The following is a 144,179-nucleotide window of genomic DNA, read 5'->3' as shown; positions in this document are numbered from 1 at the left end:
ATTGATTTCTGCATGACCATGACAGGTTTTAGATGGCATGGCTTTACTTTTGTATTTTTCAGTGTTTTGATGCATAATAAACGGTGAAAAAATCCTGTTTTTTCCCAGAATAATTCCTATTTTTCGCACAAAATTATGAATCCTGAAAAATAAAACTACGATCTATAGTAAATTGGCCCCCTAGTGTAGTTATACAGGTAATCCACGCGTTATCCAGAAAGCTCCGAATTACGGAAAGCCCGTCTCCCATAGACTCCATTTTATTCAAATAATTCCCAATTCTAAAACTGATCTCCTTTTTCTCTGTAGTAACAAAACAGTATCTTGTAATTGATCCCAACTAAGATATACATAATCCTTATTTGATGCAAAACAATCCTATTGGGTTTAATTAATGTTTTATTGATTTTTTTAGTAGACTTAAGGTATGGGGATCCAAATTATGGATAGACCCCTTATCCAGAATACCCTTGGTCTGGATAACGGGTCCTATACCTGTAACATATGTTAAACTCTTCTACCACCAGTGGCCACCTCATAAGTGCTTTACTGAGTGCATCTCTAAAGGTGGCCATACATGGGCCAATATTTTATCCTATGAAAGATTGGCCCACAGGCTGAATGGATGAAGAGGGTACGAGGTATAGTATGGCCACCTTTTTATTGTGCCGATCGTTCATGTCCCAATGATCAGAACAACAGGAAGTAAAGAGAAGCTGTGGGTCCTTATCACTTCCTCTGCATCTCCAGATGCATTATGCACTGGCCAACATGGCACATCAGCAGATGAAGTTTTCAAGCCTGCCGAATCCCAGAACTAACCAGTAGCCATAGTACATGGATTTGTGCCAGTGTTGATGAGCAAATTGCCCTGTTTCACTGCTCCAATAAATGTGCAAAATGGCAAAATGTTGATGAGTCAATGGGTTTTTTTCCTCAGGCCAAATGCATTGAGCTCAAATGGTATTTTCTCTCGCCTTCTTTTCGCCTGGCAAAACAAAAAACACGTTGCAAATTTATTTTGATTGTTACCATTGTGAATTCATACCATGCAAAAAAATGTGCTCATCCCTAGTCTGTATCAGCAGGCTGCCATATATCCAAAGACACAAACACATATCTGTGGCCACGGTAAGTCTCAAGTCAAACCATTCTGACTGGAAAGTGTACAGTGGGCCCATTTAAGGGATGGGTCACCTTTTAGTTAACTTTTAATATGGTATAGAATGCCCTATTCTTAGCAACTTTGGTATTGGTCTTTATTATTTATTTTTTTCATAATTTTTGAATCATTTGCTTTCCTTTTGTACGTCTATCCAGCTTTCAAATGAGGGTCACTGACCCCAGCAGCTAAAAAAAACGATTGCTCTGTAAGCTTACAATTTTATTACTGTTACTTTTTATGACTAATCTTTCTATTCAGACCCCCTCCTATTCATAATCCAGTCTCTCATCCAAACCACTGCCTGGTTGCCAAGGTAAACAAGACCCTAGCAATCAGATAGCATTGCTGAACAAAAAGCTAAATAACTTGAAAACGCAAATAATAAAAAATGAAAAACAACTGCAAATTATCTACATCATACTAAAAGTTAATTTCAAAGTGAACCAACCCCTTTAACGTTGACTTGTCTGTGTCTCCACTGCCGCAATACTTTATGCTTCTGTTGCTTTAGGAATAAATGTTAATAGCAAGGTTGATAAAAATAAATTTAAAACCCTTACATTTCCCGATGCTGCAAGAGCTCATTCGGCAGTACAAATACAGAACACCGTTAAGATGTTTTATATATGTGAGTGCTTCCTGCATACTTAGCAGTACCTATAAAACAAGCCTCCCAGACACCCGGATCCCATGTGTTCTTCTTATCTAGAAGAGAAAAACATTTCACTTTGAAAAGGAATCGTCAGGGTTCCGCTCCCATTTCCGTAAGGAGTGTGGAGAATAGTAGCTCACGCCTATAAACACTTACATTCTGCTAAAAAAAATGAATTAGTTACGTCTGGCTTCCTTGCCGTACTGGCAATCACATGAAGTGGTTTAAAGCAGGCAGCCGGGCTCATCCTGCTGAACCGAGAAGCCTCAACTGACATTGTATATGACCTAGCACTGTAATAGCTTTTGTTATTAGAGCGAGGGGACACTGAAGGAAATGTAAGAAGACAATACAAATAATACATTGCCACAATAAAGGGAGCATAAATACAAGCATACCTGCAAGCAAATGGGCATAGATCCTATCCCAAAAGATCCTGATTGCTAATTCTAACTGCTCTGTGTCATTCTTATGGTCCTATCTCCAAGTACTGTAGTCTTTTTTGATACTAAGAATTAATATAAACAACCCTTCTCCGAGACTCACAATCCAACAGTCAGTTACCAGAAACAGAACAGAACTCTGTGGCAGATTCTCCAGGCAATGACAGCCAGTCTCCCCACATGATGAATTCTTTCAGTACATACTTTTTAACACCTATTCTGGTATGTCGCACTACAGGGCATTTTGATGCAAAAAAGGACTACAAAATGTATAATAGGAACCAATTTAAGAATGTTTTCATTGCCAAACCATGTGCAATAAATTATTCGACATGGTTGAGCTATTTTTTTTTGCTTTTTTGGGCTGATAGTGCCTGCACTCCATTTGGCCAACCACAGTCCTCCAGTTTGCTCATTGTGTGTGATCTATCATTGGGGAGGAGTCAAGCAATCCTACCTTACATGCATATGCATAAGGGGCAAGCTGGGAAACTTGCTTATTATGCACATGCATGTGCCCCAACATGGCTGCCCCCACTGGGAGTTCCCTCCTGGTGTGGGCAGAATAGCAGTTGCTAGAGAGATTTTCTACCAAAAACACTATTGTTTCCCCCAATAGGAGTGCTGGCTCTGTCAGCCCACACCTCTGGCGGGAGAAAACAATTTTGTTATGACAGATGTCCTTTATAATATTTGTTTATAATTTATAATATTTGAAAGTTAAATGGAAAGTATGCCCCCTTTTTCCACATGAGCTTAACGGGGACCTGTCACCCAGACATCTATACCCATTATAAAGACATTTATGCCTTAGGCATAGAGGCAGGGCAGACAATTACTTTCACTTTCTATTCAGCACTTCCTAGATGTCACTGCGCTCCTCACTGCACCCTCCCTCTTCACTATCTAATTGTGCAGCCAGTGAATGGGGATGGGCATCAGGTCCCCCTTTCTGGCAACTAAATGATTTAGGGCGATACAAAGCTTGTCTTAATAATAGTGCCAGAAAAATGGCAGCTGCCTTCTTGTTGTGATTGTGTAAATCCAAAACTAAAGGAAACAAAATTTTTAGCACTTATATAGTGTAAATGAAGTTTATTTTGCTTGATAAACACAATACAAATAAATGGGGTTGAAGATACCTTTTGTCTTATTTTATGAAATATCTATGGTTTTAATATTTCTATTTTGTGGTTCATACAAGCACAATAAATAATAAATAAAAAAACACAAGCCCAATGAGTATCCCTCTGTATAATAAGATGCTCCTTTATCGAAAAGCCCAACAAAGGCTGAAGCTAGGGGAAGAGAGGGATTTCTTTAGAATAATAGGCAAAAAGCACAAGTACTATTCACTGAAATAATGTTAAAAGGGGGGTTTACTGCCCCATTACCAGGAGACCCACAAGTAGATTCTATTAAAATGAAAGCAGCTGTCAGTAGAGGGATGGTGTAGTGAGTTTAAACAGCAAGAACATTCTAAGTAACCTAAGCATTTCAGAAGTTTTACAATTTTATCACATTAAAATACCCCTTTTTAAGTTTGGTTCCTGAGCTTAATTGATCCCGTATTTGTTTCTGCTGTCTGAAGGTCTGTTGGAGATATAACGTACCTTGGAGATATAACGTACCTTGGAGTTATAACATCACTGAAATAATAACATAGACTGGAGAAATAACTTGTGATGTTAGCTTAAAATGTTTGTATTTTCTTGGGCTTTGCATTATCAGAAATATATCAGTGATAAGCTTCTTAAGAGACAAAATAAAAATGTCTTCCATGTCAAAAGCTTATTCAAAAGATCACTGTCAAAAAAAGATTTGGCAATAGAACGCATGGGGCCAATACAAAGCCCAAATGGTATTACTGAGTAATCATTATCCTCCTGTTAAGTCCAACTTGATCTAAAAAGAAGGCTTTGCCCACTTGCCAGAAGAGATCTGCAGTCCCTGGGATTGTGGATACTGATTCTTTTAAGTATGATTTCATAAAAGACTGCATAACCAATGTAACTCCCTAGGGTGCCATTCTTCCTTTTAATAAAGAAAGAAAAGGTCCCTGTGGGAGACAATGAAAGGCAGATAAACATTTCTTTGTAGTTTAGATATTGCATAATTCTCAAGGTTGGATAAAGGGGTAGACTTGACTTGTGGGAGGGGAGGTCCTTGCAAAAGGACTATATTGTATTTATTTATGTATGTATTTATTTATTTACAGTGAATACAAATTAAACTATGAGAATCCATATAAGTGCTAGGAGTTCCAAAACACAGAATAAGGTTCCTGTCTTGAAGCAAAATAGAGATAGGAGAGATAAAACGTGGCATGGTTACATGGTGAGCTTGAAACACAACCAGTTGGATGCACGGCCGCCATTAGAAATCTTGGAGCCCAATGCAAGTTATTTGTCTGGACAACCCCCACCCATGACATCTCATTAGCTGGTAGTTCACAGGCCTAGCCAGTTAAATGATGCTTCATGCCAACGTTTTTAACCCGAGTCATTTGGCCACACCTCACACCAACAACACAAAAGATCAGCTAGCAGGGAGGCAAGTTTGCTAGGAGAAAACATTACACTTCATGGATTATGTTTTTTTTACTATAATTAGTGATGAGTGAATCTGTCCCGTTTTGCTTCGCCGAAAAACGCGAAACGGCGAAAATGTTGCACGTCAAAATAAAATTGTCATCCGCGGCTATTCTTTTGTCGCCCGCAGCTATTCTTTTGTCGCCCGTGACAATTTTTGGACGCACGGCAAATTTTTCCGCATCAAATTTTTTCATCCGTTTCGCAAAACAATCCGCCAATGGCAAAATGTGGAAATTCGCAGCGAATCCATGCCTGGGGAAACATTTCGCCCATCACTGACTATAATCATTATACTGAAAAGCAGGGGTAGAAGTATATTACACATGCATGCGCATAATAAGCGAGTGCCTCGGCTCGTCCAGTATAGGCATCCGTGTTGTACAGCCCTGCATTATGTGCATAATAAAGACAACATTTTAAACATGAAAACCTTTTAACAATGAAACCCAAAATATTATATACAAATTCACTTTCTACACGTATCCTGCAAATATAAACATTGATTTATTAGTTTTCAACATTCAGTTTTACCATGATTTGGGGCAAAAAAACATGATTTGCTTTTTCCTGTGATCACTTTATTAATATTTTTTACCAACAATACTCAAAAGTGTCAAAAGTTAATAAATCAGCCCCTTAGGGCTGGTGAGCGCCATCTTGTACCTTTTCAGGTCCTCTTCTCCAGGTCTGAATTGGCTGTAACTGTGCATGCTCCTGAGGTGAGTACAGCACCTGAAATGATACAATAGGGGACTCCGTTACAACCAGGTGTAGCAAACAGGGCAGTTTAGGAAGTCCTCAATGGTGCGGAGGGAGACCTTTGAAGATGACCATCTATTAATCAGTGTTTTGTTCTCCTTTAAATGTATGAATTGGCCATATGAATTGGTCACCAAGGCAAGAGTGATCTGCCTGACCATGAGTGAATCAGAGAACCTTTAATGAGAGGGCAGTAATTAAAGAAGCCTTTAGAGATGGGAAAAAAAATGAAGTTATTTTTCTTAGTTTTTTTAGCACTAAGATGTTACTAGAGAAGAAATGCCTGGGTTGTTGGTTTTCAATTTTTCCTGATTTTTTTTTGTAACATTTTCAGTGAGCTTCTTCCTGATGGGAAAAATAAATTTACCATTATTACTACATATTTATAATATACACAAATATCAGCAGTGTACAATATATGAGTATATTGTATACATTGAAAAAACAAAATTACATTTACAAAACAACTAATAACCTATACAAGAGATAAAGAGGGCCCTGCCCAAAACATATTGCAATCTAAAACAATCTATTTGATGTTGGACTTTAGTAACCGGAACATTATATTTTCCATACTAAGAGAGCGAGCAGCTTCCAAAGAGAAACATCTCAGTAAGCATTTGTGGGATGGAAGGTATCTTTTCCTCTACTTCTAATTAGGAGCGTGCCAAGATTGCCTAGTCCCTCTTGCCAGTAAATCACTTTAAAAATAACATGGAAGCATGACCATTCCAAGAAGAACAATTATATTGATTTTATAAATAAAAAGAACTGGTCGTAAAAATAAATAGAATCCAAGTATTTGCAAAAGAAAAATAAAAAGTAGCCATTATAACAAATATAATTTCTCTTCTCTTTCCACATGGTTAAGCAAATGCCAGACGGGCTGCTTAATGAAGAAGCCCTATTGATAAGGCAGATGGGCTTAACAGAGTAGCACAATGCATTTAAGGACTCAAGGGCAGTGAAAGGGTTTCCTTTTCTGCAAGTGTCAAAAAAAGCAAAATTCCATGGTATTCACTGAGCCAGCACAATTTGGGAGCTTTATCCTTAGTAATCATTCTGTTTTATGACGTCTCCTCTAGCATTTCTATAGCTCGCTCTCTGAGCAGCTGTCATTAACCTCCATATTTATGGCTCCCACAAAGGCTGTGCTTCTAGCTTTCCTAGCTCATATTGGTGCAGAGAGGGTACTTTATGATAAAGATGGACTTCGTATGAGAGGGAATGGATGCAGGAGGGGTACAGCAATGGAATTTGGAGGTTGGGCAGTTGATAGTAAGGGGGGGGAGATGAGAATAATAAGAATGGAAAGACAGATGGAAGAGCAACTGGCATGGTGAGTAGAGAAAATACTGCAGCAGGTGGAGAGAAAGAAACAGGTTGCAGAGAGATGATAAAAGTGGATTGGATAGGAACAGAGGGCAGTCTACAATGGACACTAGGGAACAGACTGAAGGTTAAAGGATAATTGAAGCCGCTCAATGCATAGGTAGCTACGACATGGAACAAACCTATTAGAATGATGGCATGGTCTTTTGTTTTTGTGTATTCCCTAGGGTGGGGCACCTTAATCTTGGTTCTCCTAAGAAGAATGCAGCATTTTTTAGCATCCATAGCTTGCTTAAGGGAAATGATTTGTGTGCCCGCCAGCAAAATGGTTAGGGCTGGCACCAAAAGCATGTCACGTAACATTACATATGGTCTTTAAATACACTGCGCTTTATGCCAGAGAACTTTCCAGGCTCCATTTATTCTCGCTGAGCACTCACATATATTGCTAGAATCCCACAGGCTATTATTAAATGACATGAAAGTGATTACAGCTCTTCAAGCAGCCGACCAGAATATTGCCTTTCATCACCACCTCCTCGCAATTTGTTTAAATAAACCCTTTTCAGATTGGCGGGCACTGAAAGGGCACTTGTGGGTACAGAGCATAGCCACTTTTCGCTCGGCAGCTTTAAAGAACCTATTTTTTTGTAAATTAAAAAAAAAAATCTAATATGAAACGAGCTGTGCAGGATCGATGTCCTACTTACATTTTTCATGTTTGGAATACAAAAAAAAAAACAGTTTAGTTAGGTTCTTAGGAGTCAAGAAGTTTACTCACTCTGTCATAGTTCTATAGTTTTCCATGAAGGAACCTTCATTTCTAAAAAGGAATTCTTACAATTATCTCAAAATACAGGTACAGGGTCTCTTATCCAGAAAGTTCTGAATTACAGGAAGGCCATCTTTCAATAATTTGGATCTTCATACCTTCAGTCTACTAAAAATCATTTAAACATCAAACAAACCCAATAGGATTGTTTTGCCACTGATAGGAATTTATACAGCTTAGTTACCAAAAGCTAAACGCTACTGTTTTGTTATTACATAGATTTGCTTAATAAGGATTCTATGGGAGATTGGTCTTCCCGTAATTCAGATATTTCTGCATAAATGGCTTAAGATAAGGGATCCTATACATCAGGGGTCCCCAACCTTTCTTACTCATGAGCCACAGTCAAATGTAAAAAGACTTGGGGAGCAACACAGTCACCATAAAAGTTCATGGAGGTGCCAAATAAGGGCTACGATTGGCTATTAGGCAGCCTCTATGCACACTATCAGCTTACAGGGGGCTTTATTTGGTAGTAAATCTTGTTTTTATTCAACCAAAACTTGCTTCCAAGTCAGGAATTCAAAAATAACTACCTGGTTTGGGGGCACTGAGAGCAACATCCAAGGGGTTGGGGAGCAACATGTTGCCCCCGAGCCACTGGTTGGGGATCACTGCTATACATGTAGTAGTTTTTAATCCTTTTTCTCTGATAATTAAACAGTACCTTGTACTTGATTCTAAGATTGGTTAATTAATTTTTAATGGAGGCAAAACTATCCTATTGGGTTTATTTAATGATTACATTTTTTTAGTAGACTCAAGGTATGGAGATCCAAACTATCCTGAACACCCCAGGTCCTAAGCATTGTGGATAATAGATCCTATACCTTTACATGAGCATTTTTTTAAATAGTCATGTCAGTATACCGGAAAATAAGTTTGGATGAAAAAAATGCACTCTTCCATCAAGGTCCTGGCCTCAATAAATAAGACAAAATGTACATACTACATACTCAGTTTAATTCCATGACAAAACCTTTTTTCCTAATTCAGTTCCAAAAGCCTCCAAAGATACATGGTTTTTACGTGAGCAACCATGAGATAAGGTTTTGGGCCGGTAAGTAAAAAGGTTTCCTGGGTGGTTTGTTGAGACTTTTAAGGTCTGCAACTGATGTGCCTGTGGATGGTAAGGCCAGATACACTACAATCAGTAACATATGTAGATTGACAGATGCTACTTTCATCTAAATATGCCAGTGGCCCCTACGACTGGTTCTGCAGCAAGCTATGACACGCTGCACTTCCGCATCTGCTAATGCACTATGCCGACAAGGTGCAAAGGGCAAATTGGCCCAATGCACTGTTATCCAATTACAGAATGGTCTGTAGAATATTACTCCCTGCGAGACACACATGCCCAGTTGAAATGATCAAAACTGTCCCACCAGATCTGGTCTTGTCCTGCTAGTAGATGGCCCTGTAGAGGCTGTTAACTTTATCATTTATAGACCTATATTGTACATTTTCTCTTTGTGTTGCATCAAGAACTAACAGCTGAATAAATATGTTTAATTTCTGGTAATTTAGAATTCTAGTCCTCTTCCCTGCCGGCATGGGTTACCTTCTTTAAGGTAATTATAAAACTCCTTTCTGCTTCCCACTGATTAGAAATCAGCAGTCTGGTGATAGTTTATGGCTGCGTTGTCCCCATAGAGGCTTGCTGACAATGCTCTCCTTCTTCATCTTTATACTTGATATATTTTGGTCTTGCACTCATTTGTAATTAGAGTTTCATTATCCGTTTTTCCAATTTGATTGCTATTAAAAAAAAGACGTTTCGTTGCACATTTTTGTGCTTCAAGAATGATTCAGCTTTCAGTCCAGATTCTTATCATCTCAATTGCATTACTTACTTATCAGTCCTGGGTTTTTTTTATACATTTTACATTGGTTCTACAAGCTTAACCCACAGTTCCAACAGTAATGTAGGCTAGACAGTCCCAGTCTTTGGCACAAAAAAAATGTTTTTTTTGTGTTCACAATTTTCTAAGTACAAGGAGATATGAATACATCAATAATTGGCATTTGAAGCATGAGCAGTTGTGTCAGTTGTAATAGTAGCTGCAAAAAGGTATTGTCAGCCAGGAAACTACAGGTAGCTCCAGAGGGAAAGCTTCTCAAAGGGATAAGAGGAGTTAACATATGGAATACATTTTTCATTTATATTATTATAAGCCTGTGCCAACATGGTTATAAGGGAAATGGCTCTTGGCAGAAAAATGTAATAGCCTTAATAGGGGGTGAGTTGGAACTTGGATCTTATTTTGCTGAAGCATTTTAAATAGTATCATGCTCGACATTACTTGGGAAATTAGGAAATACTAGACAGTAGCATAATACAGATGCAGCAGACTTTAGCATTTGGATCAAGAAGTGGTGTTACGTGACACCCACTTTTTCCATTGCAGTGAATGGTGTTCCTCTGAAAGGTGTTGAAGCATGTGGCACCATACTGTCAATGCTGACGTTCACTCCATCCATGCTGGGATACAGAAACAAGCAGAAAGGTAGAGTACTGAAGATGCTGATAAGAAGAGCTTTCTCGCTGGAGACAAATTCTACTAAAGTTCAAGTCAAGTCCAGTTTTGTTGTCATCTCATCTGTATAAAAAAATATGCACAGTGGGACGGAATTGATAAAGTTTTTCAGGCCCAAACATTACAGCACCAATCAACCCCCATGAAAGACACATACTACAGCAAAAAAGTGCAAATGTAAATTCAACAATAATATTCTTTTTTTTTGTAACATTTTTATTGGAAAGTTTTATCACAACAGGAGAAAAAAACATCATAATCTGTTATACATTATAGTCTAAGCTGTAATACAGGTTTGTTAAGTGGAAAAGAGACCAACACACAGATATGAGAATAATCTAATTAGTGCAAAATTGTCATTTTCAGTTAGTACATTGTTTCATCGCATTAGTATTTGAAATCATATACAAAGAAAGTTTAAACCAGGGTGGGTCATTAACATCTGTAAGAAAAGGTGAGATACAAAACATAACAGGGCTTCATTGTAAGTATGATTTTTGTTTGGGGGCTGCTGCTTCTAGATCTAGGCTTCACAAAGTTCTTTATAGATATCTGTGGTTGTAAAGATGTCCCACCTGGCCCAGATCTTATTGAATTGGCAGGACTGTACCCTGAATTCTGGCTGTCATATGCTCCATTTCTCTCATGTCTGCTATCCTGGTGATTATCTCTGGGTGTGGATTTTTCTATCGATATATAATCCCCAGTCTGCATGCAGTCAGGATGTGGTTTATTAATCTTTGTTCAGCTGTAGTGTTGAGGTCAGATGGTTTCCCAGTTAATGTAGTTAGGGGTCTAGGGTAAATGCTCTATAAAATACCTTATTCAAGAGTGTTTCTACCTTTCCCCAAAAGGTGGCTAGAGAAGGGCAGTACCCCATTATATGGGGCAATGTCCCTATCATTCCACAGCGTCTCCAGCATTGCCGGCTGATACAATAATATTCTAGGCAGAGCAAAGAATATTTTGCAAACATCAAACCATTGTTTGCATTTTCCATTTTTTCAATATGTCACCATTCATGTCCCAGGAAATGTATTCTGCTTTTATGTTTGTATCAAGTGCAATAGAAAGCTAAAAAAAACCTTTGCCACAACCCATCTGTAAAGTGCATTTATGTGGTATTGTACAAATAAGCAAATTACCATTCATTTCCTTTCATTTTTATTTTCTGTTTTGGGCATGTCACAAATACACTACTCTCAGCCACATGTGACTGTGGGATGGGGCTACAAGGGGTTACATTCAGTCATTTTACAAACTGGTTAGGCTAACGTCAGATGCCCCAAATATACCAATACCCAGAAAATCTACTTGCTGCCAACATCTATCAGTAACAGGCGATAGAAACCTAATATTCCCTTGATCTATAACACATACTATTTCCCAATACACAAATGTATCGCACACTCTCACTGTAGTTAGGGTTAGCTTCTACTACTTCAACAAGTACTCTAGCAGCCAAAGGGTTAAATTACTCTCTCCTACTGGCACTGACTAGTTAATTAGCATTATAAACAGATAACTTTCCCTTTCTACACACACAAAATGTTAATACATTTAGGCACAAGCTTTCATACAGGCAATGAGTTCTTTTAGAGCAATCCCCCATTTATTACAATTCCTACCTTTGTTGTTGGAGAGGCGTGAAACACTTTACAGGGAAATGTACTGCATTCCTTTTGCAACCTATGGCTTTAAGCAAACAAATGTACAATGAAGAACATATGTGCCCAAGCTGAGGGCAACAGATAAATGGACCCCCATTCAAACCTAGTGAAGGGCTGTCCAACTTATTACAAGTAGTGGGCCAGTTATATCTCATACAGCATGCTGGAGGGCCAGATTCAATTAAAATAATGATGTTATATAGTGAAGTATATGAAGCCTATGAGCAGACTAGAGGCCATACAAATCCATTGGGCTACATCTGGCCTTTGAGCATCCAGTTGGACAGCCCTTACCTAGTGGATGTGTGCAAAGTTGGGTATAAATCAAAAACCTCCTGACCTCAAGCACCTCGTATTTGGGGGCGTATTTATTATGCTGTGTAATTCGCCGAAAAAAAATGGAGTAAAAAGCTGTGTAAAATAAATGGAAAAGATCTGAACGCTGGATATTACGCCGTTATTTTCTATAAGTTCCGGTAAAAGAAAAAAATTACACAGATTTACGCCGTTTTTACACGGCGAAGCCTGGCGATGTGTGGCGAATTTTCTCGCCGTTTTTTACACAGCATAATAAATATGACCCTTGGTGTAATGTTTTGCATATGAGCAGTAGTCTTAACTTACTTACAGAATAATAAGCTTGCCCCTACTAAAACAAGACACATATCTGTACTGGTATCAGTGCAATCATGCAGTATGCACCTTAGCTACTTAGCTTAATACTAATTAGCCTTAATTTTCCTCATAGTCAGTTGTGCCTTAGGCCAGTTTTGTTAAAGGTATGGGACTTGTTATTCAGAATGCTCGGGATCTGGGATTTTCTAGATAAGGGATCTTTCTGTAATTTGGATCTCCATGCCTTAAGTCTACTAAAAAATAATTTAAACACTTAATAAACCCAATCCCAGCCAGGCACTCCTCCAAGCCACCAGTCTCTCTCCCCCGTGCTGTAGGTAAGTTTAAATGATGCTCACTCGGGGGAGTGTGAGGGTTGTGGAGGGGCCCCTTGGGAGATGCTGGGGCCCCTGAGGCAGCAGCCCTAGTGGGCCCTGCACCCCTCAGTCTGACACTGGAGAGGCGGAGAAGCTAGAGGGACACTAGGGGCATATTTATTACAGTGTGCAAGCCAACATTAGTGCTGATGTTGCCCATAGCAACCAATCAGCAATTGGAATTCAACAGTCACCTACAAATTAGAAAACCAAATCAAAGATCTGCTTGATTGCTATGGGTAACATCACCATAGATGTCGGCTTACACACTATAATAAATATGCCCCTAGGTGTTTTCGCTGCCTGCGTAGAAACACAACTGCAGCCTCCCAGTTCTCTTATTACCAGCATTCATATATTCTCCAGCATAGTATACTCCTAAGTGAAAATTCTAAAGGATGTTAGAAGTTACTTGGAAGTTGTGTAATGTGCCTAATTCCGCCTACAGCCTTGTCTGTTTGTAGTCACGGAATTCCTCTAACATCCATTCAGTTTACAGTAGGGGGTACTTTATGCCACATATATTGCGCACAGCTATGTCAATTAATGGAACAGAGCAGTTGGTAAATGCGCTTTAAGCAGCTACGCTGAACCCGGAGTAGGAAACGCTGGTTCAATTTATTGTGCAACTTTATTTGCCTGAGCCCCAGGCATCGAAAATTAGAATGCAAACTCCACGGAGCTATAACTTATAGAAAATATCTTTCAGAGGAACACTGACTGTGGCAGCCTCCCTTCTCGCCCTTGTTTTACCCTGGGTTGTTAACACTGCCTGACTTTACTAGACTCCCTTAAAGCACCACAGCCTTTCTAACCCTTTAGATACGTTAGTTCAGGGACCACTTTTATTTTTTTTTGCTTGGGGGCTCAGCAAGTGTCAGGTTGTGAAAATTTATTTTATATCACACATTCTCTGTTCCTTTATAAGCCTGCGTTTTTCTGCCAAGGCTCTAGTGATACACAGCCCTATTAAGCCGACAGGCAGGCAAAAAAAAATATGATTTTACATTTTCAGCAACTGATTAGGTTTTTTTTTTATGAGAGGGTGGGCATGCATACAGACGCGAGAGTGCGTTTTCTCTGCTTTAATGACTGATCTAAATTGGAACTTGGAGATAAAAAGAAGTTCTTTAGTGATGCCTCAGTTGCTGTTGATTGCTCTGAGCAATTTTGAAGCTATTCAAGGGAAAGAATAGCTAGCGTCATTCTAGATGGGGCAGCAGGGGTGGAGGGAAGAGAGAGCTGGATTACAACAGACACCACCTGAGATAATAGAGGGTAGGTACATGTTACCTGTGACTGGGATAATGGAGCTTCTGCCTGCGGGTGTGTGACTCTCAGAATGGATGGGGCAGGCCTGACTAGCAAGTCAAATACCATTTCTAGGAAGAGAACCTTGCATATTGCAGTAGATATTATACTTGTTTACGAAAAAATTTTAACCAGTGTACAGCCGCACAATTTTAGACCATGCCACGGAACAATCCATTCTAGACCATGGCATGGAAGTCAAGATTATAGGGGTCAATTATGCATTGCAAATGCAGTGTGCGGAGTGCAATTTTGAGTGCAATTTGGCAGGTTTCTTAATTAACAATGCGGCGTATTCCAGCATAATTACGGGTGCAATCGGGCAATCAATTTTCCAAATCCAGATGACATGTAAATCTGATTCTTTAGGCGCGAGTATGCAGCAGTGAGTGAACTAGGTGTTGTGGGAACCAAGGCCACCATTCGGGGGGGGGGGGAGAGAGAGTACAGTTGGCCTGGTGACATCTTCCATAAGGGGTCCCAGTCCTGTCACAAACGTTACATATAAATTTACATAAAAACTTTTTACAATTTATGTAACTTCTGCAAAAACTGCCTAGAAAATTATGTAACTTGCAATACTGACTAGTTATTGGGCCCTACACCAATATCATTAGGCCCCTAAACATTTGCAGTTTCCTAACCGATGCAAAAGGTCACAAAACTTCCATATCAAGCTATCACAGCACAAAGGAAACAGTTTATTGGGGGTCAGTGGAGTTTGCACTAAGTTTAACCCTGCACTGACTGCTAATTAGCACATTAATAAATAGAACTCTTAATATGAACTGCTTATTATAGAGTAACATCAGCTGTTTATTTTGCACATAAAAAGGGCATGGCCAAAATGTTGGTACTGTGTGCCTATGTTCCCATGGGGCCCAAAATAAATAACTTTCGGCCTTTTTCAGCAGGATTCGGATTCAGACAAATTCATGCCCCTGGCCAAACAAATCATTAAAATCATGTGACTTTTTGTCACATAAACATGGAAGTTGAAAGCTGAAAGCTCTCTGACCTTTCTGTTTCATAATTTACATATGTAGGTTAGGATATGGATTCAGATTCAGTTTGGTATTCAGCCGAATCTGAAAATGGTGGATCCCTAACCTATATATATATATATATATTAGCAATGCCCACTGTCTTTTGATTACTGATTACTGACTAGCCTTTGGTAGGTGTTCTATGCAGCCTTTAGACTTTAAACAGTTATGGAACTTTTAATTGACTTTTGATACTTATATTACAAAAGGTGGTACACTGTTCCCTGTATAAAGTACAGTATTTCAGAGCTGCACATATCCATGTTTTTGGTTCTTTTTTTTAACCCTTCTCACGTTACAGATCTTTAATGTCACTGAATTAACCTCACTTGACTGATTCCAGGTAGGTTACAGTTTACCCCCTGACCTGTTACACATAATGATAAGGCTGATGCCACACGAGGCGTTTTTACGCTGCGTATTTTCTAATTTTCTCAGCGGCTGAAAAACGCCCAATATCATCATCCATAGAAATAACTTGGAAAGACTCGAAGCAAGCCACACAAAGCGTAAATACGCTAGAAAACGCCTATGTATACACAAAGGCAGCTGCCAGACCTAGCGGAAATACGCAGCGTTTTTTGCTATTTCGCACTATTAGCACCATGGAAACGGGATTTGCTACGTCACCAGTACTAGGCTGAAAAACGCCATAGTCAGGGGCTGTGTGGCTTGTGCAGTGTTTTTTGGCTGAGAAAAAACGCAGCGTAAAAACGCCACGTGTGGCATCAGCCTTAGGCTTTACATGCTTTTAAAAGTGGGCACCAGTAGTTCTTAAACAGTTGGTGGGGGACAATTAACACTGAATTACCATTTTTTACAGGGATCCCTTACAATTCCTTATTTTAGGAGCGATACAATGCATTTCTATGATACTATACCTAGTTAAAAAATAATATTTTTTGCTAATTTTTTTTTTTTGTTTAATGAGAATTATCATTTTACCTTGTACTTCCTCAGCCCCCACCATCACTTGTGCAATTTAAAATTCATAGAACACATCTTATTCATCAGAAGCTTCTAGTTCTCACCGCTTTAAAAGTTTACATTACAATATTTACAATGTTGTTTATATTATACCGATAATATGTTATGTATGGTATGTTGAGCAAGGTAGCTTTCCTTTTATTATCCTCAAAGGGAATAAATGCCACCTTTTAAGCCATTAAAAAGATTATCTAAATGCAATCCAAAGTGACTGAGCCGTTGCCTGTGACACTTGTTCTAATGCAGCTCTCATTACAGGATCGCAGATAATAAACATTCACATAGCCCTGTAAGCCATAATCTCTACACCTAAGAGTAACTTTACATCTATACTACAGCCAGGAAATGGTAAGAAAAGTACAAGAAAAACCAGAGAATGATAAAAATGTAAAGCTAATTGACTTCCCTCAGCTTTTATTATTATTTTATTATTTATTATTGTCATTGCTAATTTTGTGATATCCTTATTGAGGACTGACCAACTGAAGGCCAATGGTCCAGGGGTAGTTAATTATTTTTGTGGTCCCACAATCCATATTGGCCACACAAAATTCATTCTATTTCATTATTTAATGTAGTCTGGGTGCAGAATTGTGCCCACTGAAATTCCATACACAGTATGCTTGCACCTACTTGTACTTATCAATAATATACCTGCTTTGACCAAATGTTAAATACTGGACTCCCTTTGGTTGTAGTTCTGTTGTGTTACATGGGGCTGAAGGGCAGGTTACTCAATACCCATGTCTCACGCGTCAGCCCCTTTTCTCACATAAGCAAGTGGGCACATTGGCACACTATTTACTGGAATCTGTAAAATACTGGGCTAGATTTCTGGGTAGAGATTTTACACATTATGAGTAAATACTTAGCAGATAGGGGCAAAACATATAGTGCAGAAAAGGATCACCTAGTATGTCTATGAAGATTTTCATTCATCCAGGTCATGGTATATCTAGTATAAATAAATTTGAAGCAACTGGACTTGTTTAGTAATCATTGAAGACGTTTCACTACTCATCCGAGCAGCTTCTTCAGTTCAACTGACTGGTATGGGAAGTCCTAGCATATATACTCTTCCACTAATCCAATCACAATGGCACTATGTAACTCTTCAGAAAGGTGACATCTGAAACTCACAGAGGTGTGAATGCTGTGGAGTTACTTTGAAAGGATTACCCAAGTATCATGCAACTCTTCAACAGGTGTTACTTGTTAGAGTTGCATGAATGGATGTGTGAAGAGTTCTGAAACTGCCGGGGTACAGATGTTAGAACAGCATTGTATGTAGCAGACAGATGGTGTCGAAGTCCCCCGCCTCTGTTAAGGGATGGTTTTTTTTTTTTTTTTTTTGTTTTTTTTTTCAAACCTAGCAACACACTGAGACAAAAACTTGTACACCCAAAGGATCCAACACCAAAGGAAAAACAAAGCAATGTTGTATACGCAGTCCAGTGTAGCGAGGAGTGCACAGACCTTTACATTGGTGAGACAAAGCAACTGCTCTCTAAGCGAATGGCTCAGCATAGGAGGGCGAACACTACAGGCCAGGACTCTGCTGTCTTTCTACACCTAAAAGACAAGGGACACTCCTTTGAAAATAGCAATGTCCAAATTTTGGACAAAGAAGACCGCTGGTTTGAAAGAGGTGTAAAAGAGGCCATTCACGTCAAAGTGGAGAAACCATCCCTTAACAGAGGCGGGGGACTTCGACACCATCTGTCTGCTACATACAATGCTGTTCTAACATCTGTACCCCGGCAGTTTCAGAACTCTTCACACATCCATTCATGCAACTCTAACAAGTAACACCTGTTGAAGAGTTGCAAAGTAACTCCACAGCATTCACACCTCTGTGAGTTTCAGATGTCACCTTTCTGAAGAGTTACATAGTGCCATTGTGATTGGATTAGTGGAAGAGTATATATGCTAGGACTTCCCATACCAGTCAGTTGAACTGAAGAAGCTGCTCGGATGAGTAGTGAAACGTCTTCAATGATTACTAAACAAGTCCAGTTGCTTCAAATTTATTTATACTAGATCACCTAGTAATTATTTAAAGTAGCGCTGTCCAACTGGAGGCCTACAGTGGCTCTCCAAATGATAATTTTTAATAATCTAGTACAGGTATTTATGTTCATTCTTAAATCTGGTGAAATTAGCAGCATTCCAAATAAATGTGCAATAAATTTCTATGAAAGTTTGCTTGGGAATGCCAGATGCCTATAGAAATAAACTGCATGTTTGGAACGCTGACCAGTGCTTTCTATGGCTGCCAGCAGCCCACTCATCATGCTGGGTTATTTAACTGGGGTATTTAGTCTGTTTCTAGGAAGCTCCATTTAAGTATGAAGGGAGATGCATAACTAATTATCTTAACCTTGACTCCATAAATGTTAAGAGGCAGTGGGCCTTAAAAACACTAGCTCTGGTTATTAATGACACATAATTTAAGTCTGTTTAATTTTTCCCAGGGTTGACCCTTCTGTCAAAGACTGCACAGGGAACCTTTTGAGTGTTTAGGCACCCACTGCAAAGGTGATCAGCATCTGTTTAGGGAAACTCTGCAGAATCCCAAAAGACAGATACATTAGTGTGAATATGCCCCTGGGCTAAGTGGAGAGGTTACTGCATGTCAATAAGTCTATATAGCATAGAGAGAGTGCTAGACAGGAGCAACTTAATAGTTATCCTTGCGTGGCTGGGATTCAACCCAAACTTGCCTCTGGTTACTAATATATGCAAAGTATTGCTCATATGTCTGTAGTTTCATGTTAACAGTGTTATGTTTACTTAGATCTAGTACCACAAAGCAGTCAAAAAGTACCTAGATTTCACTGGTTTCCTGCAGTTAAATTCCTGAAGGCAGCCATATGATTGACTGCTTTGATTCCTAGACCAGAGCAAACTTTGTCCCTGTTACATGCTAGTTATCCCTAACAAAGGAGGGATCTAGATAACACCAAAAGTGCTTCTTTGCCACAGCAGTAACTGCCAAATCATTTAACATATGAAGAATTGTCTATAGTCTTCTGCTATAGGCAGGTGGATGACATGGTTTGGCATTGTGTTGTCCCCAGTAAAGGTGAGCACACAGATCCATCCAATCCTTTATTTGTCAAGAGTAATGGAAATTTGTAATATCCTTATTGAGGACTAACCAACTGTAGCCCAATAAACCAGGGGCAGTAATTATTTTTGTGGTCCCACTCTCTGCATCCATATGGGCCTCTCAAAATTCTTTCTATTTCAATATTTAATGTAGTCTGGGTGAAGAATTGCGCCCACTGAAATCCCATACACAGTATGCTTGCACCTACTTGTACTAGTACTAGTACTGAAGGTCCACAGACTGGATGTGGCTCTTCAAATGATAATTTGCCCACTACATGTAATACATTGGGCAACTTTGATTTAAAATATCAATGGATGTAAGCACCTGAACCAATTGCAAAAGTATTTTCAAGCAGTGGTTTCTAACCCACCAGGAGAACCAGGTGCCTTGGCTGGGGACTGGTGACTTGGCTGGGGATCCCAGTCTGAAGGCCAGTTAGGGTGAATTTTAGGGAAAAATTATTTTTGCTTTAATAAATACTGATAGAAGCCCTGCTTGAAGAAAAATTAGAGTAAGATTTAGGGTTTTTATTATTTATTTATATAACACTAATATATTCTGAAACATTTTACAGAGTTTTATCATTCACACCAGTCCCTGCCCCAGTGGAGATTGCAGTCTAAGGTTCCAATCAAATTTACAGTAGGATCAGTTTTATCAGGAGCCAATTAACATGCCTCTATGTCTTAGGAAAGAGGAAGGAAAACAGAGTACCTGAGAAAACCCACACAGACATGGAAAGAACATATAAACTCTATGGGGCTGATTTACTAACCCACGAATCCGACCCGAATTGGAAAAGTTCCGACTTGAAAACGAATATTTTGCGACTTTTTCGTATGTTTTGCGATTTTTTCGGATTCTGTACGAATTTTTCGGATCCAATACGATTTTTGCGTAAAAACGCGAGTTTTTCGTATCCATTACGAAAGTTGCGTAAAAAGTTGCGCATTTTGCGTAGCGTTAAAACTTACGCGAAAAATGCGCAACTTTTCGCGTAAGTTTTAACGCTACGCAAAATGCGCAACTTTTTACGCAACTTTCGTAATGGATAGGAAAACTCGCGTTTTTACGCAAAAATCGTATTGGATCCGAAAAATTCATAAAGAATCCGAAAAAATCGCAAAACATACGAAAAAATCGTAAAGTACCGATCATTACGAAAAAAACGCAATCGGACTCCATTCGACCCGTTCGTGGGTAAGTAAATCAGCCCCTATGTGTGCAACCTTGAGCTAAAGAGGACAAAGCAAACATTTGGCTTAAAAGGGGAACTCAAGCCAAAAAAAAGTCATAAACCCGCTGCTTTAAGGAGTGGTAACTACTTCTTTAAGCTGAAAATTCTGTTATTCCAGTGTTGTCATTCGGGAAATGCGGTGTGAGTCAGACAAATAATAGTGGATTATAGACAGGAAAAGCTCTAAAGGAAAAAGTATATAAGTAGTAGTACTTTGCATATATATATATATATATATATATATATAAAGGGACTACGCAATAAACTCTCGGGGAGCCTAATCACAAAGGCATTTCTTGGTATTAGAAGAAAAGATGCTTCATCTTCTGGTAAAATAACATTTTTCACAGTGAGAAACATATGTTCTGTAAATTTTCTCGATGGAAAAGTTGAACTTGCAGACACAATAAAAGTTTCAAGGGCTAGAAATCTTTTTAGCAAATGAGGAAAATATAAGGTTATTGTTAAACATATATTATAGAATTGGTCTAGGAACTGGTTGGATTCTGTTTGGCAGTCTGAAAACTATAATTTTACCATTAGAGGAAAATTGGATAGTTTTAGCTTCTAGTGAATCAACAACTAAACTACCATAACAGAACTCAGAGCTTGGGGTACCATTTTATGGAGAGGTAGTTGGCAACGTAACAAAGTTCCACAGTTTTGAACAAAAAGCGAGAAATTGTTGTTGCAGTGAGCTAAAGAACACAGTAACACAAAGGTAGCATCACTTCTAATGTCCAATTCCTTATTTCTCTTATTGGACTTGATATCCCCAGGCACCAGATCTCAATCCATTTGGGCATCTTCTGAATTAGATGGACAGAACAATTCATATATACTGGACAGCTATGGTACACATTCCTTTGTCACTCTGTGTTAACAATAATAATACTTTGTGTCGGAGGGAATTCACTAGATCTACCACTAACTAGTCTTGTTCTATAGTTCCATCCTTGTTTGTTTAGTTAAGTCCATTGTTTCCCCAGTAAAGCCAGATATTTATGTACAGGGACACCAAGCTTCTCCGAGGCAATGTCTAACAAGACATGATCATTATAGTGCTTGGATGGAACTCATTAACTGACAGCAACTATTAAACTATATAAGCAAGTCAAGTATCATGGCAGAAGTATCTAGATCAACTAGCAGGTAAAGAGGGTACCGTAGACTTTTTTGGAGTTGGAGTAGATTGAAAGAAGAAACCAAAGAAGCATGTGAGCAATGATATGAACTGGCAGCTGGATGGTAGAGCAGGGTGCTGAAAGGGCTGCAGGAAGTAGTAGTTAGACAGGCTGGTAGAGGGAATACTTCTACATGAAACAAAACTGAATGGGCACTGAAAAGCTATATAAAAGGGAGGCAGGGACACAATGGCAGGAATAGAAGTTGAAAGACAGTCACTGATACCAGGAAGTGCAAAAAAATACAGTTTAGCTGGAAACAGATACCTGAGAGACCAGGAAAGCAACCAGAACGAATAGGAATAGAACTAATAAGGGGATTGCTTGTGTCTAATGATGTGCAATACCTGTAATAATTCAAAACAGTTGAGCAGTGAAGGAATGCTGCTGCAAATAAGGAAATTAACCATTGCAAATACAGGCAAGTGTAACCTAACTCCTGACAGAGGCCCCAAAAGAGAGCCAGTAAGCACAATGACAACATGGTTGGTTTATTTCAAGGCAATGACCAACAGGCAGTGGTAATTCCATAAACAGACCTCAAAGCAGCAGAGACATCTTAACCTCTGATCAGGATTATAGATTTCATAAAGCAACTGATGTAACTTAAGCTAAATGAAATTACATTTTCTGTTTCAAAGAAGAACAGGTTGTATTGTGTACTCAACTCAACTGCTCTGTAGAATAGGAAAACTCTTCCTAGCTGCTATTATAGGGGTATTGTAAAACACAGCACATAATACTGGTAAAAGGCAAAGGAGTCCAGCCCCCCACTCAAACATTTCTGTATAAAGAGACTTGAATACTTTTAAGTTAGCATTTATGATTGTTATAAAATACTCTTTCATGCGCAAGCAACATGTACTTCAGCTGTCGTTTGCCTATAATAATCATGCAGTGAATCTTAATTTTATGCAGTCACGAAGAAGAAGCCCTTTTCCAGACACCCTAAATAAAATAAAATAAAAAGCAGCTTCAAAAAACGATAAAACTCAAATGTAGATTAACTCCGACTGCATCGGGACATTTAATGTAGCTAAAAACACCAGGATATAGTCAATAAAAAGTGAATTTAACATTAAATGGGTTCCTGTGTAATTTGCAGAAGAAGGCTCTGGTTTATAGTAAGGAGAAAGTGAATAACTCAGCAAAAAGATATAAACAAAAAGATAAAAGATAGAAGAAGAAATTACTAGGTCATCAAAAAGATAATGAAGTTGGAAAGAAGCAGAAAATATATGAGGCAGCACGCAGACTGTTGGTCTTTAGCTGAGCAAAGGGAGGAGGCCTCAGAAGACTTTGGGAGGCACAAAAATATGTATGATGGTGGGTGCACCCTTTGCTTTCTTTTATTTCCAGGTTTGCTCCCATATAAAATGTAGGATTTATTTTCCTTAAAAAAAAATCAAATTACAGACAAGAAGTAGGATTCCCCAACATTTTATACTCCTTCGGAAATGCGCTATGAATACGCTTTTCATTTTTAGAGGGGGAAGAATTTCAAAAACACTGGCAGAATTGCAAATGGTACCTGAAGATGCCGCAGCAGAGAAGGCTTTACTATGTGCAAGGTCTATCATGTAGAGCCATGTATTAAGCTCCTGATGCTTTCTAAAGGCAACTTAATCTGCTGTTCCTCATCATAAACAGTATTTAGCAATTTGCCTTCAAAAATAAATAGGTTTGTCTAACATTTCTTTTAAAATAAATCAAATATATTTACTAGGATATTATTTAACTCCCTTTAGTTCTGCCTGCTCCAAGAAACCTGTCCTTACAGACCTCTTCACTCAGACAGTGTTTTTAACTGTTTTATTTGTCATTCCATATAAGATGTCATATACTTCACAGAACCCCAATTTTTTGTAAACCAGTCATTTTTGGGGGGGTTAAAAGCTGCAAGGTATAACATCACCAGAACAGACGCATAGCCTAAAATGTTTCTATTTTTAATTCTGCAGTATTTGGGAGTATGCTGTAGATTGTGTTCTGGTCAGCCCACTGGTTTGACTCGATGCATCGTCTCATTAAGCCACAGAGGCCACAAACATACACTGTTCACCTAAGTCTATCACATTAAGCTTATATACACCTTATGATGTATATACAGGTCCTTCTCAAAAAATTAGCATATTGTGATAAAGTTCATTATTTTCTGTAATGTACTGATAAACATTAGACTTTCATATATTTTAGATTCATTACACACAACTTAAGTAGTTCAAGTCTTTTAGTGTTTTAATATTGATGATTGTGGCATACAGCTCATGAAAACCCAAAATTCCTATCTCAAAAAATTAGCATATTTCATCCGAGCAATAAAAGAAAAGTGTTTTTAATACAAAAAAAGTCAACTTTCAAATAATTATGTTCAGTTATGCACTCAATACTTGGTCGGGAATCCTTTTGCAGAAATGACTGCTTCAATGCGGCGTGGCATGGAGGCAATCAGCCTGTGGCACTGCTCAGGTGTTATGGAGGCCCAGGATGCTTCAATAGCGGCCTTAAGCTCATCCAGAGTGTTGGGTCTTGTGTCTCTCAACTTTCTCTTCACAATATCCCACAGATTCTCTATGGGGTTCAGGTCAGGAGAGTTGGCAGGCCAATTGAGCACAGTAATACCATGGTCAGTAAACCATTTACCAGTGGTTTTGGCACTGTGAGCAGGTGCCAGGTCGTGTTGAAAAATGAAATCTTCATCATAAAGCTTTTCAGCAGATGGAAGCATGAAGTGCTCCAAAATCTCCTGATAGCTAGCTGCATTGACCCTGCCCTTGATAAAACACAGTGGACCAACACTAGCAGCTGACATGGCACCCCGGACCATCACTGACTGTGGGTACTTGACACTGGACTGCAGGCATTTTGGCATTTCCCTCTCCCCAGTCTTCCTCCAGACTCTGGCACCTTGATTTCCGAATGACATGCAAAATTTGCTTTCATCCGAAAAAAGTACTTTGGACCACTGAGCAATAGTCCAGTGCTGCTTGTCTATAGCCCAGGTCAGGCGCTTCTGCCACTGTTTCTGGTTCAAAAGTGGCTTGACCTGGGGAATGTGGCACCTGTAGCCCATTTCCTGCACACGCCATTTCAGTCCACTGCTTCCGCAGGTCCCCCAAGGTCTGGAATCGGTCCTTCTCCACAATCTTCCTCAGGGCCCGGTCACCTCTTCTCGTTGCGCAGCGTTTTCTGCCACACTTTTTCCTTCCCACAGACTTCCCACTGAGGTGCCTTGATACAGCACTCTGGGAACAGCCTATTCTTTCAGAAATTTCTTTCTGTGTCTTACCCTCTTGCTTGAGGGTGTCAATCATGGCCTTCTGGACAGCAGTCAGGTCGCCAGTCTTACCCATGATTGCGGTTTTGAGTAATGAACCAGGCTGGGAGTTTTTAAAAGCCTCAGGAATCTTTTGCAGGTGTTTAGAGTTAATTAGTTGATTCAGATGATTAGGTTAATAGCTCGTTTAGAGAACCTTTTCATGATATGCTAATTTTTTGAGATAGGAGTTTTGGGTTTTCATGAGCTGTATGCCACAATCATCAATATTAAAACACTAAAAGGCTTGGACTACTTCAGTTGTGTGTAATGAATCTAAAATATATGAAAGTCTAATGTTTATCAGTACATTACAGAAAATAATGAACTTTATCACAATATGCTAATTTTTTGAGAAGGACCTGTATGATGCATATTCTGTAAAGTGACCTGGAGTATTATTTACACTATTACAACAGCTGAGAAATAAGTGCAGAGCTGACACACTGCAAAAGGAAGGATGAAGTTCATAAGCTCTAAGGGTCATAATCTTGTGGCCATTAGTGCTCTTGCACTTGCATCCATGTCACATTATCACATTACTATAATATGTACCTAGTGCCATATAAAAAGTAAGCACTGCACCTTGAGCCAAAATGACACAGAAGTTAGGGGATATGATACAGCAGGTGCTACCTATGTGTCACCTACCATCAGCCTATAGAAAAGCTAAAAAAAAATGCTGTAAATGCAGGATTCTTAAATAAAAAGAACAATTATATGAAATAAAAGTTTGGTCACTCATACAGTTACAAAAATCCAGGATGCCACTGTTTCCTGACATGCCCTCAAGTCAATGTTTTACATATTTACTCATAGGGGCACATTTACTAACCCACGAACGGGCCGAATGCTTCCGATTGCGTTTTTTTCGTAATGATCGGTATTTCGCGACTTTTTCGTTACCAATACGATTTGTGCGAAAAAACGCGAGTTTTTCGTAGCCATTCCGAAAGTTGCGCAAAATCTTGCGATTTTTCGTAGCGTTAAAACTTGCGCGAAAAGTCGCGCCTTTTCCGTAGCGTTAAAACTTAAAAGGCACAATGTTTTGCGCAAATTTTAACACTACGAAAAAATCGCGACTTTTCGCGTAAGTTTTACCGCTACGAAAAAAATCGCAAGATTTTGCGCAACTTTCGGAATGGCTACGAAAAACTCGCGTTTTTTCACGCAAATCGTATTGGTAACGAAAAAGTCGCAATAATTTCCGAAAAGTCGTAAAGTCGCCGAAAAAATCGCAAAAAATACGAAAAAGTCGCAAAATGTTCGTTTTCCAATCTGAATTTTTCCAATTCGGTCGGAATTCATGTCTTAGTAAATCAGCCCCATAAAGTAGCTACATGGCTTTCTAGATACTTTTGTGTCTAATAACAGAGGAAATATTTGTGAGAAAAGAAGTCACTTGTGTGGGCCCAATCCTATACTAATGGAAAAAAAAAACAGTTAAACAGTTATAGACTTTATAGTTTATAGCGTTATAGTAACCCAATATTATGGTCTGGTTGAGAAAGTCCACACTGACAAAAGATTTTGGTTTGACATGATGTGACTTGGAAAGAAAAAAGTACTCAGAAGGGTAGATAGAGGCCGAAGGACACCAAACAAAGGCTAACACTGTAACATGTTTGTCCTGTTTTAAGGTCTCCATACACGGGCCGATTCTAGCTGCCGATATCGGTCCCTTAGACTACCAACGGGCCTGCCCGACCGATATCTGGCCTGAAATCGTGCAGATATCAATCGGGCAGGTTAAAAAACCTAGTCGGATTGGGGACCGCATCAGCTCGCTGATGCGGTCCCCAGGCCGACTTTGCCTATACCCGTCGTTATAATTCAATTTTAGGTTTAGGAGAGCATCAGAATTCGGGAGAGTAATTTGAGCCCAGGGAAGACTGCCATTAAAGGACGCTGCATTAATATGTATTGCCCAATGGGGGTGTGATACCTGTGGTTCACATTGCTAACCACTCCTATTAATGTTGCTCCCAGTGGCCCCAGACTAAGTGCCCATTTTTAAAATCCTGGCTTGAAGCCACATTTTTGAGTAATAAAGATACTTAGATTAGCCAATCACAGCTTATTTAGCTGCTCCAGGGACTGTTTGCATTCCTGTGCAGCTCCCCAGATGTTTTTACATTTTGGGTCAAAGATGCTAGTCTATGAGAGTGATTTTTATCGCCTTATTTATAATTAAAGAGGCTTAATGTCATATTTTCCTTTTGCCTCATTCATATGAATCAGAATGTTATAACGTGATTTTTTAATTTTAGTGATGCATATAATTCTGAACTGGGTTGTATTCTTTCCACTTTTCTTTGTACTACAACAGAGTTGGATGAGGATGCTAGCAGCTAAAGGTCTACACACTGTATGTTCCATCTCCTAGAGTTAATGCCGCTGCATTGTCGACCACTGAAATAGATTTATTGTTAGGAACTTCTTTAATCCCGTGAGACCTTCATATTTCTACTAGAAGATTGGATAGTATAACTTTAATGGTTTACTGATACGCTGATTAAAAATAATTGTACCGATCGGCCTCTTGCCTGCGCTTCCTAACTAGCAAACTAACCCATCACTTACGTCTGTTCCCTTTGTCTTGCCCACATGCAGAGTTACCATCTCCTCCTTTAATTCCTCATGATTTTATTGAACCAAAAGGCCCCAACTGTATCAGAGGCTAAGAAATCATCTGTAACAGGTTTTTACGAAAGTGCAATATTGTCTTTCAGTTTTATCTCTTGTGCCAGAGAATTGCTTTTTATAAGAGTTATAGTGAAAAAGGCATGACCTGCCATTTAAATTATAAATAAATGGGTAGCACGATGGCTCAGTGGTTGGCACCGCTCCCTCCAGCAATGGGAACCTTAAACTGCAAACTTAATTGGGACAGGGGCTGATGTGAATGATGGAAAATCTCTCTACAGTACTAAGTAAACATGTCAACTGTAAATCATAAAAACTACTATATACTAAAAAAACTCAATCCTTGCCCACATAATCTCACTATTAATTCCCAAACATAATATTCTGTATATGCTTCCCAAAATTCTTCACAGTGTAACTATTTTATTTCTACAATCTAACCCATACATTTGAATCTTTCTGCCCCAAACAATTTAATTAATCTGTTACTCAAATTCCTTTCTATTCTTCATGCCTACCTATTCTATCCCACATTTTTACTTATTTCAACCACTCATGAGTTTTCATCAGTCTATAATATCTATTCTAATAATTTTGTGCTATTTATGTTATCCTGCCCATTAAAACTGTTCTATCCGGAGACTTACAACCATTCCAAGATGATCATCATTCTTTCCCATTCATTCTGTCCATTTTAACCCATGTCTACTCATGGTTCCACATGATACATTCTAACAATATTATCCCACTCATTTATCCCATTTTATTCTACCCATTGAGTGTTACATAATCATAAAACTGACTAAAAGTTAAAGTTAAGTGAACCCCAGAGTGCACACATAGACCCATACCGGCCTATCTATACACTTGCATACATAAACTGTATATACATACATATAGTATATATACAGTACCATATTATGTAGCATTTATTGATATTACTTTAAAGTACATGTTCTGATGAATATCTGCTACATAGACTCTAATGAAGGAATGCCCTCTAGTGGAGGGGTATCATAACTGAGCAATGACATATAAACAAAGCACGATTCAGACATGAGTCAGCTTGTTTCATTCAGCAAGAATCAGAGGCACTGTTGGGCAACTATTTCTAGGGCACATTTTTAGTAAGTGGTTTACAAAAGGCATCATATTTTATCCTAGGGTTACAAGTGATCTAGTAACCCTATTCTATCCATATTTGGTATGATGCCGTAGGGTTGATTCACTAAAGTGCGTTAATTTTTATCGCACACTTTTTTGCGTTAAAATAGACGCGAAAATTTACGCGCGATTCCCTACAGTATTACCGCGTGCGTTAAGTTGCACATCGCATGCGTTAATTTGCGCGCCGAAATAACACTAAAGCATTTTTCAGTACAGTAATTTTCCCGCAAGTATTGGCATGTATGGCTAACATGGCGTGCGTTTATTCGTACGACTATTTATATGCGGCTACTATTAATATGCTACTATTTATACACGGCTACTATTTATACGCGGCTACTATTTATATGCGGCTACTATTTATATGCGGCTACTATTTATACGCGGCTACTATTTATACGCGGCTACTATTTATATGCGGCTACTATTTATATGCGGCTACTATTTATATGCTACTATTTATACGCGGCTACTATTTATATGCGGCTACTATTTATATGTGGCTACTATTTACAGTATATGCTACTATTTATATGCGGCTACTATTTATATGCGGCTACTATTTATACACGGCTACTATTTATACACGGCGACTATTTATGCGTTGATTAGCGCATGTACCGTAAAATACTGCACGAAAAGTGTCTTCGTGACTAAAATAACGCATGCAGTATCGCGTGTAAATTAACACAAGTATGCTTTTAGTGAATCGTGCGTTAAGTCGCGAAAAATTAGACGCGCTAAAAATTTTACCACATGCTATAAATAGCGCACGTTTTAACGCACTTTAGTGAATCGGCCCTCGTGTGTGTTATGATTTGGCTATACAGTGGCTTGCAAAAGTATTCGGCCCCCTTGAACTTTTCCACATTTTGTCACATTAAGCCACAAACATGAATCAATTTTATTGGAATTCCACGTGAAAGACCAATATAAAGTGGGGTACACGTGAGAAGTGGAGGGAAAATCATACATGATTCCAAACAATTTTTACAAATAAATAACTGCAAAGTGGGGTGTGCATAATTATTCAGCCCCATGAGTCAATATTTTGTAGAACCACCGTTTGCTGCAATTACAGCTGCCAGTCTTTTAGGGTATGTCTCTACCAGCTTTGCACATCTACAGACTGAAATCCTTGCCCATTCTCCTTTGCAAAACAGCCCCAGCTCAGTCAGATTAGATGGACAGCGTTTGTGAACAGCAGTTTTCAGATCTTGCCACAGATTCTCGATTGGATTTAGATCTGGACTTTGATTGGGCCATTCTAACACATGGATATTTTTTGTTTTAAACCATTCCATTGTTGCCCTGGCTTTATGTTTAGGGTCGTTGTCCTGCTGGAAGGTGAACCTCCGCCCCAGTCTCAAGTCTTTTGCAGACTCCAAGAGGTTTTCTTCCAAGATTGCCCTGTATTAGGCTCCATCCATCTTCCCATCAACTCTGACCAGCTTCCCTGTCCCTGCTGAAGAGAAGCACCCCCAGAGCATGATGCTGCCACCACCATATTTGACAGTGGGGATGGTGTGTTCAGAGTGATGTGCAGTGTTAGTTTTCCGCCACACATAGCGTTTTGCATTTTGGCCAAAAAGTTCCATTTTGGTCTCATCTGACCAGAGCACCTTCTCCCACATGTTTGCTGTGTCCCCCACATGGCTGGTGGCAAACTGCAAACGGGACTTCTTATGGTTTTCTGTTAACAATGGCTTTCTTCTTGCCACTCTTCCATAAAGGCCAACTTTGTGCAGTGCACAACTAATAGTTGTCCTATGGACAGATTCCCCCACCTGAGCTGTAGATCTCTGCAGCTCGTCCAGAGTCACCATGGGCCTCTTGGCTGCATTTCTGATCAGCGCTTTCCTTGTTCGGCCTGTGAGTTTAGGTGGATGGCTTTGTCTTGGTAGGTTTACAGTTGTGCCATACTCCTTCCATTTCTGAATGATCGCTTGAACAGTGCTCCGTGGGATGTTCAAGGCTTTGGAAATCTTTTTGTAGCCTAAGCCTGCTTTAAATTTCTCAATAACTTTATCCCTGACCTGTCTGGTGTGTTCTTTTGACTTCATGGTGTTGTTGCTCCCAATATTCTCTTAGACAACCTCTGAGGCCATCACAGAGCAGCTGTATTTGTACTGACATTAGATTACACACAGGTGCACTCTATTTAGTCATTAGCACTCATCAGGCAATGTCTATGGGCAACTGACTGCACTCAGACCAAAGGGGGCTGAATAATTACGCACACCCCACTTTGCAGTTATTTATTTGTAAAAAATGTTTGGAATCATGTATGATTTTCGTTCCACTTCTCACGTGTACACCATTTTGTATTGGTCTTTAACATGGAATTCCAATAAAATTGATTCATGTTTGTGGCTGTAATGTGACAAAATGTGGAAAAGTTCAAGGGGGCCGAATACTTTTGCAAGCCACCGTATATTCAATTTGCTGCATGTTATCATCCTTTACTGCTTCAGAACAAGAGATCATCAAAGCAGGTCAATTAGTGCAACACACTATCTGTTTCCATTGTGCAAGGGTCTTATTTATTGAGATGCAAAAAAATTTTTTTTGAACAGTTAATACAATTATATTTTTTCTCAATGGCATTTGTGGAAGATCTTACTAGTATACCTGAATTAAAGTATGGACTACTCATTGTCCATACTCACACATATTCACGTGCAGTTGCTAGCAGAAACCAATCAGGTCTTTAGATTAAGGGCTAAACTCCATGAGAAATTTTTTAGGATGGTGTCGGATCAACAGAATGCATCCTACAAGCCGGATGTAGTTGCATGGGCCAAAATCTAATGGGACTGATGGAAAAATCTGATGTGAAAATTACATGAAAGATTGCCATCAAACATGACACACCTGTTAGAAGGGAACGCTGCATGCTGAATCTTTATCCGATGAGATAAAATCTGATGGAGTCTGACAGACTTTTTTTTCTCACTAAAATACATTGATAGATGTAGATGCAGGAACAAAACACACTATCCGACTTTGGGCTAAACTCCACAGGAGATTTTGTAGGATGGTGTTGGATAGACAAAATGCATCCTACAAGTCAGATGTAGTTCTATGGGTAAAAATCGATTCAAAAACTGATGTGTAAACTACATAAAAAGAATTGCTATCTGACACGACACACTTGTCGGAAAGGGAACTCTGCCTGCCGCGTCTTTATTCGACAAGATAAAATCTGATGGTGTCTAACAGACTTTTTTTTGCCATTGAAATACACTGACTGTCAGATGTAGATGCAGGAACAAAACACACCATTTGACGTTATCTGATCAGAGTTTACATTACAGCCATGGAGATTAGATTTTGTAGGATCCTACAAAATCTCTGCTTTGTGTGTAGTTGCATGGAAAAATCAGATAAAATTGGACCCACAAATTCTGATCGAAAATTCCCGTGGAGTTTAGTCCTTAATCTGATCTGACTTTACATTACAGCCTATGGAGATCAGATTTTGTAGGATCCTACCAAATCTGTGCTGTTGCATGGTGTTGCATGGTGTTGCATGGTGTTGCATGGTGTTGCATTACAAGATCAGATACAATCTGACCCACAAAATCTGGTCAAAATCTCCCTTTGAGTTTAGCCCTAACTGTTCAAACTATAGTAGACTGTTTAAAACAAATTGTTGACTGGTTGCAACTGCACTTGAGCCTTATTTGGCTGGTAACCTACTAATTAAAATATTTACTAGACTGCTAATTTAAGCTGGTCAGGAACCATTCTCTACTTAAATGGATTTGGCAAAACAAAGAAAGGGATTAAAAGGATACCAAGAGCTTTAGAATCGTATGCTTGTTGCAGAGCACAGTGCTTGGAATGCAGGCGCGCTATTGAGATTCTATTGTATTGTAAAAGTATCTTTTTGTTAGATTCCTTGCACATGGGGTAGATTGTCCAGTGCAAAGGTTGGTTGTCTGAAGCAGTGAAATGTGTAGTAAATTGTATAAAATGGGTAAACCATATAAACACACATAAACACATAGACACATAAACCTCTAGTCTAGAAAATAAAGCTGGAAGGGCTGCATTGATTACAATTTAATTTAAATGCAATCAGTGTGGCCTTGCAACATGCATTTATAAGAAGTGTCCCTGATTTTTTTTGCTTCTGTGGATTTAGCCAAATCCAAATCCTGCAGAAAGTATTGGGATTCAGCCAGATCCCAAAGCCGAAACCTGAATTCTGTGCCTTTCTAATTTATCCAGAAAAAAAGTCAGCACTACTAAGGTGTTTATTACATGCTCCATGTGGCAGGGGGCAGAATCTGTTAACACGTTTTTATTTTTAGTAAAATTAGGTTAAAAATCTATGAATCAAAGGAGTAGTCAGTAGTCAGTATGTTATAGAATTTGAGTGTATTCTTGTAAATACTAAATGCAACTCTCTATTCTATTGGCTTCTGATTAAGTATGGTGCATCCAAAAAGCACAGCGTTACACAAATACAATAAAACACAACTCTGAATGCTTATGAGTACAACCAGGCAAAATATAACTACAAATTAGCTTATGTTTTCAGATGCGCTCAAACCTGCGTCTCACCCAAATTGCTTGAAGAGCAAATATACACCGAAGGTCATTCCTACAGGTACCAAAGTGAATAAAATATAGCTTGGCATGGTAAGCTTCAGGGCTAAACTCCACAGGAGATTTTACAGAATGGTGTTACATCAACAAAACGCGAAACTCCTACAAGTCGGATGTAGTTCCATGGGTTAAAATATAATAAAACTATTAAAAACAAGTGTAAACAACATGAAAGGATTGCCATCCGACATGACATGTTTGTCTTCATCCACCAAAATAAAATCTGATGGTGTCTGACAGACTTTTTTTCTTATTGAAATACATTGACTGTCAGATGGAGATACAGGAACTAAACCCACCATCCGACTTTATCTGATCCAACTTTACATTACAGTCTATGGTGATCAGATTGTGTAGGATGCTACAAAATCTCATGCTGTTGCGTGGTGTTCTGTGCTGTTGCATGACAAGATCAGATAAAATCTGACCAAGGTTTCATTGCCTTTATTTAAAATAACAGATAGAATACATGTTTATGGCCTAAAACATAGATTAAGGGATATCATCACCAAAAAAAGGGTACCTGTAATAAATGTATAATTTTACAGAACAAAATCATGTGGCCATGGGACTCCCTGGCAACAGCCCTCCTGTCTTGGGTTATGGAAGCACACTGGGCGCTTTAGTATCACAACAAAAAGAGAATGATCCATTATCTGAGAGAATTATTTACATTCACTACTCTGCAGTCTGGGGGAGTCTGTGTCTAAAATTAAGCTTGCCCCACAGGGATTCCAGACTGAGTCGGCTGCATATTGTGTAGTACATTGGGCATGGTAGGATTTTATAATAAAATCTACAGGGTCAGATCGACTGGAAGCAACTTGTCTTGCGAGCGACCCATTCATTTCATGAAGCTGTGTTTACATTCTAGCTACCACTAACTACTACCACAGACTGCAGAGTTCATCCCCACCCAGTTGCTTTTGATTGGCTACTGCACATGTGACAACCTCAAACCAACAGGGTGGGCTGGGCTTGGCTCAAGAATTGCCGGCAAAGAAGACTGAGATCAGAGAGTATACGCAATGGTTGGGGGCAGGAGAATGAAGGAAGAGGGAAGCAGCAGGCTGCAGACTTCTAAGCACAATAAGTCAACTGTCATGAAACAAGTCTATGAGGAAAGTGATTTAGCAGGTCAATTCAGCACAATAACCATGAGTAGCATGGCAAAGCTGGACTCAACTAGTAGTGCAACATTAGGAAGAAGATTTGCCTTGTCTGTGATAAAACTGGTCTTAACTGCAATTAGCTGAACTGCAACCTGCTGTTGAGTGCCCCACCCACTTTCTTTTCTGTGAAAGCTCCAGCCAGGAAAGAGCCTCAAACAAGGAGCAGCTACATATTGTATTTGGGCTACATTTTTTGTTTATGTACTGTAATACTGTGTTAGATCCAACTGAAGCACATAGAATCTATGGTGATCATACTGTTGGATATTATTGTAGGGACCCACAGGGTTAACACTCCCTATGGTCTTATTCACTACACTTCCCAGTTTGCTGTTACTAAGCAGAATTATATGTTTCCACTTTTGATATTTGCATCTGTGCAATTATTGGCCCCTTCCTGCACACTGTACTATAGTGTTATGCAGGGCGTGGGCACTTCCTCTTTGGCCTTCCTCTTACCAGCAGAAGGTGGTGTTCCACTGAGCCTGGACCAACTAGGCCCAGAAGCCTTGAGCCCTAGAGGAAGCCACCCTTCTAGTGATCTAGGCCGTGGAGCAGGCACCCCGTGAATGAGGGTAAGTCAGTTGCAGGTTAGACTCCTGTAATAGCAGTTCTAGGAGTGGGACTTAGCTCAGGGTTATTTATCAAGAACAGCTGTGTGCTCCAACAAATGAGAATTTAGTGGGTTTAGTACACCCAAGGCTCTGCTGCCTTATTGTAGGAACCGCAGTTCAGACATAAGTGTCAGGTTAATCCTTATCCCTGAACCACCATCGGTTGTAGGGATCCGGGCCATTAAAGTGGACACCCTTGGGACTTCAGTCTACTTTCCCACATCAGTCTCCACAGTGGTGCTACAACACTCTGCTTTTATACTAACTGCATCTTACATTGTACAACCATACCTTAGTGTTGTGAGTATTCACCCTGCATCTGCTTTGTATTGCACCAATAAACCGAGTTCTAGTTCATTGCAAAAGAACCTCTGGCATCCTAATTCCATCATATACACCTATGGCAGTGGTGAGTTGCAGTTCTGCAACATCTCATAAGCGCATTTCTTCCCATTTGCGAAGGGCCTTCCTGTGTGTTAGAGTCATGTGTGCCCAGGCTCATACCCTCTAGCTGGACATTGGCAAATACTAGCCAAAATATGGTTACATTATGTTTCTAGCTAACACCCATAACAAGGAGAGGGTTGATCGCCTTAGTTAATAAAAGGCAAAGTACATTTCAAACACAATTCCTGTTTATGGTTTAGCTATGAAAAATAGGTGAAGAGATATTGTTACCAGAAAAGAAAAGCCACAATAAATGTGTAATATTATAAAATATAAAAATGTATAAAAACAAATGTGACCATGGGAATTTCCGGTAATGGCCATCCTGTCTTGCTTTATGGCAGCACGCTAAAAGCTTTAGTCTCACAACTGGTAATTAGTAGGGATGAACAAAATTTTTTACTAGGTTTTGGCATGAAAAAAACAACTATAGACTTCAATGGGCACAAAAAAAAGTTGTGCGGTGAAAAAAAAACAACCATTGGCTTTGATGCGATTTATGAATTTTTGATGGGCTTATTTATCAGTTTTTGAGTTTGTGAATTCAAGTTTGTTTATCTAAATTGAATAAACTTGCATATCAAATGCTCGCTTATTTATTAATAAAGACTCGTTTGAATAAAAAACTTGAATACCTTGGATATTTCAAATTTATAAACTTGAAAAACGCAAAGAATTTGAGTTTGCAGATATGCCTTGACTTTGCCTAGGGCAACTCCCATTGACTTTTCTCTAGAAACTCACAAGCTTTCAGATGGCATATTTTACAATCGAGTTTTCAGGTTTTTTGCATTTAATAAATACCAGAGATTCAAGTTTTTTAGCTAAAAAAAAAATCGGATCATGAAAAAAAATCGAACTCGAATGTTGAGAAACCTCCCCCTGATAGTTGATATTGACATTGATATATACCATATGGGGATGAGCACATTTCACTACACAAAAAACAAGAGGGACTCCTTCCTCTGGTCTCTTTAACACTTAACTCTTAATCTTTAATATAACTGTTACCAGTGCCAGGCCAAGCCGACTAGGCGCCCTAGGCAACCTGGTCGGTTTGGCCCTCCAACCCCCCCCCCCCCCGCCTCCCCCTAGTTCCAGCCCTGACTGTTACTTTGTACTTGTTACACACAAACACACCCTAAAAAATCATTTTATAATATATTTTATAATCTCATATAAGGGTTGGGGAGCAAAAAGTATTTGATAAAGCAAAAAAAACAACTATCAAACTTTTACAAATTCATACATATATGTAACTCTATGGAAAATGGCTTCCCCATAATTTGATTTTTTCTAGGCAATGGATTCCCAGATCAGAGATTTCACACCTGTATGTTACACCTAAACTCTATTTTTTTCCAAAAAATGGCACAGTACATATAAAAGTTGTTTTAAAAAAATTAAATGGAATTATAAGAAAAAGGGTTTCGAATGGTGGTCACTGACCCCGGCAAACTATTGTTCTGTGAGGCTACAATTTTATTATTATTGTTACTTTTTATTACTTATCTTTCTATGCAGGCCCTCTACTGTTCATATTCCCATCTCATTTAAACCACTGCCTGGTTGCTCGGGTAAATAAGACCCTAGCAACCAGATAGTTGCTAAAAATACTAAATGGAGAGCTGCTGAACAAAAAGCTTAAGAACTGAAATCTCAGAATATTAATGTCTACATCATATTAAAAGTTAATTTAAAGGGGGACTACCCTTTAACAAAAGTATTTGAACCCAAATTAGGTTGTGAGGAATTCTAAAGGCAAATCATTAACAGAAATAACTCTGTGGTGTTCCCAGGATCTGCCCCCCCCCCCCGGGTCCTTTCCTATAGTTGAAGTGTTACAGAAATGTGTATGTGGAACAGGCCAGTAGTCCTTGTAGTCAAGCCAGCATCAGGAAGACACCTTTGTTACCTAAAATCTTGTTGGTATAATGGCATGGTAGAAACCTGTTTTATTAAGTAGACCCTAAATTAAATGGCAGAAGGGATAAACTGTAGAAATGTATTTTCTTTGGGAACCGATCCCATGCAGCCCTGGATTGGCCTTGTTACTGTTCATTCAGTAAAGCAGGTGTAGGCCACTGTGGCATTTCAGTTCTGCAGAATCGCAGCTCACAACATGGACAGTTTTGGTAGCTGTATTCCCATCAGTTGTCTATGGATATAACAGTGTATATGTTTGTTACACATACAGTATAGCAGATATAAACAAGGTGTTCTTACCTTTATGTATTGTATTTGTATTTTTTACTATATAAATACTATCCTACCACCATCAAGGATGGAGTTGTTGTGCAGCTGCTAATGGCAAGCCATAGTGTGGGCATCCCTAATTTACATAATCTACAAATCCCCTTTAATTGTAACTTCTGCATTCACTGCAGCAGAATTAAAGGTGAGACTAAATAGTTAAATACCAACTCCCAAAACTTGGCACTATGCCCAGGTGGCAAATGTAGGATTACCCTGTACATCTCCCAGCTGTTACATACACTTCCATGTTGTTTTAACGCTTGCCTGGAGGGATGTTCTGCTTCTACTGCACCAATATAAAAAGATTGCGCTATTAATATCAGGCATGTAGGCTAAGTAGGCTGACAAATCCATTGCCCCTATTAATAAAAGACACCCATAAGAAGAAATACCTATCTCTCTTGGACAAATCTAGACCATAATGACAGAAATCTGGGCCATAATAAATGTAAAAACTATAAAACCAAATTCACACAGTAAGACAACAGGGGTCATTTACTGAGACTGGAGGTAGAAGTGCAGAGGCACTAAGAAGAGCAAGAGCCCACTCCTTAGTGTTCATTCAGCAAACACTTCCTCAGACGGGGCCATTCCTGTCCTTACATAAGGCAGGTGCTGCTCCATAACATGTGCATCTGAATGATATGCAAGTTATGGGTCTGTAGGGGGAATCCTACATACCCTCCTGCCCTTAAAGAGGACCTGTTGCCCATACTTATGTATGATAAGTTCTCTTCAAATTAAACCTGAAACCCCAATTTTTTTTTCTGTTTAGACATTAACACTTGTTAGAAAGTCATTTTAAAATCTCAGCTGTCAATCATAATTTGCTTTCCCTGCCTCTATGCCCGAGCCACTACAATCACTTTCAATTCTGCGCTTTCTAGATATTATTGCCCTCCTCACATACCCCCTTTACTCACTGTCTGTAATTGCGTAGACTATGCATAGGCATAGGTAGCAGGTCCTCCTTTATGGCACAAACATTTGATTTTTGGATTTGCAAAGCTTCCCACAAAATGGCGCCTGTGGGTATATTGTAATTGTGGATTCCACAAGAATGAAGGAAAAGAGATTTTAACAATATATATTGTGTAAGTAAAGTTTATTTTGCCTAACTAACATGATAGCCTAAGATTTAGAATGATTTCATAGGGTTCTATTAATGGGGTTCGTTTTTGCGCTCTGAAACTGAGAGCTCCGAGGCTACCCCCTTGTATGTAATGCTGCCTACGTTTGGCAGCACCATGAGTTGAGACACAAATAAGGGAGGATGCAGGCCTGCACTTTGGCATCTGGTTGGGGGTATGGCACGCCAAACTGGATTATTTATTCAGTACTAGGTGCATAGAGCAGCCATTTCCCCACACAGAAGTGCTCCATAGATTAAAGGGGTAGTTTACCTTTAGCTTAACTTTTAGGACGATACAGAGTAATATTTTCTATTATTTATGATTTTTTAATTATTTAACTTTTTGTTCAGCAGCTCTCCAGTTTGGAAATTCAGTAGCTGGTTGCTAGTTTCCAAACTACCTTAGCAACCAGGGACTGGAATATGAATAGGAGAAGGACTGAATAGACAGATAAGTAATACAAAGTAATAGAAACAATAAAATTGTAGGCTCACAGAGCAATACTTTTTTTGGCTACCAGGGTCAGTGATCCGCTTAGAATTGGCTATTCTATGGCATATTAAAAGTTAACTAAAAGGTGAACAAACCTTTCTTAAAGTAAATGACCCCTAACAGCTCAATTAGTACAAGGGCAGAAATGGCAAGTTACAACACCATAAGGTAGAAAACATTCATTTAAACATTAATTAAACCCAATAGGATTGTTTTAACTCCAATAAGGATTCATTCCATGCTAGTTGGTATCAAGTACAAGGCACTAATTTACTATTACAGAGATTGAATTTTGCATTATTTCGGAGCTCTCTGAATAACAGGTTTCTGGATAACAGATAACACATGTATAGTGCATCAAATCTTGACTCCTCCTCAAATCTTGACTCTTGAACCTACAAACAGGTTGGTCAGATCCGGGCCTGGCTATGGCTATACGTCTGAGGGTTGCAAGCCTTTCTACGCAATCTTTTAATTTACTGCAGTGGACCAACTGCTAAAGATCCAGGGAGCACTCATGGAGGCAAGAGCATGGCAACTATTACCATCTTATTTACTAGTATTGCAGCCAGGCAAGGGCATTTGGCAGTGAACTAGTAAACTAGCTGTCAATGGAAGTGCCTGTTTGGAATAGTGCAATCCCCATAGCAATTGCACCTTTAAATAATACTGTGGGGTCAGAATGCATTGGCCTAGAAATAATAGTTCACAAATAAAGTTTATTTGGGTTCTGTTAGGTTCTGGGAAGTATTGGTGCCCATAACGTAAAGTAGTTTAGTATACTGGTGCCATATTTTCTCTACAGCATGCAAATAAAATCAGTCATGGGTAGGGTTAATCATACCATAAATTATTAAATTAAGTCAGATTCTATTTTTGCCGACCATAGGGCTTATTTACGAATACTGTCAGTTGCTTTTTACCCACAATGCAGTGTTTTCCCAAATAATTCCTGCGTAATAGTGGGCACCTGATAAGTAGTGCAGATGTGAGTGCTAGGCACATGCCCCTGTTGCTTTCTCTAAATGTCTGGTATCAGTGCTGAAGGGGGTACAAGGTGGGTTGGTTTGGGGTTGCAGATTGGGTGGTAGTACAGGCACCTTTGTCTAGGGTGGAAGTACCTCTTGGCCTGGTTCTAAGAGTCCACTTCAACTTGCACGGGATGCAACATTTTTTGGATTCAAGTTCCCTTGGTGCAAGTCAGTTGTGGCTACTGCTGCTAAGCAGCTAAGGGAACCCTTAAATCAGTGCCAGATCCAGGCTGATGGTGATTCTAGATTTCTTTTGCTTACAACAAGTTGCAAAGGAGTGATAATACCTTTCAAAATAGCATCAATGAGTTTAGTTTTGCCTCCATTCTGCGTTTGTAAATGAGCCGTCATATGCACTGTATTTCTCCAGAATGTCCTATCTTTTGTTTGTTCCTCAGAATCTTAAGGGAATTAGGGTATCAAACTATAAAGTAAAGCGATTTGGGTTGCTCAAGGCTAATATTAACCTTTCTTCATATTCAGCATCTATATAACATGCTTTTAAATCAATGCCTGATAAAGACCCAATCACCATCTTGCAGCAGTTACATGGGTGACACACATGTAATGATAACTGATGGGTGCCTTTCATTCAGTACCCGTGTGGCTCTCTTGTTGGGAGATAGCAGTGTAATACTTGATATTCTGGCATTGCACTGATCCATAAAAATGGGTTTTTGTCAGGCACATAATTCAAACCTGACATCTCCCTTTCATTGTGAAATGGTTAATTTTTCAAGCAGGTGACTTCTAAATTATGGTTGAATTAATAATGCATAATCATAGCTGTTAGTGGCTGTAACTCGTCCTACCTACCTTTAGGTGCTGAGCGTGGAGCGAGAGAATACAAATGACAGATCTGCTTCTCACTTGCCCTTCTTTTTTTTTTTTTTATTTTGAACAAGCCCTCTGAAAGCGTGTGTGTGTTATTTATAGTCATTAGAATCCACCAGGGTGCAAGAGAAATATAAAATGTAATTTTGTAGTGAGATATGAGCACAGGTTTGGCATGGTGCATGCTAGGGCTGACCTACATAGGTAGAGTAAATGTAGGCAGCATAGAGCCTTTGTGTGGGATGCTGGGTTGGGATGTGCTACAGCAGCAGTAGCAGCGGCAGCAGCAGCATCCTTTCTATACACAGACACTTCAGACCCCAGCCAGGAGAGGACAGAACGCTGGAGCACCAGCAGTCACAAGAGAGCCAGTGTGAGCAGCAGGCAGGGGGATTATTAGGAAACAAAAGAGAGAAGAGGGGGAGGAGAAAAGCAAGGAACCAAGTCAGAGCCTGCAATCCGCACTGCTCCTCTCTCACACACATACACATCTTTCTCTCTCACTCTTTTCTTTTCCTCCTCGGCCCTTCTTCATCCCCCCCTTCCTCCCCATCACTGCACCCTCCCCTATTCTCTGTGTCTTCCCAGCCTCCTGCTTTATTTTCCGCCTGCCATTTCTGCACTCCTCCCCCTCTCCTCTCTCTCTCTCTCTGTCTCCCTCTCTCTCTCTCTCTCCATCCCTTCCTCCCCCTCCTGGCTTGTCTTTTATTTATTTATTTTGGGCTGCTCTCCTGTCTCTCTCTCCCTCTTTCTCTGTTTTCCCCTTCTCCCTTGTATTGCTGTGTCTGTATTTTTTGAGGTGCATCTGGGGGCTCCCTTTTGCAGTGCTTGCAGTGCAGGTAGTGGGGTCCCCCCCTCACTCTCCTCCTGCCTCAGCCTGTACCCCCACCCCCTGCCCCACGGTGTCCCCCTGTGCTCTCAGCCCTGCTGCAGCCTGTAAAGATGATGGCAGCAGCTCCCATCCAGCAGAACGGGACCCACGGCGTTGTCCCCATAGACCTTGATCCCCCAGACTCCAGAAAGCGACCCCTGGAAGCACCCCCAGAGGCTGGAAGCACGAAGAGGACCAATACTGGAGGTAAGTGCACCAGCTGCAAGCCTGCAAAGGCTTCCTTATCTGTATTACTGGAATGTTTCTCCCCCCCTACATATATGCATGTTCTGGCCCGGTAGTCTGCACTGCATGGTTCAGGCTTCTTGCTGAAGCTTGTCTATTGTAATCTATGGTCAAAATGGCGTCTTCATCTCTTATTATTGTAGTGATTTTATGGCTCTCATCCTCATCCTTAGTGGTGCTTTCATTGCAATACAGCTGGCAATGCTGCCCTACCTCCCCGTAAGGGATAGCGGGTGCAGAGAGACAGAGCTTCCTTGTAATCAGTGTGAATTGGGATAAGTGGCATTGGGAAAGATGTTGGGGAAGGAGGTCCATTTGTGATTTTTAATGTGGTGGCACCCCATTGCTAATGAAGATGGGGCTATAATGCTGCACCAGCACTCAGCATCCCTCCTGTAACTAAGGGGTTAAACCCCAGTACTGGAAGATGCATGGAGGAGGCAGGGACCAGAGCAGTCAGCTACACATCACAGTGGCTGCACCTCTCGGTCCCCCTCTTATTGTTTCTGGGCATCTTTTTCTATGTATCAAGTCTAACATTTGCAGTTCTACACAGCCCAGATTTTGGAGCAATAGTCTGTGTCTCTTTTTTATTCACCCCATCATCAATTGTGAGCTGGGGGAGGGGGAAGAGAGTGAGAGGCTCAGCTCACAGGAGCTGGGGGGGTGCTTCTTCTGCATCCTGGTGATGTGTCCCAGCATCTTCACGTTCATTTCTATTGGAGGCATAACAATGCAACGATGCAGAGGTGAATGCATTTGCTGAGGATTTGCAAGGAGGATCAGTGGGTTTTTTTTTTCTTGGCTTGGATGTATGCTACCAGCACAGGAACCACAAATGGACCTGCACTTTTATCATAAACTGTACAGGGATATATATTTTCTGGAACATGTTGAGGTTATGCAAAGTCAGTGACTTGTTATATATTAAAAACACCCCACATGCTACATTTTCTCCTCATTTCATTCAGCGAGCAGGCATTATAGCTGTCACCGCTGTCTATATGTAAACAGAATTCTGCATAGGGTATTTTTGGGGTTTTTTTTTTTTTTTGGTGTCTTGGGTGCGCATTGCCTTTTGCTTGATGACCTGCACACACACACCCAAAAACAACAGTGGCTTAAGCTTTAGATCAGTTAGAAATAAAAAGGGGGGGCGAAATCTTCTTAAACTGCTTTAATTAATAAGCTTATAGGAGGATCATGAGAGATTGAAAGGAGCTAAGGAAATACATTGGGATTAGTAGGGGAAGTGATTCCACATTACATTGAGGTTTTTTTTTTCCTTCTTCTTGGCAACCACTTAATGCTTACAAATTAAACATGCTGTTCAGAGGTGAGACTTTGTAATAGGTTGGTTGGTACCACACATTGCTTGTCAGATATTCCATCTTCACATGCATTCTCCATATTCCTTCACTTTCCATATGAAAGGTGTCATTCTGTTTGGGTAGCGTGCGTGTTCAGCCAAACCACTAAATTGGAATTATTATTGGCTGCTGCTTTTAATCATTAATTTATTGTAGTCTTTTCATTACATTATCAATGAAAAGGGGCAAATGAATGAATTAAATGATTGCTTTATATGAAAGTATCGCATATATTTATATGGGGAAAAAAGGTTTCACATTCTCACTCCATACTTCTATTATTTACGGGTTCTTGTATATAAAAAAAAGCTAGAAAGTATACGATATAAATTCATGCGGATATTGAGGTGCATCTATGAACTGAGCTTTGGTTTTGCTTGCCCTTTTTAACGCTAACTGTTGATCTGCTTTTTTTTCCACCCCCCCCACCTGCAGAAGACGGACAGTTTTTCCTGAAGGTCCTCATTCCTAGCTATGCTGCTGGATCTATCATAGGCAAGGGAGGGCAAACCATCGTCCAGTTGCAGAAGGAGACTGGGGCTACCATCAAGCTGTCCAAATCCAAAGATTTTTACCCAGGTAAGAGCCACACTACTTGTACCTGTGCGGAGTAGGTCATATTATAATGTGGTGCTGTTGTACTGTGTTCTACTCACTGTGTTTCCATATAAATGCACACCCTGTAGAACACATAATCATATATGTAAGGAACAATATATATATATATATTTATATACAGTTTATGTTTTAATAGCATTCTCTATATATTGCGCATAATGACATATCTTACTAGTGGGTAACATCCAAGTGTTTCTTCCCTTTTGGTATATTGAGAGTATAAGGAGGGAGTAAGCACGGGGGGCGGGGGGGTTCTCAATTAGAGAATGGCTGTGGGGGTGGATGCATATGGGAATCACACAAGTTTGGTGGCAGCTTATTTTACTGCAGGGAAATGGATTTCCTTGCAGGTAATGAGAAACTATATTGAATTTGCATGAAAATGCAGCAGAATTAGTAAACACTGATTGCTTTCTGTGTTTTGGAGAATAATGTAATTGGCAGTCAGAACCAATTCTGTGGCTGTTTCAAAATTCCAAAATTGCCAAAGGAATGTAATTCTTATATCACTGAGATTTTGTTGATGACAATAGCATGTTGTAGTACTACTACACATCTTAAAGATTACATTGTAGAATGTCTCCATATTTTTTTTGAGGATACAGGCAAAAAACCAATATGCTATGCTAACAAATAGAGGGTTCATACTTGTGATGAGCTGCTGAAGTCATGGTGTCACCCTGTAGAATATAGTGAGAAAGGTCAGCTTGCTCATTAGATGCTGTTACTTTCTAGGCTCCTGGGCAGAGCCAGGCAATAATCTGTAGGCCAAATTTAAATAGGGACGAGCCATTTTTTTTCTTCAGTCTAAGGCATGAAGGCATATGCAAAAGCCTAATTTTTTTTTTTTTAAATTAATCTGTTATTTTAATGTGTTCAGAAGATTTTTTTTATTGGAAATCCAAATGCACATGTTTTCCTGAGTAGGAAGAAAAAAAAATATCTATATTTTTCTTATAATCTTCTTGCTTTACAATTGGCATCGTGACTACTGGATAGTATGTGCTACAGTTTTAACTTACTTATTGCTATTCCTCGAGCCAATGTATACAAGTCTTCCCTTATGAAAACTATGAGCAGCTCTTACGCCTCCTAATTTGTGATTTTCTGGCAATGAAATCTGGCTGTGGGTAATTAGCCAGCTATTTTGCTTTCACTTTCACGTGTGCTGCGCTCTTACTTTTAACCCCCTTTGCTTCAGAAGCCCACCTGCAAATATAGTAATTATGTTTTTGTGTGCAATATAGATGACTTTGTTAACTCGTCAATCCATCGTATGCAAAATGAACCTCATGTTGGCACAGGATTCTGGGTCATTTGTTGCACTGTTTGGTTTATCTATGGCAGGTTGAACATTTAATAGTGTTAGAAAATCAACTGTCCCAAAAATTGCATTTTAGTGCTTTGAAACATTTTATACATATATATAGACCTAAGCAGGGATTTTTTGCAGAAGAAGAACATAGTTATCAAAAGACTGGCCAAAGCAACTAAACGATATTAAATAAAATAAGGGGGCTGAGATATAATAAGGCAATCTATCTGGCAGACAACTGCTCAGTCAAATTGAATTTGCTTTTTAACAGCTGAAATGAAATAGCATTTTGTGCATTATACATGAGGTTGCCCATCAGATGTGCTGAGGTATTGCAGGAAGCTGGTATTTACACAAGATAGCCCAAATTGCTAATTAAAAGGTTATTTTATTGCACTAATATTGTTTAGTTCTGGAGAGGGTACTGAATCCTGACACATTTCAGCGTCTCTGTGGAGGTAGTAGCTAAGGCTCAGAGAAGCACTCATGTCTGTATTCTTTAGCTAACATACATATATCTTCATATGTGTACACCGACACCTATAGGTTCTGTCAAATTCTTACAAAAAGTTTGATATTTTAATATATATTTCTTTTGAAAGCATTTGGTAACCATCATGAGGTAGCCCAGCCCTTTTCAATTAAAAACAACTGCTAGATTATTAATTTCATGGTTTTCTTATGGCATGTGCGTTTGCTCTGTAATACATAAACAGTCGACGTGTCGATATATACAAGCCATAATGAGCACAAGGCATTTAACATGGCTTAGGCTTTGGGGCCTAAATGTAACGTAGCAATCCAATCCATTGTACCTAGAATTTACAATCTCAAAAAAACCATTGAATTTATTTTCTGCTGTTCTAGTCAGTTTTTTTAAGGATTGGGGAAATTATATTGTCCCCTCATCAAAGTATTAACACAAGTTAATCCTCTTTCACTTCTAATGATTCTTTCACTTCTAAAGAGTATAGGCTCAGTATTCAGGTATGGGCCATATACTAAACAATAGCATGAAAATTCTCCAAAATCAAAGACCCTACTTGTTTCAGTTAAACGAAACATAAATAGTTATTCCTTCAATGAAGTGCCTGCTGTACGTCAGCGCAGGCGTTTTAATTTTAGAATTTGTAGTGATTGTACGTAAAAATGGAAGAATTTCCGGCGATCTTGAAACAAATGACTGCCACCGCGTAGTGTACAGCAATTTCTTCTAGGGGTGAAGGGGTGGAATGACACCATGCTAAAGGAATCTTCATGGACTTTCATTTGAAGTAACATAGGCTAAATAACAATGCACGTATTTCTAAATGGCAATGATCTTCCCTTTATATACAAGAGGCCTCTACAGTTATAAAGCGAAGGCTTCGAGAAGTTTATTCTTTCTTTTTATTTCTACAAAAAATATATGTTTGTTTTTCTGATTTAGTGACATCAAAGACCATCATGCACAGCTAAAGAATGTAAAAAAAATATATAATATAATAATTAAAAATAATAAATATATGTGTGTATATTCATATATTCTTTCATCGACAAGAGAAAGATAATGTTGAAACAGTAAAATCACTTAAAAATAATTCATGTCAGCTAAAAAAAAAAATCAAAATGTAAATATTTTAAATCCCGTAATTAACTAATGTATGTTTTGATCCCACTTGGTTAATGTGTGTACACATGCAGCAGTCTGTGTGAATTAGAATGGACGCTGGGAGCAATGCTCTTACAGATGCTGGAATGAAATGATGTCAGTAGATCCATCTCTTTACACTGACAGCTGGTTAAGGTTTTTCTGGTTTAACTAATTTGATGCCATTGGGCAATTCAGAATTTTTCAGTGTGACTTTATATTTTGTATACAATTGTCAGGTCTGGCGAGGAAATCAGAGTGGTTTTTGTATGTTTAAATTAAAAAAATTATTTCCCATGTTTTCTATGGCATCGCCATGTTTTAACATTCCATGTTATATGCTTGGCATGCAGTTGAGGTATAAGACATAATATCTGCCCTACATGAAGCCCTGGTCAGCAAATCTTCATATAAGCGGCATGATACTGATTTTCATTGTCTCCCCCTCCCAAAGACATTTATGGTTGTAGCGGGTGTAAATGAAGAGGCCCATTACCCATCGTTATTTTAGTGTATACATTTTCAGCAGATCACTATTTTATCCTTGTGGGGTTAAGCCTCATGAACAACTGGAAGAAGGTTCCATTGTTTCCTATTAGGAGAGTCTGCACTACAGTTTGCAGTTGTGTAGCATGTGCTAATAAAAACAATGAATCCTATTTTTAGCCTACTACAAGAGAAATGGGCAGATCACTCGGGTGGGGGGGGGGGGGTTAGCTCAAAACAGAAATTCATCAGGGTTCAAATGAAGATCTGTTGATATAATGGAAGTAGAGGTATGGGCAGTATTAATTTCAATGCAGTCTCACATCATATATGTATATTGTATTCTGTTTTAAGTTTAGCTAGGTCAGTCAAAATTTGTATGTAATATTTTATACTATGCAAGGATCTATTTCTGTATTATAAGTTGGAATTGCAAGGCAATTAAGATTTCTGTAAACATGATGTTGATATCTTTGTTTCAATAAATAGTTTCAGAATGTGTATGGTTTGATGAGAAGAAAAAACCAGGGTCTTTTCCCTCCATATGTCTGCAGGATTATGTAAATGACATCGGAGGCTGTTTGTCAGAGTTCCAGACCAGCTCCTATTATACTGGCTTGTTATAATGCACCTGTTTGTCTAATGGAAGATGCCTAAAATTCACTGCATATAGTATGTCCTCCAGAGCCCTTCTATATGAAATAAAGCAATCTGATGGCCTTTTTTTCCAATATAACATATATATGCTATCAGGGGTAAACCCACAATCCACAGTGTAGCTTGTCATTAGTCCAGTAAAAATATGGATCATCTAATACAGGCTGATGCTAACAGACTAGGAATACCACTCTGATATAATCTTTCATGTATCTACGTATTTATCAATCCTGAACAGTGACAGGTCACCATACACACCCGGCTGCTGAAGGATTACGCATTAATACGCATTCGTACTGTTGCGGTATATTGTGTACCAATGTAGGTGGCGCTCGAGATTTTTGTCAATTTCTTTTTTTTTGCATAGCTAGAAATCAAATCAATTTCGGAGGCACCTTGGTCTCTGAATTCCTACAGCTTTGTACAGGTATGAGATCTGTTATGCAGAATGCACCACTCGGAGCACCATGCCATGAAGCTATTAAAACATTTAATGCCACCAACATGGATTTATGCCACTTAGTTACGCATACAACAGGTTAATAATGGGTACAGGTACAGTAATAGGCCATTCTGTCCTATGGCTTTATCTGATTTAGGGCAATGTGTCAGAGCAAGTGTTGCATTACAGTTGTGTTATGATGCTTGCTGACATCTGTTTATATACTGAAAGGCAAGGCTGTTTACATATCAGCAAAACACTCCCTTCGTTTAAATAAATAATCAGATATGGGGTGCCGATTTTATATGGAAAAGGTTTACAACAATATCATTATTTGTACACAACAGCTATTTACTTTCCAGGGGAGAATGGAGTTTTAATTCAGCAGTACTTGGGGGTAGGTTAACTGATAAATCCAATAGATATAAATATATACAGGTATGGGATCCCTTATCAGGAAACCTGTTATCCAGATAGTTCCGAATTACGGAAAAGCCATCTCCCATAGAGTCCATTATAAGCAAATAATTCTAATTTTCAGTTCCTTGTACTTGATCCTAACTAAGATATAATTAATCCTTATTGGAGGCAAAACAAGCCTATTGGGTTTATTCAATATTTAAATAATTTTTAGGAGACTTAAGTTATGGAGATTTAAATTACGGAAAGACCCCTTATCCAGAAAACCCCGGGTCCCGAGCATTCTGGATAACAGGTCCCATACCTGTACATTAATATAAAGTTGTTTTTTTTTGTCATGAGGAATTTCAATTCACATCTGTGGATATTTAGCTCCTGCAAAAAAAAATCTCACATAGCTCTTTTTTTCGCACTAATGTAAATTTCATCACAAGTTCCCAACTGACATTTTTTTCAATGATAAATAAAAAGAGCAAGTTTTAAAAAAAATTATTTTACGGTGAAAGCAACAAAGATCCCTGTTAGAGCTCACAAGCTGGTAAGGTTTTTTTGGGGCACTGCGCACTTTGCGCTGCTAATTCTGTAAGTCCAGCTAAAGCTAGCATATTGTGTATTCCTTGCACTCTTAGAAATGCTAGCTGTGCAAGTGATTAGGAGATCACTATTATCTTCCCTTTTTACGCTGCTGATCTTTGGGAATTCGACGTTCCTGCGTGCCTCCCTGCTTTTCTGTAAGCATTTTAGCAAGAGTTTGTTTCCTTTGCAGTGATTCATGTCCGAATTGGGTTTTGTTTATTTGTCAGGGACTTATATGAAGTAAACTGTGGTTTGAAAGCTCAAGAAGACCTTAGAGAAAAGCTGTTAAAGATGACATCGCTTTGACAAGTGCCGTTTCGCAAATGAAAGCATCCCGCTACAGTCTTTCTATTTTTTTCTGGATCAGGTATGGGACCTGTTATCCAGAAAAGTTTCAAAATATGGCATTGCCATTTACTATAGAGCCCTTTTTAAACAAACACTTCTTTATTTACATATTTCCTTTTCTCTGTACTTGATGGTAACTAAGCTGCATGAATCCTTATTGGAGGCAAAACAATTCTGTTGTTTTCTTTTCAAGTATTTCAATGTTGTTAGTAGCCTTAAGACACAATAATCTAAATTATGGGAAGAGCACATACCTGGCAAACCCCAGGTCCCAAGCTTTCCAGATAATGGATTCCATACATGTATTTACTGTTTTTTTTTTTTGTTTTCCTAGGCTCCTTCTAATACCAGAAGGAATGGTTGAGGCCATGATTCTTTACAAAATATCAGGGTTCTCATGTTTGACATTTCTGCTGTTGATTTTCAGCTTTAGATTGAAACTCTATGCAGCAATGGTTATTGCTAAAAAGCATGCACAAAAGATTATTCTTTACATATATATATATATATATATATATAGCACTAACAAATTCTATAGCGCTATACAGAGCTTATAAATTTATCACATCAGTTGCTGACCCAGTGAACCTTACAAGCTAAGGTCACAATTCCCATACACTATGGTCAATTTTGTTAGCAGCCAGTTAGGATATCTGTATGTTTTTGGATTGTAGGAGACTGAAGTCCACAAAGGAAACCCATACAAGTATAGAGAAAATGTACAAACTCTGTGCTCTGGCTGGAATTGAACCTAAGACCCCAGTGCTCCAACACAGAAATACTTATCAATGCACCAATGTTCTGCAGTTCAACATAGATCCACCATAGTTTGATAGCATAGTTTAACTACAACAGCATTCCCCTGATAATTGAAGGCGGGGAATTATTGTCCAACAACAGCTGGAGGGCCAAACGTTCTTCTGGGCAGGACTCTCTTGTCCATTCTGGTTTCACTTTCATTGCTTTCTTTATCATTTACCATATATTAAAATGCTCTGTTAATAAATAACTCTAATAATAACACTTTAATAACCCTACAAAGGGTATTTGAACTTTGCCCTAACATTAATGCACAAACATAACCTAGCATCACAAAGGCAAGGGATTGTGGGATATATGTTATGGCAAATCTGAGGCGCTCCTTTGTTTACATTCTGGTGTTAGTGTGTGTAAGAGGGCAAGGTTTAGCCTTGGCCAATGGGCGTGCCAGAGAGATCAGCTCTAACTGACAGTTGGTGTGCCTATCTCAGCACAGCAATGTTACCTGTCACTCAAGAGCTTTGCCCTAGCACACGAGTAGTTTCTGATCCATGTGGAATAGCAATGTATGGAGCACCCATTTAAAAGGCCAGGTTGGGAGAGCTCTAGCAAACAAAAGCAAGGGTGACTGTTAATTATTAATGCTTTAGAATAATCTGTCCTTAGCAATTAATGCTATAGAATATTCTATTCTTAGCAATTACCGTTAATGTTTTATAGTTTTTTAATTAATTACCATCCTCTTCTGTCTCTTTCAACCTTTTAGACAGGGGTCACTGAACCCGGCAGCCATACATCTATTCCCGTGTCAAGCGAAATTGTTACAGTTATTCTTACTTTTTAACTTTTTGTTACTGGACTTTTTGTTCAGTCCCCCTCCTATTCACCTTCGAGCCATTAAAACATTATCAACCAAATAGCTTCTGAAAAAAAAACCTAAATACTTAATTAAATACTTTAATAACCACAAAAAGACATCACTGCATCATACTAAAAGTTAATTTAAAGTTGATTTACAACTAATGTGAAAGCGATTGCCGGGTGGGGGGGGTGTTTATTTTCTTTATATAAAGAAATTGAATAATGATGTCATGCCTGTATGTAACCATCCCCTGCGTGCCACGTGCCTAGCGGCCCCAGCTATAGGGCACACAGCAGCAGATCAATATATATTGCTACACTAAAGCAGAGGCAGGAGAGAAACAAGGAATGAAATGGCACTGTATATGAAGATAGAATAAAGTCTATAGGAGCCAATGTTCCCTCATGGTGCGCACACAAATTTTGAGGCCAGCGCACACTACGGCTTGTGGTGCGCTCAAAGAATTTTGTGTGAGAACACAAGTTTTGTATCTAATCTGAGATGAGCATACCATTTTTAAAAATGTGCACACAACTTTAAAACGTGCACACAAAAATAAGGAATAAGAGAGAACATTAATAGAAGCTCTGCTAAAAGTGAGATATGCCCAATAGTAAAGGCTTTAGCCGCCTATATCATAGCAGGAGCTGGGTGCAAATGCTCTGGGCTCATCTGTCAGTACTGGCTCTCCTGTTGCAGCACAGGCTACTTAGTATTTTTCCTGTAACTTGTTACAGATCCCACTGGAAGTAAATATAGGTTAAATATGGGTCAGCAAAATATTGCAGGTAATGGGGGTAGGTCCATGGTGGGAACATAACCACACATTTCTCTAGTTTCACTGCAGCTGCCATTGGGCTTAATTATTCTGACCTACAGGGCAGGGAAAGCAGAACTGAATAGATTGGTAGAGCAGCAGATGCTTTCTGTGCCGCCTTCCTAGTCTCCACTATCCGCATTGCAATTACATCATGTCACATTTACATACATACATGCCTGCCTGCAGATCCTGTGCTTCCACAAGCAGGCTTCCTTAGTTCCTTATGGTGTCTAACAAATAACAGGTGTCAAGATTTTCCCACAGAATGGGACTACATACATTTTATGGTTTTAATTTAAGTACATTCCCGCTGAGCTAATTCTTCTCCGAAATGCTGAATAATCGAGGCCCATTTGGCACACGTGCTAGTGAAAAAAACGACAACTAGCTTGCAAACACAAATAAACCATTTGTATCAAATAAATGATGCCACAAAACTACGAGTTATCTCCACCTTTTTAATTCCTGCAGTCTGCTTGTTGGCATATATACCTGTTCTGTCACTTTCTGTAATGTACACTTTTGTGAAATTGTGTCACATGAAATGAATACTTGCTCATTATCTCAAAGGAATACAAGATTTAGTGTATATCTTTGATGTGTGATTATAAGAATATTTTTTCATAGACACAAACCAGTACTGGGATGGGCCCTATAACTTTGATTATTCTGCCATTGCCATAGCGACCCCTAGCATATCCAGTTGCAGAATATGGAATAAGTGCCATTTTTCATACAATATACCAGTGGCTCCCAAGCAATATGTTGCTCCCCAACCCCTAGGATGTTGCTGCCAGTGGCCCCAGAGCAGGTGCGTATATTTGAATTTCTCACTTGGGGAAGTTTTGGCTGCATAAAAACAAGGTATACTGACAAACAGCCTTTTGTAGGCTACCAGTCCATATAGGGGTTACCAAATCACAGCCATTATTTGGCACCCCCCGAAACATTTAGTATGTTTAGTATGTGCTCCCCAACTCATTTTATATTTGAATGTGGCTAACAGGTAAAAAAGGTTGGCGACCCCCGCAATACACCAACATATTATACCCCTGAACAGCCGACTGTATCCAGAGTCATTAAGTTACAAATATTAGGGAATATTTACAGTGGTAAATATTGTCACTCATTGGAATGACATTTTATAAAAAGCTTGCCCCTTCATGTGTATACTGCACAAGTGAGACTGTAAGTAGCCATGATGAATTGCTAATGTTATCATACATCCAGCTTACTCTCCGAAATAAACGTCCTTCTGTAATGGTAACTGAAAGAGAGCAGAAGACATGACTGCTGGTCCAAAGGTGTACAAACCAGCATTGTGATGATTTGGCCGAATCCCAACCCAATACAGTGGTCTACTGCATCCAATGGCAAATGACCATTTGACATTTTAGCTACAAGAAACAAAGGGCTTGTCGTGTCAAAATATTTTACGTTACTAATCATAATCAGATCACTGATAAATTGGCTACAGACATGCAATCTGTGCAATATACCAAAACACATTGCAAATAATGTATTAGATTAGACATTATAGTCATATGCATTGTTAAGATAGCTTTATTATAAGCAACAAGCATTGTGTACTGCACTTCACTGCACACTGGGGAGGGAGATTCAAACAGACCATTCTAATATGAATTTGAAAGATCTCTGGACTCATTTTAGTGTTTATGTTAAAAACCTTGCCCTAAGCTTTTGGGGGATTATGGAAGTTGTTAATCAACAAGAGATTGTCCATTTCTGGCCTAGATTGTTTAATCCATCATGCATAATCTGGTAGGTCAGGTCTGCATTGTGTTACCATAAGCAGTGCTTAATATTATGGTTGGGAAATGGACCACGTAATGGGCAATACACATTTATTTTCATTTATTTTAAAAGAGAGATTTAAAAGTTGCCATAGGGAATGAATGCATCGCTCTGCAGGACAGATTTTGTGCAGTCTTACCTTTACTTTGAACTGAGCTCTGAGTCTAAGACTGAGAAATCACGCTGTGCAGTTGTACTTGTCTTGGAGTTTAAAGGAAGTCTGTGATACTTGAAGCCTAGCCATGATTAAGGGAATGTTAAACCCCCCATTTAGAAGTGAGAATATTCATGTTATCTAGCAGTTTGGGTCTCTCAGAGGGTGGGTTACAACCTAAGTATTTGCTCAGTCACATGCCAACAAGGAGAGACATTCTGTGGATGCCCTCCCAATGTCTTGGAGCCTTTGCTGCAGGAGTTCCAAAAACTGCGTGGGAGAGAGGCAGCAACTTCAGATAGAATGTCTTAGCTGGAACAGAATCTTCCTGCAGCCGCTCAGCTTCTTAATGTAACTATTACAACAATATTGCTTTTTATATTATGCCCCTCTTCCATCACTGTCCCTTTAACGCTGGCTCTAAAAGCCAACTTTACATTACCATTTAACAAGTCAGGATATGGTGTATCTTTAGCTAAGGACAGAAAAATCAATTTCTCCCCTGCATTACAAATTGTATATTTTTAAACTCTAGTAAAACACCTTTTCATGCTAACTTGATACACTCCATATGGCCTGTATCATTCATTCCTTATTCTTCGTATGGCCCTTGTGACCTTTCCTGTGTGTTTATTGAATAACTTTACTATAACTGCTCTTCTTTAAATCTCCCCTGCTTCCTTGTATTTGCATCTGACTGAATGACAACTGATTTAGGAGCAGACGACTCGGATCTGGGACTTATTTAAGTGTCTGTTGATTCCTTTTTGTAGTGAACATAAATATTTCTGTATTGCTGGACCTCTCTGGCTGTAGAAGCATTACGTGCATGATGTCTAGTTTCCTCAGGAAGCCTGATGACGGGTGGACCCATGCTTTTGTATCTTTGTTATGAAGGTGTTGGCTCCAACGTTGGCTGGGAGAATGTCATTTCTGGCTTTTTGTACAAAGGATAAGAAGGGGGGCATAAGGGGTAGCTGGGGGGATGGAGGGGGTGGGGTACAGTGAACAGCTGAAGTGACAGCGAGCACCAGCTGGACAATCTGAAATCAAAATAAGCCGCGTGTGAGTTGTATTAATGTGTATTCTGAATGCACAATAGCTACTGCGGATCAAGGTCAGATTGTCAGTACTGTAGTGCGCAGACCTTCACAACCCTAGTGCTAGTGCACATTGCTTCTAATCTGTAGTGTGAGCTGGAAATAAAATGATAGAACTATACGTATTGCTCTTAGGGTTCCTAAATGCTCATTACTGTGTGCAGATACATGTTTTCTACTCCTTACATGCAGTTTCAGCAGCCTTTCCTTGCAATGTGCCCTGTACTCCCTCCAGGCAGTGTAAGTACTTGGATTCCCACTTTACCTTTTCCAAAGCTGACTCGTATAATTCCCAACCAGTGTGTCTGATTAGCAGTTCACCTAGAAGCCAACTGCAATGTTTCTTTTCAGCATGCATCTTCTCAATATATGTGGAATTTATACATTTGGTTTAAAAAAATGTGATATGACACTGCTAACAGTGTAGGTACTCAGTAAAGCCTACTCACAGGTACAGCCTATACACAGTATTTCCCATGTAATGTACAAATCACTAAAGTTCTTCCACATATTACATATTTTGTAGCAACCAGAATGATTTGGCCCTTCTCTAGTAATATAGGTCTCACTTTTTTAATTAGGAAATTAGAAGGCCTGGCACCATTGGGAAACTAGTAAACCAAAGCTCCCAAAACCATATGGAGAATGTGATGTTTACTTTGTGCTATATTTTATTTTCCAATATCTGCATTGACCACTTTTGACATATACTTCTGTTTATAGATACATTCCCGCATGGATCATTTCTCTCAGTGGGTATATTGTGCTTGTATCCAGCTTGGCCAGTTTCTACTCTGTGCAAGTCCTGCCCTAGAGGACTTCTCCATTGCATGATGGACAGATGTAGGGGAGTCAATACATCCCAGTCTAAGATCTAACAAAAATTGTATTAATATTTTTACTATGTACCTAGGGGTATTACCAAGGGAAAATGCATTTATACTATGAGAGAACAATGCATTCTGTGCGACTTCTAAATATTCTACATCTGATTCATGCTGCCCTCATTGATCCCTTCCATCTTTCTTCCATTGTTTAGGCATTTTCAAAAAGCCCACAAAAATGCTGATAGCCTCTAATTTGAATTAATAAAATAGTTGTTTTTGTTGTTATAATAATCTAAATGTGTTTGCAGGAGCCCAAACCCCTCTGGCACCCACTATTTTACCAGTTGACTTTTAATATAGACTAATGGAATCATTGGCTACAGAGGCCTTAGTTATAACAAAGCCTATCTATGATTCATAAACATGGTGCTTATGGCAATGTATCGGCAAGTGACACATTAACAGGCAGGGACAGTGAGGCCAGACGAGAGACGTGCTGTCTGTTGTGGAGTATGAAACAAGAAATGTGGTATATAACTAATGAGGGGAGCTGGGTGCAAGGAGGAGGGAGTGAGATAACCTACTGTCAGATGGAGATGGAATATATGACAGACTTTCATCCTGCAGAAATTCTGCACGGAGCAGCAGCTTTCCACGCAAAATGTATCATGCCATATCTACCAATTTGCAGCAAAGGTTTTGGTGTCATTTCAAAAGTGAGCCTCCCATCTTTCAGAAAAACTGTGCAGAGCCCAAATGATAGGGCTGTTACTGTCACTTGTACATAGCACCATATGCATCATTACATGGGCTTTTTTCCTGCTTTTCCCTACATTTTTTCCCTATCTTCCAGTATTGCCAATAAATACACATTGTGAATAGGCGTGTTCAGCTTTTATCTGTAGTCTGAATAAAACCCTACCAGGTCTGTGGTACACTTACTGGTTTCAGGCATTCTACCCACCTTGTTCCTTGCTCAAAATTCAGTGTAATAAAAAAAAAAAGGTCCATCTCATTCCAAAGGCCGCCCATTGCTCCCTATGTGAATAGCATAAAAAAACATTTGATCAAACGTACACGGGCACCATATTTCAAGATATCATTTTTGAGAGTGCAACACATAATTTCTTCTACCTCTATCTTTCTAGAACAGTGGTTCTTAACCTGTGGGTCGGGACCCCTTTGGGGGTCGAATGACCCTTTCACAGGGGTCGCCTAAGACCATTGGAAAACTCATATTTCCGATGGTTTTAGGAATAATTTTATGGTTGGGGGGTCACCACAACATGAGGAACTGTATTAAAGGGTCGCGGCATTAGGAAGGTTGAGAACCACTGTTCTAGAAGATTGCCCCTTAGTGTAACAGTTCAGGTAGACTCTCTCACATATACTGTAGTATATATTACATGTATTATTTTCATACACAAAGGATATGCGACTTCTAGAAACAAAAAAACGATGTATTTAAAGTAATAAGGTTTAAGTGAAAAAATGTAAAGTTAAAGCAAATGTGTCAAAATTATGGCTTTCCAGTTGGCAAGATACGACTAAGAGTGCATTTCATAGTATCTGGAGGGGCTCCAGTGTTTCACATCTGTGTGTTAAATGTGAATTTTAACATCTGTATTTTTCCTTTGTACAACCCTCAACTCTTTTGCTTACAATGCAACGTTTATGTGGTTCCAAATTTAGCGCATGATCACAGCCTTGTTAGGCTAATATATACCATAGTTATTGGACTTAGGTCTCCTGTGCTCCTTAGGGTGCATTCTATAGAAGTTTGGCGTGCTACAGCATTAGATGACATCATAGTTTTAAATACTTATTTCATAGATTCCAGATATTGGGGCTTAGAACTTACAAACTGTAATCCTGGTCACATTAAAGGAGATGTTTTTCTACATTATAAACTTTGAGAATGTAGTATTAGTCATCTATGTATCTTTTTAATTGGTCTGTGTAATTTGGCAAGCGGATACAATAGGTACATTAGAAAACCCACAGCATTCACTTTCAACTGCCGACAACAAGCAATAGTCTTAGATGACCTTTCCCTTTAATAATGATTTTATAATTGTGGATAGTTGCAAACATCATTCTCTATTAAAGGAGAAATTAATTAAACATTGGAATGTTTTTCTGTCATGCAAGAGACTATTAGCTGATTACTAGAGGCTAAAAATAGGTTATGTTGTGTACTGTAGGGCATGCCACACACATCACAATTGTAATGCAGACTATCTCTATTGGAGACATTTAAATCTATTTTTATGGTGCTACAAGTAGTCGCCACAAGTGGCTTGTGTGCAAGACACTTGGGGTAATGTAAAAATAAAAAATGATTAAAATATGTCTTTCTCTAATAACCATTAGCATCCAGTTGGTTGTGTGTTTGGAAACATCAGGCCAGTAAATGCTACCTACTGATTGGTTTCTATGGATAACTAGGCAAGTAGCAAATTGTAGGTCATTTATAATGTTACCTTCTTTGAAACAACAGTCGGCGATAGTGGGATTTTCATCTTACCCCTTTAAAACCTGACACATAAAAAAACACCATGTTGAATGGTGCAATAACTTAGATGCATATTTCATTGCAAAACTTCAAGCAGTGCAGGCTGCAGCAGGCATCTAAGTTACTCATTAATGCATTTCAGCAGAGAGATTTGATATATGTCTGGTTTTAAAAGTCTAAGGTGGCATTGCTAAAGAATCCTAATAATGGAACTGTTAATTAGAATGTATCTCCATCCTTATGATGGAGTAGTAGGGCTCAGATTTCTATAAATGTGCCAGTCAGAGTGTACTGGAATCTGCCTGCTCTATATATTTCTGGCAGCTGAGAAAGGGTTATGTTTTCACTCTCCTACCATGACAACCCACAGTAACCGGAATGTTAAATAAAGGAAGCGGTTTTGGAAGGAAACAATCAGGATGCCTGTCTGTCCCAACCATTGTGGTGTGTGTGGCTGTCTTTAATGGTGGGTTTTTTTATGTTTGGGATTGTGGCTGTATAGAGGCTCCCCACATAACATACAGGAACAATGTCAGTTTTACACTTGTTCGCTATAGCATGCATTGGCATCATCTGTTGGTTAACTACAACTGACAGCATGCCACAATATCCAAAATGTTCTGGAATAATGGTAATTATAGCTGGAATTCAAAAACATTTAAACACAACATTTTACACATATATGTATATGCTCTTTAGACTTTGCTTTAGTAACTCATTGGACATACTTGTAACCCAGTTCAGCCCAACACATAGATCACTTATTGGCTGGATGAAGGTGCTAGTAATTATATCCCACAACTGCCAGAGGGCTGCCTGTTTGACATACCTTCCCTAATTCTACAAAAGTCCCTGGTCCTGTGTAGCAGGGTTCTCTGACTTTGCCCTTCCACAGACTCATTCACATTGTGAAAATAAATCCAACTGAAATCGCAGAGTGGTCACATACTGGTAAAAAGAGGCACCCATTCGTTATAGTCCTTACAGTACAACTAATGTGAGTCCCATGAGCACAAGCCAACATGGCCTGCTTTGGCTATACCTTTTTTTGTGATAAGTTTAATAACACCCCATGCATTTTACCAGACGACAGAGAAAAGGTATAGTCAGGCTGGAACCTCAGGGCAGATTTGGGCCAGAAGAATGCACATTTGAGCAGAGCAAGTTAGTCTGAAAATGCCTTTTTTACTGGCTCAGAAAATGAAATATTAATAACATGCCAGCATATTCTGGCACTGTACAATAAATGGGTATATACACTCAACATACAGATTTACATACGAAAACAACCAATAACTGATACAATCTAGAAGCATGGTGTAAATTACCATAAAGGTGGCCATACTCTGCTGATCCGCTCATTTGGCAAGGTCACCAAACAAGCACATCTGGGCCCCATTTGGCCACCAGGGCTTCCCTCATCTGATGGGTCTTTCAAACCCTGAATGATTTTTGGCCTATTTTCCGCACACAGGCAAATAAGCTTCCGACTAGGTCTGGAGGGACTGAGTTGGCAGTTTTTATCAGCTTATATATGGCCAGCTGAAATCTGTAGCGCATCCAAAGTCTACAGTAGAGTTTGTCCGCTAGCTCCATGTCACTAGAGAGCCAGTGATTCACCTTGGGCATTTTGTATACCATATTTCATGTTCCCATTTAGACTGAAGAGGAATCAGATTTAAAAATAAAATACGGGAGAGGGTCATTATCACCCTAATGGCATGGGGTTTGTCGACATATTGTGGTGGATAATGGAGACTGTACTGGCAAATACACAAACTTGGTGTATTTTAACTGCCATGGTAGTTACCCATAACACCCAAGCAATATTTAGCTTTGATCAGTCAAAAGCAGTAAAACTAATGGGAGAAAAATTCTGCACCGTTGCCTAGAGTCTCTGTTCTAGTGTCAAATTTACACCAGTTTTGTTAATTTCCCCTAGAGCCTAGATCTTACTACAAGCTGACTGCTAGAGACTGTGCTGCTAATGGCAAGGAAAATGGCAGCAGCCTATTAGCATATGCATGGGGCTTGTTACACTGGCATTCATTTATTAAACCACTGGGTGCAAAACTTTTGGCTTTAATTGCTTTGTTTGTAACCTGTGTTTTAATTGGATTTCCCAGCATGCAGCGTTGTTAGAATGGAAAAGAAATGCCTTTACGTTCTTTCTTTAAATCCGTGCCTTTGCGATTCATCTGTGGTTTGTTTCAGCCGCAGATTATGACTTTGGTTGCTTTTTGTAAATTGCCACACAGGCTCCCATTTGATGTTTGGCTCCGAAGCCTGGCACTGTGTACAGGACTTGTTAATTTAAGATTGCGATGTAGTAGTAATTGCTCAATTAGCTCAAAGTTTATTTTTTCCTTGGCTCATTGGAGACTAGAAATAAAAAAAGCCCACCAACACTTTGCACAACAATGTTAATTAGCTCTTTGTGGTGCCAACTGCTCATTTTGCAAAGGGATGGGAAAGGTGGTCTGTAAATATTGGGCTTTCCCACCAGTGTCTTCCCCCTGTAGCCTGCCCATTGCCTGCATGTAGCCGAAGTATAGTATGTAGATCAAATGATTGTGCTGAGGGAAAGCAATGTGTTCGCAGCTTGTTCACTGTACAGCTACATTATTTAGATGTTTTCTTGGATTTTGTTCCTTCTCTCAAACCCTCACTGATTCCAGTGCCTAAACTCCATCTGCCGTGTGACGAATCAAATGTTTGGTTTTGACACAATAATTAATAAATACACACAAACCTCACAGCCCTGCCAGCAATTACTGTTTCATCTGATGCTGTGTCGGATGCTTAAAGCCGTTTTACTTGCTAATTAAAGGGGCCCAATTAAGAGCAGAGCTGTGTGTGCTAGGGGACAATCAAAGTGGTACACTGTACTGTAGCCATGAGTAGGTTGCCCTGACTCTAGTGTATCAAGCTAAAGTGGAGGTGTCATTTTAACCCCAGTTGTTGTGGACTACAGCTCCCTAGAACCCTTTGGAGGAGCTCAAATTCAGATACCTCTGTTTTCCATGTATTGTAGTTGACATTAAATGGAAATTTACTTCTACTTGTGTAATTGTTTCAGCCCTTTCAGTGTCTGGGCCCCTACACCTGCTGCAATGGTAAATCTGCCTTTAGAATGTCTGTTAAATCTAGGTGGAATTCACAAAAGTGACAAAATCACAAACATTCAAATGCCATTTTTTTATTTTATTTCTTGCCAAAAAACCTAATTTACCAACATGGTCCATAGTGCAATTTTGATATCCGCATGTTTTTACCCATAACACAGTATTTTTCCCAGAGTTATAGCACAACTGCTGGAACACACTGCACTAAGTTGCACTTATTGTAGGTGTACGCAGGTTGCCAGTCGCTCCCAAGTTGCAATGAATGCAATTTCTACTGTGTGCGGTATTGTTAATAACACTATTAGCATCTGATTCACTTGGTGCAAGCCAGTAGCATCTACTGACCCACTGCACATTATCCAAATTAACATTTACCACTAATAGAACTGGCTGCTTATATTATGAGAATTATAAGAATTTACTATAAGAATTAATCGTGAATTCTAAGGAACTGCATGTATTGTTTTGAAAGAAAAAAGGTTGATTCAGGCAAATGGGTGGGGGGTAGTTTGGACCTTTAAACTGTGTTATTGAATACAGATGTGAGGTGTGTGTGCCATTGTCACAAGTCATTGGTCATCCTAAGGTTTGACAGCTGCAGCTCTGTCATGGTAATGGAGGACTGGAAGAGAATTCTGGAGCCATTATACAAAGTTCTATGTTTTCGAGCTACACACAGATGTTTTATTGGGCTATAAATGGCTATTGTGTATCTATCCTGTCTCCTGGTGGGATTCACATTTAGTGGAGGGATGGGGTTAAACAAAGATCCACCTCCTCCCAGAATGCAAATTCACACTGCAAGTACTGTAGTTGTGTAACAGACATATATCCCTTTAACTGTAGTATGACCCAAGGATAAGTATGCTGCATTGAGTTAACAACTCCCATCATCCTTAGCCAGCTACATTTAATAGCAGCATAACCTGCAAATCCATTGTAGCTTGCCTAGCCATTGTGTGCCTGGTTAAACTAATATTACTCTCCTCCAGGTAAAGCTTTGGATAAAGTGTTAGGGCACGTGGGAGCTAATTACCAGCATGGGAAATGTTTGTGATGAATTGTCCTCCAAGCGCTGACAGGCTGATAGGACGCAGTATGCACACTCAGTATCTCTGGCAGTAACTCACTAAAGAATTATGCTGATTTAATTTCATTTATTTGCTGCAGAAACCTTCCAAGGACATCTTTTTGATTAAATTGATCAGGCCACATGAATATTTATAGGTATTTTTGTAAAAGCCATGTCATGAAAGCGACCCCCCTCTGCGAATTCTATATGACATTTCTGGCTCAGCTCAGTCCTGGAATGAGGTCACTGCAATTATATGTATCACAAAAGGATTGAATTAAAGAAGTACTTTATGTGATGCCGATAGGGGGCTATTTCCCCTGCTTCTCACATTTGTGACCATTTTTTGGCTATATACTTATTATTTGAATGACAAGATCACTAAGTATGATCCATGTTGGCGGTTCTTTGTCTATTTGGCTAAGCTCAATATGTGATCAAGTTGCAGATAGAATCAAGTAGTGACTCATTAATTGCTCATCATGCAGCGTAATGACCTTTATGCAGTTGTTATTCAGATAGTTGGATACAGCAGGAAACCATACATGTGGCCAGCCATATGGTAATGGCTATAGCATACGAATGGCTATACACATGTATGGCCACATTCCATTGTTCCAATGCCTTTATTTTATTAAGTCTACTGACAGGCAGTTATTTCTAAAAATGGCAGGGCTGCAAAGGACTAAGCAGGACAAGGTGTGATCCTGGTATTTCCCTTGTGTGTTTTGTTCCCCTGCATTGAGCGATAAATCACTATCGCAATAGAACGCTGCAAGTCACCAAATGTGTCCTTACCCTTAATCCAAGAAAAAATCACATTATGATGATGATGATGATTATTTCCCAGTGAATTAGGGCAATGACACAGGTTGTTCTGGTGCAGCAATGGGATATGTATATAAAATAGTTTCTTTCTTAGTGCATTGTATATAGATTTAATACACAACGCATTATTGAAGGGAAGAGGCAACAGTTCTGACCATAGAACTGTACTTGTTCTCAGTATTGTTGCATCCGCACACACACAATCAGAGTGAGAATAATGTAAACAACATTTTTATTGGTTGCTGTGGGTTGCGCAGCTTTGTGAATTTCAAAGCAGTTAAGCTTACAGCTACTTCAGTTTGATTTAGTTGCATGCAGTTGGACTGAGTCAGATCCATATTCATTGTTGCTCCACTCCAGTCCTAAAATTTCAGGATATCCCTATGTGAGCACTGGCTTATTTATTAGCACATGAGTCATTCTGGCAGGCCCACCTGCTCTCATGTGAAGATATAATAGCAACCTGGAATTTGAGTAGGGCTGGAGTTGGAAACAAGTGAAAAACATAAAAGATGTTAGATGAAAAATGTAGTGTATTACTAGATATTTAATAAAAATAAAGACTGAAAGTGGATGACATACTTTATATAAGGGCTGCATAAACACATACAGGGTGTCACGCTATAACTGGGATGTCGGGGAAAGTTGTCCTATTTACATTGTGGCTTCCATGAGCACCGTTGGAATGGAGCACAGCTAGTATTTTAATCTATATGGGCATAAGATGTGAGTAGGGTTGTGCACAGGACCGGTAGTTGGACCAGATGTAGCTTGAATTAATGTTTTTATGATTTCAGAAACTCTGAGCAAAATAGTGTTAGTGTGAAATTAACTGAATAAGATGCAAAGGCCTGGCCACCAGTGCCAATGTAGTACGCCACTGACAAATTCAGGTTCGCTTAAACTCTCTAAAGGGAGGTGGCACAGGTAGAAGAAGCCCTGAAGCTTTGCCAGCATACTGAAACTGGTAGGAGATAGCCGGTCTGACACATGAATTTATTGCTTCTTTTAAAAGGGAAAGCTCATATTTCCATGGCACACGCCTGGGTCAGTAAGGCAGTATGGCACAACTGTGTGTTTGGAATACCTTCATCTCTTCATAGGCCTTCAAAGCCTGGCAATAGGATGTAATTTATGTGCTGTCTGCAGTGCTGCAATCCAGGCCCACTAATAAAAGAATATTGTCACTTAAGGGCATTATATTGTGTCTCTTCCCATGGCTGTGCAGGGAAAAGAGTGCACAATAACAGCCATATAGAATTGTGTGTTGGCCCCATTCATTTCTGACGCATTTTGTTTTTCTATGGAAGATTTGGTTCAGTGTGTGCTCCCCACCCCTGGGGCTGGTAGAAGTCACAGGCATTGCACATTGGCCCTTGGCTGATCCACATTGTACTTTTTCTGAATTGGACAGTGAGCTGTAGAAGAGCTGCATTTGCTTCATGGATCAGCTGCTTTTTTGTAGCAGTTAGGGATCTGGGGAAGGATTGGAGGAAAGGCAAATGTCACTGAAGCAATGCAGGCATGTGATCAGCGAGTGTGCCATGGATATGCTGTTATAGAGCCTTTTGTGCTGTGTTTTTTCCCTGCTGGGTGTAACCATTAAAAATGTATAATAGTCCCGTATGTTGATAGCTAATGCTTGGCAGAGTGTGGGAGTGACCTCCTGCACATCGGTCACGCAAGGCTATGCCTTCTTCCCTCCTGCGGACTGGGCTCCCTACACTGACTGTCTCATCCAGCGGAACGGCTGAGCAGCCATGAAAGAAAACAATCAGTGCTAATGCAGAACAGGCAGATGTTTGTACCATTGCATCAGGATTGGCAGATGTGTGTCACTGACAGGCTATGTCATTCCATAACCCTTTCAGGGCCATGTTCCCTACATAATGCCCTTGCATACCCCATGTCCAGTTACCGATTTGAGATGGATTTTTGTAGCATGAACAAAACCTGCTGCAGAATCAACATCACATCGCCAAAACCTATCCCCAGGCATCTTTGCTGAAAAATACCCTATCATCTCCCTAGCAGTTTAGGTACTACTTATGCAAAATGTGAATAGTGAATCATTTATCATGTTGTAATGCACAGCACAATCACTAGTGTGAACCATCCTATAGACTTCAGTATTGCCTGTTTTTCAGTCGAGCTGTTGCTTTACCGTACTTTAAAGGAGCCCCTGTCTGTAATGCATAATAGAGAAATATAAATTCTGAGGGCAGTTTAGCTGAATACCAGAATTTGCTGTCAGAAGGGTGAGAGCAAGTCTGAGAAAAGTAACTTTTCCCCCTCAGAGAACCCACTTGCTTCATACACACCAATGGTTCAGAGGAAGTGCAGCTGCACCACAGTATAGAGCCTCTGAGTGTACAACACACATACACTGTAGCACTGAGGCTCCTATCTTTCTAGCTACATGGTTACAGACACTTTACTCATAACTGTACTGTCCATGCTTAGCTACTATCCGGTCTCCTCTTTACAATTCAGCTTTCCTATACAAACAAATAGCAGCAAGTCAGTATCCCCAGGCTGCAGGCAGGGAGCTGTTTGTGTCCTGTGACAGACAAGTGCACAGGGCCTCATTTCCTTGGCTCACACACTGTTGTTTTCCAGGCCCCTTTCCCTGAATACACCACCCCCAAATCCCTAGTGCCAAAATCTTTGGTTCTTGATCATAACTCCCTTACCTCATCTGGACACCCACTTCCTTCCTCCAGCCCCCCCTCCTCTCTCTCTCTCTCTCTCTCTCTCTCTCTCTCAAGCACGCTCTCTCTATCACTCGTTCCCCGGGTTTTATTTTTCCTCTGCGTTTTGTTTCAGTGTAGTTCTTTTTTATTTCTTTGTGTTTGTTCTTACTCAGACTCCTTACCTCATTACTTTCTCCATGGATGCCGTGACCGGATTTCCTTGAAAAGGCATTTCTCTCCCCCAGCTCTATTGTACTATCAGAACAAAAGACTGAGAAAAAGGGAAAACATAACAATATACATACGAATTGAAGTGTCCTTAAAGGGGTAATACAGCTTATGTAGAAAAGCATTAAGGGGCACAAAAATGTACCCCTTAGAATAGGGGCACAAAAATGCACCCCTTAGGATAGGGGCACAAAAATGCACTCCTTAGCATAGGGGCACAAAAATTCACCTCTTAGGATAGGGGCACAAAAATGCACTCCTTAGCATAGGGGCACAAAAATTCACCTCTTAGGATAGGGGCACAAAAATGCACCCCTTAGGATAGGGGCACAAAAATGCACCCCTTAGGATAGGGGCACAAAAATGCACTCCTTAGGATAGGGGCACAAAAATGCACCCCTTAGCATAGGGGCACAAAAATGCACTCCTTAGGATAGGGACACATGAACCAGATCATCTGCTTTCCTCTGCATGTGTTTTTTACGCAGATGGAGGAAAATGGATTTTCTGTCATTTGCTTCTTCTTGTAGCTGACGGACACAGCGTCTTCTTGTGTGGAGCTACACAGCACACATATTGGAACCAAACTGCATACATAAGCATATCCACACTGATATCCACACTGACTGTAATTCGAATAACCCTTCACCTGTGTTGATAAAACTAGCATTGGTATATGAGCTTTTTCTATTGTTTACTTGCTGATAGAGAGGCATGGGTTTAACAAGAATTTTATGAATATAGATCATTTGACACGTTGCTATGTATTTTATTTCATTTTATATTTAAAGCTAACTGAAACTAAGGAAACAGCTGCACAATGTGTGTTGCAATGGCAGTAATGGGGTTAAGGGTGGAAGAGAATGGTTTGCCTCTGGGGGTCTGTGTTTTGGCTATAATCTTCCTCGCATGAATCTGACCTCCTCCAATCCCCTCCTACTCTTGTGTTCGGACTCCATGTCCACTTCCCAGCATCCTTCATTCTCATGGGCTCCCAGTTCTGACATCATGCGGAAAGTATGCTCACATCTTCTACTGAGATTACAATTGAAAAAAAAAAAATAATAAAGTACTAATCTAGTAGGACGCCCACTTGCATCCAGCAGAGCCCACCATCCCATCCAAAGCAAGTGCATAAAACCACAGTCCTACTGATAGACTAAGCAGGTGGCTACCAACTGTTACTGAACTACAACTCCCAGAATCCTGTAATAACCAAAATTGTTCTAGTTCAGCAGAATATAGAGAAACAAATTGCAGATTCCTGGCCTAAAATAGGGTGATGTTACAGGAAGCAGTCATATGGGGAAGCAGGGGTTTTTGCAGAGAAATAGTATATTAAGTAATGATAGGGATCTGAAGCAGTCAGGGCCAATAAAAAGAGGACAGTTAGGCTTATATTGAGCAGCAATGGGACTCGTGGAGACTGTTGGAAGCACTCATTTTCAGTCTCTTTGAGAGTAAAACATAGACAAAATATCCATTGTGTAACAATTGCGGTATATATTACAGAGATGACTAATCTGCAGATCTCCAGTTAATGCTGAACTGCAGTTCAGACATAATTTACTATATGCATGGCAGGATGCAGTTGAAAAAAACAGGCACAAACATCCATGTTTTTTCAGACTGCACCCTTACACCATACCTACCACCTGACTGTTGCAGGAGTTAGGTACAGGACTGCTTTGCACCCTAATGCACTTTGGATTGGTTACATAGCAGATAACTAGTAGATAAGCCCCATATAATGGGGGTTTATCTGTTATCTGCTAAGTAACCTGTGCCTTTTCTCCTTTGAATGGCTGCCCCTATGGCTATACAGCAGCTTACTTATATAAACTATAGCAGTCCTTCTGAGGCAAACACACCAGTTGTAGCAATGCAGGGCAACAGTAAATTATATTGTAATTACTTTTAAACACTTTCACTTTTTGGTGTTACTGTTCCTTTAATCTGACACAAGATGTGGACCTCAGAAGCCATAGCCCCAGGTAAGTACAAGGGCCCTAAGGCCAGGGGCACACACAGTGGATTTCCTCTGCCTGCATTGTTTTACCCAAACAGAGGAACGCAGATCTGCTGTCATGCGCTCCTTTCTGTAGTACCACTGACAGGCACGGTATCATCCTGTTTGGAGCTACACAGAGCTGATATTGCCGTACAAACATGAAAGTATGCAGTTTTGCACCAGTATCTGCCTCGTGTAGCATCACACAAGCCAACACTGTGTCTATCGATCGATCTATAGGAAGGTGCACATAACAGCAGATCCACGTTATACACAGAGGCAGTAATTGGATGATCTGCTTTGTGTGCTCCCTACCCTAAGTGGTGCATTTGTGTGCCTCATGATGGTTTCACACTTGTGCTTGGGGCAGTGGTAATTGTGCCCACTTATATCTGTCGGGGATGCTGTTTGCAAGTTGGACATAGCATAACATATGAATTTATGTTTAATGGGCCTGAGCAGAGAAGGAAACTTCATTACCAGGGGACCTTTAAAACGCTGTTCCTGTGCAGAATAAAGCCATATTACTAGAAAAACTGATATGAGTTTTAGAAGGGCTATTTATCAGTAGAGCCTCTTAAGATGCTTTATCGCTACATTATTATGGATATAATGGGTATCCTTGGTTTGCTCTTTCTATATCACATACATATTGTATTGACTGACAAACTTCCTCAAGTACAAACGCCTTGTGACATGTCTGTGATCCTCTTCCCACTCACTTACCTTATTCTCGCTATCAGCTTTCTAGCCTCTTCTGTAATAATAACTAGAATTTGCTGCTCGCTCAGAAATCATGGAAACCAACCAAAAAGTTATTTATAGCTCCCTGAGTCTCCTGGGGACCAGGCCAATTTAGCCTCTCAGTGAAAATAGTTGAGGCGGGGGGGGGGGGGGGGGTTCTTCTCAAATCTCTGAGCATTTCCCTGAGTATGTAGGCCAGAGGCAGAATGTCGCTCTAATTACAAAGTGGCTGCGCATCTTCAGCTTCCTCCTGCACAGCCTGCACCGCACAGTGACACTTTGCTCTACTCTATTTCTGCTATTAGAAATTTCCTATAAAACAGCGGGTTGAACCTAACCCTAATTAAATCCACTCATTTTAACTTGTATGTTTTTAAGAGAAGTTAAAGGTATGGTATGTGCCCTGGTGCAAGCTACACAGTATAAACAATATAGTGTTCCATTAACAGAACCAAAATAAATCATTAAGATTATTTATTTTTTAGAATGAAAATGTTTATATTTTTTATTGCTTTTTTACATTGTTTTATTTATTATAAAATATATATATTTTTAATGTTATTTTTACATGTGACATGGCCAATTAACTACCCATTCCTATTAGCTGAACATACAGCCTAGCCTTCACATAGAAGGAACTAGCATGATATTCACATGATGAATGGCCCTATGAATAGGGCCAGGCTTCGTACTGAGTAATAAAATGGGTTTCTCTAATGTCTGAGAGCTGTGTTGTACAATAAGGCCCAACAAGTATTCTGTCATGGGGGTCTTATAGTCTTGGGGTCCTAGGTTTTTTTATCTGCAAGGAGTTCTCCCTGTGTCTGCATGTGTTTCCTCCCACACTCCAAACACATACAGGTAGGTGAATTGGCTTCTTATAAAATTGGTCATAATGTATGTATGTGATAGGAACCCTAGATTTTAAGATCCACTGGGGCAGGGAATGATTGAATAATTGATGACTAAATGAGTGTATATGATGTATAGTCTAGTACTGGTAAATATGTCAGCAGTATATAAATAATAATGATAACAATTAATATTCCTATTGAAAAAATCCTCTAGATGTAATCCTAAAATAACATCCTAAGATTATTAAATATTTATTTATTTTGTAAAAGAGTATAATTTCCTTTTGAGAATCGTATCTCATTATGTTAGGGAGGCAATAAAGTTGTAGGCTACTAAGAGCCTAACCAGCACTGGGGAAAGTAGGAAACAAATCACTGCTGTGTGGGTACACGTTTTACCCCTTTTTGATGTTTTTCTTTTAAATGTGAATTTAAACAGAAAGTGCTTCATAATAATGAGTAGAAGAGAGTTTTATAGTGCAGGAAGATGAGATAAAAGGTTTTGAGATGTAAGAAATCTGTTGAGGTTGAAGGTGAAATGATGGGGCGTCTATTAGTCCTTCCTTAGATATAACTCAGAAATAAAAGCTGTGATGTCTGGAACACTCTAAGAAGTATTCTCATGTCTGGCCATGAAACACTTCATAACCTCTTATTGAGTTAAGATGCTCCAAGAAGCCAACATGGTTGTCAGCATCTAAAAAAATTGCTCATGAAAGGATAACTGATCATCACCACATCTACTTTAGCCCAATGGCAGGCAATAAACTTGAAATGAACTACCCATTTGTAGACTCCTGAGACTCCACAGAAAAATCAGATCTCCAAATCCTTCTCCAGAATTCTGTGCCTGACTGGGAAGTAGGACAGAATGTAGGGCACTTCTAATCTGAGAGGATAGGCTTGCAGAGAGGAGCTGAAAGACAGTAGGGGGGACATAACAGATGGAAGCTAGAGAAATTCAGTCAGTAAGGTTAGGCTTAGTGGAAAGTGCACTCTTGTTTATCAGCACAAGAGCTTGACCAATCTTGTGTTATATGTTATATACAGGAAAAGGCAGACCAAAGGCCATATCTTGTTAATTTGAGCACTAAAGTTGCTTCACAGGGAAATTTCCTAATGGCCTTCCGAAGTGGCCACCACTGCTTCTGCCTGTGGACAATGTCCTAAAGTCATTCCTGCTTTAACTATGAATTGTTGTGGTTTCCAGTGCCATGGACCTTACTGCCTAAACTATGAATTGTAGCGACCTTTACAACGTCTGTGTGTTTTAGGCAGAAGCAACACAAAATCAGTTTTTATTATGGGGTGCTCTGTATCGAAATAGGGGATGGCATTTCTATACTGGCCAGTGCATTGGGACAGCAGAGAAATGTCATCTACATGCATACACATACTTTAAAAACAACCAATGGGTTTTTAGGGTTATACTTTAAGAACAACAAATAAGTTCTGTGGGTAATACTTCAAGAGCAACCAATAGGTGCTAGGGGTAATACTTTCTAATAGTTTAGGAACAACCAGAGAGTGCTGATGGTAATACTTCGAGAACAACCAGTGAGTGCTGAGGGTAATACTTTGAGAACAGCCAATAGGTGCTGAGGGTAATACTTCAAGGTAAAACAAATGGCCGACAAGAGGGACAACACTGTCCATCTTAATCCTAGGTCTCCAAACTGTGGGGTAAAATATATAAATTTAGACGAAGCATTAAAGCCAGTCAGGTTGCGATTTAGTGTGGATGCTTATTTGCATTTCCGGACTCTCGTGGAATTATAGACATGGAACTGTTATGACAATATTTTATATGTCTGTAACATAAACATGATCTAACGAAGATTGGCTGGCACCCAGGAAATCTGAAGACCACTTGTCTCCTGTTTAACGTACAAGCAGGGATGGTGTGGAGGGGGGTTAATTTAAAATCCCTTTTGTATTGTTGTCGGTCAGCTGTATAGAGTTACCATTAGTAGGGGCCTTGTGAATCCTAATGGAAAGGTTTCTTAAATTAGCACATGTGACATTATATCTGTAACGAATTCACTGCACAATCTGCCACCACACAGTGCACCTCACGAAGGGAAGCAGCAGTTTATATCATTAATATATCTCAGTACATTACTGACACAGAACAGTAAAAACCAGCATAATGACACAAAGTGAAAAATGCTTTTCGCCAATGTTTTCCCTTATCCCCTATTCATATCATTAACTACAATATGTACGTCATGGAGTTCAGATCTGTGCCCCTGATCTTCTCTTACAAGAGCCCTTCCTTACAAGGAAGCCCTTCCCAGTTGTGCCCAGATTACATAGCATGCTGCACTGAAATACACAATGACACCTATTTCTGGGCTGTTCTGCTTTGATAAATGAATCCCAGGGATTCTGCTGAGCCAGAATCCACCCAAGAGCAGCAGTTTCAACCTCTTAAAGACCCACCATACATTACAGTGTGTAGGACCTGTATGTAAGATGTGCCCTAGTTTTACATGCTTCTAGTTTACACAATCCTTGGACTGCAAATTATGTGATTTCAGAGATGGCATCATGGCACTGCAGCACAAAATGCGCCCACAGCAGGCCTTATCGCAGGTACTAGCACAGCTCGGGGGCTTCGGTGCTAGAGGAGTTAAAGCTAAGACAATCTAATTGCGATGTTTCATTAGAAGAGCGTCTCAGCCGCTCCAAGCTTTTGTGTTTTATTAATTGGAAAATTGATCTGGTTAAACCCTAGGGAGGGATTCAAGCACTTACCCACAAAGTGCTCTGCTCAACCACTGCTTAGGGCTGCGTAACCTTACTGCACTTCTTGTGTGCACAACCAATTTGTTTTATCCTACAGCAGCTGTTCTGATGCAAGATAGGCACCAGCTACAGATTACCTTGCTCACATTGCTCTGGATTTCTATTTAATGCAGTCAAATAAATATGAATATATATGGAGAAGCCTTTATTCATGAATAGTGTGTGCATTGATTTTCATGAGAAATGGGTGTGTCCACATGTGCCAAATGCTTCATTTAAGCCTGCTGCACCTGGCTGCATAGTTTTGGGACACGTAGAATGGAACAAATCACAAGCAGGGCTGGTAGGCAGGTCAAATGCTGATGCCAGGTTTCAGTGCAATTAACGCATTTTTCAGGGATGAGGTAAAGTGGTAGTGCCATTACATAGAATTCACCTAGAATAGGCAGCGGCTAATGCAATATCTTTAGTTTGGGCTGGCCTCATGTATTTCATAAATATTGTCATTCAGGATACAAAAGGGAACACCACCCATTTATTTTTCGTTTTGCACCATGAAAGAAAATGTAATTTCATTCAACCTTTCAATTTAAGTTAATTAAACTACTTTATTTGTAAATGTAATTATGATTGAAGATAGTATTGGTCCCTTACTGAACTGCTGTTTCTGACACAATGAAGTAAATCCCAGTTCCCACAATGCCTTGCATGTTTCTTCACAGGTCTGTTAATCAGCTAGCTCCTGCTACATGGTTTCAAGAATCAGAACCGGTACTACAAATAAGAGGAATGGATAAATATTCCATTCTGTATCAATTATGTTTCTTAATATAACCAATGATAATTATGCACTTTGGAAAGTTGCTTATACAGGTATGGGATCTGTTATCCGGAAACCAGTTATCCAGAAAGTTCCCAATCACACGGAGACCATCTCCCATGGACTTTATTATAAGCAAATAATTCTAATTCTTAAAAATGATTTTCTTTTTGTCTGTAATAATAAAACAGTAGCTTGTACTTTATCTCAACTAAGGAATAAATAATCCCTATTGGAGGCAAAACAAGCCTATTTGGTTTAATTCTTTTTTAAATTTTTTTTTAGATCTGTGAGTAAACCTTGTTAAATATGATTAGAATGAAAGATCTCTATGTATACACCAGTAAGGCAGTACTAGTTACTTCTGGGATAAACTGTTTGGCCTCAAAGAAGCCTTGAAATGATTCCATCCTAGGGTTACATATACAGCTATTTTGTTCCGATACAGGAAATATCCTTCTCTCTAATTAATTTTAAAAAGTGTATGTCAAAGTAAATGAAGGGATCAGAGGTCAGTCAGGGCCTATTTTCCCACCACAGATGGGCTGAAAAATGAGTAAATGCCTGGCTGAGGCCTGTGCCATGGAGATAAGGAGCAGCCCCATATTTTAATAGCTGTGATGATTGCTTAGGAAAGAACAGCTGCCTCTCCTCTCTCTGCAGCTTTAACTAAGGCCCCTGAAACTCCCCATGCTCTTACATTCCTTTGCTGGCTACAGAACCTACAAATATAGGATAGAACAGCCAGAACAGCACGCTAACCCCCCAATTCAGTCAAGGAGCTCCCATCAATCATGTCTGATGAGCCCATTACATATCTTGCCAGTGCAGGGTCATTAGTTTCATTATCTCCTGGATAGGATGGATGCTTAGCCTATCCCCGCTAGAAGTGGGGAAAAAGAAACTCTGATGAAAAGATTCTTAGAGTAAGGTTACGCTAAGACAAAAATCAGTTTGCCCCCTAGAGTAGGCAGACAACATCTGCAGAATTCAGCACAAATTTCAGTTCCACTTTTTCACTTGTTGCTGGCAAAATTGCTGGAATTCATTTGGTATATTTGCTATATATGCTCTAAGAGCATATGTAGCACATAGGGGCCCATCAAAACAGGTCCTACCAGTCTACAAGTCATTGCTTCCGAAACTGCACTTTTCACACTTTGCGTTGAGTCGTAAATGAGCCCTTATTGTCTCAGTGCAGCATTACATATTGACCATCCCCTACAGTACACAGACTTTTGCCAATAGCTATATAACATTGTAGCCTAGTTTTTTTTGTAGTCACCATTTCCCTAACTCATTGCTGCCTGCAAACCCAGTTCTCTGGATTGTATGCATGGTTGTGCAATCCAACCAGGGGCCCGCATCTATAGGCTCAATAGAGCATGTCACTAAGGGTTGCTTCCCTCTGCTGCTGGAAAATGGTATCAGCAATGACCTGTCACAGTATCTTTGTGCCTGTGTATATGTGCCTAAAAAGATCTGATTTTGCAAAACACCATATATGATAAAGGTCCCGGTTGAGGACCGAAACGTCGATCTAAATAAAATAAGTATCTCTTTTTGATGAAATTTTCCTGGTGTGCATCAGCATTTTTTACATATTTACATTGTTTTTCTGATTTGCACCCAGGTTGTAATCCCCATAAGTGTGTGCCTCAGCCTTTTTCTATATATATATATATATATATATATATATATATATATATATATATATATATATATAGAAAACATCCAGAAGCCGCACTCACAGGTCTTAAGTTGAGAAAACGAAATCTTTATTGCCAGGAGAGTGAACTAACGTTTCGGCTGTTACACCAGCCTTTGTCAAAGTTTGACAAACTCTGGTGTAACAGCCGAAACGTTAGTTCACTCTCCTGGCAATAAAGATTTCGTTTTCTCAACTTAAGACCTGTGAGTGCGGCTTCTGGATGTTTTCTGTTTATGCTGATTGAACACTGCACCCAGGCAACTAAAGCGGGTATTTCGTGAGTGCCGGCAGTCTCCTTTCTCGTTATATATATATATATATATATAAAGGCTGAGGCACACACTTATATATATATCAGATCAAAACAATTCAGTATATATACATATATGGTATCCAAACCTCCCCATACTCACTCCGGCCGGTGCTGCTGTTATTCACATGCATTACTTTCTTTCTTTATGGCATTTAATTAGCATTGGGCTTTTGAAGTTAGGTACTGTACTGTGACCTAAATAGGCACATGAGTGGTGTTCTGGAGAATATTTAGGCTTGCCCATTCCGTATTCATGGATTTGCCAAGACCATAAATTGCCTGCCGCAATGTTTGTATAGGGCCCAGTCACCTCTTGAACCCCTTGCCTAAAGATAAACACCCACACATATTCCATAGATTTAAAATCAAGTTCTCTCCTCCAAATCGAGGTTGCTTAGTACCGTGTAGCATTTCTTCTCAGGTTAGAAGACTACCAGTCTACTCTAGGAGCCTGACCTAATTTCTAGGAACCAGAGGGGAGGTGCCTGTGTATAAATCTATATAAAATGTCACAAGCAGTTAGGAGACGTGGCTACCTGGCTCCTGGGAATAGAACAGTCCTGTCTCGCTAACTCTGCTTTCCTTTGATATCGTCCTTCATTTTGTATGACAGGAAAAAAAACCTTTTGCCTCAGTGTAAAATTATTCAGTTGCTCTAATTTCTTTTTCCGTCTCACTACCATAGACGGGACAGATAAGTGGCTTAGCTACCAGAGGTACAGGGGTTCTGACTGCATCTCGGAGGACCTGAGAGAGCCCTGTCAGCACAAAGAATTAGAGCTTTCATCATTAAAATAAAAAAAAATATATATATATATTTCAACAGGAAAATCCCAAGACACTGTGCCACATACAGGGGGTGAGGGTTATAGGCAGATAGAGGGGATAGATTAAAATAAACTAGTGGGGACCTATAAACCATTTTCCTAGTCAATTAAATTGAGCATCCCCGCTCCATTGGAGACATAAAATGTAACCCACTGACCCACTAACTGCCCAATTATTTATCCATGTTAAACACACACTGAAGTCATTGCGTCAATCTCAATTGATTTGCAGCAGATACACACAAATGAGACACAGTGCTGTTACTTTGTACTACTTTACTGAAGATAGGGACGCCCATTACCATTTTGTGCCTCCTGTAATAATGAGTTTAAAAGCTTAGGTACATTTTCTTGAATATTGAATGAATTTGGTACTGTTTCTAAAAGTCTGCTATTAATGTGGTGGCAGGTTCAGACATTTGTATTACTGCACTTTTATTTAATAATATTTTTTTTTATACAGGGGGAACATTATACACAATTATCTTGTGTGATACAGTAGATTATGCCTGACTGGCTTGGTTTTGTATCACTTACCCTGCTGTCTCTTGTTTTTTAAGTTGGTTATATCAATATGTATATTGGCCCTATAGCCCATTGTTCTATAGCCACGTTTTGTTCATAGCGCCAGGAATCCACTATACATATACTGTACTGTCCATTATCACTATAACAAATGTGATAATTATCATTATCAGATTTATTATCTAGAATGCATGGGAGCAAGGCACTAAAATATATTTGAACATTAAGGATTATTTTGCCATTCATGCCAGCTTGGTCAACACTGAGTGCAATTAGGGTTGCCACCTATCGTTTATAGGCCTGACTGATAATGATGCTCAGGGAAGTAACAGAGATCTGTCTTTGGGACTGTCTAACAGAGGCTGCAACTAAATATATCTGAAACTAACTTTAGGCAGTGCCACTGTACCTACTGAACATTCTCTGGCTTTCCCAACAACTGCCCCTAATTTGATGAAATATCTAGCAGTGGTTAGTGACCCTGGTCTCCCAAACTGACCAGCTGCGCTGAAAGATAATAAACAAATGCCCCTTTGTTTAAAAAGTCATTTGTGTTTTCTCCCACTTGATAAGCTAGAGGTCATTGGAAGGGCTACAGACAACACAGTTGTGCCCATTTAGCATGGCCTGTACAGTAGTCATGTTACTGGAGACCTACTTATAGATAAAGATCCATGGATTCACTAGACTAGCCTGTAGAAGAAATCTCCAGAAAAAGTAAACTCTTGTCATGCTATGAATGTCAGCTGGGTGAGGGTCAGCCTTCCTAGTATGGTAAAAATGGCCTTGTCATATGATTATAGGTTTACCAGATAAATGCCACCAATCACAGCTACCGGTTACTACCAAATCCAATGTGAGTCTAATCTTTGTACAGAGGAATGTGTTTGTAAAGCTATGTCTATAACACATTTTTCTTTCCCCTTTTATTATAGAGCCCATTCTCATTTTATAGTAGGTTCCTGTTTAATAATAAAATATTAACTTGTACTTGATGGTAACTAAGCTACAGTAATCTACTATTACTGGCAAAACGATCCTTTTATACGCCGGAAAATACGGTACTTAGCAGCCTTGAGGTATGGTGATCCAAATTATGGTAAAATCCATTATCTGGAAAACCCCCAGATGACCAAAATTCCAGATCATTAAGTATTCTAATGCTAATAATGGGATTTGTAACTGTAATGTTTTTCATTTACTGTGATTAATTAAAATGCTTTAAAATAACCAAGGCTTTTCTAGATACACAGTATTTATTTTTTATGATGATTTATACAAAATATATTTGGAGGCTTTTTTTTTATTGTCCTTCTTATTTTCATTAGGATTAGCTTGCTTACTGGAACCATTTGAATATAGCCATGATAAGCATGGATCAAATATATCCACTGGCTCCCTCTATTGGTAAATAAATAACATTACCTTGCAATAACTGCAGATAGGAATTTATTGAGAAGAAAAAGAAATACAAAATAGATGGAGTTAAGATCAAAAGATCAGCTGTTTTGTGTTAAATGTACGTTAGGTATTGGCAGAGTTAACATTCAATCTTAATCCCAAAGCTGAATTAACCTTAAGGGCTGTTGGACTGCCCTTTGTGTTTTGCTGTAATCAAGAGATTTGTTACCCAGAACACGCTGCATGGATAAATTCATCTTTCATAAGCCATTAATATATATCACAACAGCTTCCCTTAATCCATGTCCCTGCTTTTATGGTTAGTCAATGCTTAATCCTACAGCCCCCCTTTTCCCCCCTTGGATCTGGGATTAGGGAGTCATTTGGCAGATTATAACAGCGGGGAGGTAAAAGCAAAAGGGGTTTAAACCACAGAACTTTAACTCCAAGAATGCACAGAAAAAGCTCTTTAACCCCTAAAATGCTGATTTCTAAAAGCAAAATATGTAATATCTCACCAGCACACCCTGTCCTCTCCGATACTGTGCTGAGTATGTATGAAGGATGGCCTGCATTAGAACATACAAACACAACAGATCATATGCAAGTGGGATAAAATCCATTTTTTGAGCGTATTTTCTTTTGTAACCAGTCGGCATGTATCATTTACTGGTCAGCTGTATGACAGCAAGCATCTCATTGATTGCTATAGCTTACTAGATCCAGTAATAACTTTGAGAAATCACCGTTTTTTTTTTTAAAAAAAATCATCAGTAAATAGAGCTTCTCCAGCAGAATCCTGCAATATCTTTTTTTTTAAAAGCACAAACATATTTTTTATATTTAATTTTGAAATTTCACATGGGGCTAGCCATATTCTTCATTTCCCATGGTGCCACACAGGGTGCCGGGGATGCTGGGGCTCCTGGCGGGGTACAGCAGTGAGGGGGAAAGGGCCTGGAACTTTGCTTGGCACCCCCCCCCCCCCCACCGTTGCGCCCTAGACAGATGCCTCTTCTGCCTACCCCTAGTTCCGGCCCTGGCCACAGCCATGTGACCTGTTCTCTGATAAACTTCATTCACACTTTACTGCTGGGCTGCAAGTTGGAGTGATATCACCCCCCTCCCAGCAGCCGATTGGCAGAACAATGGGAAGGGAGCAAGATAGCAGCTCCCTGCATAAAATGACAATATTTGTAGGAAGGCACCTCACAGTAAACCAGTGGTAACTGATCAGTGTGAGCATTCATATATATTAAGTATTCTCCACTCACTCCTCTAACATCATGGCGCTGAACCAATAATAACTAGAAACAAAGACAACCTCATGGCAACTGCCTGATCTGCTGTGTTTCTCCAAACTGCCACTTTTCTTTGAAGGGGCCACTAGGGATACACAGTTTGTTGTACATTCTATAGAGACCAATTTGTTCTTTAGTTTTTTCCCTACTAGAAATGGGCCTTTAAACTTTATGCACTTACAGACCTTAGAGATCCGATTAGGATATTAGATCCAGTGAATTACCAAAAGCAAACTTTTAGTTTTACATTGGTTGGCTGGCCTGCGACAAATACTGTTTTCACTCAGTGACAGTCACACACCAGCAATTATCCACTCCAAACAATTAGCACATTCTATTCCCTGTTATATATTGCAGTTAGGAAGTTCACGGTTATAGTAATTGAGGTTAAAGAGGTATTGATGATTAACGTTTAGTTTTTTTTTTTCTTTTTTTAAGGCATGTATTCACATAATAAACTGCAACATAATTCTGCTACTCACATTAGTTGTCCTCTGGGATCACATGGACCACACATGATAAAGGCTTCAATATATTACAAGCCTAGCAATTTGCTCTTACCCTTACCTGCCTTTTGTTGTTCCATCTCACTTTAAATATCTGCCATTGGTAAAAATTAATCTGGTCTCTCTATATATATATATATATAGTTACATATTTAATTTGGGTTGAGAGGACTGTCCATTAAACAGACATGCATATACATTCACTTACCTACGCAAAACTAACTATAGCCGTGAAGATTTTGCCAGATGAAGAAGACAGTCAAGCCCCTCTTAAAGACATTAAAGCAATCTGCTATCACTTTTACCAGCAGGAAATTCTTCATCTTCACTACCCACAGTGTAGAACCATTTGCATTGCTTTAAGTGACAATTCTATTTCTCTAGTATAAGGCTAATGGCACATGTGCTGTTTCCCTTATCAGGGCATTGTCAGTAGCACTTATAGAAATGGCATCTGCCTGTGACACCTCACACAGAGTGGATTTTGGCCCAGGAATTCTTACTTGAGGGTTTTCAGGCAGATATTCTACATGTTAGTGCTACTGACCACAGAGCAAAAAACAGAAGAGAAAACGTCAAATGCACAATTAGCCTAAAGAGGTGACCTCTTTTCCTCCCATTAACTGTTTATAATGTCCTCTAACAAATTTGCAAAGAGTAACTATGAACCCTCCATACAAAACAATGCCAACATCTATCTGTTCTTCCATCTAAAAATTCTCCCATTGGGTAGTGGCCATGTTACACACCATCTGATCAATGGCAACTTATGAACCTGGTGGTTAATGGCAGCTTATTAATGTTAAGGAAAACATTCAGTATATAAAATGAAATAATATAATTACAAATATGGTTTTAGGCATCTCAGCTCTGCACATGACCTTGGCACAACTCGTAGAAGGTGGTTCTGAACATTTAGCATCACCTTCTCTCCAACCACAGCATGTCATGCCCTGTTGTCAGTAATTCTGCAATTTGGAAAGAGCTTAAAACTGAATGTTTTTGAAGCTTTTCTCAAGCACATTATATTGTCACCCTTCTGAGGAAGATGAAGGATCTTGCTGTTCCTTCCAGACACTGATGAAGCTAAAAGCTTTTGAACACGACAAAAAATATCCCAGAGTTTGTTGATTTATGATTTTTCATTTTTATTACCAATGGTAACCATAGCCCTGGCAGTGCGGCTGGCGCACCGATCACTTTGTGGAAGCGAAAAGCACTTAAACAGAATCCTATAATTCCTTTTCCACTGGCACATTATTCTCAAGGAAAGAATGTTGATTGTTTCTGTAAGTTTCATCGGCCAAATGTCTTAAAAATAATATCTCAAAATCCATTCATTGGGCATTGTTGTGGCCTCTAGAGTTAGCTTGACCCAGCTTTTCCATTTTTCTGCAGCAAAAATGACTGCTAATAATGTCATTAATTTTCAGGAAAGCAAGAGGTGTGGTAGAGTTAATATACAGCAACCCAATACAGCAAAAGTGCTTAAAAATACAGAAATCTTCCAAGTGCGTTCTCACATCTGGTTTAAAGTGCTTAGTGGGTACAAGAGCAGCAATATCCTGCACAATAAAGCACAAAAATAGGATACTCTGTAACAACCTTACTTGTCATAAACTGCTTTGTGTTAAGTTGTAGAGCAAACCATGTCTGCAGGCCCTGTAGGTTATGGTTTCTACTAAATCATACCATATTGTTTAACTAGTAGGCCAGGAAATGAGAAGAATGTTTATTCCTACAGTTCTCATTAGGTTACATAATATAGAGACAAGGCATTGGTGAGCAAGCAAAGATTTTCCTGCAGGTTGGGAAACAAATATGGGTCCTCATGTTGCTTAGATTGGGCCCCAAAGGCAACCTGTTGTACAGGGCAATTTCTTCCTACAGCAGTAGTAGTTCAGATGCAATTGTATAGCAAATCTAGTGCCCTGAGGCTAAATCCCAGACTTAATATGGATCAGTTTACAAAAAAAGGTCACTGGTTTAATTTGTGTATGTTTTTTTTATGAAATGAGCATAGAGATTGACTGGAACTCTCCAACTTAATGCCTTTCTTCAGGAACCACAGAGCGGGTCTGTCTGATTCAAGGCACCGTCGAAGCCCTCAATGCCGTCCATGGGTTCATCGCAGAGAAAATACGAGAGATGCCACAAAATGTGGCCAAGACTGAGCCCGTCAGCATCCTGCAGCCGCAAACCACAGTCAACCCTGACCGAATCAAACAGGTTTGTGTGACCTCCATCAGTGGTCATAGAGCCTCAGGGAAAGTCTGCGTATGTTACTGTTAATAACTTTATAATGCCAAGCCCAACTCAGAGCAGGGAATTGTATACACCCTGATTTTTTTTGGTGCAATCCTAGTCTATATTAGAGCCACTGGCATGTCTGTTTTTATAGTCAGCAAACCAGTCTACAAATTCTGGCAAAATCAGACAGACTGCTAGCAGTAGTGCCAACCTATAATTCAGACTGCAAGTCAGTTTCTTTTGATAAGGCCCTGTGCATCATATTTATCAGGACTTCAAGAGCAATATTGCCCATTATTTGTAATGTTATGTAACTGTAAAAGCCCTTTTCCTATAGAAAAATGTTCTGATATGGAAAACAGACTAATTTGCTTCTTTTGAACCGAGGCTCCTATATTGTGTGACCATACACAGGTTCCACTTAATGTGAAATAGTGGGGTATCCTATACATTGCCTGTGACAGGATTAAGGTTTCCCCTTGCGTGATAAATATATGTAATTTTCCTTGTAATGTGGGCTATTACCAGGATTGTATTTGATTTTGTTTCTTTTGTTTTTTGTTTTTTGTTTTTTTATATTTTCCCACTGAAACCTGTTTTATTTTCTGTCACTAATCCAAACTCATCCATCCTCCTCTCCACCTTTGCTGTTCCCAGGAATGCTTTTCTCCTTTATTTTAACCTATTTTCCCACTTTTTGGTTAAAACCTCTTCAGTGCCAGAGAGGTCTGCTGATTTATATTTGACCTGCGGTCCGCTTCTGGCAGTGAAAGAGTGAATAAATTTCTCAAGCTGACTGGATACTGCTTCTGACCCTGCTTTGTTCTGCAGACATTGTCATCATTACCACCAGCCACCAAGTCCTCTCCATCTGACCCCATGACCATCTCCAGAGCCAGCCAGGTACTGTACCATTCTCCATGTGCCATGTTACTTCACATAGGGCAGTGAAGCTTCATCAACATGCCAGGGGTCTTCCTCACTGGAGGGGGTGGGATAGAAGCCTGAACATAGATTCACTTAGATGTGCCTTTGATGGACAGTATTTACATAGACAATATGCATGCACTAAATTCAAATATGCCCTCAAAGAAAATTCTCTTTTTAATTTAGTTAAAGGGCGTATGTGTGTGTTATGGTTGTGGTGGTGTTGGGGGGGGGGGGGGTGTTGAAATATATAAAAGAAAAGTTTGAAGTGTAGAAAATATGTATTTATAGAAAAATAAAACCTTTTTTTTAATGCAGAACTCTATGATGATACATTTCTGAGAATTGCTTTTAATTATTAACTAATAAAGACTCCCTAACTCTCTTGTTAGCTGGTGTCAGAGATTTCTGTTACAGCCCTGGCGCTTAAAAGCATCCTGGTGCTAAAATGTAATATAAGGTTGTTGGACCCATGAGATGCACTGACACTTTCAGAGATGCCAACTACATCATGAGGGTGATAATGATTAACTCCGGGCATTTTTCGGACCTTATTTCATCTTAATTTAGAGAGAAAAGGAATTATGGCTACATGCAGGAAAGGATATTGTTCCTCTCTGTGAGGATAGCACTAGTAAAACCCCACTTTCCCATAGCCATTATGCAACAGTAGATTAGATGTAAGATGGTGACTGAAAGTTGCACTGTACAGCCAGACATATAGCCAATCTACAATTAGATGCTAATTGAGGTGAGAAGAAAATACAGCTACCAACTAAGGGCTCTGGTACACGGGGAGATTAGTCGCCCGCGAGCAGGGAGTTTTGCCGCGGGCGACTAATCTCCCCGTGTACCAGAGCCCTTAGGTCACGTGTGATCAAGCCAGCACTTAAAAGTATATTTAAAAGGACACAATAATGAGCAGTTATGGGTTTTGAAAACAGTATATGTTATGCATGACTTTTCTTAAGTAAAGCCATGTTACTACTCGTGCTGAATAATCTATTAATCTATTTAAACCTATTAAATATGTTTTCCCTGAGCATTTGTATATAAACAAAGGGCAAAAAGAAAAAATTGGTTGTGCTATCCAAGATAGAGTCTATAGTAACTTGGAGTGCATATTCCTAAAAGCTGTGGCTTCCGGCTATAGCGATATTAAGTGCAAAATACAAAAAAGGAAGTCACTCACGATTCAAAACTGCCTCCATGAAGGTTTATTGGAGTAACCAGTGAGAAGGATACACCTACTGAATGCTTTTTGTATTTTGCACTTAATATATAAACAAAGGGGCTGTTAATCCTAATTTAAAAGTGTTACATCTTCCCTTTAAATATATATTATGCCCACCTTTATGTGCCTTTGCCAGTACAAAGCTATGTATAATGGAAGAGGAGTTTTATGGCATTGTGGGTGGGGAAGCTTTGCATTTTCAGTACAAACCGTTCAAAGGGAATTTCTAGCAGGCCGAGCTTTATATAAACGCACAAAGAGAGAAAATGCATAGAAAGCAGAGAAATCTGAAAGCTTTCACACCAAGGAGCAATTCTGTCTGCCAGTACACCTCCCCCAATATACTGCTTCTTCCCTGTACAAAGGCAAGGTCCCGTGGGCTGAAATTAGGTCACCCTATTCCAGAGCTGGAGGTCAAGGAAATCACCCACAATACATAAACCATTACTTCAGACTTCTGGGAATTTACAGGGATGCCCAATTGTAAATACAAGGTACTATATAAGATAAAAATGGAAAGACTGTCAGGCCATTTTTATGTAGGAAGCAATTTACAGCTACTGCTGTTCTCTGTTTCACATGAGCTTTTTCTGCTCATTTCTCCACATAAAGAAAATATGCACTCTAAAATAAATCAGGGATATTGTGTATGTGGTAACCTGTAAAGTGCAAAACAAGGGTGCAAAGTGCACATGTTGCCCCATTGGTTGTACCCTGAGGAACCACACTCCTAGAATGAAGCAAAAAAAAAAAAGCTGTACTTTCCTGCTTGTGGCAGAGCTGTATTCAGAGGGACCTCGGTGTTAGCTGCTCATCCATTGAAATGCCCTTAAGATTATGCATCATTCAGTGAGCTTGTTGGACTGTTCATGAGGCCAAAACAAAGATCTGCCCTTCTAATATCTGTCTGGGGATCTGGTAGATATCTGTCAGGCAGGTAGGGCTCCTCATATGGTCTGCTCCTAATGCTTGGGCATAGGACCCTTCAGTTGCCAGGTTATTGGATAAATCAAAAGATTCCCAATAATATACCATATATACGTATAGTAACTCACTAGCATATGGGAGGGCCCAGATGCACTTCACTGAGCCTACAGCATAGACTTACTCACAGGCACCAATACCTATGAGTAAGTGCTATCTGTAACTTGATATAACAAGACTGCATTGGAGTTAGAGTGCCTCCCAATCATTTTATTTAGGTGATTGGATGAGCCCATTTTTGCCCACCACCTGGATGGCAAAACAAGGCAAAGATATGCTTGATAATTGACCTTGCTGCAGGAAAAATCTTAGTTTACAAGTAGTTACAGTCAGGCTTCTGAAATTTATTTATGCCATGAAACCCCTGCTTATCTTTACTACTAAACACAGTATATTCTTAATTACTATAATTACTATTTTCTAGTCTTGTATATATATGTGTGTATGAGGGTATCGACTCACTGGGACTTGGTGCAAAAAGAAAAAAGTTTTATTAAGAAAAATCCAACATTTTGAGCACAAACAGAGCTCTTCTTCACTTCTTCAGGGACAAACCCTGTTTGTGCTCAAAACTTTGAATTTTTCTTAATAAATTCAAAGCTTTTTTGCCCCAAGTGCTAGTGAGCACACCTGGGCAGGGTTCTACTACATTTCGTTAGGTTGTGCTCCTCTCTGCCTCCTGTCCCGTATATAAATATATATATATATATATATACTGTACCTTGTACTTGACAGTTACTACACCAGCTCAAATTCATGTTGGCGTCAAAAGAAATGTTCTAAATAGCTTTAAGACATGCTCCATATTACAGAAGGACCACATATATGGAAACTGCAGGCACAATGCATTCCAGGTTATAGATCCTAAACCTGCATTTTCATTTTTTTTTTTGTTATGTAGCCCTCCCGTTTGTATTTATATTGCTGTTGGCTTGCTGGTAATATTTCTCTTAACAAGCAGGCAGAACAGTATGTACCTCTACAGCTATGAAACACACTGAACCCCTCAATAGACAGTTGGGTTATTAATTTCAAAAGCACAAACTGAAGGTAGGAATAGTGAGGCATAGTGCATAAAGCACAGGCAGATGGCAACAGTAGGGCAAGTGTTCCTGGTAACTGTTTATATGGGTTTTGCCCAGCAAGAGTTCAGCAGTATATTCGAAAGCCATAGGCTGGACAGTGCTACTTTACATAAATGTTGGTACCCCTAAAGCCTGTTTTGCTCTAGACCCCACCACAAGGACCTTCTCATATATTCTACATGAGATCAACATTGCACCATTTGAGATTGTAGACAGGACTGTTTGTTTTTTCTTTTCTACAGCTTTTAACATATTTTTGTACTTGGCAATGTATGTTCACATTAGTATAGCCCTGCATGTAGCACAGCTATTTCCCTGAACCAACCTCCTCACATTGAGGGGACAACTGATAACCAGGCAAAGCTAATTAGATCAATCATTTCATTACAATTTTTCATTACAGTCAATTACACTCAGTGCTCTTTGGTCCTGCCAGTGATTTTGTAATTTATGGGTGTTCTTCTGCCTGCAAGCGACTGTCAGGAGCAGTTATCAGTGCCACCAGCTCCCACCCTGTTGAATGGGGTGGAGGGTGACAATCAACATTTAACTCTTTATAAAAACTTACATTTATTGTCCATTTATGCTACAACATAACAATGCAAAAAAAAGGATCCAGCATTTGCTAGAATCAAAAAATTCTACATTCAGTTCAATATTTAAAATAATTTCAGTTTGCCAATCCTTTCTCTGCAGTGTCAGAATTTAAAGTAGTCACCCCCATCCTCAGTATTCATGCTGGTGTTATTATTTACATTATAAAATAACATGGCTAAAGATTACCATGGTTCAGTAACTATAGCAGCCTATCAGATGTTTGCTACACTATCCTAATTACACTTGACTAGTAAAGACTTGTTGGTGGCTAGAGGTCAGTAGACATGGGCTGAGTTTGTTCCTATCACTTTCAACACCCCATAATCTTTGTACACAAAGTTGCTTATTGCCCTATTAATAGTATTAGGCAGGCAAGGTTTTAGGGATTGTGTGTTTCAGTGCATTTGGTATTAAGGCAGCATGGTATAGATATGTAAATGATGGGTTACAACATTTTTCATACTAGATACAATTGACTAAGGAAATAAGTTGTTGCAAAACATAGAAACGTCCCACTATTTTAGAGTGCAGCATGTTTGGGGCTTAATGTTCCTCATTAGACACTAACACATAACATTCAGCTTGGTTTGTTTTAATATTCATGTGGTTTCCATCTGTCTTTCTCTTTCTTTGGTTTCTTCTGTTCATCTTTGTTTGACCTCAGGTGAAGATCATTGTTCCGAACAGTACAGCAGGTCTGATTATTGGAAAAGGCGGCGCCACAGTCAAGGCTGTAATGGAGCAATCAGGTGCCTGGGTGCAACTTTCCCAAAAGCCAGATGGCATCAACCTGCAGGAACGGGTAGTGACTGTGAGCGGGGAACCTGAGCAGAACCGCAAGGCAGTAGAGCTGATTGTGCAGAAGATTCAAGAAGACCCACAGAGTGGAAGCTGCCTGAACATCAGTTATGCCAATGTCACCGGGCCTGTAGCCAATTCGAACCCAACAGGATCTCCATATGCCAATACTGCTGAGGTCCTTCCTACTGCTGCTGCAGCAGCAGGGCTTCTTGGACATGCCAACCTTGCTGGGGTGGCAGCGTTTCCGGCTGTTCTATCTGGTTTCACTGGCAATGATCTGGTCGCCATCACATCGGCCCTTAACACTTTGGCCAGTTATGGCTACAACCTCAACACTCTGGGGTTAGGATTGAGTCAAGCAGCGGCCACAGGTGCACTTGCAGCCGCTGCTGCCAGCGCTAATCCAGCTGCAGCTGCAGCAGCAAATCTACTAGCTACATATGCAAGTGAGGCAACTGCAGGGGGTGGAACAGCGGCTGGAGCGGCGGGGACGTTTGCTCTGGGAAGCCTAGCTGCTGCCACTGCAGCAACCAATGGATATTTTGGGGCTGCGTCCCCCCTAGCTGCTAGTGCCATCCTGGGGACTGAGAAGTCAACGGACGGCTCAAAGGACGTAGTAGAAATTGCAGTCCCAGAAAACCTGGTAGGTGCCATTCTTGGCAAAGGAGGAAAGACATTGGTGGAGTACCAGGAGTTGACTGGCGCTAGGATACAGATTTCAAAAAAGGGGGAATTTGTCCCCGGCACCAGAAACCGAAAGGTTACCATTACAGGCACCCCAGCTGCAACACAAGCCGCACAGTATCTAATCACGCAACGAGTCACTTATGAGCAAGGTGTCCGGGCAGCCAACCCACAGAAAGTGGGTTAAACGCCCACCACCCACCCACCCCCGCCCCTTTCCCTTACCTGGATGTTAACTTAATTGTCCCCCTCCCCTTCTTCTTTTCATGGATGTACTGTATTTTTGCAGGAGCGATTTATATTTTATATTTTATTTGAATTTTCTTTTTTGTTTTAGTTTTGTTATTGGCAGGGGAAGTGCGCGTCGGGTTATTAATATATTATTATGCAAATGAACGCAACAGTGTTGACAAAGCGCATCTGTAAATAATACATGTTCTGCGGATGTTTCAGAGAGGGATTTTTTTTAGTGTTTTTTAAATTTTTTTAATTTTATTTTTTTTTTTATTTGAAGATTTTTGACAAGTTATCTCTCTCTCTTGTTAAGGTTTTATTGTTTACGCGTCAAAAGTAAGTTTTTTGAAGCCTGCCATTTTACCAGCATCGTTGTAGTTGAATATGAACTGAATGTAAACATGAAGTGGCGCGTAGGTTTTTAACCCTGTGAGTGCTGAAGAGTCCAGTAGTACATTGCAGAGCCACGTGTTACTGGTCCCATCAGAGCCGCAAGGTAATCAGTATTAGTCCTAGGTGACACTCTAACTGAACTACTGTATTGCTGGGAAACAGCAGGGGAATTGGGTGGGTGAGATACCTATTAAAAAAAGGGAGTAAGGAAAAATCAAAAGCACTGTCCAACTTCACTCTCACATCCTGCCCTGGGGTGGCAGGGTACGAGGGGGGGAAAAGTTTTGGAATAATAAAAAAAAAGAAAAAAATAGTTTTAAATTAAAACAAAAAGATATATATATATATTATCAAAAAGCAATATAGTTGCAAAAAAGCACTGTAAAATATATATTAAAATGGTTAAAACTGTGGAAAAAAAAGAACCTTTTTGATAAGTTTACAGATCAGTGTCTTCATAACAACCTGTATAATGATGAATATTCCGGCTGGCCAGCCTACAGATCTATAATTTTATAATCTGTGGATCCCATCAGGTTTACCTCTTCTGATGGGTGACATCTGATTTTTGCATGAAATTGTGTGAATTTTTTCGTTTTTTCCTTCATTGGGTTTTCCTTCCGCCCTTCCACGCTCAAATCTTTAAAATATCCAGTCTCTGACCCTTGTAGTTTTAAAATTGTTTTACGCCACTTTTGATTTTCCTCCTTCTTCATTCTGATTACAAGGCCTTCACCCTTCACCCCTCTGAAGGGTAGGCCAATAGCTTTTGAGATGGCATTCCAATAGAGACTTTTCAGGTAATGTACAAGTGAGTGTTAGTGCTAATTTTCGTATGTTCTTGACTTTAAGCCACTTTAGCTTGTGTGTACTGCATACAGGTACACATGAGTACCACTGCCACCAATAATGTACATATCTGGCAAAGTCTTCACCTCAGCAATGATTTCCCAGTGAAGTTTGTTATCAGAGTGAAGAAGCAAGTACCAACTGTAGAGTTATATAATGGTTTAATTTGGGGGTACACGAGACTGGGGTTTTAACTTGACCCTGCAGTGTCTGGCCAGCCATGCACCAGTTGATCCATTAACATCCTCCCCTTTAGACATAGAGCTGTGCTGTGAGCGTATTGGATATTTTCTAAGCCAAACTACGCGCACACACAAAAATAAAGTGCCAACTGTTAGCTGATGAGGTTTCATTATCCGCAACGACTTAGCGAGGGCGTTGCCTTTTAAAACGCTTCTGATTGTGTATAATTTTAACACTAGCGATCTCTTAGTGTTGTCAATGTAGATTTTACTGTGAACAGTATCTGTGATTTTTAGCTGTTTTTGATCCCTCCGGGGCAAGGCTAAACCAGCCGCCGCAGGCTCCGATAGTCGTTTACCTGCATGTTCTTTTTCCGTGGGGCATCTTTATGTCGGCTTCAGTCAGTACTTCCCTGCATGCTCGTTTAGCTGAGGTAGAGTTCATTTCCGGCGTGTGTCCACCTGTCGCAGCGCAGGTTCCTCCAAAGGCCATTCTTTTCTTTTACTTTTAGAATAAGCCTTTTTATGTTTTTCTTATTTTTTGTTCTCCAATTGTCACCTCCTTCATGTTTCCGAGTGCCAACTAGCCAGATCATTATGTTAACCTCTGCATTTGGGCCACCTCAAGCCACTGAAAACGTGGCTGTTCATAAACCCAGCATCTTCTCATGCTATGCATGCAGTCGTAAAAAAATTCAATGGACAAGGAAGTAATTTAAGAAAAAAACACACAAAAAAACATAAAAAAATAGTAAATAATAATACTAAAAAAACTAAAATGCTGGCTACCTCTGGATCATCAGGCTGAGAAACCCCAAACAACAGTTTTCCTTCCATCTCAACTTCAACCCATTGATAACGTCCATCATAACCAACTCAGTGACATTTTCCGCTGCTCCTCCTGTGCAACCAATAACTGAACAATGATTGTGATGTCCTCTCGTCTGGCTTCTCGTCCAGCATCTCTCTTTCTGAACTGTGATCCTTTATTATTATTTCGTTCTGTTTACCTTTTTTCTGTTCATTGAACTTAAAAATGACCTACATTACCATGTTAGTTTGACAGTCTGTCAACAGTGTCCCCTTTTGGTGGACACTTGGAATTTTGGAGAAATTATCTATCAACTCCCGTTCTTTCCTGCATTTCCTTCATTTCCCTCCCCCACCATCCTTCCCTAGTTTCCTACCTCCCTGTTTTAGTCCACTGTTATAAACCTTTCCAAAGCTCGGGGGGCCTGTTATGCATTGATGCGTTGAACTTTAGAATGCGTAGCAGACCCATCTGGCTGGAAGGCCTTCAGCCATTCCAATCTGATGATCAAGTCAATGATTCTGTTTTCTTCTTTTCCTCCCATTTTCACTTTCTCTTTGATTACAGAAAACCATTTTCAAGAAGAGAAAACTGATATATATTAAAAAAGGAATGATATTGCTTGTTTTTTTTTTTTCAAAAAAATGGAAAGAGCAATTCTGTCGTACAACTGTGTTTTAATTGGTAATGGTTATTTATCGTTAATAGTCTCTGTAGCTCTGTAAGTTTTTATGACAATACAGTGTAACTAGTGGTTAGCCGATGATGCGAATATATTTACTCATATCATTATAAATGTGCTTTGTTCATCCTGTACCATCACTGTCTCCCGTCTCATTATTTTTCCTTGCATGTCACTAGTTTCAATTCATTTATAATACATTAACAGTGAATAATACCTGTCAGATTTATTTTCCCCACTGTCCTGGTGTGAGCAGGTGCACCAACACAAAGCTCCAGCTCATCAGCTTTTCATGTGCAGATTTCTTCCTTTCAAAATGAACATGCTGCATTAGAGAGAATTGTCGCACTCAGTGGATGCCTCCCCGGTTACAGCTGCCAGCTTCTTTATGGCTAGTCCCTGGCACCCACCACCAACAGAGCTCTACTATCATATACACTGTTGTCAGCTGATGATTGCAGGGCACCACACACAATCTCCATGGGTCCTTGTATATCTAAAGTTACCTTTCATTCTCTACAGAGAAAGGGACTGCATAACATAATTGTTATAACTCCTCTGTACTGTGCAGCATATTCATTTCCTTATTAAAAGAAGGCAGTGCAACTTTATCCTGAAATAGGAAATGCTGCTTCAGACTCTAAAAACAAAAAGGGATGATTTAGGCAGACAGGTGGTTTTAGAGGGGTTGCTTAGTTTTTTCTTATCTTTTTATCCAGGGTGGGAAAAAACATTGCAGCTCCTCCAACCCTGTCTATACCTTATTATCAATTTTCTTGGGGGAGCCGTACATTCCACTGACAAACAAAGGCTAGTACCATCAGGGTACGCACAGTCAGCCACCGACGGGTTTACTTAACATGGCTGTTGATATGTTGTACAACGCCTGACAATAGGGGGCTAATACAGACTAAGGAGAATCATGGAAGATTAAATGACAGGGTAAAACGGGTATCCCATTTTAAGGAACTAGTACTGTTCTTGGTAGAAGACAATGTGAAGTGCATTAAGGGTAAAAGAGTAGAAGGATTTTTTTTTTACTTTACTACCAAATATAATGTGTTTATATTTATGTATTTTGGTTCAGGATCTACTGGCTCCTACTGTATATGGTACCAAGACGTTCTGTAGAAACACATAAAAAAGATTTGTGAAGGTTGTTGGTCCATACCTGGCCCTAATATGGAGTAGAAAAAAATGGAAGGAGCAACATCTATTCAATACTTCAAAGAAAAGCCATAATAAATACTAGGATTTGCAAAAAAAAAACAAACAAAAAACACATAAGGGCAGTTGCTTTATCAATATATATCAAAGAGAGCTGAACAGAATCCCAAATACATTAACTCCCATAACTGAAGCCAGTTAAATAACAAAGCACATGCAGTCATTATACATCCACATATTCAGGGCATTGTTGGAGGTAGGTAGATGGTACCAAATACATTATTTATACAAAGAGAAATTTATAATGTATAAAATCTTAGAGCTATATTGTCCTTTGAAGGCCGTACTACATATCAACAGCAAAGGAACCTCTAGCTCAGGAGGTTCTTCAAAACATTCCATTGCAGTGAGAGGGTTTAAAATCATCTTTAGCATATGATTATTTCAATGGATCCATTACCTTCTGCTCAGTCCAGAAAGTCTGGCAGAAAACACCACTGTTCAAACTTCTCCATGAGAAGGGGTTGGTTCCCTGGAAACGTTTACTCGTCACTCATTCCGACTCATACCCAGCACCACGTCTCAAAACGGATAAACTACACAAGAACTTGCTTTTGTCTTGTAAAAGAATGCCCAACCCATTCATGTCTTGACACTGTGCTTCCTTACAGCATCACCATTAACTCAGCTTCACTCATAGATTCTTCGCACTCAGCACCTCCTGTACAATCTTATCTTACCCCCTTCATCCCTCAGCACAATACTATGGAAGTGATGCAAAGTGGCACTGTTCACCTATCACATTCTCCAGTAAAGAGCCATAAAGAATCCTGTGGTTGTTAATATTTCAAAGCAATCTGGGTTTGGTAGACCTATCTTTAATGTGGGTTCTTAAGAGGAAACGATACTTCTGTTATTAGTGCAATATTTTATTGGAACAACAGGAATTTTTCCATAACTGCTCTGAATGAGTCCTAGTCATTTCATCGTAGCAGGCCACCTTTGCTTTTTTTATTCTAACAATAATTGTAATTATAAGAAAGAGATGCCATACATTAAAGCCTTAATTTGTGACTCTAGGTAACAAGTATAAAAAAAAATCTATAGTTAGTTTTGGGTTCTTTTAGAGTTGGGGGTATAAATCAGTCACTAGTATGCTTTGACAAATTATTTCTGTCCTAGCATTATCCAAGAATTGGACCTTCAGGATTGACCTGACATTGCCATGGATACAGAGCCTTTGCTGGTCTGCTCAGCTGTCCTTTGGAATACCTAATTCACCCTTTATGTAAAAAAAAGCTTATTTCAGACCCTGATTGACATGAAAATAATGCATTTTGCAGCACAAACCTCTTATCTGGTAACAGAGGTCCTCAGTTACAAGATCCTGCAGTTCAGAAGAGGCTATTGTTGATTTGCTATTCCTTTTGGCTGTAATTATAGCTGTATTCATATTACACAGAGCAGCCTGTGTGCCCAAGACTACAACTGTGAAGTGATAGATTGTAGTAAAGAGGTTACAACTAGAGGCTTGAATTAAAGCACAGAGCGATCTTGTGAAACTGTTTGACCCAATCATTTGAGGCTGGAATATTATGCACATTTTTAAATTCAAGGATTATCCCCCTAATCCATGAACGTTAATGCTTTGTATGGGTTAATCATTTATGTCAGTTTGGGGTGATTTAAGGTAGATGTGCCAAACTCAGTGCACAAATTTAGTCAAGGGAAATGGTGAGGTGGCCGTGAGCATGTTTATTTGATGGATGTTCTGGAATATAGAACAGTCTTAATAAAATTCCATATAATATGCATAGGCCTTATAAATAACTAAAAGAACCAGTCAAACGATATAAATACTATATAGGTATTTATATAAATATAGAATGTAGAGTTTTATTTTGTTTTATGCCTTATTTCTTTTACTGAGGCAGAACTGACTGTGGGTTCTTCACTGCAGTTATATAATAAAGTATATAGCTGAAAGCACAATGAATATATATATATTAAGGGTCACTTTGCTGTCTATTCTCTTTATGGACTAAGACCCAACTAAATGCATTTGATTTCCCTGCTTTGTTGAGGGTGGGGGAGGGAGCTCTTAAGATGAAGAACACCACGTTTCCCGGTGACTCCTTAATGGCTTTCTCTTTTCAGGGACACTTTCAATCAATATTTCATTTACTTTGCTGTGATTGAATGGGCATTGGGCAGCACAATACCCTTCGCAGTTTTAACCGTTTCATTCTTGTAATGCACTGCACAGTTTATGGCCTTCAATTGAACACTTATTGGTATAAAACTGCTTACTGCACTCAAATGGCACCCCAGACAGTTCCCACTGTGTGAGCATTAAACATGGGTTTTGGAGACATGCTCTTGAAAGTCAAAGTGTGGGTTCTATTCCTGCCTCAAACATAGGGCAAACACAGTATATCCCTTTGTTAGGGGCAACTGTGTCACTAACATTGCTTAACATGGAAGACATTACTTGATGGCACAGAATAAATGTCAGCTCATAAAGTCTGGAAATTCTATAGGGGGTGACAGATTTCTGTAACTGTAATTCAATGCACAGAACCTGAAATTTCATTCCACTTTCCCCTTCACTTTCTTCACTCCCTCCTGTCACTACTTTTCTTTCCAAATTTGAAATATGTGCTCTCCAGTCCATAAATGTGTTCATGGGCAAGGCAATCAAACAATAGAAACCAATAAAATGCTCCAGCCTAGCCAGTTTGCAGGTTTACCTTTTGCCAAAATAGCTATTAGAATTTTCCATCCATTCCAGTTCATGGGGGGAGCTGAACTCATATTTTAATGTCCGCACATAAACATTTGTCTTTCTTTCTCAAAGGTTCTAAGGGTCTGTGGAACTTTCATCAAGGATTTATCTCTGGTGATAGCTTAAGTTGCCCTGTCTAGCAGTCCATTCAGTGTCAGAGGAATGTACAACACCTTGTATTGCATGGACTCATCACAACAGAAGGGCTATAGCCCCTTTTCTGCTCTTCCCACAAACCTGTTTCTCATTGCATCTGTAATGAACGGTTATTAAACGCTACCATGCCCAAATCTCCTCAGCGTATCCTAAAATATTTCATCCCATCACAGTGGCTAACACACAGTCGCCAAACTCTTTCAATTTTTTTCCTCTCTTCTCTTTTTCTCTTTATATATTTATATTTAAAATATATAACAATGAATATATTCTGGTCTCGCTTTCTAAGAAAGTGCTCAGGATGTTTACGTTAAAGAATGTATCGATATGGTGCTATCGGAAAAGTGCAAAAGAAAATCAATGAAGAAGTCTAGAACAAAAAAAAAAAAATAATCCCACTCATTTTCTTTTGTGTACCACTTTGAATGTATGAGAAATATTTTTCTACTTGAAAACAAAAAATAAACTGTGTGAAAGCATTAAAATGGGTACATTTAAGTAATTTGGATGTCTAGTTTAAGCCCACCTGTGTGACAGATGCTACTAGGCACAGTTGCTGAATTGGGAACTAAAATTTAGAGTCACAAGCTCACTTTTACATGGTTCTACCTATAATCCAATATCATAATAGTCCATTGAAATGAGAGAGGTCAGAAATGTTATAGCCTCTATGAAGAACAAAGTAGCTCAGGGATCCCCAACCTTTTTTTTTTTTACTTCTGAGCAACATTCAAATGTAAAAGGAATTGGAGAGCAACACAAAGAACCAAAGGTTCATGGGGGTGCAAATTATAGGCTGTGATTGGCTACTGGTAGCTCTATGTAGCCTATAGGAGACTCTGCTTGGCAGTACATCTGGTTTTGATGCAACTATAGCTTGCCTCCAAATCAGGAGGCACACTGAGAGCAACATCCAATGGGTTGGTAAGCAACATGTTGCTCGCAAGCTACTGGTTGGGGATCACTGAAGTAGCTCCTAATTGTAAACAACTTTGGGTATCCTATTGGATTATACACTTGGGTTATACTTTTGAGTGAAATGTTTTTGGAACTCAAGTGGCCAATAGCAGACACCGTTATTAGTCTAGAAAAACACATCGATCTTTGTGTAGGCTTTTCAAGAAGTCATGTAAGGCTTTTCAGCAACAATGCATGTAAGGTAAAATGGCTCCATAGCCACCAGATATAAAATGATTTTAGAGCATGTTGGATTTTAATTTGCAGAGTGGTTTATTTGTTTTCTTCAAGTCCAACATTATCTGGAATCTGCTTATTTTCATGTTCTCATAGATTACTCTCACATTAAGGATGCTGCTAGTAACAGGAGAGACGCCAATTTGTTTCAGTTTTACAGAACTTTATCATTTAGGTGAGTCTGTACAGACAGTATAGTAGGAAAGAAAACAAGTTTGTGTTGATCAGGGAGTTTTGCTCTCCTAAACAAATATTCTTTTGGGCTTCCACCCTATATTAGGAGTGAGGGAATCAATCATTTCTTGGACCATTAAAGGAGACATATCCTATAAAAATTATGAATGTACCAGTGAATTATACTCCTCTAGATATAGAAGGATTGTGCTTAAAAAAGTTGTATTTCAGACTGATTTATTGAGAAATTCCACAAAAACCCCACTAGTCCCGCCCATCAGTTCCACTTCCTGCTGGCTGAATTCTCTGGATGAGCTGGGGAGCCGGCGGCCCTCCGTACCCTGCACTGTAGGATAGGAACCAATCAGCAGCTAGGCTGACCTGATAGGGAACTGAAGCCTGTCTTTGCTTGTGTGAGTGCAGGGCTGTGATTGGCTCTCCCCTCCTACTGTTCTTCTGGCAGGGACCGTTAGGACACGCCCACTCTGCATTTCAAACTTGGACAGAGAAGTGATAGGATCTATAGGGAGCTTCAATAAAGGGGCAATTTTTACAGATAGGATTAATTTTAAGCACAAAGGGAAACCAGCACCGTATATTATTCATAATTGCCTACAAAATTAGGGTTTTCCCATTTATCCAATATGTCTCCTTTAAAATGACCAATACTCCAAATGGCAACATTGCAGGTTAAAATCTAACAATGAAAAATCTAAAACAATTGTGGCACATTTGGCATCTTTTTTATTGGTACCTAATATATTTTTTGGATGGTGATCTAGAGCAGGCAATTCCACTATTATTATTATTAACATTTATTTATAAAGCGCCAACATATTCCGCAGCGCTGTACAATAAGTGGGTTTCATACACTGGGCATACAGAGTAACATATAAAGCAATAAATAACCGATACAAGAGGTGAAGAGAGCCCTGCCCAAAAGAGCTTACAATCTACAAGATTTATTGCTTCTCATACAAAAGCAAAATATACCCTGTTGGGTTAATCTTCCATTTAGTTCATTAACTGAATGTAATGTATGTAAATATAAATTTATATTTATATTATTTTAAACATCAAGGAAAATTTCAGCTCCCGCTCATATCTATAAATGAAAACATTTAGTAAAGAAATAATATCCAATACCAAATGATATTTACCATAACTTAAGTTTTCTAATTAGGACTTTTTACTCTATAGGACCACTAATGCCATAATTTGTTTCTGTACCAAAGAGCATATTGTAACGTTCCTGGTTCTGTATGTCCAAGTCTGCATTTATCGATAAAGTATATTTTAAAATATGTTGGTTTTGAACCAGGCTGAGATAATAAATGTCCCCTGTGCTCCTTCCTGGCCATCCTTGTATTAATAATAGAAATAATATATTACAGCCTTCTTACCAGAAAAAGGGCAATACAGATACACTCCAATATATTAGCACTGTAAAATCTTCATTAACAAACCTGTAAGTCCATGATGGTGCTCTTCTATCAATGAGAGCTGCCTGCTTTTTATTTGGAATGAACAAGTCAGAACTTTTCATACTAAACTATGCACGGGGCTACCAGACATCTAATGGAATCCATTTTGATAGGACAATAGAATTACTGGTTATTAATCTCTGATGTTTAGTAAATTGAGCAAAGGTCTTGTTCAAAACTGCAACTAGGTTTGAAGGGATTCCACTGTGACTCAAACTTGGCATGAAAGCCTCAAAGATTACTGTCAGTCTTAACATATGATTAAGGACTAAGCAAGCAATTTTCTATTTCTGAGCTACCAGCCTCTTAGGAAAATAATCATTATGTAAAAACACTTGAGAAACAGGAATTAGATACATTGTATACCATTTTTCCAAGGGCCTAGCATCCACTGTTTTTGTGCCTTGTGTACTGAACGCAGAAAATACTGTGTTGTGCAACTGTTAAATAGACCCTGTATCTAGGACATGCCATAAAGTAGATGGTACCGCTTGTGGTTCCTTATACTCTGATCAACCTTAAGAATTATATGAAAGCCATATGTGCAACAAGATCATCATGCCCCTGTCAAGGCAAATGCACTCACATGTGCTGATATGCTGGGAAAGTCAGTTTCAAGGGAAAAAACACAGGACATTGTGGACAGTTATGGTGTTACTGTGATATAGAAGCCCTTTTCTTCCATTGGATATTTAGTGAGCTAAACTTGTAACATTTTAATACATTAAATTTGCTGCACAAAAGCCCATAAAGTTTCAGTTCAAAAACAGCTGAAAGGCCACAGGTTGGACTGTGCTATTTTATATTAATGATACAGTCCCACAAAGTCAGTGTGGCCTTGCCACAACTAAAGACAGCCATGAATGGAGGATGATAGTGGGTTATTAGGGTTGTGCAAATAGCTCATTTTACTTCTATACATCAATATGCATATATGAGTAATTGCAATGGACTTCTGTAATTAGAATGCAGGTAATTCTAGTTCAGGGTATACCTGCAAAAAAGTCTCGTAAATTAACAAGAGGGTCAGTAATTAAGGGGGTGCAATGTGCAATGATGCTTCACTATTGCACCCAGTTTGCCAGCAGCAGGTAAGTTACTAAATTAAGTAATTGGTATTAAGAAGCCTGAGGACCCAGACAGAAGAAAGAACCTTATGGATATCTACTATGCAGATTACCAGCAGGTGTCAAAATCTACCTTATAATACTAGTAATAAAACAGGCCAAATAACTGTCTCACCTAGCAGTTAATAGGTGGTGGGGAGCACATCTAGCCTAGTTCCACAGGAGAACCGCTCATTTCCAGAAAGCAAGGTGATCTATCCAATTAACACATTGATTTATGTAAGTTCTTTGAAAGTAATATACATTTTTCATAAGTTACACAATTCCCGTAAGTGTAGGGGCCCAGTGGTGTTGCTATGGGGCCCAATAACCAGGCAGTCCCTTGCTGAAAAGTTCATGTAGGAGACACTCATATAATTCATTAAATAGATCCCAATACAAGCAGCTGACATCACTCTGTAATAAGCAGTTCATATGAAATAGTTAAAATGATTAGTTAATAAGTCAGTCAGTTCATTGGGGGCAGTGGAATTTACCTTAACGTTTTAAATTCACTGGTGGTTAGTGGAATCTATTCTTACCTGCCCCTGTCAAGCTTCTCTGCATTGTCTTTTGCTTGTATACAAGTTAGCTAAGTTTCTAGTGAAATTACACAAGTTGCTAGGTAGTTTTTAACTTTATAAGTAACTTACACAATTTGCATAACTTTCGAGATGCAGCCAGGCCCCACTTGCGAAGATGATTTCTCCGGCCCGCTACAGTTGTATCCCCTCTCCCCCTCTGAAGGCGGCCATGATTGGGATAAAAGGTATGTACTCATCCCCCTGTTTCCACCCAGTATGTTGGACAATTTATATGAAATGCAAGTAAACACAAATGTAGCGCAGCCCCAGTGTTGGTCATTTGCTGCACCATATAATGATCCCCAATACTGGAGTTTAGTGAATTGCTTGATCTAAAGCTTGACCTAATGATCATATTAGGGAAAGAAATGGGGAGTCCTGCATATATTGTGTCCATTTTATATATGCATATTAACTGGGGGCTGTGTACATGCAGTATTCTGTCCCAGAGTGCTACTCCAAAGTCTTGAGGCAGAAAAGCCATGCTAAGGTAGCCTGAAAGAATACCCTGCTGGGTCATGCTGTGTGTAGTTAATATATGTTAGAATGTACATGTATGAGTATATACAGTATATATTCACTAGGCTGCATTTTGAGGGGTTCAACTTGATGGACTATTATATTCTTTAAGCCCAAATAAACTAGTTAACAATGTGTAAGAGAAAAGCTACTACAGTTATTAGAGTTCAATAAGTTAATGGAAAAGGGTCAGTGTATATATTAATTATGCATTTTTTACTAAATAAATGTTTTGTGTGACTGGGAGAAGAGTTTAGTTGGAGTCCACCACTTTAACTTTAACTTTCTAAAACAAGAGATGTGATAACTCCCATAGATCAAGACAAATATGCAGATAGCTAATACTCTACAGCAATACTCAATACTGAGGGACAATTATCCACATTATCATATGTCAGGAGGCTGGATAATAACACAATGATGGTGCCCTGAACCATATAAAAAATCTTTGAGGGTGTCTTTCAGCCCATATGCCTCCACTAACACTTTATGTAAATAAAACTGTGTCAATATGTTTTACTAAACAGTCATTTTCAAAAATCCTAAAATTCCTTCCTGTAGTTAGCTAGCTATATTTTTAAATGGATCATGAAAACTGTAGACCAATTTTCTTTTGAAAGGTATGAGAGAAGAGAAAACAGATGTGCATATACTGACTACAAAGCTAGATGGTACGTATCTCATACACAGATTATTTATAAATTCCTTTCCAATTGGTGTGTGATGTTTCTGGCCCTCTTAATACTAAGCAGTGGGACCAAAGTTGTTGAAGAGGAATGGTACTGTGATCTTTTAAGTGATGAGTATTGGTAACTCTGTAAACAGAATTGCAACTTCTGTACTCTATAAAGTCTGCCTATAACCAGTTTGCACATACATATATTAATTTATGTGATCCTTATGAGCCTTCACCTAATAATCTAAGATTGATAAAGGGAAAACTGGGCATTACAGCTAATCTATATGTAAGAGATAGCCGCAGTCGTGGTAACTCAGTGATGTGCATCTGGTTTCAGCACCATGGACAGAGCAGGTAACTGATGCAATGCTTGATTATTACATGACAACAGGGAATCCCAAACGGTGGGGCTGGTGCAACTAGGGGGCCCTGAGCCGTGGCGCTGCTTGAAGATTATTAAGTGGTGAGATTTGGGGTAAAGGCTTATTTGCTGTCATATATTCTTAAAGCTAGGACCAAATAACAACATGGAATAGTTTTTTTATTTGCCTGCACAAATGAGGTGGGCTTGAAGCAAAAAATGCTGGGCCATGCAAGAAAGGAAATGCATTTATGTTTGCAATAACTACCGACAATTAACAACGAGAAGTAGCAAATATATCTGTATACAAGATATTAAGATATAAGCTATATAGAAAATACAAACATTACTCATTTGTCTACTGTCAGAGGCTGCAGCTGGAAATAACCCTTTGTATTGTGCACCAAGTGGTGTTACAGATGCTTCAACCCAGAGCTGAGGTCACACTAATTCATTTGGATTTCCCTCATTGTGCCACACTAGTGCACATAGCAACTGTCAGTGTTACACTAGGGCAAGTTGTTTCATTTAAACAAGACATGATTTAACATCATCCTACTACACACAGAGTTCCATAACAACTACAGCAATACAGTAATACAGCAATGCACATAGGTTTAGTTCTAGCACAGGATTACAATAACACTGTGACATGACAACATTATTTTTTTGCTAGTTTTTCTTTGTATTTTTTACAGCATATAACCAGCAACAATAACTCACAGTTAAATCATCCCTGACCATAACAGCCTGATTCCTTGGCATCGCGCCTACATAGGTCTTGATCTTCAGTAAAGCTCTAGCCACTTTTAGGGCAGTTTACTCCATACAAAATATAGTTTTGTGCTCTGTCTTGGCTCCACTAAGGACTTCCAAATCTCATTACACCAGCAACTGCCCAACAAATACTTCCTACTTCCTGCTTCCTGAACAGAGAGCTCTCCTCTAGCCCCTCCCTTAAGGTCTCCATACACTGTAAGATCCGCTCGCTTGGCGAGATCGCCAAGTGAGCGGATCTTCCCCCGATATCCCCACCTACGGGTGGGCGATATCGGGAAGCTTGAAGTTAAAAAAAAAAATAATCCGATCGTTTGGCCCTGGGGCCAAACGACCGGATTATGTGGGCGGCAATGGGGCAGTCGGTTCGGGGACCGTATCAACGAGCCGATGCGGCCCCCGATCCGACTGAATCTTTTAACCTGGCCGATCGATAAATTAAATTAAATTGGCCAGATATCGGTCGGCCAGGCCCCTACACGGGCAGATAAGCTGCCGAGTCGGTCCAAGGGACCGATATCGGCAGCTTCTATCGGCCCGTGTATGGGGACCTTTATTCCCAGGTGGTGACTCAAAGGGCCTGTACTGGTTGTGTATACACAGCCTTTGTTATTCTTATTTGCTATGTGCCATAGAGCATTCTGGGAGATATATACCTTCCCTCTAAGGTTTTCCCAGTTACTATGCCACTGTCTATGTCATATATATATATATACCATCGGATAGTTTATATCATCATTGCCATTTTACATCTTTTCCCTTGAGCCACCATTTTGTGATGCCCCCTCAGAGACCACCTGACAGGAACTAATGCAGCTCTAACTGTAACAGGAAGACGTGTGGGAGTAAAAGGCAGAACTCTGTCCATTAATTGGCATGTATGTGTGCCCTTGGTTTGTTGGTGTGCACGTGAATCATATGATCCCTGGGGGCAGCCCTCAGTCCTTTAAATAACAATTTTCTATCTACCCAATGGCACATACTACCAAAATATATAGAAATATTTATCAAAATGGTTTATTTATATAAAGCAGGGTTTTACATAAGAACTGTTTTATGCAATATAAATGTGTGTAATGATCTACACTGTTCGGACGTATAGTTTTCCTTTAATTGTATGTGAGTCCAAAGCTGCTCCATATAGTTAAGCTCAGTGCAAGTGCATCTTCATTGTGCAGGTCTGTTGACATCAGGGAACCCCTCAGCAACCTGGACCAATTGAGACAGCTTACATGTGCCTAAAGAGTCATGTGCAGGAGGTATATTAACACTGATCACCGTAAGTGACTAAATCTAAAATATCTTCAGTCCAGTTCATTAAAACACGCAGATGCAGTATCAAACACTTTGGTGCATTGGACACATCCAAAATTGCACTTTGTGCATTGTACTTTTACTAAATAAGCCCTGTTACATAACAGTTATCTGTTATAAATCTGGAAGCGCAGAAAATACGTTTTCAAAACTTTACTGTTCCCAACTGGCCTTCACTTTACCCCGCATTCCATTGCTTTGGATCTACCAAGGGATAATGGGGTTGAACTAGCGATTACTTCCCGCACTGTGTCTTATTGTACTACAAAGTACTACATTAGTGCACATACATTTATTTTTCTCATTGTTATGCTATAATGCAAATAAAGATGCCAGTCTAGTTTCACACAAGTTCACATACACTTATCTCTCTAACTGTTTAGAATGCAGATGGTGCTGCTTTCATTCAATGACCTGAGAGGAACATCTATTGATGAGAGGAACATCTATTACAAAGGCATGTCAGGGATAATAACAGGAGAACACTCTGTGCTAGAATCCGCAGAGGCTCAGGGTATCATAGATTTAAGCTTTCTTATATAGTCTTTGCCTTCTCAATCACTATTATCTAGCACACAGAATACTGTATATCATACTGCATGTTTCAAAAGCCTTTGGAGCCACTGAGCCATCTGTGAACCCTAACAATCTTTGGAGGGCCATGTCTGGTCCACTGACCACCAACTGGACAATCCAATAAGCTTTTAAGCTCTGAAACCTCTCAATAAAAAATGGATCTTCTGGATTCTTAGTGACTGCTACGGTAAGTCCACTCTTTCTAGTAGGAAAAATATATTCCATGATAAACATGGCATCATTTATATTTTGTCTTTCTAGTCTCTAGACTACAGTGAGTCTGTTTTTGGTACTCTTAATAAATATACAAACCAGTATGTAATGCACATGCCCTGTACCCATGCTTTAAAAGGCATTGCAAATACTATTCATAAGTTTATGAATACTAAATTGCTAAGCCACCATACCCACATCAAGGTAAACTCCATATGGTGATCCTAATCAGGGTCAGAATGGGCCGACAGGGCATCGGAAAAAAAACCCCAGTGGGCCCTGGCCCTTGTGGACCCTGCAGCCCCTGCCAACCCATGCCTGCTCCCCCAACTGATAACTACAGGCACTCCCCCTCTCTTTGCACTTGCAAGAAGGAAATGTGATATGTGGCGGGGGTGAAGGGGTTGTAGCAACTCCATACTGGGATGGGGGGCCCCTAGGCAGCAGCCCTGGTGGGTCCTGGACACCCTAGTCCAACACTGATCCTAACTATTTGTGCTGCTAGTTGAACCACTAAAACACGGCAGCAAAGAAAGGGAGTAAGTAAATTACTAACCAGGCAATAAGTACCCACCAGGAACACATTAGGTTACACAACATTCTGCACCAATAGCAATGGAGAGAAACAATGGTGATATGGGGGTGAAAAAAGGACCTGCACACCTATTGAAAGGATACCACCAGCGAGGCACAAAACCGAATGTAAAATGACTGTATCTGCAGAGTATTGCTGCAGTCACTAATGCTGGGTGTTAATGTGGCACAGATTTCTCAGAATAAAATGCCCGCTGCAGTAATGGAGTAACACTGTGCCAAATTCCAGCTGATTGCACTAATGCAATTATATTTACAGTTATGAGTGTGTTACATTAATTCTATTACTGAGACAGCAATCGCTGTGTGCTACACTAATGTAATTACACTGACTGCTATTAATGTGTGTTACACTAATGTAATTACATCAGTGGCTACCCTGGTGTGATAGGGGGAGCATTTATATTTAGCACTGTGGCTATGTACTATGTCGCACAGAACTGAGAATTCTAACCTCTGGTGCCTGCTGCGGAAGCAGATAACATGTCAAGCCAAGGAGATAACATGTCAATCAAACAGCAGTATCACAAGGAGCACACATGGGAATTAGCCAAGTCTAAACTGTAGTTACAAAATAGCTGGACAGACTCAGTTTGGAAATGGATTTGGCCTTTGGTTAGAAGATATCATATGCCGCACTGATATGTGGCCCACTGGGTTGTTGTACAGGTATAGGACCCGTTATCCAGAATGCTTGGGACCAAGGGTATTCCTTATAAGGGGTCTTTCTGTAATTTGGATCTCCATACCTTAAGTCTACTAAAAAAATCAATAAAACATTAATTAAACCCAATAGGATTGTTTTACATCCAATAAGGATTATTTATATATTAGCTGGGATCAATTACAAGGTCCTGTTTTATTACCACAGAGAAAAAGGAAATCAGTTTTAAAATTCTGAAGTATTTGATTAAAATGGAGTCTATGGGAGGTGGGCTTTCCGTAATTTGGAGCTTTCTGGATAATGGGTTTCCGTATAAGGGATCCCATACCTGTACTGGTATTGATAATCTGCATTTCAGGGACGCTCATTACAGTTGTGGGAATCTGTCCACATGTATTTACTACTTGCTAACAACCTTCAGGGCATTGCATAGAGAACTGGGCAGACATTCTACACCTTTTGGAAATAGCAAAAGACATTAAAGCTATTTTTTACACTACTTCTAGTATTTCTCAGAAGCATACCATTTGTGGGGCTGCATAAGGTTTCCTAAGGAAGCCACCTACCTCGATTTCACATAGAAGAAAGGGGCCCAAACACTAATCCGACACAGGGGTTACTTATTGTTAATAAATAGCTTAAATGTAGCCATATTTAAGAGGGTTCAATGCTTTCCAGTAAGTGGGTGAAGTTTGGAAGGACGGTATGACTATAATAATATGATGATGTCATAACTGTTCTTAGGCGTGCCCAGGAAGTCTGGGGCCTACAGGTGCCTCAACCCAAGGACCTCCAGTTGGGCAGCCCTAATGTAAGAGTGTCCTCTGGCAAATAGTTATGTTAGAATTTTTGCTTGACACAATTGGTAAAGCATATTAGCAATGGCATTTGTTTTTGTTCAGCATTGCACAATCACTTTTTAGTACTCCAATTACATTATTGAGCCTGCTGACTACTGCCATATCCTGATCTATCAGCCATTCACTTCAATATGTGCAACACATACAAATCAATGATGGTACCCTTACCCTTCTTAAATAGGAAGAAATAGGAAGCAGAAATCAAATGTAATTCATGCAATGAAAACCTCTTTCATATACAATAGGCAGTTTGTTGCCAAGGAACAGTTTATTTGTAGGTGCTGGAAAAACTGAAACAAACTTGAAATGTAAAACACAGATTTTCTCTTTATGGCATTAGCAAACTTTTAAGGCTCAAGGGCAACTTCCCTGTGTTACTATGCATGCAATATCTTAAGGGATATTGCCATGCAGTGCACACTGCACCCCTAAAGAGCCCCAGTATTATTACATGGAATTTGTTTTTGCCTGAAGCTGCAAGCAGCAGAGGTATTGATTACTGATGCGACAGAACAAGTAGCACAGATATATTTAGCAAGTGCTATTCTTGTGTTTCTGTACCATACCCAGCGATGGAGTTAGAGAATTTTTAGGCACAGCTAATTTTTGATTCAGTTTAGCGAAAAAAATGTGCTGATGGGGATATGTGGAATTTTGCTGCTGATTCATACCTGGCAAATAAATTTGCTCATCACTACTCAGCTGGGCTCTACCAGTAGAGTAGCAAAGTTGCAAATTTATGGTCTCCAGATGAAACTATAGCTCTCAACATTGACCTTCAGAAAGAAACTTGGGCACCACTGGTTCTTCATCAGGAGGTAGTTTTACTAAGGAAAAGACAGAGCAGAAAGTACTTCATTTGTACACAACATGTTTATGGCATAATACATCACCCAGTTCACAGTAGGTAATACTCACACCACAGATGTCTGTGCCCAGTGTACCGAGATTCCATATAGTGTGCTCCAAGGATTTCCACTCTCTATCATTGAATCCTACCCACTTGAGCCCTTGCAGTCTTATGGAACTAGCCACACTAAATCTTCTTGGTGGAGGTGCTCTTACTAGCTTACACTGTCTATCTCACCAGTCATAAGGGGGAATCCACAAAAGTGTCAGTAAGTGTCGGTCACTAAATTGTAAAAATGTTGCAAGCACAACAAATTCACAGAAGGTATCTTATAGTTCTATGGATCTGTCATAATGCCACCATGTTTGAAAAAGTGTTGTATACAAGTTAGAAATTGTCATTATTGTGTTGTGAAAAGTTTCTGCCCCCCCAAATTTTCTTTCTACAGACCGACATTTTTTTTCCCTGACATTTTTGTTATGGCGGAGAAACTTTGGTGTAAATACTATCTGTAAAAATGTTGCAGGCATGAGTAATTCTCAAAAAGCTTGTATACAATAGCCACACCAATACCAGGCAGAGTCCAAAGAGACAAAACCATGTGCTCCACCCATTATATACAGTGCTGTCCAACTTCTACGGTGCCGAGGGCCGGAATTTCTCTAGCACACATGGTGGAGGGCCGCTAATGGAAGCCAGTTTTGGCCACTCCCCTTTTTGAAACCACACCCACTTCAAACCACACCTATTTTATCACAATGGTGGTAGCACAGCAAAATCCCAAATGCTTGGTCCTTACTGTGGGGATATCAACCATCATTCATATGTGAAAGAATTATGTCATATTAAGATATACCCTTAAATTCCATATGCCTCCTCCTCCCCTGTGGATAGCACAGCAACCCCCAGTACATAATTACACACCTTAGGGACCATTTAATGGCTATTTCCAACTGCTAACAAACTCCCACAACAAACCCCTGCCAGGTTCACCTCCCACAAGCAGCATAGGGCAAGCAGAGTATGACACACACAGGCAGCACTCTGCCTGTCCTATGCTGTCTGTGTGTGCCATACTCTGCCTGTCCTACCCTGCCTCTGTGTGCCATACTCTGCCTTCCCTATGCTGCCTCTGTGTGCCATACTCTGCCTGCCCTACCCTGCCTGTGTGTGCCATACTCTGCCTGCCCTACCCTTCCTGTGTGTGCCATACTCTGCCTGTCCTACCCTGCCTGTGTGTGCCATACTCTGCCTTCCCTATGCTGCCTCTGTGTGCCATACTCTGCCTGCCCTACCCTGCCTGTGTGTGCCATACTCTGCCTGCCCTACCCTTCCTGTGTGTGCCATACTCTGCCTGTCCTACCCTTCCTGTGTGTGCCATACTCTGCCTGCCCTATGCTGCCTGTATGTGCCATACTCTGCCTACAGTACCTATGTCTGAGGTGTGAAGAAGTGAACAATGGGGGTGATTACAGTCTGAGCCTGAGGTGTGAACACTGCAGGGGGTGAACAATGCAAAGATTAAAAGGTGTGAAAAACACAGGGGATTACATTTTTATACAATACAGAGGGATTACATCCTGAATCTGAGGTGAGAACCATGCAGGGGGGCAGTTAATCTCAGTACTGATACCATTTAAAGCTTACTCAAATGTAAGCCATCAAAGCAGCCAGACAGGTGGGGGGCCACACAGAGGCGGGCCACCAGTTGGACAGCACTGAATAAGGGGCTGATTTACTAATCCACGAACGGTCCGAATGTGTCCGAATGCGTTTTTTTCGTAATGATCTGTATTTTGCGATTTTTTCATAAATTGTCGCGACTTTTTCGTAGCTGTTACGACTGTTTCGCAAATTGTCACGACTTTTTCATAGCGTTACGATTTGCGCGAATTGTCGCGACTTTTTCGTAGCATTCGCGCCGAGTACGAAAGTTTCTGATTCATTCAAGCTTCAGTATCGTGACTTTCCTTGGGCCAGGTTGGAGCTGCAGAGTGCCATTGAGCCCTATGGGAGACTTTCCTTGGGCCGGGTTGGAGCTGCAGAGTGCCATTGAGCCCTATGGGAGACTTTCCTTGGGCCGGGTTGGAGCTGCAGAGTGCCATTGAGCCCTATGGGAGACTTTCCTTGGGCCGGGTTGGAGCTGCAGAGTGCCATTGAGCCCTATGGGAGGCTTTCCTTGGGCCGGGTTGGAGCTGCAGAGTGCCATTGAGCCCTATGGGAGGCTTTCCTTGGGCCGGGTTGGAGCTGCAGAGTGCCATTGAGCCCTTTGGGAGACTTTCCTTGGGCCGGGTTGGAGCTGCAGAGTGCCATTGAGCCCTTTGGGAGACTTTCCTTGGGCCGGGTTGAAGCTGCAGAGTGCCATTGAGCCCTATGGGTGACTTTCCTTGGGCCGGGTTGGAGCTGCAGAGTACCATTGAGCCCTATGGGAGACTTTCCTTGGGCCGGGTTGGAGCTGCAGAGTGCCATTGAGCCCTATGGGAGACTTTCCTTGGGCCAGGTTGGAGCTGCAGAGTGCCATTGAGCCCTATGGGAGACTTTCCTTGGGCCGGGTTGGAGCTGCAGAGTGCCATTGAGCTCTATGGGAGACTTTCCTTGGGCCAGGTTGGAGCTGCAGAGTGCCATTGAGCCCTATGGGAGACTTTCCTTGGGCCAGGTTGGAGCTGCAGAGTGCCATTGAGCTCTATGGGAGACTTTCCTTGGGCCGGGTTGGAGCTGCAGAGTGCCATTGAGCCCTATGGGAGACTTTCCTTGGGCCGGGTTGGAGCTGCAGAGTGCCATTGATTCCTATGGGAGACTTTCCTTGGGCCGGGTTGGAGCTGCAGAGTGCCATTGAGCCCTATGGGAGACTTTCCTTGGGCCGGGTTGGAGCTGCAGAGTGCCATTGAGTCCTATGGGAGGCTTCCAAAATCATGAAAAGTCACGACAATATACGAGCAATTCGTAACGGCTACGAAAAAGTCGCGACAATTTGCAAACGTTGCAAAATGTTCGTTTCCATCCGAATTTTTCCCATTCGGATTCGAATTCGTGGATTAGTAAATCAGCCCCTAAGGAACAGGAACTACACTCACTATTACTGTGCCAATGGAAATACCTTGCTCCCCCAGGGCAAAGGCTATACGTCCTCACAGTAGGGATGTTAACTCATTCACAACCCCCACATCTGAATAAAAAAAAAAAACAACTGCAACTAGAAAACTACCCTTTTGCAATTATGGGTTTACAAGGAAACATAAGTTAAACATGTAATGCTTTCATTGTCAATAATGTATCTGTGACTTATTTGTACTGCTATGTAAAAGAAATGGAGCTTTTCCTATGCATTATTTTGAGGGTGACAGTACCAGAGCTGCAGTGATATCATCTAAAGTGTCACAGTACAAAGTGTTCTCTCTGGCCAATATCTGCAGCATCTTTGGCTGTGTAAGCTGTCTTTATGTTCCACCATGTTCCACCCCAGGCAGCCGGCAATGTTCCAACCACTGATATGATTCCTTGATCAAACTGAATTGATTTCTCATCATAAAATGCCCAGCCGAGCTGCAATTTATCATTATTCCATTAACTGCTGCTGGAAACCCCATTGCCTGTAGGAAACCAATAGCTTTAATAACTCTTTAAATTAAAACCTGCAAAATCACAGAAGCAGCATTTCAATGGTGCCCCCTCCTGCTTAGCATTATATTCATACTGGACAGACCCAAGGCACAGGCACAGTAGTACAGTGAAATAAGGTGGTGGTCTCCTTTTCATTAGCAGGAACAGGTCATCTTTTTAATATAGATGGAAGGATGAATGGTGCAAAATATAAGCAGACTTTACAATAAAATATGTTTGCTGAAATCATTAGTTTTAGGCAAAAATAAATCTGTGTGCAGGAAAATGATGCCAAACCAGAGGTCAAGAAATAAAACAATGAATGTCCTTCAATGGTCCAAATTGAAATACATTTGCAAATAAATACAAAGCATCCTTCACTCCCCGAGTGTGTGTGTTCATGCAATGCCGTCGCTAGAGGGGGGGCAATGACAAGCGGCAGTGGCAATGGCAAGGGAGTGTGGACTGGGGGTAGGCAGGCAAGCTTATCTAAATTAAAAGTTTTTATTATACAAACCTATTATGTTTTCAAATCAAAGGAAAACACGTTGTATGGCTTTTCTTCATGGGCAAATCAAGGGTAAACATTATTTGCTTACTTATATATAGGAATACTTGGGACCTTTGGTTTTCCATATAAGGGATCTTTCTGTAATTTAGATCTCCATACCTTTACTCTGCTAAAAATTATTTAAAGAATAAGTGAATAAGTAAACCTGTTTTTTGTTTTTTTTTAAGAGAGTGCTCAGAAAGCAAAAGGGGACGGAGCTCCACGCTAGACCAAGAAGTCAGTAAAAGAGCTGCAGTTCAGCTGAGTTTAAATCTGCATTTCTGAGGGCTGTACAGAGTAATTTTACGGGATTTTAAAACAAAATGTTTAAGTATAGTTTAAATATAAAATTAACCCAATAGGGTTGTTTTGCCACCAATATGGATTTGTGCAGCTTAGATACCATCAAGTACAAGGCACCGTTTTATTATTACAGAGAAAAAAAATATTTTTAAAACTAGAATTATTTGCTTAAAATGGGGTTTAGGGGATATGGCCTTCCCGTAATTTGGAGCTTTCTGGATAATGGGTTTCTGGATCACATGTCTGTAATTAGATTTTAAAAAGAGACCACTGACATTCTATATGAAGGATGCAGGTAGACAGATGCAATTAGATTAGAAAATGTGGTCATTGGAGAGTTTTGTTGGCAATATGGGGAAGCACCTAAATCATATCTTGCCCGTGGCTCTTCAGCTCCCCCTTGAATGGTAACTGCAGTCAATCTGATCAGGGAATCTTAGTAGCTCCCTTAACTCAGGCTGCAGAGGAACAATCCTTTTAACCAGAGATCAAAACAGACAGAATTAAGATTCAACAGAAATCAACCAGTGGCTCAGGGGCAACATGTTGCTCCCCAACCCCTTGGATGTTGCTCTCAGTGCCCCCAAACCAGGTAGTTATTTTTGAATTCCTGACTTGGGGGCAAGTTTCGGTTGAATAAAAACAAGATTTCCTACCAAATAAAGCCCCTGTAAGCTGATAGGGTGCATAGAGGCTGCCTAATAGCCAATCTTAGCCCTTATTTGGCTCCTCCATGAACTTTTATGGTGCTTGTGTTGCTCTCCAAGTCTTTTTACATTTGATTGTGGCTCACGAGTAAGAAAGGTTGGGGACCCCTGCCTAAGATTATATGAACTCTGCTACTATTACTAATGCCAAAAGAGTCCATTACATAATTTAAGACTTTGATTAAATTACCTTAATTTTCATATCCTGGGAAATGATTTCGCCTGGCCAGTGTGTCTATGTTTTTGACTAGAGTAGCCCTATAACTTAACTGGTTAAAGGTTCGACTCTGTGGGCATGGTAAAAACTTTGGGAGCTTCTTTATGCTCATGTTTTGATATGATTTACATAATCCAGTGTTGAGGCTAAAAAATCCTGATATTTTGAATAAGAAGAAGAAAGGCTCAGCATGAGTTTGATACTCAAGACTGCAATAGTAACTGCACATCCAAGATAATGGCCTTTTTTGTGCCTTCCCTTACTGTTTTATGTACGAATTTAGCAAAAAAAAAAACATCAAGGAAAATGTATTAAAAAAAAAACTACCTCCCAATCTTACCCTTCATGCTTAATAACTTGTACCTGCAAGAGAAGATTTGGGGCTAAATCCATTCTGTGAAGGTAAAGTTCATTTTTAGATAAAAAGCACAGGACAAGTATTTCAGTGTAACAGACATGAATCCTGCTGCTTTGTACAATATTGTGTTTAATCTAGCAGGAGACCTTATCCGCCTTAACAGCGGTGCATCCGTCTCCATCTAAAGACCCAAGACTCCCTTCTCATCATTTTAGTGATATCTTTATCCAATTAGGTTTAGGAGGAGAGAGGAAGAAGAGTGGGATATTAGAAGCTAAGCACCATCTAAGCAAGAAATGTGATCCATTTATGACTTAAAAACCAGATCCCAAGCTCAGCTCCTGGCTCACTAAGATGTCAGGAAGGGCCAGTAAACAGTGAATATACGATAGGGCCTGTGGCCAGAGTGGTCAAAATGCTGTGTTAGAAAAATAACTACAATTTCAGCCACCAAGCATGCGAGAACTGTTGCTTTGAAAGAGGACACACACAGTGCACTTGCATTCAGAGCAATGGCTATGGTGCTGGATTAAATGCCCATATTGCACATTTTTTCATGTTTCTAAGCAGCCATGTTGTGGGCTTTCCCAATGTGCTTTTACTTTCTGTATAGTGTGTTTCTGTAGATAAGTTCTGCACACTTGGAATAACAACTATTACATACTATAATATGTAACAAGGAGCCATTGTGATGCTAGTGGCCCTCTATTTCTCATTTATTAGTCTGGTTTGTCTTTCCTTCTGCTTTGTACATCGCTGTTTTTTCTAGTTGGGTGATGTTGGTGTAAAGAAAACAACATTTGCGCCTGCCCCTGGTAATTTTAGCAGAGATGTTCTGAAAAGGTGAGGCCTGGGTGTTGACTATAATAAGCATATGAGACCTTGATGAAAAAGGTGTGAGCACATTTGGCCAGTACCTTTGATATGAAATGTACAATATAACTCACAGATAATATAATGTATAATGTATAGTCAGCAGAAGAATGCTAGCATTTACGGGCAATCTGATGCACAGTGCAACAATTTCCTGCCTGGTCAGTTTTTTTCCCCTTGTGAAAATGGAGCAATCCCTTTATTCTGCTGCATGATATATGTATCATGAAGCCGTCGAGGTGATGTGTGCCTGGGTGCTTTGTGTCCCATTCTTCTTTTATATTTGTGGCTTTCTTTACCTGACAATGCCAAGCCTTCGGGAGCACCATTATGTTTACTTAGTAAATAATGCACCATTCTGCTGGGCATTCTACAGGCATTTCCTGGGCAGATGAATCATTGACAAAGATAGCAAATAAGGTACAAGAGACGCCAGAGATCAAGTAAAGTATAGATCAAGCAAGACTCCATAAAATAGATGAAGAACTGAGTCAGAAACAATAAACAATATTCTTACCCATCTTTAACACAAAGAGACAATGAGAAGTTAGAGAACCCAACTCTTCCTAAGCAAGAGCTAAATATAAAATATGGTACTGTTAGGGTGATACATGGCACATTAATCCAAGATTCATATAGTCTACAATATTTGTATGTATTTTGTGGGTGGCTTGTTCTTTTTCAATTCTAGAAAGCTAAAGCTGTGGTTAATATTACATATGGACCCAACATACAGACTCCCACCATATACTGGAGCCTCTGTGCTTTATGTTGCTGTATTTCTCCTGACCAGGAAATGAACCTCTGCTTCTTGACACATACATTCAATCTGGGTGAAATCTGTTTGAAGCTTTTACCTGGAGCCCAATACACAGTCTGCGTCATGAATTCATGAACAAAACGTGAACTGCAGGCCCTGATAATAGGATCTCTCCATGGCAACGTGTATTCTTAATCCCCATGAATAAAGGCTGCTAACCTTAACTTACAATGTGAAGTAGCGTCCCTATGAATAGACACCCACAACAACTGTTCCACCTGTAACTCCTTCGCTGCTACAGTATTTGCCTGCAAGTGTATTGCATTGTAATGTGTGGCTGGGCATTATAACAGTGAACAAGATTACATTACAAATGTAGAAGCATATATGTTTCTTTATGTGTATGTTCTTCTTGCAAATTCTCAGTAATCTAAGAAGCTTTTGTATCATATTTTCCACGTTTTTTTATCATTCACTTCGTTCATATAATAATGCCCTTACAATAAACGAGCATGGGGATATTCTGGAGCTCTTGCTCATAGTGTTCCACTCAACAGATCATTTTATGCTGCCATATACCAAGCTATGTGTGACACTGTATTCCTTTTTCCAGGTGGTCCCTGCAGCTCTTGGGGTGTGAGACCCACTGGTAACTTCTCTCTGTCCTGCCCCCCCACCACTTTTGTTAGTGACATAGGCTCTTTTAAACCTTTTTCAGACTTGAACAACACTGTCTCTTTAAATCTACATACTGCCTTCAAATCCTACTATCCGTCAACTGACTCTATAGCATAAATGACACCTGTGGTGATCCGATTCTGTAGACAACAACAAAAGGTCCTCTGCACTCACCCATTATCAGGACATTATAGGACATATTCTGTGCATTAAGCTACCAAGCAATGCCCTGCCCTTTTATTGCAATATACTTCAAGCTGGCCAACTGTGTCAGTCATCCCCAGACTGGCCAGTCCTACAATTACTTTTATCTGATTCATTAAGAATTCTACTGCTTCAATATTCATTTAACAAAGGGACTGAGTTTTACCTGCAACTTGCTTGCTTTCAAGGTTAAAACCCCCAAATGGTTGCCCTTTTATTGGCATATCGGGATATCCCGACAGCAGCTGGCAAGGGTGGGAGCTACAACATGGATCCCTAGTTGACCAGCTTAAAGTATATTACAATATATAGACAAACAATCCCTGTTTGGCTCAAAGGGGAGGGCATTTCTTGGCAGCTTAATGCACAGAATGTCTTAATGTTTAATATATATTAATAATGGGTGAGTGCAGAGGGTCTCTTGTTGCTGTCTATATTTTGTGGTCACTGCCTCATTGCACCCCCGCCTAATGGTTTAAAATTTAGTGGTGGGCACAACTTTCCCTTTTTTTGTGACCCGATTCTGGAAAGCACCTCTTTGGCTGCAGTGCTCTACCCACTAGGAAGCACTGTAACACAAGGTTTATGCTTTTCCCTCACTGAGGCTTGCCAGACTGGTCTATAACATACAACATACAGCCCTGGTATTCTGTCCCATGTTCTGGGTTCTCTCTGCTGCATGTCAAGTGCTGTGTAGTAATGGTGTTGTCATGCAGTAAGGATCCATCCAGTAAATCACTGTGTCTAAACACTCTCATCATATTTCCAAGTATTACTGGTATGTTCACATGTACACTGGTAATGTATATATAAGAGTTATAGCTATATTAGGCTGGAATGCATACATGTGTAGCAACAATCTTGTTGCCAGGCACACAGTGCAGTGCTTACAGATGCAATGGAGCCTTGCACATGATACCTATTATAAGCAGTAAGTAAGTACAACACTCCCAAGTCTGTTGCATCTCTTGGCTAGAGGACTGGGGTGAGGAGCATATGTTACACCAATTTCCGAGCCCTCCTGGGAGATGGGTAAGTACAAATTATAATAAACCCATGCTATATTACACTGAAGCCTGGGTTACACCCTTACATTGTATAAAGGATTTAAAGGATTGTGGTCATTTTCTGTGGGCAAGTGGCAAATTTCACCCATATAACTTCAAGAACAGCAAACTGTGCTCTGTGCGTTGCACTGGTTTGAAAACACCTTGTACTACTTCCTTTGCCATGTGGTCATGCCTATGTCTAACCCCATGCTGCCCGACCTGTATGTGCCAAACTGGTTGGAGCTGTCTGTGCTGGATACAAAGGCAAATGCAATCCATTATTCCCCCCGAGGGAGTAAGTGCTTTCTTCTTTTTTTTGCACTTTGCACCTTCTCCCCTGTAGTAAATGACCCCTAATATGTAGTGATCAAACGTTTGTTGGGTGTCAGTGGTTCATAAGCTACCACTTGAGCTTTATTTAGCAACCAAGTTGTTGAACTAATGGCACTTGGATTGTTTTACTTTGAGATTATTGCTGTGATCAAAATGCCTTCACTGCCTGCAGCAGCTTTCTATTCATATGCAACTCCTTTGGCAGGTATTGGCATGGTCAGGTGGACCTACTTGATAAAGCGGCAACACCAGGTAATCCCCACCTGGCAGCCCCATCGTCTGCCATAGGTAGTCATTTATATACCCACTGTGTATGCCCACTGCTTTTGCCACTCCTAACTGGAACAAAAGTTTCTAGTAGAGATTTCAGTAACATTAGTCATTTACATGGACATGGGATGGGATCTAGGTAGTGAGATTTGACTCTAACTGGATTTCTGTGTTTAGGCTCTAACTGGATTTCTGTTTTAGGAGCCAAAGAAGATTGGTCCAGACAAATGATGCAGTTGTTCCACCACTCAGACCCCATTTACAAAACCCCTGAAGATGCCCTGTGTATGAGCAACAGGTTTGTTTTATTTTAATATGGCGTATGTGGAGATGGCTCAGCTCCAGACCCCTCATCCTCTGACAACTGCAGCTAAATACAGGTTAGGTTGCTTTGTTTAATAATCAGGATGAGCAAGTGAGGCATGTCCTTGCTGTGATTAATTATACCCCTTCCAATCAGAATGTCATTAGCACAGTTTCTTCTCTGATGCTGCAAGGGTTAATTATTTGGTGGGAGGTGCCTTTTGTGGTCTTATCTTGTGAAAATTGCAGCCAGCACAAGCAATACAGTTCTTTTGCCAAAGATTAATTACTTTGAATTATAATTAACTCTTTCTATCTGAATATTCAGGTGCCTCCAGTTGTCAAGGAAGCACGCCTATCTAATAAACATGCATACAATAAATACCCACAAAAACAAGATATTTAATATGACACTAGTGTAGTACAGAACATTTACATCCAATCAGCACACTACAGGTTCCCTTTAAGTATAGAGGCTCCATGCCAGACAAAAGCAAGCGATGGTGACATTTCTGCTTGAGTGTGCCATGGTGATATAGCGCCTTTCATTTAGGAAAATGCATAGTGCAGATCTCCATTCTCTGCCTAATGGAATTCCTGGTCACCTTCAGCTAATGAGGTATGAAATGTCAGTGCTAATATGATTATTATAAGAAAGGAAAGCGTGCCAAAGTGCTAAATGAAACAACCAGCAACATAAAAACCCCCACAGCTAGCGATGGTAGAACAGACATGCTGCGTTGGGAAATCTAAAAATGTCGTTGTTAGTGGAGGAGGGAGATAAGATGGAGTGTTGGAGCTAAGGTAGACCTTAGTTCTGGTGGAGCCTGGGACAAAATGGTCTTTAGGGAGTAGTTATTTTATGCTAGTGCGCAGTACGTTAACTACAACTAAAAGGCTGCAGGCTGCAAGACTGATATAGAGTGTTACTAGCACCACCTTCCCCTACTGTCACCATCTTGCTTTGCCAAGTTGCCAACCCTCTTGCTACAAGATGCACTGGTATCACTATGGATAAGTCCCTCTGTTTGCCCCATTTGGAATTCACAATTCAGGACTGTCTTGCAAAACAGGGTCTGACCACTGACCCATGTACAGCAACTAATGGAAAACTGCATGTTTTATATTCTTTTATACACCCAAAGGGGCCCTAGTCTTCTTCGGTCTCACCTGAATGTGTTTATTACACTAAGTGGCTGTAAAACAGCTCCTCATTTGCCTTCCTTCTCAGGCATGATTAGTGACTTCCATATACTAATAAGTGAAAAGCAATTTCTGAGCAAGAACTCCCAGACCACAAGACAATTTTCTGTTTCTCTAGAGACATTAGGGCTCTAGCACAGTGCTAGGCTATATTACACTAGTAGCGTTAATGCCACAATATCAATTTAGGACTACAGATTCAACATACACAGTTGAGTTTGCTTTTTGATCTACAACAACCAGCATCCAAAAACATCCGAAGTAGCTGGGGTTTGCTATAAATGAAACTACAGCTTAATACTGATACAAGAAGGTTGCCCTGGAGTCCCATGACCTGTGTGAAATCATGCAGCCGCAGATAAGAGATTAGCTATTTCACATATTTACAAATTTTGCCTTGGCTTCAAAATAACCCCCCAATTTAAAAGCTTAAAGGGTATTAGAATTAATCTAGGAGTTCTGTGAGCAATATGGCCTGAAGCCGCACAACAACCCTATGTTGTATATGTAGGACAATGTACCCTACTCCTGCTGGCCAGTAGAGGCCCTATTATCCTATATATGTGTGTGTGTGTGTGTTTGTGTATATATATTGCTGTTGTACCTTATTCTGTATGTGCATTTTAACACTTAAAATAAAACATTTATCTGCAGTCCTATTTTTCTTGATTATGGCCCTGTTTATTTGTGAATATTACAATTTTATGGCTAAGCATTCTCATTCCAGGTGACACAGACAAGATGATGCCGTATTAAACTGATCCGTAACTGCTCTGTAATATCTAAAGAGCTTACGGTGCCGAGTTTGTACTCTGTTCTGCCTGTATTTCAAGCAGTGAAGCTTAAATTCCATTCAAACAATCTTACAATCCCGTCTTCCGCCCACCACTGCCATAATTGCCTGCAGTTGCACTCGAGTTATTGCAAATTCCAAGTGCCATCTAGTGGCTGGCAGAGGGCAGCTCATTTCATATTAACGCCTTTTTACTCTCCTTGCAACCCAAGTACAAAATATTGTTGTAAGTTCTAGAGCAAAATTTAGCAGAGACAAATAGAACTAATGCTAGTATAGGGAACATGGTTGAAGTGAAGGAAACCATCAGTATTTGGGTTCCTACGAGGATTTTTATCAACACAACATTGCTGCTTTGTTATAAAAGGGTAAACCAGCAGTTCACCAGAGGAGAACTCTAGAAATCCTAAACAAATGAAGAGAGTTGTGAAATTCTTTTCTGGTGAACTGGGTAATAACTATATATACCTAAATGTCAATGCCTAGAGTGGTTTCCCTTTTTCCTGTTTCACATACATAATATAACATAATAACCCACATTTTCTTTAATGTGAACTATAGAGACCTGCTGTAATCACTGTTTGAATGTATTATGTGCCATCAGGTCCAAAAAATGACTCCATAGACTTATGTTGCTCAGGAAAGAGCACTTGAAAGGCATTGTTTGATGTAAGGACTTTCCTACAGTAGATGAGGGGATACAGGACTAACATGGGTGCTACATTGCACCAGTACAGTTAACCATAGCTGCCAATCAACAATTTGTTTTTTGATCAGTCCACTGCAAGTTAAAGCTTTGACAGTATTGCTTATTTATCGTTAAAATGGGTACAAGGTGCCCCCTAGTAAATTCCCCAAGGCTCTCAACCATACAGAACTTCTCAGGGTTTGGACTTTTATTATCACCGGCATTCATTTTATACCAATGCTATTTTTGTATGTCTTGTTGTTCAATAAAGATATTATTTGGGGAAAAAAATGGGTACAAGGTGGCACCCAACAGAACGCTTTCCACAGTGCACTTGGACTGACTGCCTGTTTGGGTGCATGGTGCCTGGGTGCATGTATCTAACAGCTGTTGTGACCAGCTAAGAAGTACAGGGTGCACCTATATCAGTGGTTCTTAACCTTCCTAATGCCCTGACCCTTTGATACAGTTCCTCACATTGTGGTGACCCCTAACCATAAAATTATTCCTAAGACCATCGGAAATATGTGTTTTCCAATGGTCTTAGGTGACCCCTGTGAAAGGGTTGTTCGACCCCCAAAGGGGTCCCGACCCACAAGTTGAGAAGCGCTGACCTATAGACATTGTAGTAGCAGTTCATGTCTCCCATGAGCCTGTCCTTCCTTCACAGTTGTCCATTGGCTCACAAATGGTGCAAACCTCTGCTCCTCCAGTACCTGGCACCTAATCGCAGTTACAGTGCAGTTATACTGGAATTCTGGGAAAGAAAGTTGCATTGTGAGAAGGGGGGGGGGGGTTGCAACTTAACTCCCTTCAGCTATTTACATAATTGGTTTCCCCTTAGATTGGGGTTTAGCCTCTCTGCATCAGCCATAAACTCCAGCCCCACGGACACACAGAAAGGCCAAGTTGGGTCAACAGTTAATTGTCACTTATAGACTAAGAGCAGTAAAAGAACAGAATGTTGAGTATGTGTGCAAACATTAACAAAAATAAATAAATAAAGCAGCTGTGGTTTCCATAGCAACTGTTGCCCTAGTCATATAAGCACGCATGCTGCTGTATCCTCTAAAAATATGAAAGAATATTCAGTGTATAAACCACACAAGAGAATTATAAAAAAAAAAAGCCATAGGCCCTTATATAGTAACTTCATTACACGGCTAATACAGTTGCTTAAAAGGAACTTGTCACCCAGACATAAAAAGCTGCATAATAAAGTCCTTTGCAAATTAAACATGAAACTCTTTTTTATTATACTATCCATACCTGTTATAAATGTATTTAAAAATGAGCTGTCAACCATATATTGCCTATCCTTCCTCTATGCCTTTGGTAAATTACTTTTACTTTCCATGCAGCACTTCCTAGATATCACTGCACTTGTCACATTTGTCTTTAATAGGGTATCCTGTGCATGTGTATGAACACTATTTCGGCACATACACAAGATTTTGCGGGTCAAACAAAACTGCCTTAATAACAATGCCCACAAAATGGTGCCTGTCTGCTTGCTGTGACTGTAAATTCCAAGACTGAAGGAACAGGCCAAGGATTTATACTTTAATAGGAGACATTTTGTACATATGTTGCATCCCAATATGTTATAGACCTCAGCACGTGCCATGGGTATGGCCTGGGCATGGAAAAACATAGGGGAAAGTAAAGATTTTAACTCTTTTTTTATGGTAATGGCTGACACTGCAGTATGAAACCTTTTGTAGAACTTAGGGAGGGGGAAAAACAATCAACCCCCATTGAAAGTGAATAGAAATCACTACCAATGAGCCAGTTCTGCTAACTGACTGGTGCTTATTGCTCAGAAATTCTGCATATACCCCCATCACTGGACAGGACTGGGTATTTGGTGGCAATTCCCTACCATTTTCCCCTCCCTTGAACCTACAAAACAAAAATGAAATAACAGAGAAATCACCCTGTGTGCCATTACCTTTAAAAAGGAGATAAAACCATTTTCTGGGTCCTTTAATCAGCGTACTGCCTTGCTCTGCCTTTTAAGTCCAAACCTCCACTTTTTTGGCACTTAATAAGTATAAAATGTTTATGTGCTTGTTTCTGGAGGTAAAGGCCCAGGTTGCCTGATGCGCCCCTAACACAAGGCTTGCAATTGGGGCAAGGTCCTCTGGACACAGACAACATCAATATATCAATATATTATAACCCCTTTTTGGCTAAAAAGCACTTTAAATACCAGGCTAAGGTTGGAGCATGGGGCACATTGGGACTCTCTTTAAAAGGAAGGTATGATTTGCGCAGAGAATAGCAGATAATGGAGCTGAGGTTGTTGTGTAACTAGAACTCACTGAGGCTGTGTGGTGCAGATGTATCAAATAGGACACCAGAAGGTTCTTGATGAGTAACTGTAGAATGGTTTATTGTGACAGACAAGGTTGAAGCAGGGTTATACTCACAATATTTGAGGTAGCATGTCACAGTGGTTAGTGGCAGTGGTGAAATACAGAAGCAGTGCAGAACCACAGCGGAGATCGATAGGGCTGATAGCTAGGAGTCCCCAGGGTGAGTACCTTTTACTGGACCGGATCCCTACAGCCAACGGTGGTTCTGGGCTTAAAACTAGCCTGATACCTGTGTCTTAACTGTGGTCCCTACAGCAAGGCAACAGAGCCTGGGGTAGGCTAAACCCTTAATGTCTCCTATGTTGGAGCGACAGCTGCTCTTTCTAGATATTTCTAACTACGTCACACTCCCAGAGTGTACTATAACAGAGTTAATCCTACCACTAACTTTACCTCATTCATGGGGCCCTGTCCCCGACTTCACTAGAGTACAGATGGCTACTCTAGGGCAGGTGGCTTTACTGGGGCTATTCTGATCCCAGGCTCAATGGAGGTGTTCCTTGAGATTCAGAAGGCAGCCAAAGAGGAAGCCACTCCTCCTTGCTAGACACTTTATCAGTCTGCAAGGGGAGTGGTCATCCTAACTAACCCAGGGGGTATAAGGCAAACTATAAATTGTTACAAAGGCTTCTGCCCAGTAACAAGGGGGGCTATGTGAAAGGTAGGGATTCACTCTATAGGGCATTTAACCCTATGGGTCCCTACATTATATATCAAGGAAAAAGTCTGAAGCCGCACAGACAAGTCTTATGAAAAAAAAATAAGTTTTTTAATGCAAAAAAGTGAACTAAGTTCACTTAAGTTCACTTTTTGCATTAAAAACTTATTTTTTCTTCATAAGACCTGTGTGTGCCGCTTCAGACTTTTTCCTTGTGCATTTTTTTCAAACTCTGCACCCAGGCATATTCTGTTTTGTGAGTGCCGGCTGTTCCTGTATTTGTTTAATATATATATCAATATATAATAGCAAAACTCTTTCTGTATAGGAGTTATAAACAATGGCACGTGTACAATGTGCTCCCACCCTGCTACAATCAAATCATTGCTTTTACTTCTCTGCACAAGGCCAGTCAAGGCAAGCTGCTGATTGGGTTCTATGGGTTACAGGGCCCAGGAAAACTCGGGTACCCGTGTCACTGGATACCCCCCCCCCTTTGAATAACACTAGTGACAGATGTTCTTACATGGCTACACGCCATGGCGCACATAAACGTTCCGAGACAAAGTGTCACAATCAAAAAGGGACATTGTATGGAGCATGCATAATTGAAGATGCATCACTAAATTATTGAATGGCTAAGTCAAGCATCGTTTTTTCTATATTAACAACCGTCTACGCTGCGGTTTCCCTTTCATTGCCAGATATGAGCATTGACCAGCAGTGCTATTATTGTGTTGCAATACTTTTACTTCTATTGTTATTTTTTTTTATATATTATTATTTATACAATATATACTGTTATATATTTATTTAAAGGGGGTTGCCTCTGGTATTGTGAGGCCAGACTATGGGCCACCTCTACCTTACCCAACCCTATAACCAGACCCTGATTTGATCAAGCCCATTTGTCAGTGGAAGATGAAACTAGGGGATTGCAAGGAGCCAAGGTTACCAAGTCCCATCAGCAGTGAGTAATGTTCTGGTTCTGGTTGTGTGCCCACTCTGCTTATTCGGATCACTTCTGGAAGCACAAGGTGACAGGGACATGTTCACTGCTCGAGGTGACCTTTTTTTTTTTTTCTTCTGCTGTAAAACATTGGTTATTAATCAAGGGTAATTAGTGGTGATTTACATTAAGTAGAATAATTATGTGCCGTCATGGATGGATTCCTTGGGAGAGGGAGTGTCTCACACTGCTAAATTGTACTTTTTGGCTGACACGTTATGCAAACATTTATTAATGTCGCCCACAGCTGGTATTTTAGTAAAGATCTGTTACAGTGCATCTCACACACCCTCACAATACTGAGCCTGCTCTGCTTGCACAGAAATATATCCCACTGAAAAATCACACTTCTATGGAGTTTTTAGATGAATTCCCTAGAATTGTAGAGAAGCTCGGCCTTGGTAGCCAGCTGAGAGTGCAGCAATTATAGGTCATGGAATAACTCCCAGCATTTAGTTCAACAACAGCTGAAGGAACAGAGACAAGCTATACCTGTGCTCTAAAATGCGCTCTAATGTTCACACTGAGAACAGGAGGCAGTAACAGCCCGCAGGTAGGCGCAACCCTTCTAATGTAGGACTTAAATGATGATCTAAAATATTGGTCAGTATGTAACTTTAGCTGACTAAACACATGCCAATAACATGGCACGGATAAAGTTGGCAACTTACTGGCCAATGTATGGGGCCTCCCAGTGGTCTTCCCAAAGGATATCTGGCTGAAACTCATTGGACAAGAACAACATGGTGACCGTATGGGTCAATAGGTCTTTGTAAACTCACAGTATGATTCCATTATTGGCCTATATACTGTGATGGCATAAGTACAATACAGCAGACCTAGTAACTGGTAGGGGACCTAGGGAAAAAGGGGGCCCGGGCCGATCATGGGATCTGCTGTCTACACTTACTCTTTCTTGCCTGTCTTCCTGGCACTGAGCATTGGGATCCTCAACCTTTCTTACTCGTGAGCCACAGTCAAATGTAAAAAGACTTGGAGAGCAACACAAGCACCATAAAAGTTCATGGAGGTGCCAAATAAGGGCTAAGATTGGCTATTAGGCAGCCTCTATGCACCCTATCAGCTTACAGGGGGCTTTATTTGGTAGCAAATCTTGTTTTTATTAAACCACAACTTGCCCCCAAGTCAGAAATTCAAAAATAACTACCTGGTTTGGGGGCACTGAGAGCAACATCCAAGGGGTTGGGGAGCAACATGTTGCCCCCGTGCGACTGGTTGGGGATCACTGCACTACACTAACACAGTCAGTGCTGTATTCTAGGGACAAGCATCCAACTTAATACTCTAAAACAGAGCAACAAGACCTGTGACAATACAGCTGAGGCAGCACACAGTGTGCAAAGTGCAAAAAATGGCAAAAAAAGGCCTTTTCTTTTTTGAACATTCTGTATGACAATAACCCCTACGGAGTTGCCTTTTGTAAATGACTTTCAATCTGTGAAAGAACACAGGGCTCAGTCAAAAGGCTGTGAGTTGGGCATGGAACCAGCACTCTGAGTCTGAGTCTGTACCCATGGTAAATAAGGCCTCACCTGTTTATTATGTGCTAAATTATATTTTCCCTGTTTCTTGCCAGTCTCCATAGCTGTAACACTCAATTGTAGTTGAAAAGTTGCAAGTGGCATTATTTTATGCCAAATACAATCCATAGATTTTCTCAGGCTAACTCCACTGAAATCTCTAGTGGGAACCTGGAACTTATTTACTCACATTGGTGTTACATTCATTTCTGCGCCATTTTCTTTTTCAACTCAACCCACTCCTCCAATATTAGTTTTCCAAAATACCGTAATACAGAATACTCTTTCATGTTGAAAATTCTGTTGCTTCCCACACCTTATTTTGAGGAGAATCATTCACCTGTTTGGAGGAATGAAAATTCATACTGGCTGACACAAAGCATAAATATCCTAATATACTTTCTGCCAACTCCACCTCCCCCCAAAACAAACTGACCTGAAAATTAGTTAGGTGTTTTTCACTTTAGTCATAAAATGTCATCAAAACAAGATTATGTTTGCCATTGTTAGTAAATCTTGCCCTATTAACAGTGTTGGACTATTGTGCCGGGATGAATACCTAGATGGTGGACATAAATATTGCAAAGGGGTCATTAACTGACAGCAGAACAAGGTGCAAAATACTGAAAAGAGGTGCAGTTCACCATCTTTTTCACAATTTGAACCCTGCACCTCCATCATCACCTCAGAGCAATGAAAGCAAGTTCCTGCATTTGCCCCATCTGGATTAATGAGGAGAAGGTAGTGGGAGGTATATAAGCATCCATAGTCATAGTAAGTGACCCCCTACAGGGTAGTGGAAAGAAAAAAGCCTAAAACAAGAATGGAAAGGGCGAAGGAACAGAGCGGTGTTGCATGGAATTATAATCAGGCAATAATTAATAGTTGGCTTGTGGGCCCTTGGCATCAGGTTGTCTGGTGAGCCCTCCTCAGGCACTTTATGCATCCCTTTATATAGCCCAATGCCAGAAAATGGGTAAATATTTAACAATACAAATCATGGGCATGATCCATGTTTCTACTAAGCGCTACAGCCATGTGAGGAAGGGAATGAAGTGCCTTTGCTGAGCTTCATACATTAAACATAATTCATGGCACGTATGCAAATAGACTCTTGTCCAATTAAGCACACAGCGCAGCGGGCGGGCTCTACGTCATGCCTTGTGTGGCTTCTAAACGCTATGCCTCAGTCACATCTATAAAGGGTAAATCAGATTTAAATTGCTTTTGTGTGTGTCTCCTTGGAACAGGTGCGGGATTGTTTCAACTGGTGCCTGCTCTACTCCCTCCTTTACCATCATGCTCTGTCCCTGCTGGCACAGACCTCTGAGCTCCACACAAGCGTCTGATGGGGTGGGGGAGAGAAATGCTTGCTGCGGAGAGAGGACGTGCGGCGCATACTCCCGAGCTGCTCATTACTGCAAGCGGATGGCAGGGAGCTCGGAATCATTAAATACTTTGGACGTGGTTTGGATTCAAACAGCATTCCATGCAGAGCAAATACAGCCCACGGCTTGTGTGTACTGCAAATAATAAACAGCAGAGCCCGAGGAAGGAGATTCAAACAATATAGATATATAAAGGGCCAACTGACTACAGATGCTTTGGAGAAAAAATGAGTGATTGTTTCTATGGAATACGTGTTGTATGAAAGTATGGATTTGTGTGCTTAGCCCCATTACTTATCTCTAGTGATCTTATATCTGGTGTGTAAATAGCTTGTTATATATATACATTCAGTGTTACACTCACACACATAGATTATTTATAACATAGAGAAGCTTATTTATGAAAAAGGGGTGCACAGCAGATAAAAAGCCCCCCACCCCCCCCGGCCTGGTGTTTAGGTGGTAGCTGTGAAGTGCAGCCTGTCATGGGTGCAGATGTTGTGCGTCTCAGTTTTCAGAGAGTTCTATGGATTCTAATTGAGATCAGAGGAGTCGTTTACTTAGACCCTGGAAAAAAGTGCTAAGGGGCACAAAAGCGCACCCCAAAGCTCTCATTCAGAATTGCCACAGGCAGTGCAATGGAAAAAATGGGGGTTTAAGTGCTTTGATATAGATTTGAACAATTGGTCCTGCAACCATATGAAGCATGTTATATATACTGTGTGTCATATGACAATCCCAAAAAGAAGGCTGCAAATGGATGGAGTTTATGCCCAAATACACATGTATATACCTTTACATATATGCATAAAACTACCAGTAGCCCTGGATATGTTGGCTGTTCGAGTAAAGTATCAAGCTCCAGCCAAATGTATTTAATGAATCAGAATAACAGCCTCACCTTATTGCAAAGGACCATATGCATTGCTACTCCCCTTAGATGAAAATTCTGTTACTCCAGTCTAAAGTCTAAAGGGATGTCCTATTGCCCTTTATTTTTTTTTTTCTATGTAAATAAAGACATTATTTGTCTGTAAAACCCACTAATGTATCAGTAAAGAGTTATTATGTGTCCCCAAAAGCTCTTCTTTTAAGAGATTCTTATGGACTGGGAACCAAAACTACACTGCATACAAGGGAAGGCCTCACCAGGGACCTATTTAGAGGAACAACTATGTTTTCATCCCTCAAGGTAATGGAGTACTGTATTAGCTTTAGTAGCCACTGACTGACACTGCCTAGAGTTACAAAGGTTGATATCGCAATGGGCCACCAAGCCCAACCAGTTCACTTTAGTGTGTAACTAGCATTCATTTTGGTTTTGCACAAATGCATAACCTTGTATTTAGCAACACTGAACCTAATTCTCCAATTAGCTGCCCAGTTCTCCAGTTTAGTCAGATCACTTAGCACTTGTGAACAAAGCCATAAACCAAGAACAAACTCCTGAAGTACTACACAAACATAACTGATCCAACTAGAAAGTGTTCCATATTTCTTTAGCTTTTTCTACCATCATTCAGTCGGGTTCCATGTCTACCTATAAATTGTGCGGTTAAAGTCAGTAGTCAGAGCAGAAGTTTAGTCTAGTGAAAATAAAACAACACATGCTTATAGTAAAGTCCAGGAAGAGAAGAACAGCACTGGGAGAAGGTCCACACAACCATTACCTACAGTTGGCCAAACACTAATAGACTTTAGCTGACTATTCACCCTTATTTGACAAACACGGAAGTCTTTGGTGGATGTATGGGCACAAAACAACGTTGAACTGATATTCAAAATGTTGAAATGTCTACTGGTAACAATTCTGGAGCACCACAATCAATCTTCGCAAAGTAATAAGGCAACAAACACTCTTGCATGTACAAAAGCATTTGATACCAGCCATCCCTGTGTAGACCAAACAGTAGGAGGTCTGGCAGCTTGCACTCTATCCCTGCCACTGCACCACCAGTATTCGGCCCTTGTCTGTCTGTTCCAGTTCTGCAGTAATTGTCACTCTCAGATTATTTATATGTTGAATTTGGCTTTGCTTATGAAAAGGTCATTGGCTACATCATAGTTCCGCTTCTGTAAACTGTAAACTGCATGGTACCTGGATTGAAGAGGGTTCACATTGGGCCTCCAGAAAACAATACATAGTTAAGATAAACAGGGCCCAAAAATAAAGATCAAAAGAAGGTGACTTTGTATTTAGAAAATAACCAGGTCAGACTTAGATATGATGGGTTTCAATTTACATCTAATTCTCATATCAGGCACACATAGTGCTGCTTTAATCTAACACCTCAATTTAAAATAAATAGATACAGGCTCAGTGCAAATTATCATATTAGGCACAAACAGTGCCGCCTTCCATTCTAATGTATCGTAACCACTATATTCGATCCTCAAGGAAAAACTCATGCTATGGGGGGATGTTGGGGATCTGTAATGTTGGGGATCTGTAATGTTGGGGATCTGTAATGTAATTTGCAAGCTTGAGTTTGCAAATAATGGGCCAGATTCAGTTCAATGAGAAAAAGGCTTATTGCATGAAAACTCATGGCTGAGATTCAAGTCGAGAAGAAAAAACTTTCCTCCTAATTCAATTACATTTTTCTCATAGACTGCAATAGAGGTTTTACATCATAAACAGTGAGATTTTCTGAATTGAATTGCATCTTGTGATAAGTTTTCACATGATAAACATTTTTTTCACTGAATTGAATCTGACCCAATGTGTAAAGGCCACCTGGTTACGTATAAGAAAAAAAAACTGCAACAAGACCTACAAACTGCACAAGCCCTGAACTACATTTCCCGGATGATGAAGAGCTGGTATGGCTTCTCTGGATTCTCTGCTGCAAACTGTGCTTGGACCACTACTGTCTGCACCTGTCCCCCATAATCTTCAATCAGCAGGCCATTATTTTACAGCCCTGCACCTGCTTGTATATACAGATATATAAACTGACCTCCTGAGTGCAGACCATGAGTACAGACAGTGGTCATTTTATACTGGGGGACACAGGCAGCTTTGTGTTGGCTACAATTAATCCAGGGTGATAGAGGGAACTGGAAACTTGGCTGTTTATGGTGCAGATACAGAGCAGTCGAACTTCTGAGTTTTCTGAGTTTAAAAGAGAGGGAAAGGCAAAGTCACTTGGGGGTGCCAAAATGTTAGGCACCCCCAAGTGACTTGAATCGTCTGCCTTTTACCCCGGGCTGGTGCCCCTGTTCAGAGAGAACAGCACCATCCCGGGGTACCTGTAGCGCTTCCTCCTTCCTGTATCGCTCGCGTGTGCATGCGCAGTAGAGTGAATAATGGAACTTTAACAGAGAAGTCGGCTTTTCACTCTACTGCGCATGCGCCTATTGTGTTAGTCGCAGAGAAACGAAGCCGGAAGCGCATCGCTCCAGGTACCCCGAGCTGGTGCTGTTTTCTCCTAACAGGGGCACAAGCCCATGTAAGAAAGCAGGGATGGGGGGGGAAGGTGCTGTACCTGTGTTCCCATAAGGCTGCAACTACCTTTATATTTCTATATATTTCTTTATACAGTATATCTATATACTATCTATCTATCTATCTATTTATCTATCTATCGATCTTTATAGTTCTATGTATACAGAAAGAGCCATTGTCTTACAGTGCTGTTACATTGGGAGTCACCCATATTTTAAAAAAATCTGGTTGGCATAACAGTAATTAATTCATCAATGACTTGTGGTGTTTAATAGTGAGCAAAAGGCCTGTTTAACTTGTCTGAGAAACTGCAAATTTTTGCATCAAATGCATTGGAGTCAATGGCCATTTTTTCTGTAGGTTTTCCCATTTTTTTCAGCTAAACAAAACACACGGAGAAATTCTAATATCATGAAATTGCAGAAAAAAACACAAAATGGCAGCATAGTTTATGGTTTTTTTCCAGCACAAAAAGGTGTTTTTTTCTAAGAAAACAAACGCCAGTGTAGATTTTGTTGCAAAATTGTACCAGGCAAATATATTTGCTTATCCCTAGTGTTTAACACATTAATTTGGGCATTCTTGAGGCAAGACTCTGCCAAAGAATGGGTTCTGTCAGAACTAGGGTTGGTTTGCACTAATAAGGGGCCATTTACAACCCAGAAGGGCTAAAGTGCTAGAGTGCACCCCTTAATGCTAATTACTAGCACTGGTACCTCACCCCCATGGTTGTAGTGCAATAGGGCTGGCACTCCGTGCAGAGAGAGCACCAGTTGGCACAGCTCAGCCCTATCCTTAAGGCAGGTGTTAAGGACAGGAATCAGCAATGGGCTGTGCCTCCTGTCATTTCTACCTTGCGCCTGCAAGTTAGGGTGGGTAGGGGGGCAGGAGGGGAGGATGCCAACGTGCGTTCCCCCACCCACCCATCTAGCTCTACCTAATGCAGGCTACATTGGATTCAAAGAGCAGACTGCAGGTCTCTGTGGCTATTCACAAAATACTTTAGAGAATGGGCTAGCACCCACCAGTCTGGTATACCCAACAAATGGGCATGGACCCTAATGTACCCACTCTTGTCATAACAGATGCCTCCTACACAAAGAGCAACATGATCAACCACTGACCACCAATAAATACATACATTAATAAGCTGTCCATCATTTAAAATACACAAAAACCATATTTATTACATACAGTTTATCCTGTAAGCAAAGAGGTAGGCCAGTCATGTTGATATTATACGGCTGTTTCCTACAGTTCCTATAATAAATACAGTTCCTATAATAAATACAGACCTGGATAAGATCTGTGTGTGAGCGCACATTAATAGCCTCTCCTTAGCAGCACAATAATATAAAATATATCAGCTTGGATCAACTTCAAATCTATATGAAAATGAGTTTCCCTGGGAGCTTCCGTGCCTTGTGTCTCTGGGGGATTAAAGAAGCCGGTATTACCATCATGGAGAGCATTTGAGATGGGCTTGTTATACATGGCAAGGAAATCTGCAGGTATGTATAGGGAGAAATACCTCTTTACACATGGGACCTTATATTGCTCTTTATTTACACAATGATTTGCAGCATATTGGTGCATTTGGGAGCATTGCACCACATTACTGGGACAGATATGCTATATGTTAGAATACCTAAGAAAGTAAATTTGAAAAAAATGACCTGACCCAAGGCATAACGAATAGAACAATAATGCTGAAAGGCACGGAGGGAGGCAGTTCTTAGCTGGGGGTATCTCTTAGTGAGACACATACAGTGTGGCCTTATTCTGAAACCAAGTTGGGTGCATGAAGTAATCTAGTGTCTAAATCCTTAAAGGAGCCTTACCCCCCATATATAATAAAAGGCATTAAGTTTGCTCAGTAGCATTTAGAAATAGCTCTGGAAACAGGTGAGCAATAAATTCTAAATGCTGATTGGTTGCTATGGGTTACTGCTTCTGGCCAAATGTAGCGCCTTTTATTACATAACCCCCGTTTCTACTGAATTGTTTATTCTGATGTAACTAGACTCATATTATTGCAGGTCCGGTGTTCAGTTCCAGGGTTCGGCGTGTGAATGACATCTGTGCCAATTCTTTAAACGCAAGTATACTGCATCCGGGTGCTGATGAAACCTTGGAGCTACCACCTGATGAAGAGGTGACGGTAGTTCCAGGGGCACCGGACCTAAACCCGCCCCTATGTTGTGCATGTGACGTCACACATACATTGTGTGTGTGATGTCACATGCATGATGTTGCGGAAGTGACGTCACATGCATGCTACACAGGCACTTCTTCAGAGCCCACAACCCCCTACCCCCCTCACCCCCAGCTCTGTCACCGGATTCCCTATGGAAATCCACGGAGAGGCTGGGGACATTTTTTTTTTTAAATAAAAAATGTGCCGCCCTAGGCACAGGCCCTCGGGTAGGAACATGCCACTCTGTAGCCTCAGAGTTTGCACTGTGCCGTGCATCAATAGAAGCAGCAGCATGGGTTAATATGGAACAGAAGGCAGGAGGGACTGATCGACTAGACACAAGTACCTTTAAGGGGGAAAGTGCAAATTGCCCACTGGGTCTGTGGATGTCAATGAGCTTTATAGAGTTGCACATTCACCATTACATGGTTTTATTACTAATAAAGTGGTGGTTTGTGTAAGTTCTTGTGGCAAAAAAGACCAAGGGAACCAGTGGAATTCTGGGGGTTTTTGTGTTGTAGCAACTGGAAACAAATGGATTAGTCTAGCAAATATTCACTACTATACTAGTTCTACTATAGGATTATATTGGTACTGACTATAACTTGGCGCACCATCATAGGCTCAAATAAACCTTTCTCATTGTAAAATGTCAGTGTGGATATATCACTGCCATGAAAGCTATTTCCAACTGCAGGGAAGTTCTGCTCTACATTCACAGCACACTTGCATAAAATATAGCACACTGAATAAATATGCAGCCACAGAGCTATCTTTGGTCTAGTTCATAATGATGATTTAAGGGTGCATGTAATGACCGCCGCGGTATTGTTCCCAAGATAGCACAAAGCTCGTAAAGGGAAAATAAATTTAGCAAACGCATTCCCACAAGTCTCCCTCCCCCCCAAAAAACTGTAAAGCTATAGCCGTTCTCCAGTACACATCAATGGACCCCGCCATCACAAAGCAGAAATAGGCTTTGTATTCTTGTGTACAGCCATGTCTCTAAGCTTGGAACTGGGCTTTGAGATGACAAATGAGTGACAAATTAATTCAACTTTTTTATTTCTGCATACTAAAGGCGTCACAGGTTCTGCCTAAGCAGACCTTCTAGAATTTTCATCAGTGACTGTTCCTGAAGGAGCCCATTATAAGCAGTCATGGTTTGCATCCAGGTATTAACAGCGAGGTGTGATCCTGAAGGAGGCTTGAGCTGGGAGAAGTGGGGGAAAGCTGCCAGCAATGTCTGATTTATAAGAGTCATTTACCTTGAGAAAGCATAATTATGTTCATCTTTATGGATTCATCAGGTGGGGTGGTGGGGGGGAGAGAGATGGAAAATGAGATGCGTGACTTTGTAAAGGACGGGAGGAAAGGGTGGAAGCAGCCCACACAGATACGCATGGGAGAAAACCAGGGAGACGCATAAAATATGCTCAAGACAAAGCAAGGGGAAGATTTGTTCTGAGGCAGATGAAGTACAACGGAATACAAACAAGATACAATAGGATGGCACAGTTTGTGACTTGTCAACATTACTAATACATCGCTGACCAAGTGTTTATGCCATAGCCATCAAAGCAAGCCGCCCCTTCAAATTTAATCCTCTCCTACTATATGCTCCTTCTGTTTAAAGATATCTATTAGATTAGATCCCTATTGAATGCCTTGCTGTATTTCTGCTGCTGCATCTTTCAAATGACCAAGCATGGACAATCTGACTGATTGGTCTGATTACCAAATGACTAGCCTGTGGCCAGTATATTTTGACACACATAATGCTAAATTGGCCTGTAAAAGGACTGTTCAGCTTTGAGTATGGTGTAGATAAGTGATCCCCAACCAGTGGCTCATGAGCAACATGTTACTCACCATCTCCTTTGATGTTGCTCCCAGTGGCCTCAAAATTGGTGCCCATTTTTACATTTCTGGCTTTTGAAAGCAAAAAACATAGGTTTACCCCAAGCAGAGCCTCCTGCAGCAATCCACATCAGGCTTGCAAATAGCCAATCACAGCCCTTATTTGGCATCCCCAAAGAACTTTTTTCATGGTTGGATGGCTCACCAATACTTTTTACATCTGAGTCTGGCTCACAAGTAAAAAAGGTTAGGGGTCCCTGGTGTATATCATGGTTGTGCAACTGGAGGTTCATGGCTGGATGTGGCCCTCCAAGAGATTTTTATAGCTCCCAGCATAAGCAAGGTCTCCATAGACCCATAGACAGCACTGGTGTAGATGATGGACAGTTGTCATCTAGTCTTTGTAGCAGGGTCAGACTGGGCCGCCGGGACTGCCCAACCGTTAAATTTACGCGCTTGGGGAAGGACATCGGGTGGGGGACCCTGTGAGGGGGGTTAGGAGGGCCCTCCAGGGGGGGGGGAGGCTATGGGCCCAGGTAGTTTATGAATTATTTGACTTTTTGATCTACAACTCACCAGGTTTAAACTGAGTCCCACATGCTGTAGCAAGCAGCTTGTATGAAGTATATATAATAAACTTGAGAAGCCTGAGCAATAGCATAAGGAATAAAAGCAATAATAATAGAACTACAGAATAAATCTGTTTTTTGGTTCTTAGACCCCAGCAATCAGATAACCTGTTTATAGTGTGGGTTAGAGAGACAGACCAAAAATGCAGAGAACAAAAGAAAAAAACTAAAGAACCAGCACATTTCTTCAAAATATTAAAATCATACGAAAAGTTCATTAATACTTAAACTTTCCCTTTATATATATATGATCACTTTTTTGCACTTGGAAAGTCCTCCAGTAACTGATTCCTTGGTAATATAACATCCATGCAGAATCACTGCTAAAACTGCCATAGAGTTAAATGTGCCTCCATACTAACTGAGAGTTTTGCTTTGGGCCAGACTGGGTTCTGAGCAGTAGGATTAATTGCAAGGCACAGATTTTCTAGCATCTACTGTATTGCCATGACTTATCTTAATGTGCTGTGTTACATCTGCGTCAGGCGAACAGAATTGCAGAAGAAATGTGCTAGTATGCTAAGCCAGTCTACCTTCAGGACATTATCATTTACAGCAACTTCTCCTCCACTAATAAAACAGTTGTGTTTAAGTCTATTGGCAAAAAAAAGAAATTTAAAAGACTGTTTGCTCTGAAATGTTCTCATTTCCTTTTACAGTCTCTGATAGAAAGTACACAGAAGATATTCCTACTAGTTTGTGGGCCATCTCTACTAAACAATATTCTTCTGAACATAAGGGCTATAGTACATGCTCCTCAGTAAGTAACGCTCCCCAGAGGCAGATATTCTTGCCAGTTTGGGGGTCATTTCCCCTAAAAAAATGTTATTCTGAAGGTAAGGGCTACAAGCCCTCAATGACAAGCTTCCACGGCAAAAGTAAGCAGTGGTAAATCACCCAAAATTTGAAGTACTTCTGAAAAAGCATCAAAAGGATAAGGGGATCAAAAGCACAAGGGGTTACTTACATTACAGAACACAGTGTGCAATGTGCAAAAAAAAATAAAGCCTAGAATTGGCTATTTCTTTCTTTCTACACTGCATTCTGGATCATGAATACAGCACTGACTATGTAAGCATTGTAATGGTGAAGAGAGGATGGGGGTCACATATGGAACCCCTTCTGCCTTCAACCCATACCCTTACTTGTGTGTCATTCAGATTAAATTAGGTAGAGGCCCTGTCTGCCCTGTGGATGCAATAGGGCAGGTGGTAATGATAGGGCTTCTTTGTACTGCCTGGCTAGGGATTGAGATGGGGGATGCCTCTGTTCCCTGCACCCAAAAATACATTGCTGCCAAATGCAGGTAAATATACATTCTAGATAAATACATCTATCTATAAAGTACAGGTTTTTGCACTCTATTCTTGAGCTGGTTATTTCTGGGGAAGGGTGGAAAGTAGAAAAAAACATGGTGGCTTGCATCTGTTCTTTGCACCTTTCTCCGGCATTGATAAATGAACCCAATGTATCTCTTCAACAAAGCAACACAAGACTAGTCATAGCCAAGGGGTTGGAAGAAGCTAGTCTAAAATTAGGGACACATGGAGAAAAACTCTCGGGCCATTATACAGACCAGTAAGAGGCATTTATTGTATATAATATATGTAGAGCAGTAAAAAATGTTCACACAAAAGATCATTATGGAAAGAAATGGAAAGAGCAAGTTATTAATCAGTAATAGGTGATCTTATGGGAGGGAATGCAGGGCATGAGGAGACATTATAAGGCAAGATAATGAGAAGTCTATTTGCCTCAATTTCCTCCCAAGATTCGCTTTGTTGCTTATCTTCCAAGAATAAAAAGCATGCATCCTCTCTATCACCTAAGAAACACTGAAGGCGATGTAATTGCACAAGGACAGGACCTTTAATAATGTATGGATAATCGGGCTTTCCAGCAGCTTCTTCTTGCATCACCCAAGCTCCAGAGCGGGGGTGGCAAAGGCGCTTTCTGCTTTCATGTGCGGAGTTCTGCGTACACATTACTTATTCTCTCTCATTTCTCTTCCCACTCCAGCTCCTCTCTCTCGGCACTGTGTATTTTACCGTTCAGTCCCACACGTTATCATCTTCTTCCCATTTCCTTTATGAGATATTTTCCTTTCTGCTGTTTTAATTACCCTCTGTCATGCTTTAGTTCTAAAAAATGCATTTGCATCCTAAAGTTTCTGTTTCTGGTGCATGTTTAACCCCTTTACACACCGGGTGCCATAGACAGTATTACGGCTTAGAGGAACAGAACCAATATGTACTTTATTGGCAGGTTTCCCCGACCTTTTTTATTTGCTGGTGAGTTGCATACTGAATAAATTCAAGGCTATTTTGAAGAGTTCTGCAGTCAACTCACCTTATACAGGGACCTGTTATCCAGAATGCTTGGGCCCTTTCCCGATAAGGGGTCTTTCTGTAATTTGGATCTTTATACCTTAAGTCTGCAAAAAAATCATTACATAAACCCAATAGAATTGTTTTGCCCCCAATAATGCACTTTATTGCTAAGTCTGAAGAAGGTCCCTCCCTTCCAGCCTTCTCCAGGTATACATGTGAGTGTTTTGACTTCAGGCAAGGATGGGGATAGTGTGTTACTTTTATACTACCAAACAAACACAATGCACATTTAATACAAAACTAATATGTTTCTATATTATATTCTTCCAATATTATTTCTGATCAGCAGGAACCTAGCATTTTTTTACCTAAAGTCTACCTACTTCAGCTTCTTCTTCTTCCAGTTTATTGCTATGTCTGGAAATTGATCCTGGACTTCCTGCATGATACAAGTTGGCATTGTGTTCTGACTAATGGCTGAGATGGGGATAGTGCATTACTCTTATGCTACCAAACAAAGACAATGCGCATTTAATACAGGAATGTATCACTGTCACTTTTTTTTACATGATATCTAATACCTCCCTTGTTTTGTTTACCACACTGTCTGCAGAGTAATTGGAACTATGTATGATGTTATAGTTATCAGAAGGTGTGAGCTGACAAGATTAAATGCCACTGGAAGCTTACTGACATAGGCCAATATTATGTCCAATCCTTCTCAATATCTGATTGGGGCTTTGCCAGATATCAAATATGGCTGCTGCACAAACCTGCTGGGTGATGACTGCCTTGGGCAGTGTACGTAGTCTTCTCTTGAGAGGTCTGCATGCTTTTTGCCCCCCACCACTTATATCTGAATGTTACTCAAGGTACATGTGATTGAATGAGCTTGATTTTCCCCTCCATTTGGTTGGCAACCTATCCCAACAGTTAATCTACACATGTATGGACCAGTTTAATTTTTACTTCACTAAAGAAGGGACACCTTTCATGTTACCCAATCACCAATCTACCAACTAAGAATTATAAGCTATGGTCTACTTAAAGAGTAGATAATCTATGCATACATGCAAAGGAAGGGTTCCAGATAATAAACAAATATAAGGAGGATCATCAATTTCTACAATTGAAGCTTTTTCAATTATTGAGTGAGAAAAATCAAAATGGATGAACCCAGTACAGAGCTGTACTTGATGAACATAAGCCATTCATGTGGACTGAGATAATCATTTGGGCCCCAAACAGACTCATACTGTGAAACTGGTTCACCCATAGATGAAGGTATTGTATGAATCCAATTATTAAGCCCAATAGTAAAATATTAGGGAGGCTAGTGACCCTAGGGTGAAGACACATGGAGCTACTTATAGCCAACTACTTGCCGCAGCTACAAAACACCAAGAAATACCCTGTACCTGCCATAGACAATACAGAGAACTGTCTCTGCTAAAACACACATAAAGACAATTATCAGTATATTATCATCGCTGTCTATTTTTGTAGCCACGACAAGTAGCTGCTTCTAGTAGCTCCATGTGTCTTCAATATTAAACATAGAAGTTACATTTTAGGACTACAGCAACTAAAATTATAATGTGAACTTGGCCTTTTCACTTTGTTATTTTAGTCTAAGGCTTCAACGATATATGTGCCAGTAATGTAATTGATATCCAGTAGTCGGTATGAAATATTTTACTTGTCTGAGATATTAACTATGTGTAGAGTAATTGCATTCTGCATTTTATCTCTGCAGTTGTTTGTTCCTCTAGTACCTTCAAGTATTTTTTCACCTGAAAGTTGGGACAAAACCCAGTATAAGGCTACACACAAACTGGTCTCACCTGAGACACTTGCTTATAAACTTAATTTACTGTACATTCTCATAAACAATCAACAAGGACTTCTACTTGCCCTCTATTTCATGGGTCATCAGCCCAAGACAGTAGTTGTTTGGATTCTGATTTACTGTGAAGCTTTTTGGGACATCAACCTTGACATCTCGAGACTTGTTCCCTGGGATTATCATTTCCAGAAGCAGTGCCGGGCAACTACGCAATCACCGTTTGATTCTAGTAGTGGCACAAACCTTTGGGCTTTGTTAACATTTTGCTGAGGTAACAAATCTATGGAATTGGATGGAATTATATGTTGTAAGGGTAATTCTGTGGCTACAACTAAACAGTTTTTAGTCTATGTTAGTCTATGTCAAACCACAGCAGAGGTTCAGTTATAACCTGTACACAAAGGCTAACATCACCCTAGATCAGCAGCACATCAGCTTATTGATGTCTATGGAGCAATATATCTTTAGTCAGGCAAATACATAGAAAGTTTATCCTCCCAGGTCAACAGTTTAAACTAGCAAAACAACAAATTCACATTACAATGGGACCATGCATGTTAATAAGCAGCTGTATAGACACCCCTGAAGGGTTATCAAAAGCTGACTTATACATATTTATTTACAAGTGCCATATGCCTTTTAGAATTAAGGACATAACAAATTTGCTTGATACAATGCAGATCTATGAGCTAGATGCCGAGAAACTTTAGATGAATGCTTATTTGACTTTATTGCACTGGCGACGGAGCAACGTGATAGGGAATAAAATGTTCTTAATCAAGAAATTGAAAAGTTTTAAAGTGTAATTTGCAAACATTGAACTGTAATAATGGGACCCGCTGGATTTCTAAACTTGAAACGTAAATCAACCGACATAAACAAGTTACAGTAATTACAAATAAATCTAATGAGAGCAGCTGAGGATTCAAAATAAACTTGAGGTATGAGCGTTGTCTCACTTAGAGGTTATGTTTCCTGCAGTCTCCCTGGGTGGCTACTCAAGATCTGTTCCTCTGTCAGTTGGCATCACATCATGATCAAACGCCCTTGTTTATTAGTTTTTACTTGAGTAACTATGGACATTCATTGAGCAAGTAAAAAGGCACTCATGCCTAAAAAGAAGGGTTAAATGACATCATGTAAGATATGCAGAGCTGGGATGGCCAACCTCTAGTCTGCAGTACCGTTATTCAGTGCTGGAAGCTGAACGGTCAACCCAAGCAGAGGGGCACAATTGTCTAGTTAGCTGAGACTTTACAAGGATAACTATTGCAGCAGAATTTATATTTATGTAACTGAAATAAGTAATTATACCTGTCAGACTCTGGGAAGGGATCAGTCGTAGATAGCGACCCACAAGCAGCAGCAGAGGAAGCCAGTGGAGTAGAGAGAGGCCGGTGAGGTCTAGTAATCTAGGTATGAGGGAGTAGGCAAGAACTATGGTCAGACAGGCTGAGTTCAAGGCAGACAGAACAGAATCAAGGGTCAGAAGACAGGCCAAGGGGAACAGCAGGCAGAACAGGATCAAGGGTCAGAAGACAGGCCAAGGTGAAGGGCAGGCAGAATAGGATCAAGGGTCAGAAGACAGGCCAAGGTGAAGGGCAGGCAGAATAGGATCAAGGGTCAGAAGACAGGCCAAGGTGAAGGGCGGGCAGAACAGGATCAAGGGTCAGAAGACAGGCCAAGGTGAAGGGCAGGCAGAATAGGATCAAGGGTCAGAAGACAGGCCAAGGTGAAGGGCAGGCAGCAAGCAGGAGTAGTCTAGTGGGACATTACAACACATATGTGACGTGAGTTCACCCCGAGGAAACACCGATCACTGGAGCATGGACCAGGACAGTGTCGGACCAGGTAAGTCTCCTTACAAATACCATAATTTTAAGTGGGGTGAAATAATTTATTGTGGATAAAGAATGGGTCTGTTACAAATGCACTCTAAGTGCGGGTGCTCTAAAATATGCATATTGGCAGAATTTATTAAAAGAATATTGTCATGGGAAAACATGTTTTTGACACAACCCATCAGTTAATAGAGCTTCTCCAGCAGAATCCTGCATTGTAATCTGTTTTTCAAAAAAACAAATGTGAAATGTAACATGACGTTAGCCATATTCTTCATTTCCCAGGGTGCCACAGCCATGTGACCTGTGCTCTGATAAACTTCAGTCACACTTTACTGCTGCGCTGCAAGTTGGAGTGATATCCCCCCTCCCAGCAGCCGATCAGCAGAACAATGGGAAGGGAGCAAGATAGCAGTTCCCAGTAGGTATCAGAATAGCACTCAATAGTAAGAAATCCAAGTCCGGCTTAGGACTACAATAGGGTACCTGAAAGCAGTTCTAATGTGTAATGTGCTGGCCCCTTCTGAAAGCTCAGACTCAGGCACAATGCACTGAGATGGCGCCTACACACCAATATTATAGCTAAAAAAAAAAAAAAAAATTGTTGGTTTAAGAATAACATTTTAAATGGTAGGGTGAATTATTTGCTATGTAAACAGTGTAAATTAGAAATAAAAAGTACACCATAAAAATCATAACAGTATCCCTTTAAGGTACTTGTATCCAAACATGCTTTTACCCTTCCACATACTTTACCAATGATTCCATCCCACCTTTTTGGATGATTGATGCACAACTGCGCCTACTGAGGCTAGGAAATCCTTGGCCTGCTGCCACCCTGGACCTCATGTTAGCTCTAGCACTCACACAGCAAGTTGTGTCAATATGTACACCAGACTTGTGCCCCATAAATCGGATGCTCTTTTGAATGCACATTCTGACTGCCCACTGGGGCTGCTGTGCTGAGTAATGGGGGGGGGGCGCATGTCATTCCAGGTGGAGGGAGAAGGGAGGAGCACCAGCACACATAGTTCCTGGTGGTGGGAGCAACCTTGGTCGTTTGGGGGGGGGGCACTAGCGCTGGGTCCCACTGGGTTTTTTCACGGTGTCCTACCAGCCAGTCTGACCCTGGGTTCAATTGCAGGGGACAATTAGACACAATTATGCTGGAATTATGGGAACAAATGCTGCATTATGGGTTAAAATCATCCCGCTTTGTGACCAATATTGCACTTTGCACACTGTGCTTGCATTTGTGAATATCCTATAACTT

The 144,179-nt window shown here is 40.1% G+C and overlaps 1 protein-coding gene across 6 annotated transcripts; it reads left to right on the top strand.

Annotated features, from left to right (window-relative positions):
* Positions 1 to 39,777: 39,777 nt before the first annotated feature.
* Positions 39,778 to 97,072, top strand: nova1 (neuro-oncological ventral antigen 1). Of its 6 annotated transcripts, none has more exon segments than NM_001102869.1 (5): positions 42,318 to 42,662; positions 44,507 to 44,650; positions 83,185 to 83,351; positions 84,204 to 84,275; positions 88,864 to 90,614. In NM_001102869.1, coding segments are annotated over 5 exon segments (1,527 nt in total). In that variant the 5' UTR covers positions 42,318 to 42,526; the 3' UTR covers positions 89,872 to 90,614.
* Positions 97,073 to 144,179: the final 47,107 nt, after the last annotated feature.

Source organism: Xenopus tropicalis, chromosome 8 (genome assembly GCF_000004195.4).
Source record: "Xenopus tropicalis strain Nigerian chromosome 8, UCB_Xtro_10.0, whole genome shotgun sequence".
Taxonomy (NCBI): domain Eukaryota; kingdom Metazoa; phylum Chordata; class Amphibia; order Anura; family Pipidae; genus Xenopus; species Xenopus tropicalis.
Note: the sequence above shows the minus strand (reverse complement) of the source record. Positions and strands in the feature narration are given on the sequence as shown.

Coding starts and splice junctions, on each gene's coding strand:
- nova1 (XM_031906846.1), top strand. CDS start 43,516: ATGCTACCAGCACAGGAACCACAAATGGACCTGCACTTTTATCATAAA. Junction 43,610..44,506: donor ACATGTTGAGGTTATGCAAA/GTCAGTGACTTG, acceptor CCCCACCTGCAG/AAGACGGACAGTTTTTCCTG. Junction 83,352..84,203: donor ACCCTGACCGAATCAAACAG/GTTTGTGTGACC, acceptor TTTGTTCTGCAG/ACATTGTCATCATTACCACC.